Source organism: Enoplosus armatus, chromosome 20 (assembly GCF_043641665.1).
Source record: "Enoplosus armatus isolate fEnoArm2 chromosome 20, fEnoArm2.hap1, whole genome shotgun sequence".
Classification (NCBI taxonomy): Eukaryota; Metazoa; Chordata; class Actinopteri; order Centrarchiformes; family Enoplosidae; genus Enoplosus; species Enoplosus armatus.
This window is the reverse complement of record NC_092199.1, coordinates 5612452-5723517: the sequence shown is the minus strand read 5'-3', so window position 1 is coordinate 5723517 and position 111066 is coordinate 5612452. Positions and strand designations below refer to the sequence as shown.

Sequence of the window (111066 nt, the reverse complement as noted above, 5' to 3'; positions counted from 1 at the left end):
ATCCGCTCATTTACATATTCTTTCATTTACAGATCTCATACAAAACAACAAGGTGACTACAGTCTAATGCAATCCATTACAATAGACCTGCAATCTTCAATTGGTGTTTATGAGGCTGTAGTTTCTGGTGTTGTTGTTGTACTGAACTGAATTACATTTATATAAATATATTTCTCGTGGAATTATTGCCAGATTATTGTACTGGATCACATTATACTGTAATGTTGATCATTTTATTGTGTCTACTAGTGCTGCAATTAACAGTGATATTAATTATGATTAATCTATCAATTATTTTCCAGATTAATTGCTTATTTTTTGGTCTAGAAAACATAAGAAAACCCAGAAGACAAGGTGACGTCTTCAAGTGTTTTGTTTTGTCCGACCAACAATCCAAAGATATTCAGTTTGCTATGATATGAAACCGAGAAAAACAGAAAATCTGACATTTGAGAACCTGGAACCATCAAATGCTTGGCTTTTAATAATGAATGACGAACTAATAACAATTAATTGATCATCAAAATAGTTGCCGATTAAGTGATTGATTGTTGCAGCTCTTGACACAGATCTTTTTGCACTGTTACAATGGCCCTCTGAATTTTCTGCTTTTCCCACAAAACATCCCAGACACCGTCATCTACTTTTACACAATTAATCTGCATAATCATCATATATTATGTTTTAAATTGAACTCGCATTAATCCTCCCCAGTGAGTGAGTGAGGCATGCATGTGCATAATGTGCATCTGTGTGTGTCTGTCTGTTCCTGTGCCGATGTGTATGCTCTGCTTACACTATGTTGTGGTCACGCATGCTCTGCAATAACTGTGACACCCTCAGATTCTTCAGGGGTCAGCAACCTACTTTTGGCTTGACCTTTATCCCTGCACTGAGCTATAAGGCTAATTCTACCTAGCTGTAACCCATCATCCATTTATCTTACTGTGGAGAGCGAGAAAGGAGGTGACAGCATGCCCGCTATGGGCTCAGGCCCAAACTGGACTGGTTATATCCAGCCTTATTCTCTATTTTTATCAGCAATAAAGCCCCAGTTCCCTCATGTCTCTGGGACTAAGTCAATATTTGGAGGTGAAGTCTTGTGGGAATTTATCTACCCAGTACTGAGATTAGGCTACGAGGGAGGTGTAATCATTACAAAACAACTCCCTCCTCCCTCCGCTTTGCCTTTCTGACCCACAAATGGTACAACTACATGCACATCAGAAGCACCATCTCCCTCCCTCCCTCCCTCCCTCCCTCCCCTCACACACATTTCCCACTCTCATGCATACTCATGCTGCCTTGTCTGATTTTAATCACCCGATAAAAGTCCCAGTGTGTGTTATCAGGACCGCACCGTAGTGTAGTTAAAGTTGATATTGCCAGTAACAGAGCCAGGTTTTATGAGCCATAACAAGTCGTCATTAAAAGTCATTAGCAAACATCAGCATCGTAAAAAGGCCACAGTCGGTCTCGAGAGCCCAACAAGAGCCGTGAACGGAGAGAGATAAAGATGCATCTGTGAGCAAGACAGAGCAGCGATGGATAACTGCGATAAGATGGAGAAAGTGGGAGACATCCTGAGCAGGAGTTTTTCCGGGATCACTGTTGGCACTGCGTCCTGTAACCTCACACTTTTGTCTATGTGTGTGTGTGCGTGCTTTGTGTCTTTGCCTCGTGTGTTTTGTTTCTCTCAAATGCCTTCCAGCATTCCTTGCCTGCGCATAGAGGGCAGAGTGGTGTTTTGGAGAAAATATTGAATTAGAGAAAAAGAGGCAGAGAGGGAGAAATGAAGGAGAGGGAGAAATATTGACTCCTTCTGGGAAGGAGCGAGACGGCAACGCCTTTCCAATAACCATAAACCCACTGGGCTGAAAATAGACGGGCCGAATGAATAAACGAATGTGTTCATCCCACATAAGCTCTTCTCTTTCACAGACGGAGGGGAATGGAGGTGACCCCCCTCCTCCTCCTCCCCTCTCTCACTCTCTCTCTCTCTTTCTCTCTCTCTCCTCTTTCACTGAGGCCATCATTTCTTCACCATGACGAGAGATATTAACCGGAACAAAACAGGTGTTTATGGGAAGCCTTCCCTCAAATGAGGTTTTTCATACACACACACACACACACCCACTTCCCAGTGCAGTGTAAAGGTGTCGACATCAGTGCCTGCGAAACAAGAGTAACATCTGTTTCACATTTTACACGTATCCCCCCCCCTTCCTTCGTATGTCATGGGCCATGTGGACATGCTTTACTTCACACACACACACACACACACACACACACAGATATGTTGATCTTAAGACGCAGGGGAGGCTTGGTGGTGTAAATTCTTTCTTTTCCTTTTTTTTTTCAAAGCAGAATCGAGGTAATCCTCTGTGCCCATTCTTCAGCTCTTTAAAGGGTAAATTCACCCTCACAGATAGACTATATGGCCAAAAGTATGTGGACAACTGAACACTACACCCATATGTGATTGTTGATCATCTCATTCCTAAACTGTGGGTATTAACGTGCTGCTCCACTCTTCTGGGAAGGCTTGCTATAAGAGTTTGGCTGCAGGGATTTTCTCCCATTCAGCCTCCAGAGCATTAGTGGGTCTGGGCATTGATGTTTGGGCGATAAGGCCTGGCTTGCAGACAGCGCTCCAGTTCATGCCAAAGGTGTTTGATGATGGGGTCGAGGTCAGGCTCTCCCACACCGATCTCGGTAAAATAATTTCTTTATGGACCTCACTTTGCACAATGTGAGCATTGTCGCGTCGAAACAGAACAGTGTTCCCACAGTGTATGCTGTAGCATTAAGACTAGCCCAAACCATGAACCGCAGCCAAAAAAGCCATACTTTTGGCCTTATAGTTTAGTTTTGGTTGTATTTACAAAGTTTTAAAATATTCCTCTGTCTCTATCCCAATTCTATGGAAGAGAATGGAATTTTGTTTGTGGTCCTGCGAGCCCTGAAAAGTTATATTTGAAAAACTGCTGTGAACAGTTTTCGTTGGAACCACTTTCTCCCAAATAAATAGTCCCAATGAAAACTCTTGACAGCGCACTCTGTGGAGTATAGTAACCGGAAAATTGCCTCTGGAAAGACACAAAGGATTATAAAATGCTTTGAGTGCTCAAACTAAATTTAATTCACTTCCATTGTAGCTTTAATTATTTGCATGTCATGTTATTTTGGGTGAACTGTCTCTTTAAGCGTTGTGGTGAAGATAGTTGTTGTGTGACAGTATGAGGCAGGGTTAACCAGACCATCAAGATTACCCGCTGTAGTAATCAACTGCAACCACTATCGCCTGTGTGTACTCATTCATTTCATCCTTCATTCATCCACTCACTGACTTCTCCGCTCAGCCAGTCATTTCTCATTTTGTTCATTCAGCTGTAATTATAGACCGTGACCAGCCTGTACAATTTCACTTCCGAGAACAGTCGCATCTCTCTTCTTTTTTACCTCCTTTCTGCTCCATTCATTTACCAGACCTTCAGTTCACCCCTCACAGCGATCCTGTCACCCTCCTGACCCTCTTTTCACTCCTCCTCCTCCTCCTCCTCTTCATCCTCCTTTCCCACATTGCCCACTCCTCTCTCCCTCTCCCTCTCTCTCTGGGAAGTCATGTGACTTCTCTGAAGCTGAGCCCTATAAACCAGCAGTACTTGGGGGGCTCAGTGTCTATACAGCTCTCTGATTGGCTCTTGCATTCAGATGCTGTTAACTGCTAGGCGCGCACACACACACACACACACACTAAGCGGACCCCCTGTTTTCTTCTTTCAGGAACAAATGTGATCCTTCACATTAAAAAAAAACCAGAGAGATGTGTGTGTTTATGTGTGTCTAAACGCCACCATTTGCAGGAAAAGGAGTATTTGAATACAGCCATGATTGGTCTTTAATGAGTGGGCTCTTCTCTCAACATGAAATCACTTGCACACACATACACACTAAGCCTGAGAAGTGCCATTTGTTTTATATTGTGGGATGCATGCTATGGCAGGTCAATGGCTGAATGGACTCGCTGCAGAGGGCTCAGCATTGAGACTTGTTTAATCCAATTGGATCCTTGTTGAGATGAAACAGAGCAGCCTGTCAGTTATATCAAAAAAGGTCCAGTTTGGATTGAAGGCTTCTGTTGTTTTTAATTTGCACTGAAGACGTTGTAAAAATCCTGTGTATAATTTGAAACAAAACCCAGAAAGCTGCTTTGGTTTTAACTCATGAGAAACTTATCTATCTAACTTATCTGACACTGATATTCCAGCTGGTGCTGAACGTGTATCTTCAGGAAGGCTGTTAATGATCTATCCCATGTGGAAACCACAATGGAAGAGTATTGATAAAGAAACGCCAAGTGGAGCCTCTTTGATGTTAGTCGCCTCTTTATTATCGAGGGCCAAAGACCGACACCCTCCCACACTCTTTTCCTACTGCTGTCAATTCATAGGCTCAGTATTAATGTTGACAGTGTGTGTGTGGCAGAATCACTCTGTGCTGGCAGGTAAAGAAGTGGGAGTAGCTACTGGAAGTGAGGGTACTTTACCTGAGTGTTTACTTATTAAAAAGCGGCATATGAATGCAGCCATTTTCAATTCTTTCTTCTTATGTTCCATTATTTCAGATGTAAATGTATTTGGCTCTAGGGATGGCAATGTTAGTCACACCTATTCGATAGATTGCCATGATGTTTTCTACAGACGTTCATGTTCCTCAGAGGATGAATCTGTATGAGTTTGGTGATCCCCTGACTTTTCCTCTAGCGCCACCAGCAGGTTGACATCTTTGGTTCCAAGTGAAATATCTCAACAACTGCCGGACAGATTACTTTGCAATTTGATGCAGACAATCGTGCTGTGTCCGAAATCGCTCCTTATTCACTACATAGTGCTCTATGTTTGCATTTTATTTAAATGTACAAATTCTGAGTGTGAAATCCATCCCTAATCAGTGCCTTCAAAAATTCCCTCAGTGTTCATGGCATGTTCACTACTTTCTGCTAACAATTCAATGTGTGTCATTTTATAGATGCGAAAATGACCATTGTGCGACTCTACATGTGTCATTGACGATACAAAATGAAGGTTTCACAAGTGTCCCAAATCTCAATTTACAGATCACTATAGCGTAAACTACTGAGCATTTATTAGGGAGTAGTGTTACCTTTAGACAGAGCCGGGCTAGCTAGTTTCCGCCTGCTTCCAGTGTTCATGCTAAGCTAAATTAGCAGGCAAGCTTTATATTTAGCTTACAAACATGAGTGGTATTGATCTTAAAGTGCATTTCCCAAAATATCGGTTGCAGTTACCAGTAGATTTTACATGCAACATTAAATAAACTCATAAAACATAATTAATATATATTTATATTAATCTCACTCACCAGCTTTATAAGTTTATAAACTCCATCTGCTTAGCAGGACCTGGAGATGCAGTTGAAAGCTCTAGAAAAAAAAGCCAGCAAGTGCATGTTTTTTCAAAATATTGTTTCCAAAGTTAAGAATGAACTTTCAAACAGTCACAAATATAAGTATAGCTATTTCGTTAATCCTTTCCTTCCTTGTTTCCTTCAGGCCACCTTTCCTTCTTATCTCTTTTGTTTTGCTTCTTTCCTTCATTTCTTTCCTTCTAATGTTCTTTCTTTCTTTCTTTCTTTCTTTCTCAGCTCTCACCTTAAAGAATAGAAATCTCCAAAACTGGAGATGCATGACTCGTTATTTACAATGAGTAAGTTTACTTTTGTTGCTTGAGTACATTTTACCACAGTTACGTTTTGACTGCAGCACTTTTATGTAGTGTAGTATCTTTTCTTTGTAGCACTGCTGCAGGGTTTTCCTTCCATGACTGTGGTGCTAAAACCCCTTACTCACCGCATATGTATGTGCATATGCTAGTGCATGTGTGTGTGTGTCTGCTTCTCTCTCAAGTTCAAATATTATGCAGTCCTGTTGGCTGAGGGGACACAGTGACACCTGAGAGTGTTAGAGGGTTTGGTCCAAGTCCATCCCGTTACAGTAAGCCATTTGGCATCCGAGCGTCTCTGCTGCTACGCTCGAGAGTAAAAACAGCAAAGAAAAAAATCCACCTCCCAGATAAAACAATGTGACTTTATCTACTACGACATGCCTACAAATGCCTTTTACAACCTGTTTTGTACCATTCAGGTCAGCCGATGAAGTTTTCTTTGTTCTTCTAGCCAGAAACAACGTAGGCACACCCATCTGTTAGGCTGTCAAGGTGTTACGGGAAAAAACATTTCAGTGATGATTTAAGTGAAATTTAAGTTAGTCACAATGAGTTTCAAATGCGTAAGTTGGGGGGGGGGGGGGGGGGGGGGGGGGGGGTGCAGTCAGCTTAGAAAAATATTGTGGTTTGAGTGTGTGTGTGTGTGTGTCTGCATGTGTCACAATGAGCTGGTCAGTGAGTGCAAGTCAAGACGGTGTGTGTCTTTATAGGCTTGTGCAGACACATAAATACATATGTGCACACGTTCTTTTGAGTGCATTGGACTATCTGTATGCTTCCCATATGGTTTTTATTGATCCCTGTCCCTGTTATACCCCTCCTGCTCCCTCTCGTTCTCTCCGTCTCTCTCTGTGCGCTGATGGTGAAGGAATGATGGAATGCTGTAGGGTAAATCTCTGGTTTCCTGGAAGCTGGTCTGGCTTTATCAGAAGCGGCTGTGACAATACTCGAGCTGATGGGCCAACCAAACGTCTTTCCTATAAGCACCGATCAGCCAACAAAAAGCCTTCCTGGAAGAAATAATCAGCAAACCGGAGGCCCTTCCTGGAAGACCGCTGTGGATCGCTCATTGCAGGGCATATTCCTAACCCTTTAATATTCTTTCCACCATCTACGATTGACATCGTTGACACTGGCATGAGCTCAAAAATGAAATGAGCGGATGAAAAAAAAAGAAACTGTTTGTAACACACAGACCAGAAACATGTTATCAGTCGAGCTGGCTCACTTTTAAAACGTTCTCCCTGTTGCTCAACTTGCGTCACACTTCCTCGTGCTGCATTTAAAAACACGGTGTTGAAGCAATGTGCCCAAACTTTAGTGTGAACTCCAAACCCAGCTCAGTTGTCTGAGAGGGACGGGTGTTGTGCTTGGCCCCGGACGCTGTTGACAACTGTTGAGCTGGACACAGCAAGTCATTACCCGAAAAATGAATCATGGTGGAAAGACTTTCTATGAGTGTGTGAGATTCACGAGAGGAGTGAAGGATACAGGCAAAATATTCCAGCCCCGCTAACCAGGCAACTATGGGGAACATAAAATGAGTCATAGTGAGCTGAGCTGGCTTATTTAGACAATGTGTGCGTGTGTGTGTTTGTGTGTCAAACTGGATTATTCTGGTTGGATTTTGGGAAGAAGGCTCACTCATTTCTGTTTGTCTCTTGAACTACGTCACTTTTATCTATAATTCTCCACTTAGTCTTCTCTCATAAACAAATAGTGTCACCCACCTACATTCACACACACACACACACACACATTTTTTCCTGTAAATGTCATAAGGAACTGTGGAACTGAGTTTTTGAATCATTGTAATTACCTGTACTGAGGTAAGCTGTAAAAACAGTTATTAAACATTGTCCTCTCCTTCCCACAGTCACTTCTACAGAGGGCTGTGGCTATGTGTGTGTGTGTGTGTGTGTGGTGAATGGTGTAATGTATTACATATGTATTATTTACCTTCTCTACTTGGTGTGAAAACTGTCAACAATCCAGTTTCACATCACATTTCCGATCGTCTTTAACGTGAACTTGATGCTGTTTCTGCATCGTTTTGCTTTTTTTGAAATCCTGTAATCTTCAGGTGGAGTCCGACACACACACACACACACACACACTCACACAAAGACACCTCATTCGCTCTTTCTCATACACACACTATCACCAGTTAAGCCATAAAAAAAAAAAAAAAAAAGTCAACTCAATTAAAGTGCCTTATTTCCTGGAAGCCAGCCTCAGACAGAACAGTAGGTATGCAGGGAATGGGAATTCTGTGTGTGTGTGTGTGTGTGTGTGTGTGTGAGGAATATAGAAATGAAGAAACTCACCTCCAGCTTAATTTTACCAACACCAATCTACACACACACACTCTGCATTGGCTGCACACTAAAACCACAGACCGTCATAAATCTCCTCCACGTGGACCCTTTCACCTATTTGACCTCACACACATGCACACACACACACACACACACTCTCTAGAGGACACCATCCTCACTCAGCCCCTCAGGCAGGATGTATAAAACCCTGCTGCATTCCTTTCCAGTTAGGTCCAGCCCAAAGTGAGCTTTCTACACAGTAACTGCTGTGTCAAAGTGTGTGTGTGTGTGTGTGTGTGTGTTAACATAACTGAGTGCTTCTGGGAATCCCTTTGTTACTGTGTGTTGTGTACATCTGCGGGGCATGTCTGACAAAATCAAGTCCCTGCCCTTCCCTATGTACATATGTTCTCTGTTGCTTATGGAATTTACCCACAATGCTCTAGCAGAGAAAACAAGAAGTGATGATTGCAGTAATTTTAACCCTCTGATGAATGTGCATCGTCCTCGCGCTGCTCGCGGCCCGGTCCGGCTCTTTAACAAGCCGGCCGACTGAATAAACAGCGCTTTGTTTGACTAGGAAATCCCATTTGTCAGTTAACAATCTGGTGGTGGGGCCAGGCATTGCTGGAATACAGACTGCCGTACAATACGTTACGGTAAGTCACAGCTTATCCAGTCAATATTGACTCAGTGAAGTAAGAGCGAGACAAGAGAAGGAGGCAAAGACACAGTGAAGTAACACACAGGGCAAAGGCATTGACTTTTGTAAAAATAGTGCTCTTTAATATAAATTATTGAAATATTTTAGAAATATAAATATGTGCAACGTTCCTTTTCATTTATTTATTTTTTGTAATGCTTTGTCATTTCAGATATTACAGCTTGTATTTTTGCCAGACTTGTGGCCAGCCTTTTTCTTTTTGCGAGAGTCTTTATAAAAGACAAATGATTCACGTACACGTGTGGTCCGCTGGCGCAACACATGTAACAAAACAAAAAAAACTTGTTGTGTTGATGTGAGAAAATAAGACTGAGATTTGACACTAAATGTGTATCACTGTGGTATATTTCAGTGCTCTTGTCTCAAGTGGCCACATGAGATCACAAAATGTTTTATGATGTGGAAAGGTTACCACTCCAATATGGATCACAGGTAAGTATGAGCACTGGTCAAACACAGACAAATACAATTTTCATCAAATCCAAGTCTTCGTTTTACAAAAGGCATTTTTTTTTTTTTTTTAAGAATCACTTTAAGGAAGTCTTGTGTTCCCTTGACGTTCAGACAGACAAACCCAACTGTCCGCTCCGGGCTTCAGAGGTAATGACGGAGAGTAAATGAGGCGAGGAAACACTTCTAAACCGTCCACATAACAGTTCATTTCCTCTCTTATCTCCTTCGTGAGCGGCGATGTAAGAAAACCAGGAGGGAGAGAGCAGACAGACACTCAAAACACACCAAAAGAATTAAGTTCGAGATGATAATGTAAAGAAGAAATCACTGTGAGGGGGTCTAAAAGACAGAATTAAGACTCAGCCAAAGCTTTCTTTTCCACGTGGGGCTTCTTAGCAAACCTGGCTTTATATTTACAGGAACAGCGTCCTGTTGAGCTCCATCATTTCCTCTAAGTCTGGGACATAAATCACGTCAGTGTTTTTGTTTAGCTGTATACCAGTATGTCTCCTCCCCCTTCTGCTCTACCCGAGCCCCCTCCCCAGTTGTCTGTCCTCTTCAATTTCCTTTTTCCTTTAATCCCATTTCCCGCTCTTCTTCTTCTTCTATTTCTTCTTCTTCGTTCAGTCCTCCTTCTCACCCTCTCCACCATCCAGGATCATCACCGTCATTCCCCACAGAGCTTGACAGTGTCGCTGATGATTTTCCAGCCAGTCTGGATAAAAATACGTTCTGCTGTTTTGTTTGGTCCTGTGCCAAGGCTTTTGTCTCAGTAACAAGCTTTTGTCTCGGCAACAGCAGCCTGTTTTCTGTCACTGTCAAAGCGCACATGCAACTCCGAAACAAAATAAAAAGGGGGGGGCAGGGAATAGGTAATGGAGGAGCACAAAAATCACAAACAGGAGTAGGGGAAGATGCTTTGTAATGTTTTCTTTTTTCATCTTGTTCCCACGCAAACAAAACGAGGGTCTATACCTGTGTGTGTGTGTGTATGCATGTGGAGCTAGCATGCATGCCCCCCCCCCCCCACTCCCCTCTATGAGGCAACATTTGCGGGAAGCAGCAATGGAAATGTGTGCACCACCACAACACACAAATACACACACTCAGACAAACAAATACTGTATGTTCTCCGGTTTGGGCCCCTCGTTTGGACTTTGGCTTTTCTCTTTGACTCCTCCTTCATTCACCTCCTCTAAGCCTTTCTCTTCTTTGCCTTCTTTCTTTCTGTCCAGTGATCCAAAGTGTTGTAAATGTCCGGCTGACGGAATAGAGGAGAGGTTTCTTTAAACCCACAGGGATCACCGTGTGGTGTATTGATCATGTTGTCGCTGTCATAATTAGTAATTAATATCTACCAATTGGGTTAATCTTCTACGAGGCTCTGCTCTGCGTCTGAGTCAGTCATAGGAAACAGTGACCTTTGACCTCTGGCTTCACCTGCCACTCACATTAGTGGTCAGTTTAAGCAAGGCAGGACGGACGAGGTAAATGTCGGTTACCCAAATCACACTCTTCATCCCAGATCCCAGGTCGGTGAAAGACTCTAGGTAGATGGTGTCCATCAGTGTTGAAACAGATCTGGGATCAGCTGATTCTGGTCACAATGAAAAACCGACCTCACACTGACCTCACGTTGGCATCTAAGGCTAACTCTGGTCAGTATATGATGGCGCGCATATTCACGTATGCACTGAGAACTGGTTGGACCGTCGTCCCAGCACCTGGTCCATGTAGTGGAACCGCTGCAGTTCCTGACAGTCATATCGGAGCGTCGTACTCCTCCAGGAAGTCTCTAAGTGTGTGCGGGAGCTGCTCGGCTCGCTCCGACCCCCCCAGGCCTTGGTTGTTGAGGGTCCTCCTGCACATGTGCTGCAGGGACGAGAGGGAAGTCGCAAGGGGTCGGCGCAATTCCAAGGGAATCCTCTCTCCACCGGTGTGGATCAGATATATGCTGCGCCCCTTTTCTGCCTCTCCTGAATTGCCCCCACATGCCCCTTCTCTGCTCCTTCCAGAGTCCGGCCCTTTCCCCATGTAGTGTGCTATGAGTTTCAGCACACAATCAAACTGCGGGGGCTCTAGGGTGTTTTGGGGGTCTGGCTGTAAGAAGAAGCCGCCTCCCTCGCTGTGGATGCGCAGGTTCTTGGTTCCACGAGCCGTCTGCACAGAGAGGGTGAAGAAGTGGTGGTGGTCCGAGGAGTCGCGGATCAGGAAGGTGCCGGGCGGTTCAGAGCGCAGCAGGGAGCTGGCCTCCCGGCCCCCCACAGCCCCCCAGTAAAAACCACTCTCCTGTAGCTTACGCAATGCAAGCATCACCTGAAATAGGTAGAAAAACCCACATTACAACACATTATGTGTCGTCAGTGAGGGTGAAGGGTTAGACTTCAATAACACACAGAGAGTTCTCTGAAAACTCAGGTGTGACTGACCTGCTGGTAGTGTGCATGCGAGCTGAAGGGCTTGTAGTGATGCGGGGTAAAGTTCGACCCCTGAACCCTGCCCTCCGGAGGGGTCACGCTGCTCATGGCGAGGGGGTTGCGTCCGCTGAAGGTTACCATGGCGCCATGGCCCCCTGCCTCTGCCCGCTGGCCGAGAGGCAGGGGGCCCAGAACGGGAGCGTGGAGGTGGACAGGTGGGAAGGAGTTTGGGGCAGAGGGAGAGGAAAGAGAGGGGGAATGGGGTGAGGGTGGTGAGGTCACACACCGGGTCCAGGGCCCCGGGGCAGAGGAGTCTGATGCATCCAGAGAGGGGCTGTGAGAGAGCACCTAAACACAGCTGGAGAGAAGGGGAGGATGTACAGATTAGGTCTATCCATCTATTTATAGACTAATGCACACAGTACAGGCTAACAGTCTCCTTTAAATCTTAGTCTTTCATAAACATGGTCATAAATAAAGGACCACTTTGCCACACTGGAGCTCTCGGTTTATCCTCATAAAATGCAGTTATGGCGACTGTGACAAATGCATAAGGCAAGACTGGGCAGCAGCACGCAGGTTATATTTAGTTTAAATGAATCCTCGCGCTGAGCCTGCTGCTGCAGCTGCACCGTGCAGCCAGACAGCAACTGGATCCTGATTGCTTTCAATTGTCTTCGATCGGGCGTACCGCAACATGGGATTTCATAAACGGGGTCACTGTGAAAGAGTCCGGCGCGCTTTTTTTTCTCCCCCTCTTTCACTAAATAACTCCTTATTCCCTGCTCGGTCCAGCGACACGGAGGCCCCATTCTCCGGTTTCACTGTGACTAAAAGAGTGTCCCGTCTGCTCTGGTTTGCTCTGATCCCCTTGCAGGCTGGGGGAATTAAAGTCGGCTTCACCGGACGGTGCGGGACGGCGGTTGAAGCAGGAGGCGCCATAACGGTTCAGAACCGCTACAGAGCCGCTGGTATAGAAGTCGGTCCACTATTCACAATATTGCGAAACAACCCAAAAATTACACTTGCACCCCGCTCGGCTGCACTGCACCAAGAGCCGAAACAGCTAAACAACGGCTGCTGTGCTTTGAAAGGCACCGTAACCGCTCTGTTTTCTGTCATTTTGTCTACTTGAATGATGAAAAACGAGCCGCTTTAAACGTCTTTTCGCAGTCTTTTAACTTACCTTGCGGATATGTTCAGCCCCGCACCGCAGCCGCTCGTCGCCAAAGGAAAAGATATGCAAACTACCCGAGAGTAGTGCTAGATTAATTATTAACTCAGGCATTAAAATCCAAAAAGAAAAGTATCCAGAAAGTGTGTGGGTTTCTTTCCTGAGCGGAGGAATGTGGCGGCGGCGATATCCGCCGGAGAGATCCTGTCCGTGTGTGGAAGAAGGTTACTGGAGGTTGTTTCCAGTGAGTAAAGCCGATGTTCGTAAGGCTCCGCCTCCTCCGTTCAGAGGTTCTTCCAGTAAACACACGCGCGCTCGCGCACACACGCACGCACGCAAAGAACAGACGCACGTGCTCGCGCTCTCCTTTGGCAGATTTCCAATAAATAATCAGCGTGACCTTTGCCGGGCTGTTTCCTGGTACTGGTGGGTTCCCTCCTTGACAAGAAGTTAAACACTCGACATGTGGAGCAATATGAAAATATATTCCGATGAATTATCACATGAATGTTACAGACTTTACTGGCAGATATAGATGGTCTGATAATACACGAAGACCTCCATATATCCTTTAATACTCACAATATGCTACTGGACTCTTTATTTTTGCACACATAATATTTGATAATCTGAATAATCTGATCCAGTATTTGAGTAAAACTAGCAATACCACAATGTAAAAATGCATGCATTCAAAATTATATTTAAGTTCAGAAGTAATGATGCACATATTATTATACAGATTTAATTTTTAGTACTGAGGTAAATTATTGTTGTGGCAGGTCAAAGTGGAGCTCATGTATATACTGTTGGGTTTGTTTAACAATGCATCATGTTTTATAAGGTGATCATATGTTTTACATGTTAGAAATATAGTGCAGTAAAAAGTTCAATACATCCCCCTAAAGTAGCAGAAAATGTAAATACTCAAGTGCCTCTAAATTATACTTAAGCACAGTACTTGTTGCTAAGTAAACTTTCTACCACTGCAATAATTTAGTCTGTTGTAATGCATATAATGTACTGTATATTGCTTTTGAATGCCATATTCTTTAATTAGCTATTTATTTCATTTAAATAATTAATCAATTTCCTTTAGTCTGAGCCTGCCTCTTGTGCTGCTGTAACACGTTACTTTCTCCCACCGAGGATAAATAAATAAATAAAGCCTTACCTTAAGATAGTGAGAATATCCACTTTCAGATCAGGCTATATCACAAAAGTACAGCCCTTTGATTTTATTCTCGCTCCCTTGGTTCACAACATGACAGATAATTAACACTGGAGCGACTACAAGCTGGCTAATGTTTAAAGATAAGGTCCCTCAGGCCCTCATGCGTGTCAGGAAGCATCTGACTTACTGTAAGTGCTCTTGAGCAACAACCAGTTATGCTGCTCTAAAATGCTCTGCTACAAGCAGAAGTCCTGCGTTCAAAGTCTTACTTAACTAGAATCTGTATGTATTATCTGCATAATGCTCTGAATGTATTAAAAGTACTCCTTATGCAGAATGGCATATTAGATGCTACATATCATATATTGTGTTGTTTGAATATTATTACTGGTACATTTATGTGTAAGCAGCATTTTACTGTTATATCTGGTCCAGTAAGCTGTTATTAAGTGCTTATAATTATTGGGTTGTGGTGTACTGTTGCATAGTTTAATATACTGCAACACAATACATTTTATATGCCCATTACAGGTTTTTTAAATCTTAATCTGTAGAGTAGCGTTAGCTGTCAAATGCAGTAATGCAGTAAGTAAAAAGTACAATATTTCCCTCTGAAATGTAGTGGAGTAGAAGTATAAAGTAGCAGAAAATGAAAATACTCAAGTAAAGTACAAGTTATCAAAGAGGAAGATAACATAAAAGTAAACAAAGATAACTTACTCTTATTTTCTGTGTATGTGCATCAATAAATAAAAAAAACTATAATAGCGACATAAAGACTGTAACAACAACATTACTACTGGTGCCTAATGCTCCTTCCACGCTACTCACTACTATTACCACCCTACAAATAGAGACATTGCAGTATCATGATGAGAATCAACTGGGTGGTGCATGCCCCAGAGAGTCTCATACCAATCAGAGGAAACCACCTGTACTTGCTACAAACCTGTGGTCACTCCTTCTATAGGTAATATGGATGGCAAAGATCAAAGAAGTGTTATCAGAAATGCATTTGGAAAACATAAAAATATAAACTGGGAAACATGCAGGGCTGGTGCCTTCACTCTATACTGTGTGCTTCTAAAGAGCTGTTTCCAAATATTATGATTTTTAGGATTTTTAATTTGATTAATATGACATTACTACAAAACTGAAGTTATAAGGTAGTTTGCAGTTTGACCACTAGAGGTCATTTAAAAGCATTTAAACCATCAAAAACAAATAGATATACACAACCTGTAGTATCTTATTTATCTGATTTATTTATTTATTTATTAATGCAGGTAAAAACTATAATTAATATGTTGCTAAGTGCAGTCAAAGCTGTAACTTTCTATCACAGACAGTAAGTGCAGTATCTGTATCTGTGAAGTAGGGTATTGTGTCGATAAAGTTTATTCAAAGTCTCTCTGCTGCAGCAATGGCGGCTCCCATGTCCTGGAGGAGGCTGGTGTACTCCGTGTACACACCGGCCATCGCCGGGGTTTTCACCCGCATATCTGACCGACTCTTCCGTGCACGGGACAGAAGAGGAGGGTAAGAGACACGGTTGATACACGGAGACGCAGACATAAAGACAAAATCACGTTTTCTTTTCTGTCGCAGCACCCTTCAGTCATGAAGCAAGAGTTAAAGATGCCTTGCTAATGTTGTTACTGCTAACGTGTTCAAAATCATGTGTATACCCGTATGCCCTGTCTTGTTTTGATTCAAAATCTACAACACGCCAGTCCTCGATGTTTTAACGCGTTTAGCCTCCAACTTGTAAGCTTATTTTGCGTTAAATGAACGCGTGTCTTCCTCCTGAGGCTGTCAGGTTAGCAAACAGTAGCTAACCTTCAGGGAGAGGGCTGTAAGTTACATGATGTTCTTCTTGACTTTGTAATGTAACATGGACTGTCATTTCTTTTACCAAGGCTGACACCTGACACCCTCTGTTACTGCTGTCCTGTCATGTGACTGAGGTTTTCCTTCCGGTCGTTGAGGCTCACACAGGTGACATCTCTCATTAGCACACCTGCGGCTAAATTACAGGAATTGTTTGGGTTTATTCAAATTAGCAAGTGGAGTTATTTACTTACTACTAAACACGTTTGTCCTCCACGGAACAAGATCGTATTTTTCCCCAGAATAAGAAAGCACAGGTGTGACTTCTAACAATGATGGCTTTGTCCCTTACAGGCATCCCACTAAGTGTGAGCCTGAAACTGAAGCAGCTAAATGGAATTCAGCCATCATTCCTTTTATTATTTACACCTGTGCTTTTCCTACCGTGACATGGCCGTGAAAAAGGTCTACTGAGAACCTTTTTTAATCTGCAAAATGTAAGACAACGGTTTAGAGTGTGAGGCTGTTTGTGGCTTATTTGGCATGCTGACAAAATCACCTGGGTCATGTCTCTGCCTGAAAGAGGAATCTGTTATCCACATATCTGTCATATCTTATCTCTCGCTAAAGTCGTCTTGCATCATCTCCTTCAGCACTTAGGGAAAGTTACAAAATGTGGGCAACCTGTTAATAGTGACGACAAGTAGGGTTTGATATTAGCATCGCAGAAAATACTTTATATATATATATATATATATGTGTATATGATATACTTTATATTACGGTGTGGTGCAGTATATGGCCAAAAGTATGTGGACACAATTAAGTCCCTCTAGGTCCCCCCTTTCCTGTTTTAACATGACAGTGCCACTGTGCTCAAAGCAAAGGTCCATAAATACACGTGTTTTCTGAGTTTGGTGTGGAAGATCTCGACTGGCCTGACCTCAACCCCACCCAACACCTTTTTGATGAACTGGTGCTGTAACTGTGAGTCAGGCCTTATCAGCCAACATCTGTACCCGACCTCACTAATGCTTTTGTGGCTGAATGGGAACAAATCCCTGCAATCAGGTTCCAGCATCTTGTGAAACGCCTTCCCAGAGGAGATGAAGTTGTTAAAGCGACAGATCAAAGCTGATGGTTTTGGAGTTACATCACAGATGGCTGTCATGTTTGGGTGTCCATATAGTGTTTATGCTTGTCTTACTTTTCATAACTATATTATGTTTGTGGCATATACCGTATGAGAAGATTACGACCGGTAAATGAGTCTAGATCCGTTGAGACGAATTAGGATGTAATTCCTTTAAGGATGCTCAAGGAGATCACAAGAGTTCCCAGTCGGGGGAATTTTATTTTATTCTGAGGAATTATGAGGAAGATGGACAGACAGCATTTTTTCTCTATCACATGCTTCAGATCAAGAGGGACGTGGTGCAGTCGCATACCAAAGTAAACAGCTCCTCTATTCATTGGAGTTACTAGCTTGAGCCGCGCATTATTAAATTATCCTCTAACATCATTAAATATAAGGACTTTAACTTCATCCCGGCTTCAATCATGAAGTCGCTGCTCTTTGTAATGCACTGCACTGCCACAATAATCTTTATTTAAATGGCGTCTACAGAGACCACATTACATGTTTTTTTTGGAGACTTTTTTTATATGGCTCATCTCTGTCCTGAAATGAAGCGCTGGGACAGTGGTCCTTTTCTCCTGTCGCGCTCTTTATCTTTTACTGCTTACAGAAAATTGTAAAGGCTTTGGGGTCAGCTGCACTGCTGTAAAAGACCGAGATAATTCAGCTCAAGCTGTATGAACATGAGGAAGTTCTCTTCCATGCTACAGTTATTTTATCATACTACTCTTTGAGGAATATGTGTGTTTATGATTCGACTCAAATCTCTCACAACGAGGAAATCCCCCTCTCTGTGTTTGTTCCAACTCAGCACAGTGGCTTTGGAAAGAAGCCCTGTTTTCTGTTTTAATGTGACTTTTGTTTCCTCTGACGGTATTTGTGGGTCAAATCCAAACCAAAACGTAAACCGTGTGTGTGTTCTGGATTAAATTTGGTCGTGATGAATATAAAGGAATTCAGTAGAATGACTTGTGACAATCAGCCTCTGAGGGTCACAGACATGTCTCCACCCTGTCTTTATTTAATGTGGTTGCGTTGTCAGACCAGATTGTGAGATGGCATGGCAGAGACAAAAGGGGCTGTGGTGTGTTGGGGTGAATTTCAGGACACGGAGAAAGAAAAACCAGACACACTGTTAAATCTTTTCATGGATCTGTGTCCCTAAAGATTAAATGCACCAGAAAATTATTGGTTTTCGTCAATTTCTAAGCAAAAATGCCCCAAATTAGCTATTTTCATGATATTAAACTGAATATTTTGGGGTTTTGGATTGTTTGTTGGACAAAACAAGATGTCACCTTGAGCTGTGGGAAATTATAACAGACATTTTATTAACAAAACGATAAATCGATGATGAAAATAATCGTTAGTTGCAGCCCTTGTTTGAATGCAGGTGTCATGTTATGGGTTTGAATCTGGTCCACTTTGGCTGGCGATTGATGTGCAGTATTGCGGTGTGTTCATGTGCTATTGTAAAGCTCTGACATCAGACACTTGAGAGTCTGTTGCCGCCTGCATGGCGGCACAGATACTATTGTTTTCCTGTGATATATGGCTCAACTGATCCATTTTGTCTGACGTAGTGTCCCCAGGCAAATTGGAAGCATCCATAGAGACGTGTCTCATTTTCTACTGTAGAAGCCTGCAATTTCTCATGAATTCATTATTCTGGAAAAATTTCAGTCAGCTCGCCAATTATACTACTCACTTATTATTCCAATGTCTTGTTATGTACTAAAAATGCAGATATCCTGTGACATGAAACCAGCACAAAAACAGTTTGAATGTACCCTCCAGGTCCTCGATGCTGCTGCTGGCCCCCCTCCTGGCTGAAGCCGACCCGGCCCCCCGACGCGTCTCCAGGCCCACTGGGTCAGCCGGAGCTCAGGGCACAGACGGCCTCTGCACCCACTTCCGATGGATGGCAGAGCACGTGCCCGCCTTCCGGGTGCCGGGAACCCACATCCACATCCTCACCTCACCTGACCAGTTCTACCAGGCCATGAAGGTCGGTAATAAAGTGTTCGGTTCAGCTGCAAAGGAATGATTTAAAAAAACAAAAACTTAGGCCGTTAGCTGTCAATATTGACTTTTCACAGATGTTCCTGTCAGCGTCTACTATGGCAGATAACAAATGAGGCAGAGAAAGTACTTGCGGTATTTGAGGAAGTATTATTTTCCCAGCAGACTGTCATTAATTACCCTTCAACACCTGAGTTGGCAGAGTGGCACACATGAGCTGACAGGAGCTAATCGTTCCGCTCTGAAGTGACATATCTATGTTACAACTAATCCTTGCAAAACGTTTAACGTGCTTGAAAAGTTAACTGTTAAAACGATGATATGTCCCCCTGCGCATTTCACTCCATCTGTGACCTCTTCAGTAAAAGGGGGAGCACATTCACAGTTTTTTTTTGTTACTTAACGTCGTCCCACACCTGCTGTGTGTCACCACATTGGAATCCTTTTATGTTTATTCTAACTTTAGCCTATTGAGCCACTCCAGGAACAAAGAAACAGGAATTTGCTGCAGTTTGTGTGCTGGCAGCCGGACAGGAGCTTCCCTCCATAAAAAGACATTGTTTAGTTTAGACGTTAAGATATTTAATGCATAATATTTAATGGTCGCCAAATCAAACAATTTTGGGAGAATTGACCTTCTCTGACCTATATTTACATCCCTGCGGTCTAAAACTATGACATATAACACCTTTAATGCTTTAATGTGTGTCATGATGTGTGTTATATAAAATGTGATTTTTTTTTGTGGGTAAATTGTTGCAGGGGTGTGTGAATGGGTGTGATAACGAAAACATTTTTTTATTGACACTTCCTCGTGAAAGGGTGTTTGTTTTGTTGTATTTATAGATCACTTTGACGTGTGCACAAACACACACACAAACACCCACTCAAGTCTTTCCTCTCCGTCACTAATTGTCACCAGACTTTTTGTTGCTATATTATAATCACAGTTGTACAGTAAGGTACAATTTTGAGGTACCTGTACTTTAGTATTTCCATTTTATTCTACTTTGTACTTTTACTCCTACATTTTGGAGGCAAATATTGTACTTTTTACTCCACCTACTCCAATTTATTTGATAACTTTAGTTACTTTTCAGATTTAGATTATTAATACAAAATATAATCAACAAATAAAATATGATGTATTATTATAGGCGAAGATACCCAGCAGTATATGAAGTTAAAATGATCTCCATCTTTACCAGCTGCAACATTATTATGTGAATGTGTGATTCTGCATGAGTACTTTTACTTTTGGTACTTTTAAGTATATTTTGATGCTAATACTTTTGTACTTTTACTTAAGTAAGTGGTATTGCTTTTACTAAGTAAAAGATCTGAGTACTTCTTCCACCACAGGTATTAAAACTGCACAAAAAACAGGACGATAAATAATGGAATAAATGCAACAGGACCTCAGATTCTGCTGCTGAAAATCCTGATTTCTAATTTTCATCATTTTCAATATCGTAGTCCTTTAATGGAGTTTAAGTGTTATCAAGCCATGCAGATGGTTTTGGTCCAAGATTTGAGATTTCCCGCTTCACTTCAACACAATGGAGATGAATGGACTTTTGTTTGTGGTGTTCACAGGATCAAAAATTACATTTAATTCAATAGCAACTATTTTGATGATTTATTTTGAGTTTAAGTCAAGTTTCAAGTGAAAATGCCAAATATCACCTAGTTCCAGCTTTTAGTTTGTGATGGTTTTGCTGCTGTTTTCTGTTTTTATATAATTGAAGTTGAATGTATTTGTGTTTTGGTCTGAACACGTCACCGTGGGCTTTTCACTATATTCTGTCATTTTATAGACCAAACTAAATTTTATTCACCTCCATTGTATTGGGATGAAGACAGAACTCTGAGAGGGATATCTCAAAACCTGGGCTAATCAAACCAGAACTCCTCGTGTTAAATAATCGGTTTTCCACCTCTGTTGAAACTCTGTCCGAGATACAACTAGAGGTAGTTTATTTGGTAGTTCTGGGGGGGCTCTGGTGGCTCCAGGAATCTGGTTAGTTTGCTTGTGCATGTGACTGGCAGTTGACAGTTTTATCATGTCTTAGTATGAGATTCCTGACACCCACATACACTCATATGATCTCACTGTTTGTTTTTCTTTCACTTCAGGCACGAATCAAGACTGCAAAGAGGCGAGTGGTGATGGCCTCGTTGTATCTGGGAACAGGTCAGCTGGAGCAGGAGCTGGTGAGACAAAGTGTGTGTGTGTGTGTGTGTGTGTGTGTGTGTGTGTGTGTGTGTGTGTGTGGTGTGTGGTGTGTTGTGTGAAGCAAAACTCTGGAGAATTTACATCTTTAGTTTTGGGCAGGTGAGAACAATGCCATCCAAACACAGGCGCGTGCCAAATAACTGGTCAGAGATGCCAGAAAATGTGAGTCAGAGTCGTCTTCCAAGAGAACCGCAGTGTGGTTTGTTCAGAATGAAAATGTACTCCAGGCCAACTACAAGGAATGACCCCAAAAAGCAAGGGTTTATGGGAATAAGGAGACCAGTGCTGGCATGTGATAGCCTGCTGTTCTTCATGCTTGGAAAGCCTAGCATAACAACATTAACCCAAAGCAAACCACAGTCTGGTCTGCTGCTCATATTCAGCTGTTTTTCGTGTTTTTTTCCTAACTGGTTTCGAGCAGCAGAGAGGGTGAGTTACAGAAAAAGGCACAGGCAAGTCTAACATGCTTAATTACGGTTAAAAGCATTTGAATCGGCTGTGATTGCTGCCAAACTCTGCAACCTCACAGGATGATGGATTACTAGAAACGTTGAGTCAATAAGGTGCAGTGAGTCCATGTGACTTTTATTTTCAAGCCCAGGTTTGCTTGTAATCGGACACAATGGACTGAACTCCATTCAGTACAAAATTGTGAGTCTGCGGTTTAGACTGAAGAATGCAAACTGCAGGTGTGATTATTTCACCCGAAAGCCTGGATCCACGAACACAACCCCGATCCCAGACTGGACACAAAAGGTACTTGACTGATACCGACAGTCACACCTGTGCGGTGTGTTTACTCAAGCGCAGGTGCAGGCAATGAGAACAATCTGATATTTTAAAGCGAGGCACAACATATGCAAAGCTAATTCAAAGTGCTTTATATATATAAGTGAGCTGTTGTTTACACATCAAAGTCTGTTTGCAGGTGCTGGGGAGAACTATGTATTAAAAAAGTTGTATTAAGCCTTTTGAGGCGCCAGATGAAGCTGCATGCGATCTGATAAAGCGTTGGTTGGGGGTGAGGACTGAAGAAAATCTATAGAGAGAAGTGGGTTCATCAGACCTCTGTAGCCCGCTCCTCATCTCTGCTTGAGGCTAGCAGCTCGAGGCTACGTTAGCATAACAAACCCGGATCTCCGACAGAACTGTCTGTGGTCGAGTTACATTGTGGGTAACATAGGTGCCAGACAAGGTTTGTTTGTTTCTTAAACAAAGAAATAAATGAATGTGGTCTAAATCAGTTGTACCAAACTTGGGCGCCACTTTGTTTTCTCTCATATAGTTTAAAATAAAACAACTATGTTCAATCTGAACCTGAGCAACACGATTTTTCCCATCCTCTCCTTCAAACCCAGCGTACTTAGCTCTGCATGTTTAGTAGAGTTGCGAGATTGTATCTCTGGAGAACATAAGCTTTCTTCTTGCAGACGAAACGGGAAGCAGTCACATTTAATAAAATAATAGCTTGGCCTTTCTTTAAATCTGTCTGTCAACCTTTCCTGTCCGCAGTAAATCAGAGGGCTGTGGATTGGTAGCTAAAATGTGAATGCTGACACATTTCAGCTTTCTAAATATTAAATGGGAAATAACCAATTTTGTGCTCAAAATTGAATGATTGTGCTAAAATGAAATAAAATAAAAGGAAAAATTGGAAATGGGGAAACAATAAAAATTCATTCCCAGGCTCGATGTAACAAACTAAACATGTGGGGGCACTAAGCAAGTCTGGATCTTAAGTTTTAGACCTATAGTCAAGATTTAGGTAAAATGTTTTCCTGGCATGTAAACAGGCAGTATGGACGTATAAATGAATGCATTTGCGCATCAGATGCACAATTTGAAAAGTGAAATAAAAAACACATTTGTTTGATATCAGATGGGGAACAAATGCCAAGCTCGCTGCAAATAAAGACGCTCGCTACCAGTGGTGCCATTTCCTCTTTGTGCACAGAGGAGTTAGTCATGCTTTTCCCACGCTCGGTAAACAGATAATAAAAAGGCTGCCCGTGTTTGATAAGTGTTGTCTGCTACCAATTAGTCAATAATCATTAATCTATTATTTTGTTTTATGGCTCCATCATGAAAAGTTGACAAAGACGCATCCAGGAGGACAAAGTGAAACTAAGATCTGATTTCAGAAGCTGAAAACAATAAATGCATCAAAGTCTGGAGTACTACTGCTCATGTGAAGAAAACTGTATGAAGCCTTTTGTGATTTGCATTGTGGGTAATGTAGGCGCTGGGTTTTGACAAGGAAGAAGAATTTGTGTAATAAAAAAAAGAGGATATCTCTGGCGTGATGTTTGTCTCTCTGCTTTCTTTGTTGTTCAGGTGGACTGTATGGAGGAAGCTCTACGCCGCTCACAGGAAAACAGTCATGCCCCTGACCTCAAAGTCTCCATATTGCTGGACTACACACGCGGCTCACGAGGTTGTTGTCATCGTCCATGAGATCTCTTTGTTGCTGGTTAGCACGGAGTGCCGCGCTCATCCTCCTGATTGTGTTTTTTCCGTGCAGGGCAGATTAACTCGAGGACCATGCTGCTGCCGTTGTTGCAGCGCTTCACCTCTCAGATGCGGGTGTCTCTGTACCACACTCCAGACCTGAGGGGGCTGCTGCGGCTGCTGGTCCCTCAGCGCTTCAACGAGACCATCGGAGTCCAACACATCAAAGTATACCTGTTTGATGACAGCATTATCATCAGCGGGTATGTATGAATCCTGGACTGAAAGTTTAGCTCACCCTTTTTGTTTGTTTATTTGACTGAAGTCCTCCCTCCCTGTCACCCCTGTCTGCTTTCACCTATCTTTATCTTGTTTTGGTCCATGTTGTGTTTGCACAATTCTTTCCTAATCAAATGAAGGAGATGTTCTCGTGTGCAATGGCAATAGTCGATGTGCTGGTTTGTGCCGGCTGGTTTCCAATCCGACTCAGTTCACAAAAATGGCTGACACGGACCTGAATCTACTCCAAACAAAATACCACGAGTACCAAACAATAGACTAGTAAACACATGTACTGTGTCGGCCCGAATATAATACGATGCCCCTTTTCTAACACCGGTTTTTGGAGAAGGACGTTTTGAAGTTCTGTTGGGGCTGTTTCCTTCATTTGTGAAGCTTTTTCTCTCATAAGCTCCTCATCGTCTGTGACGGCGTTAATTCTCGGCTGCTTGACAAATGATTCAGTCCGTTTTTCATTTTCACTCGTCTTGAATTCATTTCCTCTGCGGCAACAAACCCATCAAAAACTCCTGTAGCTTAAACTGGGATACCGACTAACTATAAACAGACTTGAAGACACTTTCTAGCTTCGCAACATTAAGGCTACAAACATAATGCAACATCCTCTGTTGGAGCCTGTTTTACTGAGATATCGTTACACTCTCCATTCAAAAATTATATCTGATATTGCGAGCACGTAATTGTCTAGTCCTCAAATATAAGACAACTCCCAGAAAAAGTATTTTTTCTTCGGACCATTATGGTACTTACATAGCTGGATTCAGAAATACAATTCAAATGTAGGGATTGCACCATCTGGCCGCACTGAAGCACCTGTACCCTGTATCCTGTGGTGTCAAGTTGAGCTTGAATGTTATTCTCTGGTAATTTCAAACGCAGACATGATCATTCCCCCTGGAGGAGCGCAGATTGCAGCCAAATTAATGTTTGAAACCTGCACGTACAACCTGAAAATAAGATGAGCAGCATAATTTATGACATGTTAATTAAATGTATCTGACACATTCAAGTAGTTATAGCTTTCTGTACATCACCGGCTATTTAAATACAGAAGGTCCTGATTCACAGATTAAATTGATCAGATTAAAATGTTGATGTGATATGAATCAAAGTGTATCTGTTGAATGTTTATTAGCTACAGCTGATCTAAAGCGGACATTGAGAAGCCTGGTACCTATCAATATGGTTCCATTGCTCTTTGCTAATAAAAAAGTGATATGTTAGCATCTGATCTTAACGAATCCAAAGTATTTTGGTGACCAGGAACCAGATCCAGGACCAGCTATTGAAACCCATCCCTACTCTGATGCAACACTGCTGTGCTCTCTCTCTGTACCCTGGTCTCTTAAAAACTGTCTCTCTCTCTCATTTTTCAGGGCGAACCTGAGCGACTCGTACTTCACCAACAGACAGGACCGCTACGTGCTGCTGGAGAACTGCCGGGACGTCGCCGACTTCTTCTCCGACCTGGTGGAGGCCGTGGGAGACGTTTCCCTGCAGCTTCAGCCCGACGACTCTGTCACCATGCTGGAGGGCATGGTGCACCCGTACAAAGGTAGTGTGTGTGTGTTTGTGCGTATGTACACAGACGCATGTTTACCCTCCAACATGTTTTGACATTGTGTGACACTTCATGCTCAGTTACGGTGTCAGCGGCCCGGTTTTCAGCAAGAGGAGCCGATGGATTTCGCTAATGGAGCTTGAAAGCTTAGACTGGCAAATAGATGATGGTCAGAGTGTGTGTGTGCGTGTGCGTGTGCATGTACAATGAGAAAGATGGAGAGAGCTCTTGCGGTTGGCTAGCCATGCAGCCGGATGTGAAATTGTCAGGATTTTCTCCCCACACACACACACACACACACACACACACACACACACACACTCGTACTGTGTGTCCGTAACTGGAGCACAGACTGCCAGGATGTTAGTTTGAGGGGGTGAATGACATCATGTCTGCAGGACTGCGCCGCCGTGGTAACGAACACCAGGAATAGAGTTTGTGTGATGTCACAGTGTTGCTGAAAGACGATATGTAGTGGGAACACACACACACACACACACACACACAGTTATTCAGAGACACACACACACACACACAGACGCTGGTGAAATTCTAATGAAAGACATTAATAAGAACGACAGATTTGTAACAATGAGGTGTCCTAATAACGGACGAGGCGGAAGCAAAGTTTGGCTGTAGTCAGTCGTATCTCCCTTGATAATCAGACTGACATGGAAGCTGCGGTTGCTCGGAGCAGCGAACCTGACGTTTCACACACTGATCAAAGAAATATGTTGTTTTAAGACATGTTGTTTCTTTGGGCGTCCTGGTGGCCGGGTGGGGACATTTTGTTGCATTTCATAAATGACAACACGAACAGTCCAGGGGTCAAATTTGTCCCGTTTCGCAAGGCATTGTGGGAGTTTAGGTGAGGCAGGACTGACCAGTGACGTGAAAAACTTGATGCATATAATGGCGAAGTTTGCTTGGAAAATCTCAGTGTTTACCGGCAGTGGAGGAGAAGATCGTGATTGTACTTTCTGGCACAACCTTATGTATGTTGTGGTAGAAAGTGCAGGTCGCTTATTTACATAACGCTCATGAGTTACTTGCGAGCGTTGACACAAGAAGTGGTGGAGGTGATGCTGGATGCGCATCTTTAAACTGATGGTTAAACTAGTACGAGGTGTCCTGATATACTTTCTATTCGCGAGCCAATCAGAACTAATCATTTTCCAAAATAACAACTCTTCAGCTGAGGTTGTTCATTCCCGTCAGCATCCTCCTCTCTGCTTCATGTTCCTAAGTGGCTGTAAATTCTCTCAAACACACTCGGAGCACAGAGCGCTGTGACCCAGAGGTCAGGCCGACCCGCCTCCCATCTGCACCCACTTAGCTTTATCTGTGTGTATATATATCACGTTTTGTGTCTCCATGGCAACCAGGCAACAGGCAGGACTTCTCGGCGGTGGCGAGGGAGCGGATCATGGAGGTGGTGAACGCGGCCCACATGAGGCAGCGGCTGTTGACCGGGTCGGAGGACTCTGAGGACGAGGGGATGAGCGAGGGGGAGGAGGACACCTGGGTGTTCCCTCTGGTCCAGATGAAACCTCTGGGGATCCAGGTGGACGAGCAGGTCACACAGGTGAGGCTGCACACCTGAACATGACAGTGACCTCTTCTGATTGGACATGTTTGAACCCAAAATATACTGTACCTTTTTGGCTGTATAATTTAAAACATATTTAAAACTAATATCCAAAACTTGACCATGTTCATATGTTCTTTTATTTATTTTTTTTATTCGCTCGTGTCTTCAGTGCTTTGTTGACCCTTTGCTCGCTTTCCTTAATGACAAGTAATATATATAATTACATGGAGGATCTTTGTAGTCATCATGGCATGTTTTGAACATGTGACTGATAAGATAATATACGACTAATAATCTACCACGTAACTAATAAACCTTGAATAAATATTTGAACATCTATCCAAGGTTTATTAGTCACATATTCGGGGAATGAATGCAATAAAACTACCATCAAAAGTTGAATCAACACTGCGTCAGCATGCATTTAAGTTTTACAGGACCATTATTATCACCTTTGGTTTCTTTGAGTGATCACCACTGTTCACCAGCTCAGCCCGTTTACTGGTTTCCTTCTCGTAGCGCACATTTAAGACTCCGTGCCTTTTAGATTTTGACACATTTTCACTGAGAAATACCCGACTTTCTTAACGGAAGCAGAGCAGTTTAAAAAGATTTTCACAACAGATTTTGTGTCCACATGCATCCAACAGTTGTTTTGTCTCCTTCTGCAAGACGAAGCTGACCACTACAATTTACAGTAAACAAGGTTTTCTTGCATCAGCCACGGAAAAGTAAAGAGAAAAATAAAATGAGCTGTTGATTATGCACCAGAAAATACTTGAAATCATTTTAACTACAGGGTTGTTGCATTAGTTGTTAAGTTATTAAAATCAGATTTTTACCTGGACTTATTGTCACTCTGATGATCTGAGTTTGATCTGTTTTTAATTATGAGAACAAACACCAATAAATTCCAGATTTTTTTAAAACACAAAAAGCAAAGAAAAAAAGAGGGCTGGACGATAAACAAAATGTATTGAATTCTCAACGTTATGAATCTCTCACAGAAACTGAATCTACTCAATTTGCAATAAATAAATTGTCTGAATCTCTGAATTAACTGAGAAAAGCTACAACAACCAGTGACGTCTAACCAGAAGTTCAACCAGTAAATCAGACCAAACTCCAGTCAAAAAGTCCAGAATTTTAAACAGGTCATACAGTAATTAATTAAGACAGAAAAATTAGACATGAGCAAACATGAGGAAGGAAATGTAATGTGCTGCTGTATTTAGCAACATGTTATATTATTGCATGTGTGTGTGTGCAATGTGACAAGCTCTTTAATAACCCTATGTGTCCAGCAGTAATAAAACACTAATAACCAGCTCAGTTAATTGCATAGCAACCAGTTCTATTTTTCACAATGTCAGGAATTAGAAACACAGCTGTGACACGTCTTCTCTTCCCGTCTCTTGTTGAACCTCCAGCGCCTGCTGACCGACGCCGGGCCGGACTCCACTGTGTTTCTAACATCGGGTTACTTCAACCTGACCCGGGCGTACATGCGGCTGGTGCTCGGGGCCGGAGCCAGCTACCGCATCCTCACCGCCTCCCCCGAGGTCAACGGGTTCTTCGGAGCCAAGGGCATCGCCGGAGCGATCCCCGCGGCTTACATCCACATCGCCAAGCAGTTCTACAACCAGGTGTGCCGGCTGGACCAGCAGGAGAGAGTACACCTGCACGAGTACCACAGATCACAGTGGACCTTCCATGCCAAAGGTGGGATGAAACAAAAGCACAAATACACCCCATCACAATTTCCCGTCTTCAAGTTTCTTTAGACCAACAGTCCAAAATCTGTTCATCTAAGTGAATACAAACTTAACAGCATGAGAGACTTGTACGTAGACTTGTTGGAAAAGGGGGACAACATTTGCCATTCGTAGGACAAATAGTATTATGGAAGTTGACAGCACGTCTCCTAGCAGCGCTGGTTCTCAGGTGTCACTCAACCAATGGGAAACGCCCACTCATGTCCAAAAGACAGAAACGTTTGCACAATAGCCACAGCATCATCGTAGTGAAGAGAATTACATTTTCTATTTGACTTTAACTTCCTGTGGATCGATTATTCGGCCGACTGTTTCAGAACCGTCTCCCACATCAACGTGGCTTACACGAGGTTACAGCCTGAGCCAGCGTTCTCCGTCCAGACTAGTTTTGTGCGGCTCAGTGAAAATAATAAAATGCATTACTCTCCCTGCTCTGCTGTTCTTCTTGTGGTCACAGTGGTATTTAGCGTGAGAGAAGAGGGCTTGTACAGTCATTCTGTCGTAGCCTCAGGACGAGGATGTGTACACTCACTCTCTCTCATACTTTGGGGTTTTGGATTGACGCTGGGGATTTCTGCATGTGCTTCCTTTCAGTTGTGGTCTGGGCCGACAGAAATCCCTGCTGGAAGCGCCTCTCTGAAGCATTTACCTCCTCACTGGCTCACTCTGCTTTTTTTCCCCCCTCTCCTACAGGTCTGTGGTATTACCTCCAGGGGCAGGATCGGCCTTGCCTCACTCTAATTGGCTCCCCTAATTTCGGTTACCGCTCGGTTCACCGTGACCTGGAGGCCCAGATCGCCATAGTAACGGAGAACGAGGAGCTGCAGAGCCAACTGCAGGAGGTCGGCCCTTTTTTTTTTTTTTCTTCTCCTAACCGCAGCCAGAAATGATGATGAATGGCTGTGTAACTTCACTGAATGCACACCTGTGTTTTAAACCTCTCAGGAGCAGGAGACTTTGTACCAGCGCTCCACCGAGGTGTCCGGCTCCACGTTCGAGCGGCCGGACCGCCACGTCAAGCTGTGGGTGAAACTAGTCACTCCCCTCATCAAGAATTTCTTCTGAGATGCCACCAGGTGGAAACACACACACACACACACACACACACACACACACACACACACACACACACACGTACGCACTCACTACACATGACTTTTACTCAAATGTGTTCATTTCGTTAAAGGATCATTTTGGTTTATTACAACTTTGGTCTTATTTTCTTCCTAGTGAGGGGGAAAAGTTTTAAAGCTGCACTGATTAACTGACTTAGTGTGAAAGGAGTCGCTTGTAGCGATGAACCCAACTCTGCAGCTCTATGAAGCGTTATAGCGTCTTTCAGCTGATCGTTTTGTTTTTTACGGACGCAACTTGTTTTGCTAGATGTGCAAGTAGGCAACTGTTTGCTAACAAGTTAGCCATGTCAAACTTAACATCCATTTGTTGTCGGAAGTTAATAATGCGTTGTTGCTTTAAGCAGCTTGTTCTGCTGCCTCCCAAGTGACCCGAAAATCAATTATTGCTACTTTAAACAAACCTCAAGGTCGGTCAAACATTAGAAGAGAAAAGGCAAAACTGTTTACAGACTTCCTGCTTCATCTTTGACTTTTGAAGTGGTTTATTTAATCTGGCTAACTGTAGCATGTTTACAACCTGTCTGATTGGCTGACTGCCTCTTTCTTTCTGCCCTTCAAACTTTGTTGTTGTTTGCTTGTTGAAGCCGGACTGCTGTGTCATCTTAACTCTGGAGAGTACCATGTTATCGTAGGTTGATCGTTATGTTAGTTTTGACTCCATTTTGACTCCTCGTGCTCCTTTTAATGAATCTAACTTTCTTATGACTTTAACAAGTATTATACTCACAAGTCCAAGAGGCAGAGACAATTTGAATGTTGGTTTATTTGAAGAGTTATAGATTACAACACGAGGGGAGGTGCTTCTTATCCAAGCAACAGTTACATCTCTTTTACATTATGTCCTGTCCTGCATTAACAAGATCAACCGCTTATTTTTATGTCGTGCCTCATAGACTTAAATACTATAAATATATGCACGTGTATTTGCACACGCAAGGAATGATGAACACCAAATGTAATCATAATTGCAGCATAATGCACAAGTAAAAATATACTCGAGCTGCAACATATGATTGCATTGCTTGTTAAATCTATAAAATGGCATATAAATGGCTTGTTTTATGCGACAAAGAGAAAAACCCAAAGATATTCAGTTCAAAATCATGTTTAACAAAGAAAATCAGCAAATCTTCACATTTCAGAGGCTGGAAGCAGAAAATATTGTTTCAGTCAATTCATCAAAATAGTCTTCTACCGATCGACATATCGTTTAATGGGCTAATGGTGTCACCTCTAAGATGTACTTCTGTGTTATGAGAACATATATAACATACAGCATAAACACTTAAAACAATACAAATATGTGCTTAACTGACTTGGAACCGATACAAAGACCAAACTATGAAAGACCTAAGTTGTAAAAAAGCAGAATTTTCCTTTAAAGTCTGTTTTACATCTCGCTGCATTTGTGCATCGTTTACATTTTTTGCTCAGATTTTGTCTGTGATTTTTGCAGAGTAGACAAAATCCAGCCCTGAACATACTGTACAGAAACACACACACACACACATACACACACACATACATACACAGTAAAACAGGCTGTGGTTTCTTAGAAATGCCTGCAGTCATTGTGGCGAGTCCCAGATCGCAGGTCCCGTCTTCGCCTTCCCAGCAGCCCAAATCACCAAAGTGAGAGCGGGGACAGCGCGTCAGCTGAGTCACTCCTGTCGAGCAGTGAGTCAGCGCCGTGTTATGGTGCTGATCTGACAGTGTGGTCTGTGTTACCGGGAGTCCTGTCAGGACTTGGCGAGGCGAAGCCAGAGGGTTCATGCAGTTTATGTGAAAATAAAAGATGTTTAAAAGGAGGGGAGACATGAAAACTACTCGCTCAGAAAGGAAGATACGTTCCTTAAACTGAAGCCAAGAAGCCAAAGGGAATCTTGAGCCTCTCAGCAGTTTTTGGGGTTTTGTTTTGTTTTTTTGTTGGTTTCTCAGAACAGGAACTGTCTCATGCTGGATAATGACGGTAAATGGGTGGCGTCTTATCGCTACCTGGACAGAGTCGAGGAAAAAAAACCCCAACAAGTTGAGTGATCTGCTGCCAGAAGGAAACGGTCGTAAATAGATCTTCTTTCAGCTCTTGAGATACTATTCACAAATATGCACGCAAGTAGATGTGAAAATACCTCTCAGACAATAATGTGAGGACATTCAGGTCGTCGTGGTACCGGCATGAGAGAGAGGTTGGCCTGCAAGACGCCTCAGAGGGCTCAGGCAAACGAGACGTGTTGAACTAAAACATATTTAGACAACAACAGAAAGAGGCTCTTTAGTGTCAAATGATACAGAGACTGAAATCTGAGCGAGTTCACTTACTTCAACCTTCTACAGTTTTCACCATCAGCCCGAACAAACAACTTATTATGTAGAAGGGCCGTGATTTTTTTCTTTTTCTGATTTCTGAATATGGTTTAGTTGAGTTCTTTATAAATCTACGATTTTAAAATGAAAGAAACACTGAGATCTATGAAACGTCTTTGAGTTTTGTCTTATTTCACCTGTAATTTAACGTGCTGATTTAAGCTGTTGGTAAACTGCTTGTCGGATGGTCGAATGGCTGAAAAATAAAACGATATATTTGTGGCCCGACTTTAGTAGGAAACAGGATTAAGGCTGAAAGCCTCAGAGAAGCTAACAGTGTTGTTTTTTTCAATGGATTTATTGACAATAAGAAATATGCAGAATAATGTCAGTCTTATGCTTTATGGATCTGTTTCTGTTGTATTATAAGATTATAAGATATTGGGGAAAGGGATCTGACAGCTTTTCTTTTCAGTTTTTGGCTTTAAATAACGTATCAGGTCTGATCATTAGAGGCATAATTGAGACTTTTATTTATTGTTTGTTTATTTTTGCAACATGCAGTTAAACGTTGCAACAAATGTGACGTTTACAGGGCGTCTATCTGCAGCTAAGATAGATTTACATTGAAACAATAAATACACACTTTCTTCAGCCCCATCAATAGACGTGCAATAGAAAAAAAGGTTGGATCAATTGTATATTATCATGTTTTATAGAGAGGCCTGTCATTTCTTTAATTCCTGTATTTTTGGATCACGTCAGCATGGTGAAACAAGGCGAATACAAACAATTGACTGTCTGAATGTTGTCTGTTAGGTTTGTTTTGTGAGCAGTTTGTTCACTCTCACTCTGTGACCTGTGTACTTCAGCGCTCATATCTGTCTTTGTTTTTGCTTTTCCTGACAGAGGAAAAAACAAAGCACGGCCCTCCAACAATAGCTTTGCCGGTTAAAAGGATAAAAACAAAGTCCTTATCGGCAGCGCAGCACTCGTCTATTGTTAGAAAGTAGTGACAACAGGTTGGAGTCTCTCCACACTCTCTTCACCGTCGTGTTGGACGGTCAGCGGGGGTTAAAACACAGCTGTTGTTCACACAGCCGCCTGATGAATCCTGGTTCAACAGGCTGCCGTGACGGACCTGCCTGCCCTCTAGAGGTGAAACTGTGATCTCCCATCGTGGTTTCACACATTGAAGTATCCTCTTGTGACAGTTGCAGGTGCCTGCAGGTTACAACCAGGGCCCAAATTGATCTGCTGAAAGTGAAAGATAAAGGAAAGATCCTTCACTCAAATTTAAGAGAGGTTAAGAGAGGTAATTGTACAAAATATCATCATGATGACAGATACGTTAAGTGAAGCAGAATGTATACAGGGTAGTTTTAGCCAGTTATTTGCACTTGATTTTAGGACGGTACTCCACTTCATCGTCTGGACTAAATTCACCAGATTATATAATTTTAATGTATCTCATCTACTGAAACTGCTACTGGAAATATTGAGCATTTCAACCTTTTTAAAAATTAAAATCACGTTTTTACTGAGTAAAATGTAAGGATTTTTTAAGAATATGAGCAATGGAGGGTAAATCCTTGTCTCTGATTGGCTGTTTCTCCTACACTTCACAGAAAGTCCGAGTCAAGAACTTTTTTATTGGACCATTTTAAAGGTCGACCAAAGAATGATATTTTACTATTTTATTTGAATAATGTTTGGAGGCATAATGTGGTTTTATATTTTCATACATAATAACGTGTTTTCAGTCGCTTCAGTCGTCATGCAATTATGGAGACGGGTTAGAAAACTTTGTTATTGTGCAGATTGACAGAAGAGTCTTTGAGGAGTCTGGAAATATCTTCATAACTGTGTGAAGTTATTTTAAATGACGCTCTGGGTTTTTGAAATTAAAATGCGTCATGCTTGTGACTTCAGCCTGACGATAATGTGGGACACAAACTGAGGCTTAAGTCTTTCTGCCAGTCTTCAGCCTTCACATGGTGGCCTTCCTGATAACAGTGACCCACAGCTGATTCACTCGTACCAGACTCTGTAGACAAAATACTGAATTCTTTCTCTGTGTTTGTGTTTTCATGTTGAGCAGGAGGCGGGTGGCTTCGGGTTTCTTCGGTCCTGATGGTTGAAGGTCTCAGCGGAGGTCGGTCCGTTCCTGCAGACGGGACAGTCGGACACGCTCGAGGATCAGCGGCATGCTGGGAGTCTCGGCTTTAACCCTCAGCAGTGTGTGTCCCAGGAAGTGATTCCCACACAGGAGCAGATGTATGTGGTGCATTCAGGGGGTAAATCCTCCTTTTTTTTAAATGTAAACTCCAGATCCTGAACATGTTACTCCGTTAGATCGTTTGTTCAAACACTCGATGTCATCACACTGTGGATTTCTGTTTTTTTAGTATTAACAACTACAACCATTTCAAAAAAACTACCTTCTACTGTACATACATCTTCACAGGTGCATGTTGCATGTATAAGATAGCAATAGAGACTTCATCAGTGAATGTCCCTGATGTTTAATGAAGGCTGTGACGGTAGACAGACGGGTGTGGTGAAGTATTACAATCCCTCGAGGAGCCTTAATAACAGTTTTTAAGAGCTCTTACAGCAAGTTTACAGCCTGCAGCAGTAATCAAAGCTAACTGTACAGTTTCTGTGTTATTATCTTTGTAAATTAAAGGACGAAGTGGTGAGGTTTTAAAGACTTTAAATGTGTGACCTTTTTTTTGTTTGGTTTTTAAGTCGTCGTCACAGCAACATACAAAGACATTATTTTGTTTTCAAGGTAAAAGGACAAAACAAATGTTTAGATGTCACGACAAAAAAAGCTCTAAAAAAGTTATCCTGTTGATAATTGGTTTACAAATTTGATTCTGCTTTGCCTTCACATTGTGTCTAAATACTTTTTTTTCTTAAACCTGCAATAACTGACTTTTTGGCCACTTGGGGGCAGCAGAAACAACACTGACATAACGTCACCTTTAGCTTGACATAGTGAACAAACAGTTGCTTTTTTACACATCCAGCAGTTATGGAGAAAATTTATCGTTCGTTTAGAGTCGTGTTTGTGTCCACCTGATTGTTTTATTATCGAAGTGTAACATCTGACACCAAAGTGATCACCAAACACATGAAATGTTCAGATGTAGATAAGACGAGCAGGAAAATATCTGATGTACATAAGAAAGATTGTTTTTCCTGTTTGAGTGCACTGACGGTTTCATTAACACTGTCAAAAGATTATGATGCTTGAATGCTTGAGCTGCTGTAGCTGCACAGTTACATGAAGACTTTATTTATTTCAGTGTTGAGTCTTTAGTAGTTGGCTACGTCCTGTTCTGTGGTTAAAATTTGGTCCAAGTAGCTTAAAATAATCCATAAACAAAACCCAAACAACCCTAAACTAGTTTGACAAACACATTTTCATCACAAAGTCCAGTGACTTGGTGTTTCTGAAGCTTCAAGTTCAGCATGAGTCCAGATTTTATAGTGTTTAAAAACAGCTCTGGTGCAGAGCTGAGTGATGAGGACAGAAATTTGTCTCACAAAATTGTAACATCTTCAGTCGATACTCAGTTATGTCAAATCTAACATACTTATTGAGTTTTATCAGCTCTTTTCCAGCTCTGGTGTGGACGCTGCTACACATTCCTGACAAGCGTCAAATGAAAAACAAACCGGAGTTGAATGTTGGTTTGCAAACTTTTAATGAGACAAAACTTAAAACAATAAATTACAAGAAATCTGGATAAATAAATATTTAGCTATTTATGCATTACCTTCATTTTCATTAACAGTACTTTGACAAAAGACCAACAGCAGTAAGAAAACGGGCTTAGAAAAAAGATTTTTTTTTTTATGGCAAATCAGATCAAACGATAAAGTCCAGCGTCCCAGACGAGATCAGTCCTGCATTTCATGTGTTTTCCAGTAAATATCTCTGTGTGTTTTACAGGACGAGAGTTTAATCCACGTCCGAAGAACAGACCTCGACTGATCAAAATAGAGATTGGTTGTAAACTTATTGAAAGTGTTTTAGGCTCCTCTGAAAAGTATCTGAATCACATTAATGTGCGATGTGATTCGTTCTTCAGCCGTTGGAACTCCTTCCATCCTAATATTCAACTATGAACAAAACTAATTCATGTTTCACTTAAGTGTTACACGCTCCCTGCTCTCTTCATGTTTTACCTCCAATTTAAATGTGTGAGTCGCTGTGGAGACCACATCAGACCAAACACTGCGTCTGTGAGGTGAATCAGACACATTTCAACAGTCATTACAGCAGATTGTAAGAGTGGGAGTCCTAACCAGAGGGCACGGCAGCGACACAGTGCTGCAGGAGTAGAGTGTTCAAAGGGAGACGTTTGAGGATAAAAAGAGGTCTATGAGTGAATCACTTCATCTCTGCTTTCAACATAAATGTCAAACCTGCAGAGAGCGGGGTGTCGGTGCTGAAGGATGAGCTTCTTTAAAAGCTGGATGCAGGTCCAAGTGTCAAAGCAGCAGCAGGACTTTCAGGTCAACATCCAATCAGCTGCACTGAGTCAAAGCTGCGCTGCACGTTTCAATGTTTAATCCTCAGCAGGTCTACAGCCCCTTCAGAGACGACACTTTCTTCTTCCGAGCAGCCAGCATCTCGTAGAACGGGTCTTTGCTGATGGCAGCTCTGCAGGTGGAAGATGAAGAAGGTTAGATAACAAGACTTCCAGGAAATCATCATCATAATACTGATCATCTGCAAGAGAGAGAGAGAGCGAGTAGGTGTAAATGTGGCTCACTTGATGCTGTTGATCCATTCGTCCTTCTCCTCTGCGGTCGGGGCGGAGATTCTATAAAAAGTGTGGTTTCCCTCGACGACGCGTCCGTCTGCCTCCGTCTTGCAGGCCTTGATCACCTGATCTTTGTGGTCCGGGATGTAGAGCTCAAAGCAGTTCTGGGAGAGAGCAGAAAAAAACAAGATGAGTCAACAGGAAACGTCTGAAAAGTGCAAAAAACCCAAAACAATAAGGTGTGTTTTGAGTTTGAGGAATAAATAGATTTCCTGACGACGGGATATAAAAAAGAATCCAGAAACAAAATAACTGATTTATGTTGAGAGGGATGCTGCTCTGTATCTGCTGACACTGGATATGTTTTAAAGAGAAAAAAATATATATCCAAAATATCCAACTGCAGCAGGAGAAAGATACATACAGTATATCAACATTTTATGACATTTTATGCTGTTTTTTTGCATCCAGCAGCTTATTGTTTGTTTTGGATATAGTTATCAAACTTTTCTGACATGACGCTAAGCTTAAAGACCTCTTATTGAGAGAAAAAACAACAGAAATTAGTCATTTATATGACAATGAAAGAGAAGTAAAACTTCACTGGTTTCTTGGAGTCATCGACTTCTCTGATACTCAGATTTTCCAGTGGAATAATTCCTCTGGGTTCTTTATCCTGATGAACAGCAGAGAGAGAAATGAATTACAATGAAGGAAATCTCAGTACTTACTTAACCGTACATACAGTATTTAGCAGATATCTCTCATGCTGCAGTATATCCAAACAGGAAGTACTTACAGTTGTGTATTCAAAGTAGTAGAGGCAGTTATCTGTGAGAATAAACCAGCGTCTCTTCCAGGTCTTAACTCGTCCCCCTGAGGAGAGATTACAGGTGAGTCAGAAAAGACAGAAAAATTGAAAGGTTGTTGGACTTCAACACTCTGAAGCACACTGACGCCACAAACCAGCAGGTTAAATCGAGCCGACTGATAGCAAAGACGAAGGCTGAGGTTAAAACTTGAGTCCAGCAGTTGGAAACAGATGTGAAACTTTATTTATTTCACATCGGGGCACAACAGCAAACAGCGCAGGGTGAAATTAGATTCAAAGATGATTTATTCTGAATCAAACTGATATGAAGGTGAATGCGCTCAGCCGGTGGGAGTAAAAAGACAGGGAGGAGGAGGATGAGGAGGAGGGAGGGCAGCTCAGAAGCAAAGCAGTGCAGCAAAGCTGAGGAGTTTAAGGATACGTACCTCCTGGAGTCAAAACCCATGAAACACAAACAAATAAGAAGAATGTCAACAAAAAACATTTTGTTCTGAGTTTCAACACAAGTTTGTCCTCGTCATGTTCAACGTGCTGTTACAGATCCGGTCCACTAGAGGGCCCTCCAGCTCACAGTGACTAACTGATCCAGACTGAACGAATTAAATTGAAAAAGGTAAATGAACTATTTCACGTACCGAGTTTCAGCAGCCATCCTTCTCTGTCTGGGTTGAAGAAGGTGTGTGTGAGGTCGTTCCCGTCGTCCTCTGGGATCTTGAAGGGTTCATTCTTGATGCTGTCGTAAAGGTTCTGCACAGGGTGAAATAAACATGATGACATGTTATAATACGGATTATTGGATTTTACGTCCGTATCACAGACGGGGATGTGACTTGAGCTGTTAGTGTTGCTTAAATTGAAACTTTGAGTTGTTTTAGGAAAATAAACTTGTCTCACCCTGAGTAGCTCCTCCGGCAGGTCTCCTCCGTCATTGATGCCTCTGTTCATCGCTGTGAATCTCTGAACGGAGGGTTTGTCCTTCACGTTAGGGTTGTGTAGACTGGTGTTCAACATGATCACAGCGAACGACAACACGTAACAGGTATCTGTACAACAGAGAGTGTGTGTGTGTACTTTTCCCAGACATTTAAAATCTTCCTGTGTTTGTCAGTGCAATTAGCTGATTTCAATGATTTGGATATTTCACGATAATCTACGTGACAGCAGGAAGTCAAGACAGAAATGTGCAGCAAGTAAGCTTTAAAAATGATTTCAATATAACAGGAGATTGAACTGTCTGTGATGTGTTTTTGTGGTTGAGTCTGAACATTTTTCAGAGCTCTGCACACATTATGTGGCCAGACTTCATGCTGTGAAAAGGACTTTTTGGGAAGAATACTTATTTGACCCTGAAATTCTGTATTTTTACTTTTTGTGTCAGAACAAAAAAATGGGACAGTAAACTAGTTTTTTATTTGTGTCCGGCTCCTGAACACACATGTATGTACCTGTGCTCTGAAACACTCCGGGGTTGCAGCGACAGTATCGCTGGGCGAACGCCTCCATCATGCGGTCAATCTTTTGGGCCTCACCGGGCAGCCTGAAGCTCCACAGGAACTGCCTGAGAGCCTGCACCAGGTTCAGGTCTGAGAACTCGTGTAACTCCAGGAAGGCGTGCAGAACCTCGATGTTGAAGTCATCTCTGCACAACACACACACATGCATGGGGGGGGGGGGGGGGGGGTTTCACTCACTGAGTTGGCAGCTAACAGAGTTGGATGAGATGTGATGAATCAGATAATAACAGATTCACGGATGATCTTTTAGAACTGCTAATGCACCATAAGCTCATATATATAATACAGTATACTGATAAGGCCTGATTTGTACATTAGGATATAAGGATTAATAGAGATGGGTTCTCTGGGTCTGTTATCATGACTTACTGTCTGATTCCTGCTATGACAAGTCAAAATGTTTGCTGTGAAAATGACTATTAGTTGGACGGGACGTTGTTAATGTCACTTACCTCTCCCCGAGGTAGTCGCCGATAGCCGTCTTATTAAGCCCCTCCCCCTTGTAGAGAAACTGGCCGATGTCATCGCTGGTGTTTTTCAGCAGGGAGCTGTCAATCAAGAAGCGAATCCCCTGAAGGACACAATCAAAACACACACAACACAGTCTGAACATCACATAATAAAAATGCAAATATACTCAATATGAACTCCTTCAAAAGAAAAGAAAGAAAGAAAGGAGTTCATGTCCGTTGAGGTACAAACACCAAGTGATCACAGGTATCGCTTATTTAAATTTTCAAAAGTGCATGACAGGGTGTCAGTTTCACCACAGACTTAACCTTCATCTGGAGCTGCAACCACCATCAATTCATCGTTTTGAGTCAGTTTTAAGAAAAAATACCAAAATGATCTGTTGCAGCTTCTCCTGTATGCTTCTTTATTGTGTTTTTATTATCATAATAAACTGAATATCTTACAAGTCACTTTGGACATTTTTCAGTATTTTCTGAGGTTTTACAGATAAATCGAGAAAATAATCACCAGATGAATCAACAATGAAAATAATAGTTAGTTGCAACCCTACACATATCTGTTACATGAAGCACAGAAGAGCCTGGAGTTGATTTATTCTCACCTTCTTGGGGTCCATGTTGAACTTCTTTCGGCCCATGGCCATCTGTTTATTCCTCTGCATGCTTTTCCTAAAAACAGATTAAACAGAACAGAACCTCAATAACCGGCGCTGCAAACACAAACACACTGTTGGTGTGTTAAATCAACCCCAAACCCACTAATGCTGAAACAGTTGTTTCAGTTTGTCAATTTGCTGACAAAAAATGTATTAACAATAATTTGGACAAGCAAAAATGCCAAACATTCACTAGTTCACCTTCTCAAATGAGAGGATTTGTTGCTTTTCTGTTTTATATAATTGAAAATATCTGAGTGTGGAGATACATTCTCGACCTGGAGGACACACACCACAGCCTTCCTCAGCTGAAGAAGGTGAAGCTTTCCATGCGATTGAAAGATCTGAGAATAGCTAAATAAGTAGACCTTATGTTTAGAATATTTACCACTGAATAGCTTTGGGTTTTAATCTGTTGGTCGGACAAAATAAGCAATTTATAGGCTTCATCTTGGGCTCTGGGAAATGTGATGTCTGTTTTATAGACTAAACGATCATTATATAAAATATTCGATAGATAAATCAATAATGTTAACAATAGCTACTTGCAGTGAGCTCTGTTCTGCGTGTCAGGCAGATTTTTCTGGTCATTTTCCCCATGAATACACCTCCACTTAAACAAAGGCTGAGTGGACCATAGCTGCCCACGCACACGCACAGAAATGGTTGTTGAGAGATACTTTACCTCTCTTCAGTCAGGCCCAGGTTTTCAATCTCATTGGTCACCTCTGCTATCTCATCCTTCAGCCTCTGAGAGCAGACAGGGAGGAGGAGAGTGATGAAACAGAAACTAAAAGGAAACAACAGTTGACATACACGTGATATTTGTCTGACCCTTCACATAAACCTCTGGAGATGCTTTGATCTCACCGTCAGCACAAAGCATCACACATGTCTGCTGGAGCTACGTCTCACTGACCAACACATCCAGACTGAAGACATGACCCAGAAACCCCCCCCCCCCCCCCCCCCCCCCCAAAAGTGCAGACATGATTCACTCCCTCTGAGTGCGACTCATTCTTCCTCTCGGCAGGAGTTTTGTGGAACAGCCGCCCTCTGCAGAAAATCCTCTCTGGGAGCTGTAGCACCTGTTCTGGGGTCAGAGCTGACCACCATTCCCCTGCTTCCCTCTCCCCTGTGCTGACCCAGATTTATCAGCCCCCCCCCGGTCTGTTTGAGTGTCACACTGGAGGGGAGACGGGAGTATGCAGGATCAAAGACTTTGACTGGCTTAGCGGAGCTGCTCCGGAGAGCTCAGAGGCAGAGAGGTTATGGGAGGAAAGAGCAGAGGAGAGAAACAGATGGAGAAACATTGAGGCCAGCAGAAAAGATAATGAACAAGGATAATTATAGAAGAGAAAGAGAAGCAGACGAGGCCGGCGTCTCACATTGGAGCTATAATCATCTACAACTCTCAGCGAGTGTGTGTATATGTGTGAAAACCAGGTAAACAAGGTAAATAACTTCATTTGTCTGGATTCCTCCATGTCCGTTTCCATGGTTACACCCCCGCATAAACGAACAGCGTCCTCCGTCTCCATTACTGGAATATTTCATGGCTCATTACCCAACAGCCCCCCGGGGCAAGACGGGGCGGGGCTTAGAGGAGAGAAGTCGATCTCGGTAATAAACTCCATCAATCTAGTCGCACAGCGTCACTGCCCCGAGGCCGTGTTTGTGTGTTTCTTCGTGTTTCTCTTTGTTTGTGTGTTGTTTTGGATGCCCACCTTGCTGACCGAGGACTAGGGATGGGGTTCCATAGCATTTTATCAAATCTGAATCCTTTCCAATCCCTTATTGAATCTTTTTTGGTAGTTTGTTGAGGAATGAAGACAAATATGTACAATTTTTATTTATTTCTCTCAGTCTCAAAACTAAACCACAGAGGTTCTACTGTGTTGAAAGGTTGGAGGGCTTTCACCACATATTTTGTTACTGCTCTGTGATGTTCAGTAACCCTGTCGTGACTCATTTTTCCTTTTTGCTGCGAGGGAAAACTGCGCTTGCTCCTCACTGTCCTACAACTGCAGAAGTACAAACAACACAGTGGAAATATTATTAATTCTACTTTATCATTCAGCAAATAACAACTAAATCAATCAATGATTTCTCTGCACATACAATGCACTTAACTTGAAGGTGAATTTGTTGTTGCACTGCAGGTCACAAAAAACAGTGCAACACCGTGTAGGCTGAGGTGGAGCACTCCTCCCTTTTTACTTTAACATGACATGACATGACAAAAGGTTGAACTTTTAAGCGGGGGACTTGTCGTGAGCACCCTCCTCCAGATACTGCATTTCATAGTCACGTTATTGACTTTGGTGAAGTGTATCAACACAGTCAGTCAGTCTTGTTAACTCTGTTGCTGAAGTAGCATGTGTTTGTTTACGTCGCCATTTTGTTTTCTTTTCAGATACCTGCAATGTCACAAAGAGGAAAAAGAGGCGATCTGAGAGAGATCGTGAATGAAAGATTCAATAAAGGATTTGATGGCTGTGGAGCTTAACGGATCCGGGTCTCTAACCAACTTGGAACCAGATCCAAAATAAAATTGGCTATCGGATCCCATCTGTACTGAAGACTATTTCTAAAAGATTATCTAATGGTTTAACACTTGGACCGAGTGATGCAGGTTTTAAAGACTGATAGCAACATGTTTGTATTCAGCTTTTCACCTCAGGAATCCTCTCTTCAGGGTAATTTTGCTTGAAAGTTGACTTTTTTATCCATACTCAAAATAGTTGACAATTGATCAATAGATTTTTCTGTCAATTCCTTGATCAGCAAATTGTTTCAGCTCTAATGAAAACAATTCTTAATTGCAGCCCTAAACTCCGGCATGTTGGAGGTGGAGGATATCATAAATAAATATGGAGGTATAAGGTCATTATCGGCTCTTTTATTTAACTTTTAACATTTATTTATCTTTGGATGGATGAGGAGGATGAGGCCTGCTTCCCCCCATCGTGCAAAACAAATGTACCCAGATAAAGAGCTGACACAGACAGTCCCGCTAATTTATTTAAGGTTGCAGGGGGAACTGAGGCGGGGGGTGAACCCGTCCCCCCGGGCAGAGAGAGCTAGAGGACGCGCACACACACACACTCACACTCTCACACACACACACACACACACATATATATATATATATATATATATATACACACGAGCCACCCTCTTACACAAAGAGGATCATCTATCGTGAATGCGTACAGTAACGCTCCGATGGTCATACGCCTATACCCCCCCCACCCTCCACACACACACACACACACACACACACACACACACACACACACACACACACACACACACACACACACACACACACACACACACACACACACACACCTCCCTAGGCACACTGGTCTAGACATGGAGGTACAAAATCTACTCAAGGACACAGAGAGAAGAAAGAAAAACCTGAACAATGTGATGTTCAAACAATGGAAAGGCAAAAGGTTCACAATTTTTCAAGTCAGTCTTGAAACAATAGCCAGGTGTTGACAAGAATATTGAAACCATTTTTTCTTGCTATTAAAAGATCTCTTCATAATGTGCTGTCAGTGTAAGTGATGGGAGACTCCTCGTTCTGAGTCCTCGTTCTGAGCAGAAAAGTATTCAAACGTTAATCTGAAGTTAATATGAGGCTTCAGACGTCCGAGTTAGACAGAGAAAACCAGGGAATGTTATTCTAAAAAGACTTTTGGAAGATATCCATTTGATTTGTCAAACTCAGACTACTGAAGCATCATTTGAACTTCAGATAAACGTCTGAATACGTTTTTTGCACAGAACGAGGACTGTGGATGTTGTGGACATTGTAAAAACTGAGAACATATCATTTAAAAGATGAAAAGTTGAAATGAAAGAGGCTTGCAACAGTCCAGACAGCCGCAGGGTTCACGGCAGAGACAAAAACAAACTCCCCTTCAAGGCTGCCCGGTTGAGAAAGCATTTTGTCCAAGAAGTAATAACTGAAGGAGTTGAACTCTAGATGAATTCAGCTTCTTTAAAGATTAACGAAGAAATAAAGGTGTAAAGGAGTAGACAGACAGAGAGAGTGTGTGTTGTTACTTGTATGTCGTGCAGTAACTCTTGTTTTCTTCGGCGGATGCTTTCCAGCTCCTGTCTCTCCTCTGGACTGAGGTCATCAGGCACTGAGGAGAGAAGCACATGGAGCACTCAAATACACACTATATACTATATACTGTATACACACACACACACACACACACACACACACACACACACACACACACACACACACACACACACACACACACACACACACACACACAGGCAAAAGGAAGAAGAGAGACCTGAGAGTCCCACTGCTCTGGGTCACTATGGCAACACAATCTTTGATCCATGCATCCAAACCCCAAAGGGGAGGATGAAATCAACCCCCTTTGTCTTATACAGATGCACACACACACAAACACATCTGTTTTAGTTGCATCTTACAACTGAAAATGATCAACATTCATATTTGCCGGAACAAAGCAGAAATGATAAAATAGAGGCTATTTAAACACTGAAAAATGTTGTCGAAAAGTCTTTTAACAGACTTCTTTTGACTTAATACAAGGTAGCCCAAATGAAATGGTACAATCCATCTAATGAGTAACACATATTAGAAATAAAGGAAGCTGAGTGTCTTGTGGATTTTTGCATCTGACTTCAAAATGAATGAAGACGAGAAAAGAAGTTGTCTAAAAGAGGAAATGTTGGACAAAAGATCTGCTATGTGGGAGTGCTGTGGTTTTGAGACAAGATGAAGTAGAGAAAAACAAGTTCTCTCTCTTTCCAGCAAGAGCTACAGACATTTAAATCTGCATATATCTGCGGAAACGGTGCAACTTTTCATAAATACGTGCTGTTTTTTTTACTGTTCATTACAAAGAAACAAAGATACTGCAATGTTACTGCAACATTATTCAGCCTGACGATTAACTGGATGTTGGGTTATGTAAACACCATCTCCATTTTTCAAACTGAAACACCTTTTTGCTGTCAGCTACTGTAGATGTCACTGGTTACTATATTCAAAAGAAACGTCAAACGAAACATCAAACGGTGCATGAATAACACTTTGAAAATGGCACATTAGACTTGATATCTTACTGTATCTGTTAAGCTCAAATGTCGATACATTTACAGCTCACCCTTAACTGTACATGACCAAGTGTGTCCTCTGATAGAGCAGAAGTTCATAGCTCCACAGACACACATGACATCTGCAGAGGAACGATAAGGTAAGGAGAGAAATGTGGATCACTGACTTGTGGTTTTTCTCAAGAAAACTTGAGCAAGAAAAGAAAACGGAAAGAGAAAGATTCAATTCCAGTAATAAGAGCTGCAGCACGTAGAGTCATTGTCCTGACCTGCATATTTCATGTTTCACTTCTAAAAGTGTTCAAACATCACACCTCTGCGCTATGAACTATAATTGCTGTTCCTCTCCACTGGGTGCCTCATATTAAAGCTTCTGCTATGGCTACTTTCTGAGGCATATAAAATGCTCTAACCAGAGACAAAAGGTGAAGAAAAGGCACAGTGTATGCAGAGTAACAAGGAGCCACAGAGGACATATCAAGCTGAGCTGCTGCTGCTGTTTGTCTGCCTCATTAGAGGAGTCACGCTGCCATTATGACCAAGTTACTCAGAGTCAACCTCTGGAGCTAGAAAGAAAAATAAGAGCAGGTTCACAGAATCGTGGTTCGATTCATGTCACGATTTAGGAGTCACGGTGGGTTCGGGTACAGCCCAAACCCGAATTGTTCCCAAACAACTGATTTAAAGGACGCAGACGGGTCTTATAGTGTGACTGACCCGCACGCCCATCATCTTGTTATGTTAACTACTGCTATCGGCACATGTTGCTAAGTGCGTACTGTTAAAAGTTTCCTGGCCAAACTCGTGCTTGTGAACTTTGGTTCCACATTATGTGCATCAATTTACATACCATGTAGTCTGCATGCAACTTTGTGCACCTGATGGCCGGACCGAGACAGTTTGGCACAAAAACACAAACCGTTACAGCCCTAGTTGACGATTAAACTAGTACATCAATTGACTAATTGTTTCAGCTCTACAAATATATATATGATAATTTTATAATTCCTATCATAAGCTCTTTAAACTTCATCTGTTAAAAGCAAGAGGCAGTTTCCTTTTGTCAAACCATTTAAAGGGACTTTCTTAGGGCACGCAGACACCTATGACTATGTACAAGGCAAATTAAATTGAGTCCAAGGTGGTGTGACAGGTGCCACAGCCTTGGATACCGATATCATTTACATGCTGCAAACACAGACAGTGACGCAGTCATCACACACACATGCATACCCCTCGCCCACAGAGAAAGGTTTAAGTAGGCCGGAGCAGCTCTTATTATAAACCTGAGGACAAGAATAACGCACCATTGTGAGCGGAGAGGCAGTGAAACTGGCATTCACACTTCCTCTCTCTGGCTTTTCATTAAGAGAGGAAATAACAGCGAGGGGATTTATGAAACACTGTCATATCATCCGTCTCCCAAGCAAACAAACATACACTTTCTGACGTAAATAACAACAAGCACTTCTGGCTCCTCAACCAGCTGCTCTGCATAGTCTGGAGGTCACAGAGTGTGTGTGTTTGTGTTAGCAAGTAATGGGACACCTTGTCGTAGCAATGCTGCTGATGACCAGCTGCTATGGCCAACCAGCATATCCAGTCCGAAAGTTCACTCTCTATCCTCCTACTTCCACTCTCTGGTTAATACGTTATGCAACACATTACTTCCTCTGATGACACAATGACAGATGCAAAAAAAAAAAAAACAACTAACACCACACGTATGTTCTGGCTTAATTTCCGGCTTTCATTAGGTTTCCGAAGAAGACGTGACGACACACACACACACACACACACACTCATTCGGATAACTTTCTGCAAAACAGCTCTAATGCAGAAGTTATGATGACGCACTCAACACCTACACATTTGTGTCATAATCCCGAGGTTCATACCAGAGACAGTGTTGGTCTGCTGAGTGGCTTCACCACCAGTCTCAATGGTCCCAGTACTCCCAGTGCAGCCGAAAACACCCTGTTCTTTAGTATTTAATAGTTTGATTCTTGCTCCAGTTATTTTTATAGCGCCAGCTCCAGAGTCCACAAGTCAAATGTAGTCATCAATTACAGTACAAAACAACCTGATTCCTGCAGTCCAGTCTGGTGTCTGCAACAGCACAATAATAATCCAGTCCTGTCCGAGCCCTCCAATCCCAATCCGGTGGTCCTCTAGTCCAGCCTCCCTGCTTCTTAATCCTCAGGCACTCGTTCCAGGACAGGGGAGAGGAGGGGAGCGGGCCTGCAGCTAAATGAGGATGAGCGTGTTTGGGAATGTGTGTGTGTGTGTGTGTGTGTGTGTGTGTGTGTGTGTGTGTGAGTGTGTGAGGGGAAAACCCTTGAACTCTCATCTCTCTCTCTCTCTCTCTCTCTCTCCCCTCTGTCCATCTTGACTCCTCCCTCCCTCTGTGAGCACAGCATCAAACACAGGCTCCCCCACGTGGACACCAGTGTCCGAGAGAGAGAGAGAGAGAGAGAGAGGAAGAAGGTGGGGAGGTGCAGTTTTGCATGTCTTCAAAACAGAGTATGTAAAGAGATGAGGAGGGCGCAGGCATGAGGCTGACTCACCTCTCCTGGACACCAGCAACAACCAAAATGCAACAAATAACAAATACATAAACAACAGCTCTCTGCTCTGGCAGAATTAAATCTTCCTTCTCTGCTCAACACATTTGCTCATAGAAAAGAGCACACAGCTGACCCAGGACCCAAGGCAAAGCAGTTTGGTCATGCCAAGAAAACTATCTGTGTTTTGAGATCTGGCGTCTGGCAGTGTTCACAAGGCAATAATTGTCAGTTTCAGTGTTCACAAGGCGATAATTGTGCGTTTCAATGTTCCCTGGCCCGAGGATAACAAGCTCAAGAGAGTGATATAATCCTGCGGTTATGGTAAACTCCCTGGTGACTGATCCCATTCACACGGCCTCGAAAGTCCAATAAGGAGGCAGAAACAAATCCAACAGCACGGGAAGAACAGGGGAGGACAAAATGTGCCCTGACACAAAAAAGAAAAACATCCTTAAGTGACAGAGAGAGGAAGTCTCTGACAACTTGAACTGCTGGAAAAGTCTGGAAAAGTATCTGTCAGGTGGGAGAAAGCTATCAAAATGGAATACCAGTATTATCACTTAAAACTAAGGTAGCACTCATTCTGTCAAGTGGAAAAGAGCTATGAAAAGCTATATGTACTTAAAAACCAATTTATGTTATTGGTAGTCCATTTGGAAATCTTTTCCCCACCTGGCAGAATCATACATCATATTTTAAAGCACATTTGGTAATCTGTAACAGGTTTTTTCCTCCTGACAGAATATGATATGTCACTGTAAATCACATCCTGTAGGAGTGGCTCAAATTGTCAGAGGAAACACTAGTGCAGTTGTTAAGAGGCTGATTTATTAACCAAGTTAATTCTTGTGTTTTTGTGGCAGATTCCCCCTTCTCTGGATTGACCTTTTGTAGTCAGTGTGTCCAACTCTTTGGTCACAAGTTGGGGAAACTGAGCTGAGAAGTGCATGAAGCCAAGTCAACTAAAAAGCCAAAGTATTTCTGAGGGCTAGCCCTTCATTTCAACCAATAAAAGGGTGCATTGATTGTATTTAAAGACACATGAACTATAAAGTGCTGCACAATAAGCACAACCCCCACTGAGGTCTGGCCTCAATCCAGATTAATAATAATGGATCCCTTGTGCCAGTTAATAAAGGCTGCCAAAGAGCATTAACAAATCAGTCAGGCGAGGACTTGTTGCCTTCGCTCTGCTGAGAGGAAATTAAATGCTGAAACACATTAAACTACCAGGTATTCAGACAATACGTACACTACAGTTATCTAGCGTTAGATAAAGTTACGTTAGTTGCGAGTAGCTAATTTAGCTAACGTGGTTAGCCTCCAGGTTAGCCCTGCTCACAGTAACTAGCAACTTACACATACGTGTAGGCAACTTACCAACTCCGTCTTCCGACTTTAAAACCATGTTTGTGCTGTCGATCAACGCTGGCTTGGAGAACAGAAGCTAAATGTTTAACTTTAAAGTAACTTTAAAGGTCGAAGGGTATCAGTATCTTCTCACTCAGTTACCGTTAGACTGGCAGTTAATGACAACTGTCTGCGGAGAGACAGCCGGCGCTGGGGCAGGATGACGTAGGTTCTCCGGACTGCAGCAGCCAATCAGAGAGCGGCTAAACACAAACAAACCTATGTCTGTCTATCTATCTATCTATCTATCTATCTATCTATCTATCTATTAATACTCATGATAGATCGAAACTATGACGCACAAGTAAGTCACAATTTTAACTTTCTAAGTCAACATTATGAAATATTAAATCTAGATTTAATATTTTATTTTTGAAGTGACGTTTATGAAGTAATTAGTCAGAAATTGGACTCTTACGTAATAATTATGATTTTTTTTATGTCATGATTATGACATACTAAGTCAGTTTCAATTTTTTATTTATATAGCGCCAAATCTTACATATAGAGCAGGTCTAGACCGTACTCTTTATAATATCAAATAGTATTATTATACTGTATATACTTATAACATTAAGTCATAATTTTGAGTAGCTCATCTGTGACTTTTTTCCAGTGAGGTATTGTAAATACATTATGTGGACCCCAGCAAGAGTAGCTACTGTTACTGTAAACAACGAACTCACTGTCATCATTTTAACTTAGTATCTCATAATTGTGGAGTGGGACCTGGCTGCTATGTTGTTTGCAGCCAGTCTGTCTTGTCATTTTGACTTTCGTATTTCATAATTTTGAATTTTCGTCATTCGTATCATTTCAGCTATTTTTATTCTTTGGTGGAAATGGTTTCCATGAGCATAATGTGTGCTGAGAGAAAAGGAGAAATGAAAAGAAATACTGTGTTTGCATGTTTCATAGATGGGTGTGTGTAGTCTGTATATGGGCGTAGCTGCGTGCTCACAGAATCAGTTTTAACGTGTTTTGGCCTTGGGATATGTATAAATGATGTTTTAACACTCCACCCTGTTGTATGTGTGTACAAAGTGATGAAAGGATTGGCAAAGTGACGTAATCTTCTCCTCATTCAAGCAGGAAGAAGATACAGAAGAAGTTAAAAACAATTAACTTTAAAGTTATATCCCTCCCACCTGCTGATATTTATCCAAATGGGTGTGAAGACTGAGGAAGCAGGTTTGATATCAGAGGCTTGTGTGTGAGGGAAAGAGGAAGGGAGAGTAGAGGATGTAGGGAAGGACAGAGGAAAGGAGGGCAAAGGATTGCAGCTGTGTGCTTGAATCAGTGCTTTATTCAGAGTTTGGACACACTGAAAACAGGATATGCTGAGGAAGGGTAGGGAAGAACTGCTGCAATTTAACAGTCTAAAGGGTCAGCTCAAACACAAAAGACATATGTTTTTCCCTTCCAGTTAGTAACAAAGCTGTGAACAGTTTTCATGGGGACTATTTCTTTGGTAGAACGTAGTTCCAATGAAAACAGTTGACAGTCTGTGGATTATCCAGAGTAAGAGGAACATTGTTTATGGAAAGAGAAGGATTTTTTTAAAATGTAATTTTCACCACAAATAAAATCCCATTGTATTGAGGTGGAGGCACAAATCTCTGCATCTCAAAACTTGGACAAATTAAACCAAAACCATCTGCATGACTAGATACCCTGAGAGATGAACTCTTTCATACTTTTAGCAGATAAATATAACAGTAAATGTAAATCCTCATTTTCAAAAGGAAGCTACAGAATCTGCTTCACAGCTAAAGGGTTTTTCTGTGAAATCATCACTGTTGCAGAGGCCTTGAGGCTTCAGGCATAAAAATAATGAAGAAGAAAGCAGAGCAACAAAGAAGAAAGCAGAGGAAATGACAATAAAATGGAGGGGGAAGTCCAGCTATAGACAGAAAGGTCATAAAAGCTGTACAGCTAAATGGAAATAACCTGGGTGAGTACCGTGCTGCTTTCATTGTGTCAGAATGGCGTTTGAATGAATGAGCACATTGACACAGTATAAAAGCACCTTGCACCGAGGGAGATCAGTGGGCAGCGATGGACATTATGTCACTCCAGCACCCACTGGAGAGGAGGATCCTGGACCAGAGGATGATGGGTGTGCGTCATGCTCTCAAATCAAGCCCACCATCTCACACACACACACACACACACACACACACACACACACACACACACACAGTTTGCCTGACTCGTGTGTACATGCACACAGAAATGTCAAAACCCAGCATGGCACACACACACACACACACACACACACACACACACACACACACACACTACAGAGCGCTCTGTGTCTTGATAACCTAACAGAAAATCACCACGGCAACTGAACACTAATCGCACTTTGTGCCAGTCTTGCTCTCCATGTCTCACTGTCTGTTTCAGGAGTCACATAAGAGCAACATTTAACCAGCAAAGATCTGTAATAATAACAAAAAGCGTGTTTAAACAGCTGAAAATTAAGGTTGTTTACTTACTCACAAGCTCACAGATACTACACATTTTTATTTTTAAGACGGCAGAAAAGTGTATTTTCTTAAAAACACTTACCTGTGGCTGCAGCAGGTGGCCCTGGTCGCACTGACGGACAGAGAAATGCCTGGAAGCTGGAGGCGCACAGCTCACTCACAGTCCCCATCACAACACAGTGTGTACTCAGGAGTTTGTGACAAAGCAGGGTTCGAGGCTAAAGGTATCCTCTCAGCATCTCTTTGCTTTAGTCGGCATGATACTTAACTAAAAGGAGAACAAATCAGCGGCAGGCTAAAGCTCTGGCCCTTGAAAAAAGACGTGGTTTAGTGTTTTCCCTCCCGGCGGCCACCAGACTCTGACAGACTCTCAGAAAAACACTCTCTGCTCTCACTCTCTCTCCTCCCTCCTCGCTCGCGTTCACATACTTGACCTCACTCCTGAATTCAGCCTCACGCACTCCACACTTGCACTACAATACACACAAAAACCTGTCGCTTCATAATACACGTATGTACTTTATGTATTATATAGATCTGAGTGATTCACATATAAAACGGACACATAACGCCGTATATAGACACACACCCACTGTTGTGTCACTTTGAACAGTTGTTAAAGTATTCTTGGAAGTGATGACAAATGTACACACACAGCGTATCCTCCTGCTTCACACCCCCACACACACATCCGAGGCCAGTTTAGTCAGAGCTGAGCAAACACACACACACACACATATACAGGCACATACAGGCACATATGTGATGTTGCATATCAGTGGTGGAAGATATATTAATACCCTTTATTTTAGTAAAAGTCCTGCATTCAAAATGTATATAGGTGTTTCAAAATTGTATTTATTTCATTTAAGCGTTAAGTATTACATGAGTTTTATCACCAATGTGTAACAAAATCTCAAAATGTGAATAAAAGTACTTTAATTTGAATATGTTGGAGTGCTTTAATTATATGTCCATATCACGATCTGTTTATGGCGCCTGGAGTCTTAATATATATATATATTTTGTGTTTTTGAGGATTTCTAACTTTCTTTTTGTGTGTAAATGAGTTTGATTTCAGTGATATTGTGACAATATTGACTAAATCATTTGGAGATCTTGTGGTACAGATCTTTTTGTCTGTATATAGATAAATCATATGTCTATAATTAAAAAAATAAGTATATGCAGAGTGTTATACTCTTATATAAATGTGATTGTTATCACTTATGCATTAAGATGTGAGCAGCATTTTAATGTTGTAGTTGGTCAAATTGGAGATATTTTTGCCTCGAGGTGGAGATCATTTGAACTGCTTTACTACAAACTGTTGCGTAGTTTAAACTATGTGATAGCATCATATTTTATAAACTGGTATGTTTGGTATAAAACAATCTGCAAAGTAACTATGTGCTGGAGTAAAAAGTACAATATGTGCTATGAAGTACAATAAGGTAGCATAAAACAGAAATACTCAAGTAAAGTACCTCAAAATTACAGGGTAACTTGGGTAAATCTACTTACTTTCCACTTCTATATGTGATCCAACACAAACTACTGTCTCAAAAAAACCCACAAAACGTTCAGCACAGGAGAGCAAACTTTAGATTGAACCTAGAGAAAGAAACAATCAATAATCAGTTAGAATCAGTGGTATCTATTGTTTCTGTGGCGGTTTGATGCAGTTACAGTACAGCAAGTTGCTTTTGGACCAAAGAAAGAAGTAACAGTATTTACATTTACAATTGTAAAGGTCTAAGCAGTAGCAGTAAAGTATTGAAGTCAGAATCAATCAAGTTATTCCTGCAGCTCAGACAAAAACTAAAAGAGATATTCACTTGTGACCTTGAGAACAGCTGTTCCTGACACCTGATTAAAGTGTTTTATTTAGCTGACTGAGTATAACACCAGCACAAACGTTGTAGTGGTTGTGTAGGCCTTCCTTACAGATGAAAGGGTTTCCCCATCATGCATATGTCAGTGTGACACCTCACTGTAGCTATGTGTGGAAAATGTAAGCAGTTGTCGTAGCGCAGAGAGCTAGAGCTACATATACATCCACTACAGCTATTTATATACTGCATCTGCCATAAAGGACCAGTGCTGCTATTTAGGTGGACCCAGTGTGATATGATTGACCTTGATTTTGCCATTTTGAAACACAATATGTTTCCTTATTTTCACTCCATTCATGAAACTCATTAAATCTCTTTTCCTGCTCTGTCTCTGTAGAGCTGACCTCTTTCTGTTGCACTTGACCTCAACCACTCACTCTTGAACTTTCATCACTCCTTGCTGTGTGCACGTGAGCTTTCCCCTCTTCATCAACTTCAGCTTTATGAGATTCAAACTCACAAAATGCAGATTATATAAAAGCACATCTTGAGCTGGAAACCAGACGTCACAGGTGGCAGGTGGTACTGAGAAACAGAGGAAGAGTAGGTGGTGCGACGTGAGCAGCCCCACTGAACTTTTATGTGATTTGCATATAAAATAAAGAAAAAAGGGGAGAGAGAGAGTCTGTTTCCACAACATCAGGCTTCATCAGGCAGTGATGCTGACAAATTACATACAAATGGATTTTGATATATGCAGTTGGGTTAAAGTTCCTTGAGTTGCTCTGCTGGCTGCTGCTGCTGCTTGTTCAAACCTACTGTAGTGCACAACACAAAATCAACACCATCTTCTCTTCACTTAGTCTTTAAATCAAAGTGTATACAAATAACAGGTGGTGGAAGAAGTATTGACAAGTAGAAGAACAGACGTATTATCAGTAAAATGTACTCAAAATGCCAAATGGCCCCTTTGAAAGTGTTATATTTATCATTTTATTGAAAATGTATCACAGATTCATTAAAATGTAAGCAGCCTTTTCATGTTGTTGGGTAGTTTCATTGATAACATTGTGTATTTTGTAAACATCATAGCTTTTACATGTTAAGCAGATGAACTAGAAGTGGTAAGTACAATAAAAAGTACAATTGTAGTGAAGTAGAAAAGTATAAAGTATCATAAAATGGAAACACCAGTGTTGATGTAAAATCCGCCAACAGTCGGAGCTTCCTGTTGTTTTATTCACATGTAGGATGATTAATGTTTTTTGGCAGGATATGTAAGATTAACATGCTGAAGGCGAGGAACGCATAGATCTTCTGAGTGATCAGCCTCATCTCTGGATGTGTTATCTTTCTCAATATGAGTGGTGTCTGTCCGCGTTACAAAAACCAAAGCGAGAAAAAGTATGAAACATAATCGCAGCACACTTTCAGATGCTTGTTTACATTATTTTCATCTTTTCTAGTTGTGAGTCTCCTGAGGGGAAAAAATAAATAATAAATAAATATAGTGCCATCACTCACCTTATCTTCACCTCCTCTCTCAGCGTGGCTGTCCTTGACTCCTCTTTCTTAAATGCATTGGGTTGTCATGACAACCAAAAAAGCCCAGCATGTAAGAGAACAAGTAAGCACAAAGGATATCTTTCCTCCTCCTCCTCCTCCTCGCGGGTAAGAAACAGTGTCATTCACCTTCTTCTTGCTCAAACACAAAAGCTGTTTTTTATTTGTTTATGACATTAAATACTTTAATATATTTGATATGTACAGCTCTGGTATTCCAACATCAACTATTTAATTTATCTGTGAGCTTTGCAGGTAAGGTTTGTCCTCATTATGGCGGTTGACGAAAAGTTAAGGGATCAACAAAGCTGTTAAAATTCATCCTGAGGGGAACGTGAATATCAGTCCATCCAATTAGATGAATTAGATAACGGGAGAAGCTGTCTGCATGGAGTCTGGTGAGAGGAACTCATTAAAAGACGAGGTCAAAACCACCATGGAAACTCTGAAAGAATGCCAAACATGATCTGAATTTTCTCAAGTTTAAGGAAATATATTAGCCTGATTCCCAGGCCTCTGAGCTGCTGCACACATCTCATATTTTAAATTAAAAATGAAGTGAAATGAAATGGCAATTCAGACACAGATATTATTTCCCAAAGCCACTGAGTGGGCTGCAGCTTCCTTTCACCTCAGTTAAACTGCACATCTATGTAGCAGAGGAAAAAGTAACCGTATATATTTTAGATAAGTTTGCTTCAGATATGTGAGCTCTACAGACTATCTCAAATTGGCAAACACTTACAGAAGATGAGCATTTCAGAGAGCACATTTCAAACATTTAAAGGTATCAGTTGGTTTTACATGTAACAGGATTTAATGGCAGCAGTGGCCCAACCTGAAAGCCTTTGGCAGGGAAAATATCCAATCTAACAAATGAGGAAAAGCAATCATCACTGAATAGGTCTTTGAAACATCCTGAGTGTCTTCTGCACCAGTTCAGTCCTATTTCATCTTTCATAGACAAGACAGAAAGAGATTGGAGGCAAAGGGCCTTGTAAAAGGAGAAAGATGGACCCTCATGATGCAGACGGAGACATATTTTGGAAATAATTCAGTTCCATGGCAACCCATTAGACTGAAGTTCATAAAAAAAGAAGAAGAATCCAGATCTGATTATGAGGAAAAACTCACATTTAAACTATTGACCTTTATTGTGCAAATTATTTAGGCGATGTGAGTGTAATGATTCAACTTATTCAACAGACTCACACGTTAATGAAAGTTGAACACAGTTATCTGCAAACGATTCTCATTTGTGGCATCTCATAAGAAAGACTGTCTTCCTTATTTAATCCTCTGAGAGATATAGAAGTATGTGTGTGTTTCTTATTTTTTGTTTTTGTGCTTTCAGTTGCTTCTCAGGCTTATGTTTACTTACATGTGATTTCTGCATGTTTGTCTTAAGTGCATGTGATGTGGAGTTTTTCGCTGTTTTTGGGTAGGCAGGTCTTTCTTTTCCTATCTTGTATTTTAGTTATTATATTAAGATAATCCTTTATTAATCCCTCAGCGGGGAAATTTGTTACAGCAGCATACAGGATAGTGCAATAGAGACATAAGTAGAAAATCAAGATATAATAGATAAAAACAATTAAGACTATTATAAAAAAGCTACTAAAACTAAAAACCAACTCTAATTTACAAATTTACAAATTCACAGAGGATAATATAAGAAGATCTTTATACGGAGGGAAATTGTTGTGCAGCATTTGCAGTACAAAGTATCAAATATCAATAAATCTAATCCAAATCAAAAATATACACAATGCCAAAAATATAAACAGGATAATGGTAAGGATCATATAGATATGTATGAGAAGTGACATATAGCTAGGTATGCACAATATCAAATCTCTAGTGCAGGTAAGTGTTAATTCAAAATGTTTATTTGTTAACGATTTTTGTTGTACATTTTACTTTATTGTACTAATAAAGTACCTTACCTTCCTGTGTGAAAACATGGGATTTGTAGAAGTGACCTTGGCTTGTTGAAGTCTTTAGAGGAGCATGAAGAGGCTGCTGTGTCCTCTGGTGGCCACTGGGTGGCATCACTGCTACAAGGGACAGTGTTTATTGTGTTATTTACAGACAATGCAGCTTCAATGGATCAAATTTATGCAAATTTTAGATGTTTATGTGTGAAATCATGTGATTATATTTACAGAGAAATGGTGACATGAGAAAATAAGTGAGTCAGGTCAGAATGTTTAAACCTATACTGCATGAATTATGTCTTTTTACGGGGAATATTTCAACAGATTTTGTGGGAGGTTCTGATAATGTATTAATCTAAACATTGATCATCCTCTCTCACTGTCAGTGCCCTCATACTCACTGTCGTCCAGTGGTGGAAGAAGATCTTTTACTTAGGTAAAAGTAGCAATAACACACTGTAAAAATACTCAAGTAAAAGTCCTGCATTCAATATTTTACTTAAGTAAAAGTACAAAAATGTTAGCAACAAAAATTACTTAAAGTATAAAAAGTAAAAGTACTCATTAGGCAGCAGAATGGCCCCGTCATTGTAATATAACGGTATTATATACTGTATCATCTGACTATTATTACTATAACATTACTATTAATGTAATAGCTGGTGGAGGTGGAGCTAATTTTAACTACCTTACTTTATATATGTTACTTTTTGGTAGTTTATCCATTAACAATATATAATTTTAGAAAATAATTACAGGTTTTTAATCTGAAAAGTAAATAAAGCTGTCAGATAAATGTAGTGGAGTAAAAAGTACGATATTCCCCTCTGAATTGTACTGCAGTAGAAATATAACGCAACACGTAATAGAGATCAACAGAGATTCATTTCCATGTTTGTATTTTTCCCCAACAAGTTTAAGTCTCGATTTAAAGGTGTCAGATTTATCTTACTCTGTTGTGACACTACTTCCTGAAAGTGTTTTTCCACCCAAAAATGCAACATGATGCTCACTTCTGCTCACCATTTGATTCATCAGAAAAATAACAACGATATTAATAAATGGGTGGGTGTGGGGGTCATAAGACTTCCTGTTGCTTCAGGTTAACAATATGTAGTGAAGGGTTGAGTCTTTCTTTGATTCATAATTCATTTGTTCACATTTATTTGTGCTTCTTTACATGAAAACTTCAGTATTGATTCTGTATTTCTTCCAGTCTGTCGTCACTGTCTTGGGTAAAGCGGATGTTGCAGCAACATTACACATCCCTCACATACTCAAAGGTTACCCAACTGGTCTCAAACACGAAAGGAGAAGTCAAAGCAAATGTAGATTTAAGAGAAGACACATCAGTCCACTTCACCTGAATGTAGTTCACACACCCTCCCTCAGAAACATTGACCTGACCCCTGAGTGTCCCAATAAAAGCTCTGTGTAGGAAGAAGTGATTATTATTACAATCCTGTTTGACATTATTGAGGAGAGAATGAACAGAGATGACAAAACCGCCCGGTCTGGGCTCTGCCTGAACATTTCTCAAATATTTTCCTAGTTGAGTCGATTACCACATCTATGTAAGCGTATTTGTCTGCTCTTCTCCCAACGCAGCCTCTCCACTCAACTCTCACATCTAAAGTACGTCCCTCACACTCTGACAACCTCTGTGGGAAATTAACAGCAGCCAAACGAAGGCCAAGTTTGACTGCTTAACATACCAACATCACAAATGTTTGGAGGTTAAATTCAAAGTTCAATGAAATGTGTTTGATTAACAGTATTTGTTTTTGTGCAGGAACATTTTATTCCCTGAAGGCATCGACTATTCTCGTGGTTCTACATATTTAAAATCAATATATTAGACATCATGACATCAATCAGTATAAATAACCACAGAGAAAATATGGGAGATATATCATGAAATAGTGGAATAATCCAATATTGTTTTTAAACTCAGCTCATTATGATGAAATGTTATTTCATGCTGCTTCTTTTCACAATAACAGAGTTTATTGTAGGTCATTTTTAGCCTTGCTAGCTGCAGGGATCTAGGAATGGAAATGTCTATCAGTTGGTCCAGACTGAAATACCTCAATAACTATTGGATGTTATGAAATTTTGTTCAAGCATTCATGCCCCCCTCAAGAAGAATTGCAATAACTTCAATGGTCTTTAGCTTTTTTTATCTAGTGAAATCAGCAGGTCAAAATACATTGTGTTTATGGCCAATTGGCAAATGTCAGCATGCTAACATGCTAAACTAAGATGGTAAACATTTGTGGTTGTGAGTGAAAACTATTGCATTGTTTCAAAAACTATTGCATTGATTGCTGTTGCTCTGGTACAGATATTCATGGTCCCCTCAGGATACATTTTTAACAGTTCGTGATCCCTCAACTTTTCATCTAGTGCCATCATCAGGTCAAATATTGTCCAATATGTTTGGTTTATGAGCTAATACCTGCAAAGCTAGCTAATGACACTCCCATCACCCTCATCTTTACTTCGCGTTTTGTGCTAATCACTAAATGTTAGCATGCTTACAAGTTAAACTAAGATGGTGATCTTGGTAAACATTATACCTGCTAAACATCTGCATTTTAGCATTGTGGTTTTGAGCATGTTAGCATGCTAACGCTTACAATACATCCCGAGGGGAACACGAGTGTCGGTACTAAATTTCAAATGGAAATCCATCCATGTAGTTGTCAAGATAGTTCACTCAAAACCACAAATGTGACGCTAGTAAAAGTGAATGTCTGTAAAATTGATAAGATGTCGAAATATTTAATGGGAGAAGTGAAAACTTTGACCTTCGAGTCACATACTTCTGGCAAAGACAACAGCCAGCATCAGCAAACAGCCCTCGGCCCAATGACTCACACAGGCAGCGTTTATTCTTTCAAACGTGTGGTTTTTATTTGATAATACTGAATATTTTGTCCTTCGCCCGGACTTACACAAAGCATCAAACACATGCACAGTCCTCTATTCACACAAGGTACCCATTTCTCATTTCTCTACACCTCTCCAAAAAGGATTAATCTCTCTCACTCTCACGTTACTCCAGCGCAAGAGGACCTTCTCACCTCGACACTACAGCTAAAGACATTGTAGACAAAGACAGCAAAAACACACAAAAATCATGACAAGTATAATAATAACACTGAAAAAATACAAAGTAATGGAAAATGGAAAGAGTTTACTTTTAAATTATGCCTCTAATACTCCATCATATATATATTTTTTGTTAATGTAGCTTGAGGTGTATAAAACAGCACTGTAAACTTCGATTGAGTAACTTGCTTTCTATGACAGCAATAAAGCTTTCATTAATAACTGGAAGGAGCAGGAAAGACGAGTCAAAGCTAACATTAAGCATGTAAAGACCTTATTACTCATGAAATGAACCGTCTGCGAGAGTATATTGGCAAATCATGAAACTGCTGTTGGCATTTACAATCAACAGATAATACAAAGACACTGAAATAACATCCCACAAGCTCTTTTTGTTTCCCTTTCACACATAAAATCTGCAAAAAGATCCCTTATAACCGAACCTCTCACACGCCACTTGTTTCTTTTTCTCTCATTGCAAGTACTATTTTATCTGTTGTGACAAAGATAGCAAGAATAAGCTTGCGTTTGTAAATATATGGATCACCAAAAGCATTCAAAATAGGCAAAATCTGCACCTGAGGTGGATCTGTCGGTCTGGGCGAACGATAATAACTGTCACATCAGAGTGCTCAGGCTCTTGTCTTTACTGGAACTCATCCTCAAAAAGTGCAAATCTAGTTCTAATGCAGTAAATAATAATTATCAAGTAACAACAAAAGTATATGCATAGGTACTGTACAGCTACATAGTGGGGATAACAAGGGGATGGGTGAAGATGACATGAGGAAGAAATTTGGGATATTTCTGATTGGACTGTGGGGTGAAGAGGTGCTGTTTTACCTCCCGAGCAGGTTCAAATTTAGAGCGCTCATCTTTACACAGCATAGACTGGTCCAGTGAGTTAAAATCACGACAGGAAAAGATTTTCACCTAACAAAACCAGAAAAGATCAGCCACGCGAGATGACTCATGTTTCTTTTTAAGGAAAACAGTTAAGCATTGTTGTGGGCGTCCGACGTCACCAGTGGCCAAACAGCTCCCAGCAGAGAAGGAGGAGAGAAGCGGTAACTAATAGTGTTTCGGAGAGAGGGAGACAATCATTTAAAAAAAGGCAACTTGGAATTTGGCTTTGGAATAAAATGGAGAATGAGGTAATAAAAGTAGAAACACGATGGGTAACGAATGATCGTCCGTAGGTCGGGGATTGATTGAGTAGAGAGCAGAGCTGTTAAAGAGCTTTGTGGGGCAGGAAGTGCTCTGTCTCACCGAGAATTTATATCCTCCTGACGCCAGCCTCAGGAGGAAGTTGCATCATCACTTGACCAGTCTATGTCTCATGATGCTATTTTATTTGTTTTTACAGACGCTGTGTCTGAGAACAACCTCTGAGCCTCTTCAGAGTCAGTTAATGTTGAGTAATACTGAGGTTGAAAGCGACCTTGTGTTGCTTTCTCTGACCGAAATGCTTACGGACGAATACAAAGAGAGGCTAAAGATTGTTTTCAGACCATCAGGTAATTTCAGTCATATCAGCTTTGCCTTTTTAAAAAAATCAAAAATCACTTTGCCTGATGTTGCTATCTTAAATTTCAATGGAATCGTTGAACATTTATTTTCACCAGGCTGTGCAGTGGGCGGTCAGGTGTGCCACGCGACTAAGGCTCCTCGCCATCCAGGAACTCCTTCTTGGGCGATGCGACGCCGCGGTACCAGGAGCAGGAGCCGTCTGCCCTCTTGATGCAGGCGTAGTGGTTGGCCTGGCGTCCGTGCACCTGCTTCTCGATCATCAGGTCTGTCCACAGACACTCCTCGGGAGCGGAGATCTCACAGGGCAAAGAGGGGCAGCGCACAATCTGCAGAGACACAGAAAACAAGCTCCTTATACTGTGTGCATAATCTGCTCAGCCATGTAAAGTTATGATACCATTGTATTTTTTTACATACAGCACCAATACAATCACTGAGCACAATATACCAAACGACACCTTACTTTAAAGTTGTAATCCTCAATATTTTCATAAAATCATGTAATATATTTACTTTCAGTAATTATCTTTCTATATAGCAGTTTTTATTAGTAGCGGCGGAGTCCGCCATTTCATTACTGAATTGAGGTTGCCTACCTTAGCACAAGCAATTCACAAGAAAACGATGCAATATGTAATCCAGCGTAATTTTACCTCAATAATATCAGCCTCACTGTTTACTGTCTGCTCTCTTTACACCAGGTCAGATCTACATTATGTTACTGCTAATGCTAACTGGCGAAACACAGGGTGGCTTTTATTGTGAAGCAGCCAGAGGAAACGCAATATATTTGTCACTGCAGTTAATGCAGACAAACTGTCATTTCGACACATTGGATAATATTATATTTTTTTGCAAGGGAGTAAACTGTTTGATGAAGAGCCCCTCCAACAACAAAATCAACTTTACTGTGTTTATTTATTGACTGACTTCCTCATCAAAACAACATGAGTTTGTTTGGCTGCACTGTAAACAGACACACCAGTTGCTCTGCTGTTGTATTACTGACAAATTCTCAAGGTGGATTATAACTTAAAGAAATCAAGAGAAGAAGCCAGAATTCTCACATGTTAATTGCTGTCTACATAAAACAATGATTTCAAAGGAACACTCACTCTCTTGCAGAAAGTTAAACAAGAAGATCGACACTACTTTCATGTGTGTACACTAAATATGAAGCAGGAAGTACAAAGCTACAGCCAGGACACGATTAGCTTAGCTTAGCATAGCATAAATACTGGGAACAGGGGGAAACAGCTAGCCTGGCTCCATCCAAAGATCCAATATCCACCTACCAGCACCTCTAAAGCTCTGAGAGCGTAAAAACAACAATCACTGATAAAAAACGGGAAAAAATGCAAATCCTCTCATATAAGAAGCTGAAACCAACAAATAATTGAATGAATGACTCAATCATCAAAGTAAATTTTCTGTCATTGTTCTGATGTTTGTTGTTGTAGCTGTTGTTGTGGCTCATGTCTCGTCTTGTTTGGTCTGTTATGTCTGGTTTTGTACTCCAGGAGGAGAAAACTTTGTTAGATAAACCAGACATACACAGACAGTCCTCTCCTCCACCGCCTTACCTTGCATTCACAACCCATCTGGTAGCGCTGGCTAAGGCCCTTCTTCTGGGTGTTGCTCAAGGAGTCCCAGAGCATGATGTAATCACACAGGGTCACATGCATGCGCCCGCCGGCCTCGGCCTTGCCTGTAAAAGAACGAGACGGCGATAAAAGCTTTTACAATGACAGAAAATTCAGACATAACAAGATTGTACATGCAGGAAAACACTGACACTCAGCTCCTGATGCATCAATATCATTGGACAAAAGGTCAAGGAGTGTCAGATGTGAAATTCACAGGTAAAACTGATAAAATCTGTTACTTTTCAGACTGGTGCCCGCAGGCATCAACACAGACCACCTGTCCTCGAGTTTATGTTTCACGCACGAGTGGCACCAGTCAAAACAAGAAGACATCTCAAGTTTACAGATCTGCTGAGGCTGCGTCCTCTTCTCTTCACCACTATCTGTCTGCAGAGCAACTCTCAACATGTTGAAGTCTTTACAGAATGTCCTCGCAGACGGGACTGACTCACGTTTCACTGCTGCAACGTTAACCCTTCACACTGGACAAAGGATGAATCATTTTAAAAGATGCCCCGGTCGGCAGAAAGTTAACCGTCTTTCCCACCGCTCAAGTCCTACATCTTGAAAAAAAAGAAGAAGAAAGAGTCTGAGAGAGAGGAAACGCTGGCTTCAGCAGTTCCTCCTCTTACAACTCTATGTAATTAGGGGCGAGTGTTTGCGGGTGCATCTCTGTCTGCGATGGGGAAACCAGAGCATGCATGACATCATGGTCCTCGGTGTCTCCTCTACTCGCTGTACTATGTCTCATTCTGCTGCCGACTGCCTGCGCTGCGTTCAATAACAATACCAGCCAGATTTAGCACACAGACGTTAAAAAGGAATAGTTGAGATGATAAGATTGATGCCACTCTCATATCTGTCTGTGAAATATGATGCTTCAGCGCGTTAGCCTAGCTTAGCATAAAGACTGGAGACAGGAGGAAAGACAACAAGGAAACAAGGGCAGATATTTCATGTCAGTGTTGGGGGGGGGGGGTAGTAGGCAGTGGACCAAACCACTGTGAGGCATATGGGGGGGGGGGGGGGGCTTACACACTATAATTAGCACAAGTGGGACAACTCATGTTTTTCCTCGGACTGCCCTGTATCCGTGTAATATCCACCCATGGGTAACAAAAACTCCAATTTTAGCTCTGTTTTTGGTCTCTACAAACTCCTGAAGGAAATATCTGGCTCTTTAGCGGCTAAATGCTCCACTATGATCACCAGTTAGTCGCTAACTGTATCTGTCAGATATTGTACAGTGAGTTTTAGGGCTTCTTTTCCCTGTACACAGCTGCTTGCTGTAGCCAAAAAAAGAGATGTGAATGGTGAGAATGAACCAAAACAGAAACATTACGGCCTCGAAAACCAAAACAATGAGCTGGAATTTGTTATAAAGCTCTGTAGAGCTGAGGGGGATTACAGAGTCAGATGATAATTCATCACTGTAAGCAACCGTTTTCACATACAAGTAGTCATGTGATCCATTGTTGATAGATTGTAGAATATAAAATATAGATTATAGCTGCTTTAAGGTTAATCACACTGGAGTGGAAGATGAATTTGAATGCAAGGTCGTAGACAGTCACTAAGTCATAAGACATCCAGCCAACTAGAGAACGCTCCCTTCAGGCTGTTATCTTATAGAGTGATTATTATTATTTTCATTTCATGGTCATCTCACCTCGAGCAGGAAGAACAGGAGCTCAAGCTGTAACACGACAAGACAAGGTCACTCCCAGTCTGCACCGGGTTTAGTCAGCAGCGTATCATTACCCATAATAACATAAACAGTCACTCCTCCAACACACAAAATGGCCTGTCTTTATCCGATCTCATGCTTGCCCCCCCCCCCCCCCCCCCCCCCACACCTGGAGGTCAATATCAGATCGTCTGTCTGTTTTTTTATTCTTTCACTTTTTGTTTGTATGTTGAATCTTAGTTTATCCACCCAAAACTGAAATCAAGGACATCTTTCTTTACAATCTCACGTCCACATCATTTAAGAGAAAGTAATCACTGTAGCATTCATATCATTATTCTATGTACATTTTACCTATTTGAAACAGAGCAGCCAGATTTCTATTTAGAAAAAACTGCTTAAAGCTCTCAATTTAACATTACAGCTGCGATAATTATTTTCATTCCTTATTACTCTAGTGAGTATTTGTTGGCATTTTGGCTTTTTTAGATAGCACAGTAGAGAGACAGGATGTATGGGGGGGAGGGAACAAAGGTTTCAACTTTAAACTTGAACCCTTTCCAGTTAAAGTCGAAAGTTGACCAGAATCAGACCGGCACGTTGCAGTTACTTTGTATGCATTATAGACCACTGGACTACCAGGACGACCCATCTGTAGAGGATTTTTAGATTAGGCAATTCTTCATTAATTATTGCCCATCAGAACTTACTAGAGCCCAAAGTAACAAAAATGTCAAATACTATCAAAAAAGATATAAAACAGAAAAAAGCTGCAAATCCTCTCATTTGAGAAGGTGGAGCAAATATTTGGTAAATTACTTATATAATTACTTGATTGTTTAAAATTAAACGCAAATCTGCAATATAGTGGTTGACTGAAAGTCCATAAACACAATGTGTGCTTAAAGGAATAGTTCAATATTTTGGCAAAGTTAGATGATATGGAGCTACAGCCAGCAGCCACTTAACTTAGCTTAGCTTGGAAACAGGGGCAAACAGCTAGCATGGCTCTGTCCAAAGCTAACAAAATCCTCCTTCCATCACCTCTAGGGCTCATTAATTAACATGTTATATCTTGTTTGTTTAATCCGTACAAAAGTTAGTCAGATAAAGGGTGAAGAGATCGACCGGACAATCACTCCAGAAACTTCATTACAGACAAAAGAGACATGAAATCTCATAAGTAACACGCACCTGAGATCAAATACTCCTTCTTGCCATTGGCATCCAGGGTAACGCCACAGACAGCGGACACAGGAGCAGTGAAGACAGCCTCGATGTCCTCGTTAGGCCCCTTGAACATCTGGAACAAAACCACAGCGAGGGAGTCAAAGGTCAGAATGAAGGAGTCAAAGTCTGAGCATCAGACCCTTTTGACTAAAACACTATGTGGCATCTTGGTGGAAGTTAAGGATTCAAATTGGATCTGTTTATTCTTACCTTGATCTGTTTGACCTCATACTGGATCCTCTTGATGGGGTTCCCATAGATATCATTCCCAGAATCCACCTCTCTCTCTCCCACCACCTTCGCTCGAATCACTGTGAGGGAAACAGAGGAACACGGCATCAGATGAAACGACCGAAAAAAAGACAAAACCATTTCCAATAAAACGATGCAGAGAGAATGCAGCTGTAAGCAACCAGATACGTGAACATGGTGTTCTTTGGAAAATATGTGTATATGTGCGTATGTAATGCCGATAAATGACAAGAAAATTAAGTTCAGAAATGCCAAAGATGTCAACAGTGTTTATAGTTTGTCCACCACAGAGTAGTGACGAGTTCATAACTGTACATTAACTTTATAACTGCAAAATGACAAAAGCAGCAAATTCTCACATTGTAGAAAGTGACACCAGAGAAACGACTCCAACAATTAATAGATTATTAAAACAGTTTTCTGTCTGATTAATGGACTTATTGTCTCCGCTCTAAAGATACGATTATAACGCCATGGCATGATTTCCACTGACAGCTGTTAATACTGAAACATCACCCAAGCCTCAGACTCTTGTTCACCACGTCCCGGGCTAACAACAGCCAGCTGCCTCAAGTCTCACGTGCACATACCACACCGAGGCACACAGCACTGACAATAAAAACTGAGCTGGAGTAGCTCAGCTTGGGCATCAACAGTAGCCCAGTCAATGAAAACCCAACTAAAGGTTTCTATTGGGTCCAAAACTGCATGAGGGCCAGACACATAAACTGACTGGATCTGCAACACGAAGCTTCCTGCCTCCAAACACGACCAGGAAACCGTCACAGGACCAGGGTTAAGGAATAAGAATACAACTTGAAAGCTGATATACAGAGAAAGAGCAGGCCAGAGGCATGTTTCTCACCGTGTGTGTGTGTGTGTGTGTGTGTGTGTGTGTGTGTGTGTGTGTTTTAATGGCCTGACTGACTACATCAAGCTTCAGCTATGCTTAGGGCATTTATTCAGAATGGAAAATATGAGCAATAAAGAAAAAAAAAAACATAAAATAAGCAGGAACAGAGGACACGTACACATAGATAAACACACACACACAGTTGACTGCTGTTGCTCTTACACCCTTGGGTTCAGTTTATGGCTTGGAGCAGACACAAATATGGGGGTTCATGGCTCCCAGAGTTAATAGCGTCTCTCGTTCTTCTGCTCCTCCCCTCGCCACTTCCCTTCCCCTTTTCACCCCCTCCGGTCCAAAACATGCATGCTTTTCTGCACATATAACTACAACTACATTGTTAGTGTTGCGACTTACAATGACTTTCATTATCGATTAATTTTGTCAGTAAAGTGTCAGAAAAGTGAAAAATGGCCATCAGGTATTCTCAGAGCCGATCTGCAAATGGCTCGTTTTCATTTTACGATGTCATGAAACCGTAAACCCTCGGACGTGAGAAGGTAGAACTGGTAAATATTTGGACTTTGTGCTTGATAAATCAACAATCAAAATTGATTTTCTGACCAGGGAAGCATGGTACCATCATTTTAGTGTTGCGGTTTAGTAGCACAATCAGGCTTTCTCCTGACAAACTGTTCAGCAGAGGCGTCAAATCCACATCCTGATGCATCTCATCCTGGGATCTTAAGTTCGCAGGTGACGGCTTAAACAATAGGAGGGTTAAATATATTTCTTTTTTCCCCTTAGAAGGTTAATGTTTTATGTCAGTGTAATAATTTTCATGTTATAAATCGCTGCAGGAAACTGAAACTAAATTCTTAACTGAATCTATTGAGGTTCAGCTTTCTACGACTTTAAAGCTGCTCTAATCAATGTTTTCATGTTGACAATGGATCAAATGACTAGGTGTAATGTGAAAGGGGTCAAACCCATCGACCGACATAGCAGGCGGCTGTTTTCAGTGAAAAAGCTCTTATAAACTGACTGAACACCATCTGACATAGTTAGCGACGAGCTGGTGAACACAGTGGAGCATCTAGCTGCTAAAGCTACCTTCCCTCAGGAGTTGGTGGAGACCAAAACAGAGAAAAGAAGAGAGTGAAGGTGGCAGTATACTACATCAGAAATGCTCCCCCCCCCACACACACACCTCTCCAACGTTGGATTAGTGCAACATTCACACCCACCTCGTGCCGTGATTGGCCAACTATAAACATGAACCAGTTATTTTCTAGCATTACCCGGCTCTGAATATTGAACTTACATTCATCAGGTAGCCACAAACGCGACTCCAAACGAGTGCTAATTTAACTTCAAGTCTGCTGGCAGGCAAAGGTAATATAATATAAGATAGATAATAGATAATATAAGGTGATAATATGTCAGTGTTGTGTTTAAAGCTTGTCCCGCTGCCAACAAGTGGCCATAACTAAACGTTTAAGAAGTAAAACCTAAAAGTTGACATCCAAAGAACATGTTTTTCCAGACAAATTACATATTCGTAATTTGGATAAATGACTGCTTGAATGTTTGATTCACTGCTAATGAAAGAGAAGGTGGAGCTAAAAGATTTGATAAATCTAAATTTGTTGACAAATGTTGTTTTTATCGACTTGGAGGCAGGAAACAAAATGGAACCGGCTATCTGTACTGATAAATGCTGCAAGCAAACTTCTGCATTTTAGTTGCACAGTTGATGCTTATGCAAATATGCAGCAGCAGCAGCAGCCAGAGTACACACATAAACACACACACGCAGCAGTATACCTGGCTGGCACTCTCTGCTGCATTCCTCTCAGTTTTTCCGCTCTCATTTCCTGACCTCATTCTGAGCCACAAACTAATGAGCAACAAAATCAGCAGCAGGACACAATACAGAGGGGAAATTACCCTGTTGTTCACGATGGATTGCTATAAAGGGAGCTTATCTGTCCACCTTGGCGTTACAGACTTGTTTACTTCCCCCTGCAATAAAGCCAGAGCAGATGATCCTGTGCAGTCTAAACAGTGTGTCGCGGAGGCAGCAGGCTACACAGCGTGATGCTAAAACAGCACGACTACCGGGGGCCTGCAGGCGGCCGAGGTTCACCGCAGGTTGATCCTTAAGTCATCGTATCACCAGGAGTCAACCAGCAGCCAGGAGCTCCCTCCATAAACCACCGACTGACCCACATTTCGACTGCTCCCCTACCCCCTCCGACCAGGACGACGTCTAATGACTTATACATGCGTATCAGTTGCACTACGCAATGTTTTCCATGCAAACCCCATATGAACACACACACACACACACCACATCCTCAATGCCCCCCTGTTCAATCCACCGCATGACTATCCGTTTCTTTTTTCATTCTCCAGTGACCGCCAAATCATCCCCGACTTTCCTGATGTGGTTTGTTCAGCACCAGACGTATGTGGACCTTCTGTTTAACCTGTCATTTGACCAGAAGCGAACCGCCCTCAAACACAATTCAGCCGGCCTCGTGACCTCTGAACATCTGTACGAAGACCTGTGCAGCAAAGACGAAAGCTCTGGTTTCCTCTGTGAGGTTGTCATGACACAGTTACCGCAGCTGCACTGCTGTCAGTATACAGGAGACTGGCCAAGAGTCAGATCGACACATCAACAGGATAATATTATGGACCAATACTGGCTTTTTGTGCATTCTTGTTCCTTTGTTTCCTTGTAATATATTACAATATATTGTTATTTGTGTTTTTATCTATATTACCAATAACAGCATGGGGTTGCAGCTAACAACAATTTTTATTATTGAATAATCAGATGATTGATTTATGGATTACTTGTTTGGCCTCTAAAATGTCAGAAGAAAAATGTGAAAATCAACATCAAAATCTCCCTGAGCCCAAGATTAAATCTTCAAATTACTTGTTTTGTCCAACTAACAGTCAAAAACACAAAAGTATTCAATTTGCAATAGTATAAAAACTGAGAAAAGCAACAAATCAAACCAGCAAATGTTTGGCATTTTGGGTTGATGGGCTGTCAAAATTATTACATTACTTACATTCAGCTGAGCCACATTATCATTCATTTGGAGTTGTGTTTCAGGCAACTTAAAGTCCAATATTTACTCTCTTTTAGCTCTGTTTTTGGTCTCTACCAACTCCTGATCCAGCTCTTTAGCTGCTAAACGCTCCACTAAGCTAGTTGCTAACTGTGTCTCTTTGCCTTTTGGTGCCTGGCAGGTTGTGCGCAGTGGGTTTTTAGCACTTTTTCACTGAGACTGAACCAAAACACCGGCCAGAAAACCAAAACAATGAGCTAAAAAAATACTTAAAGGCCTCATAGAGCTGAAGGGAACTGCAGTTGGGTGATAATTATCTGTGGATTCATCTCTACAAGCGCCATACCATATCATTTGAGCCCTTGTTGATATAAAAATGTCAATTAGTGCAGCTTTAATTATTTCCAGTTTACTGTTATATTTATTTTCCCTGTTGTCTCTAATAATTAAAAGTTTATTGCTCAACTGTAAAATATTATACAATACCAATACCTGTGACAATGAACAACAAGGGCAAAAAATCCTCCATATAAACACAATTTAAATACAAATATTGGCTGATATAACATCAATTAATAATTGTTACCCATCAGGCTCTTTACAAATATCCTCCAAGACGGGCTGATTTATTTTCAAAAGAGCAACTTCAGATTTTGCTTTGTTTTTCAGGACACTGTGTTTCTTATGATGCATGTTAAGTGCATTTCATGAAGAAAACATGTTTCCATAGACTGAGACGTGTACAGTCAGTGTGTTCTTGCATGTCCACTGCTGCAGACGGCGGGGTGACTCTGGTCTTCCTCACCGCCCAGCCTCAGGACCGTCCGACTGGGCAGGGCTGCTGGGGAAGTTCCCCTTTGTGGGCAACAGATTTATATGAAAAGAGGATGTTTGTCTCTGCACATGTACATAGATGTGTGTGTGATTGTGTGGTAGGTGCATGACACTGCTCGATCATTATGGCTTGCGGTCTGACCTGGGGCATCGTTTAGCATGAAAAACAGAAGGTGACACACACACACACACACACGCTGCTGGTACATGTACAATATGTGTGTGGACACGCAACGAGTGGGATCCCGTTTCACCAAAAAAACAAATATCAATTGTCAGACCACATAGCTGTTGACAATGTCGCTTTGTTGTTGCCTACATGCACATTCTGGGCAACCAGACAACCAACTCTATTCTGATTCTCTGCTTGTTTCAAGCCTGCAAAACCCATTTCACTCCAGCCTCTTATCTGGGTGTTTCTCCCGGCAGATTGGGGTTTTTCAGATCCGCCAAAGCCACAGTTTCATCCTCAGGTCCACCCTGAAATCATCGGCGGACAATGACAATCGACCATTGTTGCCGTTTAGCGGTTTGCACGTCCTTTAAACGTGCATACTCCCTCCGCTAACAAACGCTATATTGACTCATACACCCCTTAAAAAAACAACATGAGCCTGTTTCTAAGTCCTGCCAGCTCAGCGAGACACTGAGTCACACCTGAAAATTGAGCTGTCATTTTGCAATCTGAAATTAGGCAGATCTTATCCCCAAACAAACACACGAGGAAGTGTGTGAATAAGGAGTCAAAGGAAGGAAGAAAAGATGGAGCCAGAGTAATGTGGTCTTGAAGTTTCTCATTCTCAAGGATACCATGCATATTTTAACTTTGACTGGGACTTTTATTGCTTTTTCCCCCCCTAAAAACACACCCTGAACTGACAGCCAGATGTCATGGATGCATGGCAGCAAGCCTGCAGTTGTCTATTTGGGCTGTGGAAGTGTGTGTGTGTGTGTGTCCCTGTGTTACACCGGAGCAAAGTTGGGAAAACCCCAGCAGCATTCCTGTAATTCCTCCCAGCACCACCCCTCACAGGAAGAAACAGGGCAGGAATGGAAATAAAAAAAAATAGAGGAAAGCTCGCGGTGTGACATATTCTGTGGTTGAGATTCAACCCCCCTCCTCCTCCTCCCCGAAATTTCTCTTCACATTCTCCATCCCTTGTCCTCCTCTCCGCTCTTTCCCTCCTTGTCTCTTTCTTTTCCTCTCTTGTGCCACGTTGCCCTGCAGAAGCCAGGCGACGCTGCATCGTCCCGGAGCTGCAGAGGGTGAAGCCTGGTGAACACACTCACATACGGCTGCTCCAGACCTGAGACATTATGTACAGTGACGGTCCCACACTCCTTCCTCTATATTACACTGACTTACACAAACTTAGTGCACCTACACCCTCTGATACAACCTCTTATTGTGGCTTCTAGAGGATCATACTGAGATGTCACACTGATAGGAGAAGAGATAATCATAAAGTTCATAAAGGTCAATATTAACTCTTCTGTGAGTGCCACAGGTGCACTTTAACTCCTTAATGTCATGTTAAAAGCATTTTAAGTGGACTTTACTTCAAAATGAGCATGTGTTTGTGTTTGTGGGTGTGTGCGTCCCTTCAAAGCATGCCTCCATGACACCTAAACAACGTATTTCTTTATTCCTGTGCGTCCCAAATAGCTACTTTAGCATTTTTGTACGTTTGACACCATGACGTGACAAAATGTGACAATGGGGTCTGCGTGTGTCTGCAATCAATCTGTCGGGCCATGGCCTTGAGGAGCAACACCCTCCACCTTCAGGCTTTCCAGCGGTTTCCAGCAGCTTCTGTGAGCCCGCTCAGGACGCACCGGAGGCGGGCTGAGCGACTGCAAACCGCCGCCGTCATCCGTGCAGGAGCCTGGTGCAACACGAGCAAGGTAAACAACAACAACAACAGTCCCCGGTGCTGTACTCACCTACATCGGCGTTGCAGAACGCCTGTTGCGGATGCACCGGAGCGCAGCTGCAGGCTTCCGCGAGCTCCTCCGCCCGCCACAGGACCAGCAGCGCGAGCGTGCAAAGGATGCCGTTAACGGAAATTGGCATTTTCAAAAACACTGATGCGACGTTTTTTCACCCTCTTCGTTGCTGTGTGCTGCGCAGATGCGGTGCAGTGTAGATCCAGCGGCAGGCAGCAGCGTCCCCCCCTCCGCTGTTTTCTTCCTCTAACCGACAGACCGGGCGACGTCAACGACACCGGGCGGTCCGCTCGCTCAGCTCCGTTATAAAGGTGAGGTTTCGCTCCCTCCTCGGTGGCTCCCAGAGGTGTCTACGCAGCTGTCTGTCTGTCGGGACTGTTTTCCTTTCAGAGATCAAGGCGGTTTTATAAAGCAGCTCGTGCGGCTCCTCCCCCCGGCGGTAACGGCTGAACCGGCAGGCGGCGCTGCGTCCCCCGTCCGGAGCCGCCGGTGCTCCAGTCTGAGGTTTGTTGCATGTCTCAGTATCAGTGGTGGAAGAAGTACTCAGATATTTCACTTCAGTAAAAGTAGCAGTACTACAGTGTAAAAATACTTTTACTTGTAGAGGAGTATTTTCACAGAGTGGTATTAGTACTTTCACTTAAGTAAAGGATCTGCTCAAAATATACTACACTTCAATTTGTGAATGGTATTACTTTAGCCTATCTGCATTTATAGCAGTATAAACAATTAATAGCCATGAAAACAAAATCTGTATATTTGTAATAATAATAATAATAATAATAATAAAACAGTTCAATAGTTGATAAACAATGTGTGTCTAGAAATAGGAAGAGGTTTGGTCTGACTCATGAGTTTCCTTATTCTGTCTGGTGGATTGTACGTTTACTTAAGTATTGGTACTTGTACTTCACGTCAGTATTTCCAATTCTACATTTCAGAGGAAAATATTGTACTTTTTACTGTTTACAAAACACATTAAAAGAGATCAAAGCAGAAGATCAGTTTCTATGAGTTTTGAGATCCACCAAAAAAACAATTTCCCTGCCAAACTGTTCGAGGCCCAATGAGGTAAAAATATCCAACATTTCATTAAAAGCAGAGATTAGACAAAAGTCTACATCTCACAACTCCTCAGATTTATCTGGTGACCCTTTGGGGAGACAACAACTGGACTAAACTAACTCCACCTCCACCAGCTACAACAGTAAAATGCTGCTTACACATTGATGCATCAGTCAGTCAGTCACAGGGGACATTTTTCAGCAGGACTAGACTTTAACTTTTGATCCTTTAAGTACATTTAGTTGATAATACTTGTGTACTTTTAACCAAGTAGGATTTAAAATGCAATTTTACACACCTTTACTTGTAATGAAGTAATTCTACATTGTGGTACTGTCACTTTTACTTAAGTAAAGGATCTGAGTACTTCTGTGTTTCTCCAGAGTTCATTGAAGTTTCATCAAACCTAAAACCTCTTCATCCTTATGATGTGGACGCGCTGCCAGAACTTTAATCACATACAGAGACATAAGAAAAACAACACTCCAGGGTGCTGTATTTCAAATATTTGTGGTTTTATTCCAGCTCATACCGAGGATCAACACAGTGAAATGATCCGACTGGCAAACCGTTCATATAAATCATCTACCTCCATCCTGGCAGAAGAGGGCAGTATCCTCCACCTTTATCTCTGTTCACCACACCGAATTCAGAGTTAATCCATGCGTAGACGTGTTTATCTAGTTTCACAGTAAAGCCAATATTGGTTTAAAAAAAAAAAAAAAAAGAAGAGTGTTGTTGCTCCTGACACTTTGTAGAAGGCACAGATTGTAAAGAAGACAGGAGACACAAACAAAAGGCCAACAATAAACCACTACAGACGAGTCGCACCATGTCGGACAAACTACCAGAGTTTTAATCTGGCAAAGTAAAGCGCTGTTCCTGAGAGGAGATCATTTGGTTTCTCAGCAGGAGTACACAGTGCCCCCCTTTTATCTGCTTAATGCAATAAAATAGGATTAATTTTATCCAAGAAAGAGCATCAGATACTAAAAAAAGTGACATGATTGATGAAAAAAAAAAAAAAATCCCACAGCGAGTTCCCACCAATTAACACTGATCTGAGGATGACGTACGGAAACGAGCATTTCATTATGACTAATAATTATAAAATGAAGACAAATGACATAAACACATGTGTTTTCGGTCTTGTGTGTCGAACAGATGACGCTAATCAGCCTCAGAGGCCTTTGTTGAAGTAGACGTGCTGCATGGCGTCTCCATACTGAGACACGATGGAGTCTCTCAGCTCGGGCTCCAGCTTCGACACCGCCATAGAGCTGTTACAGACAGACACACAGAGGGAAGAGAGAGAAACATGGTCAGAATGTACTTTGTTTGATTAGACAAGCTAATCCTGTTTTGTTTGCTTCTGCAGAATGATTCAGAGTAAACAAATAGTCAGAAACATTACAAATGAGCTGCAGAGAACACAATTTTATCAATAAAAAGTGAAGTATAATTAGGAAAGAAAGCAACAAAGTAGGGCCAAGTATGTTTTCTACAACCCTTCATAAAATATGTTCTGTCAGCTGTTGAGTTGCATTGTGGGTAATGTAGGCCAGGTCGGCAACTAACAATTATTTTCATAATTTATTAATCGATTACTGTCACGATTAATCGTTTAGTCTATAAAATGTCAAAAATTTGTGAAAAATGCTCATAACAATTTCCAAAGCGACGCCTTCAAATTGCTTCTTTTGTCCAATCAACAGTCCAAAACCCAAAGACTCTTCATTTACCGTCATGGACGACAAAGAAAAGCAGCAAATCCTCACATTTAAGAAGCTGGAACCAGCAAACATTTTACATTTTTTATTTATCGATTATCAAAATAGTTGGCAACTCATTTTCTTTCGATCGATTAATCGAGTAATCGTTGCAGCTCTAACGTAGGCGCCAGGTTTTGACAAGGAATGTGTGGAATACAAAAATGATATCTCCGGTCTTGCTGCATCAATTTTGCTAAATGTTTTGACTGTCCGTCGTGAGTCCGACTGTGTCACAGGAGTTCAATGATAAATCTGTGGAGTTCTCTTTTAAGCATGTGTCAGCAGGTGAAAGTACAGAACCAGGTTTGTTACCATCTCTGAGGGAACAGGGAGCAGGCTGCAGGCACCATGTAGATCAAACTGTAAAAAAGAAAGAGAACTAAAGTTATTTTGTTTTCCAAAACACTCCTGAACACATTGAAACCCCGGTGACCCTGTGACCCTCTCTACTTACAACACTCCCACCATCATCACTTGAATTGGCCCGTGGAGAAACGTGATTCTCTGTGAGAAGACAGAACAAAGCTCGATGACGGACGCTACACTTTCATGTTGGCCACTTTAGCAGGGGGACGGTAATGAAGGTAAAGCTCTGACCTGCATGAACTTGTATTTTTCCAGCCTCTGCATGATGATTGGGAGGATGACTGACAGAAGAGAAGAAGAAAAGTCAAGAGAGGAAGAGGACAACTCAAAGAATGTAACATTTATACGATTAATCTTGCATACTCATTCCTGGTGCGGCCATGGTGACCCGAGATACGACCACCTGAGTGATGCCTTTTACTGCTGCTTTCTAAAAAGAAGATTTACAGTTTATGAATAGTAGAGGAAAACTATAGTGAATTTTTTTAAATGTCCTGAAGTGCTGACCGTAGAGTGGCCCAGCTTGTTGCCGTTTTCATCTGTGACAGCAATGCCATTCAGAATTTCCCTGAAAAACACAGAAAGACAAAATAAAAACAAAACATATTAAACTAAAGCACACAGGGGCTTCGGTGTAAGCTTTAAAGTGTTCAAAACAAAACTAAAAAGAGGGATGTTCAACAGAAAAGACTAAATTAAAGTAAATGGTACATTGGTAAAACCTTTACAAGGCCAATTACTGGAGGAGGGACACAGAAAATATATATGACAACATCCAGCAGCATGAGAGGGAGGCCGGCTGCTGCTCTTGTAAACGTGCTCTGTGCCGCTGATTCAGAGTTTAAGATGGTTCAACTTTTTCAACTGGACAGAAACTACAGAGGGAAACGATATAGGAGCTGATTTCACCAACAGAGATGCTACTAGTTAGCTAAACTTATGCTATATTAATCGTGCTGACCATTTCCACCTCCATTTTAAGCTACAACCTGTTCTGTTTAGCTTTGGTGGCGCTGGAGGAAAAGTCAGAGAATCACTGGAGACATTAGAATTTATCCTCTTGGAACTATGAATGAACACATTTCATGCCAATCTACCGATAGTTGTTGAGATATTTTAGTCTGGAGCCATGCTGCTAGCATGGCAAAGAAATAAGATATTGACATTTCACTTTATTTTATTCACTTTTCAGATGTTATATTCACATTTAGCCTGCACAAGGCACAGACACAGTCACATTTCCTTACACAGAAAATATAACAGACTGCTTTGAGTCTCTCGGTTCTTTGATTTCAGCACATTAAAATCTGCACAATACAACATAATCCCCGCCTCCACATGTATTCATTAGGAGTTCAAACAGCAGGACTTACTGTTGCCTCATCATAGGAATGTTAACACAGTTGGCTGCTGCCACCGCTGCAAAAGGGACCCAGCGAGCCACAAGAGGAGGAGCTTTCTGCAGGACAACAAAAACAGTTTGAATACATTTGAATAAAATCAATAACCAGATTAGAATCTGCCATCACTCTCAAATATATATATTTTTTGCTGCATTATATATTTGGAAAAGCACAGGTGTGATTAGGAAAAGTTGCATCCGTCTTAGTTTTGACAGTTGACCCTTGTATTGTTCGTGTGGCTCGTTACAGCAACATCGTTAAAGTTATTAATAACACCTGAGCTTTTCCTGCAAGGACGAGTCAACATGTCTGCTGAGAAATACACTGTTACACTAGACAACTACAAACTCTCAGATTTAATGTAATGAAAGTGTTTTTTACTGATTAAAGTAAAACAACGATGTAATCAATGGCTGCATCTGGTTGTGCTTGTTACATCACTGCATTGTTGGAGGAAGTACTCTTTTACTTAAAAGTAACAATACCACAGAGTAGAAATACTGTTACAAGTAAAATTTAAAATACAAGTAAAAGTACTTATTAGCATCAAAATATTCTTAAAATACCAAAAGTAAAAGTACTCATTATACAGAATGACCAATTTCTTATTTATGTAGATTGTGTTATTGGATTATAATCACTGATGAATTCATGTGTACATCACTTATAATTGAAGCTGGTAAAGGCGGAGCTAATTTTATAACTAACTACTTTATTCACCGCTAGGTAGATTTTGAATTTCTCCTCGCGGATCAATAAAATCTTATCTTAATAATAACCAATAATAATAATACATCATAATTTATATTTTGTATTATTAACCTGAATCTGCAAAGTAACTAATTTATTTAATAAATGTAGTGAAGTAAAACGTATATATCTGCCTCTGACATGTACTGCAGTACAAGTATAAAGTAGCAGAAAATGGAAATACTAAAGTAAACCTGAAAATTGTTCTTAGGTAAAGTACCTAGAAGTTTTTAGTCCTAGTTTAACTGTCGATAAATGTTGATAAATATCTTGAGGGAGCCCCAGAATAGCTACTAAACTACAAAAAAAACACATGGTCGTCTTCAGTGGATGGAGTTTAGAGGGGTTACGATCTGAATTATTAGTATCATGTACATATTATATCCACTGTTTATCATCTAAATGTACAGGTAGATTGTAACCCCACTAAACTACATCCCCTGAAGAAGGCTGCAAAGATGCGTTTGAAAGCTTCACTTCACAACACTTCTGAGTGATTCAGCGTTTCAAATTATCCAGATGAGTCATTAAAAAGATAAAGTTCAGCAGGTTCAGCCAACAGTCAGCGGTCTGTGTGTGTTTGTACCTTTGTGTAGAGGTTGAGTCCGACTGCTGTCGCCAACGCTGTGCTGGTTGCTGTGAAGTAGGCGACTCCAATCTGCCTGAGAGAGACAATAAAAGCCTTAAGTGACGCCTTTTTGTCATTCAGACATAAATGTTCCTCACGGCTTCATTCAGACATGACAGAACAACAGCGAGCTGGAAAGCTGTTGTTGTTCTCTCACAGGCTGCACTCATGATGGATTTTAAAACGATTTATCTTGCATTAAATACTCTCATTAAATACTCTTCTCACAGCAAATCCTCATTTTCTCATCACAGTGCACAAGCACTGAATGACTAGACGTTAAGTTGGGACTCTTGTTTAATTCCTATTTGCTCACAAACTGTGTGTGAAGCATTTTGCTGGATATTAATGATTACATTCCTGCAGCATGAATGAAAATACAAAGTGCTGGTCTGATTAGTATTGGGGCTGTACAGGGGTTTCATTTTTTCCTCTTTTTTTCCCACCACGAGGGGTTAAAAATAATGTTTATAGGCTGATCTGTTATGAGCAGAATCTCATCAAGAACTGTGTTTTGTGGTTTATTAAACTGATTTTATTTTCTTTGTGAAAGATGCTAAATGTATAGTGTTCTTGCTAGGCGAACAATAAATGCATTTAATCCTTCTCCACCTTTAATCTTGTGCTGCCTTTATGTTAATCTGACATTAAAGCGCCATGTTGGAAGAGTTGTGGAAATGATACTAGTAAGATTGCCATTCTGACTTCTACATAAAAGTGACTCAGGAATGTTAAATCTCCATCAGATTTAGAGGTCTGAAAGAGATGAGAGTCACAATACAGCAGGATTATGATTCCTTTAAAACAGTCACGTCCACTGAAAGCTTATATGTATAGCCAGTTCTTACTTGGGAGTGATGGGGGAGGCAGCGTTACGGTTTGTGTAGTTGACCAGAGCGTTGAAAGACTGATTCACCCACTGCCAGAACACCACAGCAGGAACTGTCCTAGAAAACAGACCGTTATGAAACCTCCAAAGCTTCCTCTGTGAAACTGCAGGATGTGGTGACACGCGGCTCGTTCAGTTTGCTCGTCGGTACCTGTAGAACTGCAGCATGAAGCCGGTGATGGCCATGCCTCCGGGGACCTGGAAGGACATGCGGCCGATAAGGTTCATGCGGTCTCCTGTGTCTGGGTGGAAGGCCGAGTCGTAAAGCTTCTTAGCGTAGTGGAGCTGTTCCTCTGTGGTGCCGGGAGGGATGGATCCTGCCCTACAGAGCACCAAAAACACATATTGAACACTAATATAGGACGTCAGTAGACATTTTCATACTATCACATGCATGCAGAAACAGTCCTACATCACCTGTTTGTTTTTTAGTTTTGGGAGCATTTTTCATGTTGAAACCATAGTCTTTATAAAAGAAGTATATGTAGCCACGGTGACGTCACCCACCACTTTGTGGACTACCGTTTTGAAGCCTCGAGTTTGGCATTTTGGCTGTCATTTGGAACCAGAAGTGACCATATTTGGACGAGAGGGTGGAGATAATATGCACGCCTACCTATACTGGAAACCTGACGGCACCTGGCTCCTGGCTAGGCTGTGCAAAGTAGCTGCTAACAAAGTTAGCGTCGCGACCTGTCAATAACAGGGTAGTGACGCCCTAAAGCATATCCTGCTTTATCATCTATTTTACTCTAAATAGGACCATCATTTATTTGTATCATGCTGTATTGAAGAAGACTTGAAACCATAACCTCATTAAGAAAATGTTTACTGAGGTAATAAATCAAGCAAGCCCCCTGCTGGCCATTAGAAAGAATGCAGGTTTAAGGCACTCCCGTATTGGCTTCACTTTTCAGACCTGGAGGTTGGTGCTAGGTTGACACTTCAGCAGATGACACATTTAAAATGCAGACCCCAAGGTACGAGATAAAATATCAAAGAGAAACTTTAATGGCCCAAAATATTACAATAGCCTGACATATAGTATTTTCCCTCAAACTGCTGAAAGCCCGACTTGCAACAGATACAATATGTTCCTGCAGATCACACAACAATTACATGAAACAGTCTCTGTGTGAGAGCATTTTCAGGTCACATTCATTGCAGGTGAGTCCATCTTCTCACCTGCAGCTTTCTACTAAAGCTTTGGCCTCATCTAGGCGAGAGTCAGGTAAGAGTGCCGTTCGACAGTCGGTGATGTTGAAGAAGTGTTTCAGTCGGCCCATGAACGTAGACTGATCCCATCGCGGTGCGTCAATGTCGAATGAGCTCAAAGCCATGGCGGTTGTTAAAAAGGAGTCCCAACTTAACACATTAAAAAGTTCAAGTCTGTGGAGTCCTCTGTTTGCTCTGCAGGAGGTCACTCATCTGCAGCACCCGAAACCTGGACAAACAAAAAGGGGGAATAATACCAATATAATCAGCCAGCTGTAACTAAAACATATACTGATTCATAGTTAATGAATTAATTACATGCATGTCTCTAATCAGTTTATCACAACTTGGTTCATGTTTGTTGTCGAACCAGCCAGACCTGGCTTGAGCTGATGTAACATTAACAGATGTTTAACTCAGAGGGTCAGAGAGGACCAGGCTGCTTCACCTTTCAACCGCCATTCCCACAGGGTTTCCCAAACACGTGTGTGTGTGTGTGTGTGTGTAGAGCTGCAATGATTAGCCGACAGAAAATTAATCTGCTACTATCTAAACAGTCGATTAACCATTTTAGTAATTTCTCAAGCAAAAATGTCAAATATCTGATCTATTGATCAAAATAAGCGTTGCAGCGTCCAAAATGCCAAACATTTGCTGGTTTCAGCTGTTAAATGTGAGGATTTGCTGCTTTTCTTATATGATTGTCAATGAAATATCTTTGGGTTTTGGGGTTCTGGTCGGTCAAATCAAGCTCTCTGAACACGTCTGTTTGGGCTCTGGGAAGTTATAAGGTTTTGTTTTTCACATTTTACAGACTAAATGATTAATCGAAAAAATAGTCTGCAGATCGAACAATTAGGAAAATCGTTAGTGGCACCCATGTTGGTATTGAACCTAGGCAAGTCTGATGGGCACGAGTTCATCCAACCCTGCGAAAGTGGTCTTAGAGATACAGTTGTTCTGTGTACCGCACTGCATTGTAGTTTTTCGGCTCTTACCCCCTCACAAGCTGCCGGCCTTGCAGTTTGCCAACATGTGCCCTTGGGTTCAAACCCAAACACAACCCTGAACAAACACAAACTCTCGTTCCTCCCTAAAAATTCTCAAGGGCCAAACTTCCTCTAGAAATCATTGACCATATCCCGGCAAATGGTTCCACAGGTCGTCATTTTGAGTTTTTGCAGCTGCAGCATTCTCCTTCCTATTACACAACCAAAGGAACCAGAACCTGCTGACTCCAGCTCAAACAAACAACCCACTGTGCATCTTCATCATTACATTACTAATTATTTACTGTAGAAACCGGCACTCTGTGGTTTAATCTTTTGTAAATAAAGGGCACATGAGGAGAGGAGTCCACCAGCGCTCTTTGAAGGCTCAGCCTGGCTGGAACTGGATTGTTTCTGGAGCTGTTTGTTTAGAAAGTAGGGTGAAGGCCTGCTGAACCTTGTGGGGATCACTGAAAAGTCAACGTGGCCCTACATACCATGACCACTTATCAATACAAACATATAAACAAACACTGGAACTGATGGCTTCATAGGATGGAACTGTGCTGCTTTCTGTGGAAACCAGGTCATTAGGCTGTAATGTAAAGATAAACTATATGTAATAAAACAAGGAGAATTTATTCGGGCTGCAACCAATTATTTTCATGATCAGCTAGCCTGTTGAAAATTTTTTGATTAATCGTTTTAGTCTATAAAATGTCTGACAATAGTGAAAATTGGCCATCACATTTTACCAGAGCCCAAGACTGCATCTACTAAGTGTCTTGTTTTGAAAATTGCCCTGGACAGTTTTCATTAATTTGTGACATGTTACAGAGCAAATGATTGAGAAATTAATAGTAAAATGAATCGATCATGAAAATAAAAGTTAGTTGCAGCCCTACATGCAGGGGACGGTTGAGTTAAGAAATTGATTTTAATAAGACATGAACAGGGCTGAGCAGCGGTGGAAGAAGTATTCAGATAAATACTCTATTACAAAACCTTACTTTAGTAAAAGTATGCAAGTATTATCAGTAACGTTTACTTAAAGTATCAAAAGTAAAAGTACTCTTCTGTCCCTGTCAGTGTTTTACTATTATATATGATGTTTCTGGATTAACATTACTGCTGCTTTAATGTGTATGTAGTATTTTACATTGCTGCAGATGTTTAATGTTGTGCCAATTTTAACTACTGTACATACTGTTGGGTAGTTTAATCTACAGCAATGCATCATATTCTGAGAACCACGTTTCTCGAAAAAAATCAACTTTCAATGAGCTCAGAAAAACAGCTTTGTTTCAGATTTGCATTTTCCAGCTAATCCGGGGGGTGGGGGGTTAAATAGCTTAATATCTAGGAGAATTTTCTCAAACCATAGAGGAACTTTAAACCTTCCGTTTATCAGAAAGATTCAAATTAAAAATCAGCAAATTTGGAGAAACGTTTTCACTTGACAGGAAGGGTATGAAAAATTGTAATCAAATGTTGAGGAGTAAAAAGTACAATATTTAATATAATAATAATGTAAGATGTAGTGGAGCAGAAGTATAAAGTTGCATAAACTGGAAATATTCAAGTAAAGTACAAGTACCTCGAATTTGTACTTATTTGTACAAGTTTTGTACTTACAGTGCATCCGGAAAGTATTCACGGCGCTTCACTTTTTCCACATTTTGTTATGTTACACCCTTATTCCAAAATGGATTAAATTAATTTTTTTCCTCAAAATTCTACACACAACACCCCATAATGACAATGTGAAAAAAGTTTTTTTGAAATTTTTGCAAATTTATTAAAAATAAAAAACTAAGAAATCACATGTACATAAGTATTCACAGCCTTTGCCATGAAGCTCAAAATTGAGCTCAGGTGCATCCTGTTTCCACTGATCATCCTTGAGATGTTTCTGCAGCTTAATTGGAGTCCACCTGTGGTAAATTCAGTTGATTGGACATGATTTGGAAAGGCACACACCTGTCTATATAAGGTCCCACAGTTGACAGTGCATGTCAGAGCACAAACCAAGCATGAAGTCAAAGGAATTGTCTGTAGACCTCCGAGACAGGATTGTCTCGAGGCACAAATCTGGGGAAGGTTACAGAAAAATTTCTGCTGCTTTGAAGGTCCCAATGAGCACAGTGGCCTCCATCATCCGTAAGTGGAAGAAGTTCGGAACCACCAGGACTCTTCCTAGAGCTGGCCGGCCATCTAAACTGAGTAATCTGGGGAGAAGGGCCTTAGTCAGGGAGGTGACCAAGAACCCGATGGTCACTCTGTCAGAGCTCCAGAGTTCCTCTGTGGAGAGAGGAGAACCTTCCAGAAGGACAACCATCTCTGCAGCAATCCACCAATCAGGCCTGTATGGTAGAGTGGCCAGACGGAAGCCACTCCTTAGTAAAAGGCACATAGCAGCCCGCCTGGAGTTTGCCAAAAGGCACCTGAAGGACTCTCAGACCATGAGAAACAAAATTCTCTGGTCTGATGAGAGAAAGATTGAACTCTTTGGTGTGAATGCCAGGCGTCACGTTTGGAGGAAACCAGGCACCGCTCATCACCAGGCCAATACCATCCCTACAGTGAAGCATGGTGGTGGCAGCATCATGCTGTGGGGATGTTTTTCAGCGGCAGGAACTGGGAGACTAGTCAGGATAGAGGGAAAGATGAATGCAGCAAAGTACAGAGACATCCTGGATGAAAACCTGCTCCAGAGCGCTCTTGACCTCAGACTGGGGCGACGGTTTATCTTTCAGCAGGACAACGACCCTAAGCACACAGCCAAGATATCAAAGGAGTGGCTTCAGGAAAACTCTGTGAATGTCCTTGAGTGGCCCAGCCAGAGCCCAGACTTGAATCCGATTGAACATCTCTGGAGAGATCTGAAAATGGCTGTGCACCGACGCTTCCCATCCAACCTGATGGAGCTTGAGAGGTGCTGCAAAGAGGAATGGGTGAAACTGCCCAAAGATAGGTGTGCCAAGCTTGTGGCATCATATTCAAAAAGACTTGAGGCTGTAATTGCTGCCAAAGGTGCATCAACAAAGTATTGAGCAAAGGCTGTGAATACTTATGTACATGTGATTTCTCAGGTTTTTTATTTTTAATAAATTTGCAAAAATCTCAAATAAACTTTTTTCACGTTGTCATTATGGGGTGTTGTGTGTAGAATTTTGAGGAAAAAAATGAATTTAATCCATTTTGGTATAAGGCTGCAACATAACAAAATGTGGAAAAAGTGAAGCGCTGTGAATACTTTCCAGATGCACTGTAGTTACATTCCACTACTGGGGGCTAAGTGCATGCTGAATGGTTAAGTTGACACAAGCTGTCGGGACTAGCAGAAGCTTCAGCAGAGGCTTGACAAACTGGATCTGCAGGCCAGAGCACAGCCAGCTTCTGAATACATCTGGATGAACTTATCAACGTTACCACCTAATCAGTTGTCACGAGAGTCCCTGCATTTTTAAGCTTGTGCGTGCACAAAACGAGTTAATACAAATACAGTTCCTTAAACCTGACCTAAGCCTGATCTATGGACTTAGTTGTGTCTTGTGTTTCAGTCTACAGAGCAAACTGCTGTGAAAAGAGTGAAGACATGTCAGTCGGAGCACAGAGTGATGCAACATTACTCGAGTTACCTTCTGCAAACAGCGAAAACGAAGAACAAACAACGAGCCGAAGCATCGACACATAAACTGCAATCTGCAGTGCAAAATCGAGAATACATACCTTTGTGGGACTCCTCAACCGCCCTACACAGCAACCTGTCAGGTAATCAAATGCGCTCGTGTGGCACAGTAAAGACATGTGCACGTGGCATGCAGTCCTCCAATCACGGGCTGGGGCAGCTCCCTACTTGAGAACCAAACCTGACGCTTTATGGTTTTTTTTTTTTTACTGACTGAAATGAAAACACATAAAACACGGTCAAAATGTTGGCTGGATGAGTTTACGGCTACTTTGTACCTTAACCTAACTGTTATGCTAACTAGCTAGCTAATTACCTCATTGACAATGTGACGGGTTTGTTCTGCGTCTCGTGTAGAAATTAAACACATTTGCAGCACGTGCAGTAACGTGTCACTGTAACGTCTGTGGGCAAGAACCATCCACAAAATGAAACGTGGAACTATTCTTGGCCCACATTTCAATCATTCAGCTAGCGGGCAGCTAACTTCACTCGTCCTCCATACTTGGTTACGTACCATACTTGCGTCGCTGTGCGTCTGACGTCATCCCCCTTAGTAACCCTCGGCGGCGTCTCCAGGAGAGAAGGCAACAAGATGGTGAGTTTAATTTATCGTAATAATTAACCATGAACTGTTAACATCAAGCTCAAATTGTGTAGATATTCGCATTAAGTAGCGCTCGCTTGAATACACGTGTAACAATGACTGCCGCCGTCGGCAACTTGCCGAGAAAAACACTCAACTGCAAAAGCTGCCTTGTTGCTCCGTTCAGTTATCAGGGGAGATTAGCTTAGCACGTTAGCTACGTTTAGCTCCAATTTGCGTGCCGTAAACTAGCCCTGCATTGAAACAACTAGCCCGCAAGGCACAGGAAAACAAAAGATGATGTGACTAGTTACTCACAGGACCTGCAGTTGTCCTCATATATTGGTACCCTTAGGACAGTGCCTGTTCATCATAAAAGAAATGCACGGCCTATAAATGAGGAGTCCGGGTGGATGGAAGGAAGAGTTGCATTTGTACAATGGTGGTTAGCTGCAACAGTGCTCCCCCTGTCCCCCTGGCAAAGTAGCATCACGTGGCTGTTTTCACTGATTGTTGCAGGGATTGCTGTCCATCCTGCGTAAGCTAAAGAGCACACCAGACCAGGAGGTTAGGATACTGCTGCTGGGCCTGGACAACGGCGGGAAGACCACCCTGCTCAAACAGCTGGCATCTGAGGATATCAGCCACATCACCCCCACACAGGTATGGATGAAAGTGTCATACATACACCATCTGTTGTGGGAGCAAACAAACATAATACAACAAGGATGGGTGACCGTGCTATTTGGCAGTTGTATGTGTTTTTGGGACCCCTATTTAACCCCCTTGATGTTTTGTGTTCTCGCCAGGGATTCAACATTAAAAGCGTCCAGTCTCAGGGTTTTAAACTGAATGTTTGGGACATTGGAGGCCAGAGGAAGATCAGACCGTACTGGAGAAACTACTTTGAAAACACAGATGTGCTGGTGAGGAGAGCTTGATGCACCAAACACAGCAAAGAAGCTTTGTTATTTATCAGAGTTTACATTGCAGTTTTGATCCATTAATTGGTGAAGCCACTGTTTATCACGTGTGCACTGAGGACCTGCTGCACATGCTAACAGGGAAAACTTCCATTTTGTTTCAGATTTATGTCATTGACAGCGCTGACAGAAAGAGATTTGAGGAAACAGGTCAGGTATGTACAACATGTATTGTTTTGTGTCAGTGTGCACTCTGCATGTACTGTGTATACTGTCAGGCTGCATCTATCAGTTATTTTCATTAAATATTAATCTGCTGATTATGTTCTCAAATAATCATTTGGTCTACTAAATGTCACAAAATAGTGAAAAACATCCATCACATTTTCCCAGAGCATATGGTGATGTCTTCAAATGACTTGTTTTGTCCTACAGACCCAAAAACATTCAATTTACTCTCATAGAAGACTAAAAAAAACCCAGATATACTGAATATACAGGAAAAAAATAACTGTTTATCTATTTACTAATTGTTTAACTAATTATTTCAGTTTTAATATACTGTTTACTTGTTTTTATCAGAGCAAGTCCAAGTCATGTCTTTATAAGTGAATTGCATGTCAAATGCAAGACGTTTGGTCTCTGATCTCTGACCTTTAAATGAGATGGACAGCACTTGAACATTTTCCCTTACAGACTGTGTTAATGGTGATGAAGATTATTATTGCATAACTGAGACCAAGTCCTTTCAATGCAGATTCAATATGAATGAATGTTTAGGTTTTAAAGTCTTAAGGAAGTCAAGTCTCACAGAAGTCAAGTCTTAATTTTTGGCATTTAACTATCACTAGAGTCCAAGTTTCAAGTCTATTAAGATGAAGCGCTGGAGTCTCTTCTTCTTCCTGTGACTGTGTGTGTCATTATGTGTAATTGACAGATGTTTGTGTGTGTTGCAGGAGCTGGCTGAGTTGTTGGATGAAGAGAAGTTGAGCGGTGTTCCTGTGCTGATCTTTGCAAACAAGCAGGACCTGCTGACAGCTGCCCCGGCCTCCGAGATCGCCGAGGGTCTCAATCTGCACACCATCCGGGACCGCATGTGGCAGATCCAGTCCTGCTCCGCCCTCACTGGTGAGGGGATTCAGGTGAGCGTAACTAGCTTTTCCTTTTAATTCCTTTGTTTCTTTATGTGCCATTATTCTCTTCTTCTCACTGTGCTGCTGTTTTCTTTCTTAAATTCACTTTCAGGAGGGCATGAATTGGGTCTGCAAGAGCGTCAACTCCAAGAAGAAATAGCTTTGCTTGTAGTCTTCTTCTACTCAGGAGGAACAGCAGCAGCACATACACACACACTGACACACATTGCACCCTCCTGAGCCTTAGTACAATGGGATATACCTGTGAATGTAAACACACTGCTAATCCAACATGGACTTGGAGTTTTTAACCCCCTGCATTCTCTACATTCCTGTATCGCCGATGTTTACTAATCTCAACACATCTTCCTACGTTGGCCTCTACTAAGAGGAGCGGGGTTTTGACTTGAAAGGGAACCCATGCCAGGAAATCAACCTCCTCCACCCAGACTACCCACGTCACCCAGCCACCATCCACAGCCTGTCACAACCTCAAACATTCCCATAAAATGCTGTCTTTCAGCATATTCTTTAACCTCTTTCACACATCTTTTTCTCCATCTTATTCTTACAGGTTGATACGTGTTGTTGTTTTTTTCTCTTTTTCTTTTTTATCATTCCACAATGGCTGTAAGCGCTTTTCCTGCTATGGCTCTGTTTGAAGTGAGGTATATTTTTGTAATTGTTTTATTTATGATGAAGTAGAGTGTAGAGTGCTTTCAAACAACAAACGGTGTGGCGTGTGTGTGTGTGATTTCAAGGGTGTTGGAAAAACAGTCCAACTCTCCCCACTAAAGAATAATACTCTACATGTTAATATGTATAAAAAACAAAAGATACAATTAAATGGTTAAGAGGCACTACATTTTTGGATCAAATGTAAATAGCTCGGCCCTGTGTTCATATGTTAAGTTATGCACATGTTATAGAGTATAAATTACCCTGCTGTACTTTGTAGTCTATAATGTTTGCCTATCTAATATATGCTGTTAGATTTTTAACAGAGGTATACGTACTGTACGTCCCAATGCATTTCTTTGTGCTCTTTGGGTTAGTGAGGGAATTCACTCTTTTGGCATTTCCTTTTGATATTCTTGAATGTAATCTGTCCAGGATTGAAGGTACTGTATGTGAATTAAAAGATAAGAAAAGCTCTCATGCAGGGACTTTTTTTTTCCTGTAGCAGGTGGAGTCAGCTGCTTGTGACAGCATTCAAGCCTGTGTGGGAGACAGCAGCTCTATACAATTAAACGGAGCATTGAATTCAGTGTTAAAATGTACTGGGATGGATATAGCATCATGATATAATCTGGCTAATGTAGAAGTATTATTACTTGCATATAAAAATAAGATTACTTTCTCTCCAAATCAGTGACGCAGTCTGAAATGAGGACCACATTACTTCGATAACAGAAAAAGTAAAAGGCAAACTTAAAGGTCCATTTAGGACTTTTCCCCATATAAATTCCAGGTAAATTCACATAAACCACTGGGTTCAAACCTAGAAGAGTCACAGGTGAATCTAAGGGGTCATGAGATGATTTCCAGCGTAGTAAATAAGACGAAACTAAAATTTGCTACCCACGTTTTCTGACTTTTCTCTCATCTTTACCTTTTTTTCTAGTGATATACTGTAAGTGGACCTCATGCTAAGAATTTTACTATTTCTGAGCTCAATAATGAACCTTCAAGCTCAATATATGGTACAGTTTTCCCTCTTAGGTTGAATTACTCACAATTCTTAGACATGCAGCCTATGGCAGGAGGACACTTCATATTAAAGGGTCCTGCGCGGATGCAATCAAACATTTAAAAGCCTCAGAAAAGATTAAAAACTTAGATCTAGTTGTTGTTAGTCCGTGTATTGAAAGACTGAGTCAATTTGGGAGTGATAGCATGTTCCTCATGTTTACCTTTGAGTCATGGATTGTATCTAAATCTGTTCGTGTGGGTCATAACAGAATAAGTGCTGCAATAAACTAAATGTGAAATGAAATTTGGTTTTGTTCTAACAGGGAGGAGTTTCAGGCAGGTGGTGCTGTATCCACCTGGCTGGGTAAGTGCCTCATGGCCTGGGGCTGAGCAGGAGAAGCTGTGCAGCTTGGATCTTCTCCACCAGCCGAACTGACAAACTATCTGGAATGCACAAAGCTAATCCACCTCAGGGCATAGAGTGCTGCAGGTACACGAGACCACCTGCTTACCTGTGTTGTCTGCATGTTGGAGGGGTGTGATGGATGAAGACATCTGTCCGACAACATCACAGTCTTCCACCTCCACCCGGTGGTGGAATGTAACTAAGTACATTTACTCAAGTACTGTACTTAGGTACTCTACACAAATATTTCTAATGTATGTTACTTACGTTTCAAAGGGAAATATTACTTTAGTAATAGTACTTTTTACTCTACGTTTTATTTGACAGCTTTAGTTACTAGATACTTTGATTTTACACAGAAAGCACATGCTCAGCTTATAAAATATGATGCATTATTGTAGATTAAATGCCCTGCATACCCACACATGTGTTGTCAGCTATGTCATATTAAGATAAATAAAGTTTGATCTTATGCGGCTGATTACCTCAGGCTGGAGTTATTCTGGGATTTACGCGCGGTCACTAATATGTTGTAACTTGTCCAGCAACAAAACTAACAGGAGAGCTCAGACTGGATTCAGACCTTTTGCTTTTCGGTAGAGGTTTGTATGGTTGGACAGTGAGAGCACCTCATGAGCAGTGGTCTGACCACCTTCCTGCCCAGTCAGGAGCTGGCTTGGATCCATTTATTGCTTATTCGAGCAAAGCTGGGAGCACATCACATCCCATTTAGCCTTTGCCTCTGGTTTTCACCAAACTCAAGTCTGTCAGGAGGCGAAGCAAGAACAAAGTAGAAATACTGAGTTCAATGGGGGCCAAGTTGCAACCTGAATAGACAGTATCTGTGTCAGGCATGCAACTGTAGTCACATAACCTGATGATCAACTTGATTACCTGGACTTATTTGTATCTAAGCTACCTGAAAGGTGCTGAACAGGAGCTTTGTGCTATTTTTTTCTGAATCAGAGCATGAACAGGTACAGCCATGAAATCAGTTAATACATATGATTATCATCCTTCCGCAATCACTTTAAAGATATGACTACAAGTTCTTATAAAGACAATTATTTGCAGTTGAGATCCTTTTTCATCTAGCACCATCATCAAGTCAAAATGTCACATTGTCCAAAAATGTGCTTTATTACCAGTCAATAAGACAGAGTTGCTAGTGTGGCTATAGACTCTTAGTCTTGTCATTTCTTTCTAACAGTTTTTACTTATTTATTTTCCAACACAATTTTTCTCAATGATGATTTTATTTCAAGATGATACTACTTATCATAATGTCTTTGTTTGTACAAAGTACAGCCACACAGAGCAGCTAGCATGGCTTTAGAGACTGTTGATCATAGACTGCTGTTAATGCACAATGCTTGTAAGTTGAATAAATTAAATGTTGGCTCTGGTCTTTTATTGGGATTTATTAATATAAAAAATGACAAAATAATGCCAGCATTTCACTTTAAATGCAATATACTTTGTAAAACATGCATTTGTATGTTGTAGTGTACATGTTGAATACACTACTTGATTAAAAATACTTGGGTGAAGCCAGAGTTGCTCATTGTAGATTGTAGATTTACTCAAAAACCTTTAAAAACCTACTTAACTACAGCGCTGAGATGACGTAATTACTTTTCACCATGTGTCCTGCAGGCCTATTTGTTTGTGTTACAGCTGAAAAAATTCATTTTAAAGCTTCTAGAGACAGCATGTGTTTGAAGAAGTTGTCTTTGTTGCGGTCATAAATAATTGCCCAGAAGAAGACATTTGGAGGTGTTACATGTCTAACAGGGTGTTCCTGCTGTAGGAACAGTGTGCTGTGTGTTTTACTTTGCGTAACATTGTACGTGACTGATCCAGGGGGCCTTGGAGACTTGCAAACACCCTCTTCTTCTTCTCTCACAAAGATTCTCATTGTCCAGTCTTCCTCTCCTCTCACACTGACAGAATGTATTAGTATTGTTCCTTATTTCTGCCTCTTAACAAGCGGTTAAATTAAATTCTCACAAAGCCTTATGGAAAATACATTATGACACACCAAAAAAAAGCATTTAAAGGAATAGTTAGACAATTGGAAAATATGCTTATTTACTTTCAATGAGAAGATCAATATCACTCTCATGTCTGTGCACTAAATATGAAGCTACAGCCAGCAGGTAGTTAGCTTAGCATTAAGACTGTAAATAGGGGGAAACAACTAGCCCTGTTTGGCTCTGTTCAACACTACCAGCACCTCTAAAGCTGACTAACATGTTATAGCTTGTTAATCCGTACAAAACCTAAGTTTAAAAAACACAATTTTATGGGGGTTATGTGCTGGACTAGTTCTTGGTTGGGACCAGTTGCCAGTTGTTTTTCCTGGTCAGGCAACCATTGGACACTTCTGTTACTGGTCCAAGGATACTGAATTAAACAAACAAGATAAAACATGTACATTTGTGAACTTTAAATTTGTTGGTATATGGGCAGATTTTTGTTTTTTTCTGTTTCCAGGCTTTATGCTAAGCTAAGCTAACCAGCTGCTTGCAATAGCTTCATATTTACTATGCAAACATGAGAGTGGTATCAGTCTTCACATGTAACTCCTACCAGCTCCTCTAAAGCTCACTCTTTGACATATTACAGCTCGTTTGTTTAATCCCTACAAAAAACGTAAAACCGACAATTTGCCGTTTTTATGAGGGTCATTTGCCATCTTATTTCTTGGCTGGGATCAGTAACTTCCCGGAGTCTCTGCAGGTTGCCTGGCAACTGGTCCCAGCCAAGAACCAGTCCAGCACATAAAATGGCTAATTGTAATCGTTTTTAAACTTAGGTTTTTTGTACAGATTAACAAGCTATAAACGTGTTAATTAGTGAGCTTTAGAGGTGCTGGTAGGCAGATGTTGTTACCTTTGGACAGAGCCATGCTAGCCTTTCCCCTCAGTTTCCAGTCTTTATGCTAAGCTAAGCTATCCAGCTTCTGTTTAGAAACATCTAAAGGAGGGAACAAAAAGCTCTGTGGTTGTTTTATCAGTGAATAAAAGCTTTTTACGCCCACAGAGTGTGTGTGTGTGAGAGTGTGTGTTGGGGGGGGGGGCTAGCCAGACAGTGTGTGTGTGTCAGAGATACATATCGAAGACGTAGGCGCCCAAATTACTGCCTTCCTCTCTCCTCATGGATCAGACAGCTGTTCAGCAGCTGTGTGCACAAGTGTGAGAAAATGTGTGTGTCAGAGAGAGAGGGGGGAGTGTTTGTTAGTGTGTGTGTGTGTGTGTGTGTGTCAGAGAGTGAAAGATAGAAAAGCAGCGCTGTAATTTATGCTGCACCTCCGACCCCACAGTTCTTGGCTGCTTCTGTCTCTGCTGAGGTTTGCTGACGTGAGACAAAAAAAAGGCAGCACATCAAACCTCTGCTTCCACCAGCTCAACGCGGGAAAGAGGTGGGACGAAGACGAGGGTGGAGCAAGAAGAATCAGTATGATTTAAATGTTTGTTTTTACGTGTACATTAACCACTGATTGACGTTAGAAGGAAAGAAATGGCGTTCAGAAACTCAAACTGACATTTTTGTCTTTCAAGACCATGAAAAAACTTGAGATTGAAAGTTCATGCTTGACTTGAAACAGTAGTTGTAAATACAACCAAGTTTCATTTAGCAGCTGTTTTGGAGCTTTCAGCTGTATCACATGATCTTCTTAAGCAGATGGAATAGTATGTTCAAATTTCCATTTTTCTGAGTACTTAAATGACTTTGCATCCATGTTACTTTTAAGGTTGAGGTTAAAAGCTAATTACTAAAGTTGGAAACAGTAATTGAAATAATATGAATAAAAACAATAAGTTCAACATTTTGGTAAATACGCTTATTCACTTTCTTGGTGAGAGTTAGATGAGAAGATTGATACCACTTTCACATCTGTATGCCAGCAGTCAGTTAGCTTAGCTTAGCACAAAGACTAAAAACAAGGGGAAACAGCTAGCCTGGAAACAAGGTAACAAAATCCCCACGTGATGTTTTTACAGTCCAGTTTTTGTACGGATTAAATAAACAAGATATAACATGTTAATTAAATGTAACTTAGCTAGCCTGACTCCGTCTAAAGATGTTTGCCAGACGTGCTGGTTGGCTGATTTTGTTACCTTGTTTCCAGGCTAGCTGTTTCCCCCTGTTTCCAGTATTTGTGCTAAGCTAAGCTAACCAGCTGCTGTCTCCAGCTTCATATTTACGAGGCAGACACAAGAGCGGTATCAACCTTTGCATCTAACTCTCGGCAAGAAAGTGAACAGACATATTTCCCAAATTGTCAACCCATTTCTTTAAGTAGCTGTTCTGGAGCTTTTTAAAATTTCTCACTCAAACACGGACACACAAGTGGATCAATCCCTGCTGTCTGAATGGGACTGAGGCTCAAAGTGGCGGGTATGGTAAAGCAGTAATGGAACAGCTTAATCAGGCTGAGGGGAACAAACAAACACACAGTCTGACTGATTAGTCATCTGAAGACTTGATCTCTCCATCCGGTTTTCTCTCTGCAGGCCTCCACCCACACACACACTCATGAGACCTGTTTGTACTGGGTGGACACAGGGATGTTTAAAGTTTTGTTTAAATGGGTTTGTCCTTCAGTTAACGCGTCTTTCAAGATAAATAAATACACTAATAGATGAACCGTCACACAGAAGGAAAGGCAGCCAGGCAGATTGTTTTTCATGTTTAAGAAGGAACAGCAGAGATTGTGTGATGTTAGGGTACAAGTGGGAGGATGTCGTTTTTGTTAAAAGTCATATGAAGAGTAAGCAGATGACTGTGTCGGGATGACTGTATGAAATGGAAAAAAAACCCCAAAAAAACATCATGAACAGCATGAAACAAATGTGAGAAATATTGAAATATGAGGCTGGTGAAACTCTATATTTTTCTTTCAACAAATGCCATGAAAAGACCAACACTAATGAGAGAATTTATTCCTCTGTACCATAGAGCTCCATTGTTGTTCAACAAGAGTCTCTGCAAGGCTGTATTAGTTAATGTAATGGCAATATTTACATTAAATAATGGATTTTGGTTGACGTGAGGCATCCATGTTTGTTTTGTTTCTGTGTCACATGTAACAGAGCGTTTCGCAGTTGTGATTACGAGTTTGTTGTTGACATGAAAGCTATTTACAAGTCGGAAACTCTGATATGACATGACTGCTGAATTAACATACTAGCTAAATGTGATCATCAGCCAACATGCTCACAATGAGACAATGAGAATGCTAACACTCTGATGCAGGTATAATGTGTACCATGTTTAGCGTGTTAGCTGATGGATTCGTTTTGCAGGTATTTCGTCATGAACCAAAGTTTTGGACAAATGAAAGGTAAAGGGATCACAGAAATTATTACAGTTCATCCTGAGGGGAACATGAACATCTGGACAAAACATCACGGCAATCCATCCAATATTTGTTGAGATATTTTAGTGTGGATCCAAGTGGCTAGCATGGCTAAAAACTACTAAAAACACATCAATGAGCCACACAAACATTCTTTCACTACCATGAACACACATACTGTAGTTTATTTTGAATCAATCCAACGAACACTCAATCCGCTACTGGAAATAGTCCCCCACGAATGCACTTTTACTCCAGTTTGAGTGAGGTTTGTTTGAAACTAGTGTCCAGCTGTTTTAGGGAATTACTGACCCTTGTTTTTATGTGACCAGTTTTTGAGGCTTTACAGAACATCTTCAGTAGGAACCAATGGGCTTGGGCCACAGACAAGGTAGGGAAATGGTATTAAGTAAGTATTAAAGTACTATTGCACTGATGGTTTAGGTCTTTTCATGGGATTTATTGACAAAAACAAAAATATAGAATATCAGCAGCCTTATACTTTAAACGGACATGAGGAAAAGGGATTTGCACATACAGAGTTGACAGCAGAGACTGGTTTAAATTTGTTCGTTTATTTGGAACCCTCCTCCAAATCACGTCTGTAATTTTTCCATTTCACAAAATATTTACAAAAAAAGATACTTTTATGTCGTTTTTTTTTTCTCTTTATGTTGACTGTTGTAACAGCTCCTTTTTAGGATGACAATTGCTTACATCTCGCAGTCCAGTCTTGTTCTTTTAGAAAAAGTTCATGAAAAAAATTCCTCCCACCCTTCTTTTCTTTCATACACTCATTTTAAAACTGCATACACCCCCCCCCCCCATTGTTCTTCTTTTGAGTGCTTTAAAAAACTCTTCCTTGCATGCTTTCAGCTGCAAACAGGAAGCCAAGAGCTCATGTGCTTATTGAGAGGAAGTGACATCTTTGCCCTGCAGGAAGTACAATTACAGCATCATCAGATCCTCCAGATGCTTGATTGGTTTGGTCTGTCCAGTCTTGCCTCTTTCTCTAAAATCAAAGAGTCTCTCCAGACAAGCATGAAACCTACAGATGACCAAATAACACAAAGTCATAGTAATTACTAAATGGAAACAGTCTTTGTCAGAAGATTTTCTGTCCTGTGGGAAGCCTGGTAGCAGGAAGGGAGTACTAGGAATAGGGGCCAAATTCCCAAAATTCTGAGGGTCAAATGGCCCTCTTCAGATGCAGCTCTAGTGTCCTTCTGCGGGTCAGCATCTGTAGTCCAGGCATAACAAGGCGTCCACAAGTGCATTGTGGGTGTTCCATGGAAGAGCGTTTTGTGTTCAAGCCGTATGATCCATCCCTGAACTCAGCAAAGAAAGGAAGAGGTGCCATGACGATAGAAATCAAGAGACACAAAGGGACCGCAGTCCCTCTTTAAAAGGATTTATCAAACAATGTGAGCTGGGCAGAGAAAAATATGATGCTAATAACATAAGGCAATTGACCTCAGTACAACTGGAGGGGTGATTATATCAGAAACATGAGGCGCTAAACTGGAAAGGTCAACACTGCACGGTATTATCTCTTTTCCCTTTAGCGTCAGTGAGAAGCCATGAAGAGGCATGAGAAGATTTTCTAATAAAAGTTCATTTTCTATCAATCCATCTCCTGCTCTATAAATAAAAAGATGCACGTCACACTTTCCTCTCCTCCTCTCGTTTCTTGTTTACATGTAAAATGCTGAGCTAAGTTGTGCCAGAGTGAGCGGTTGGCTGTTTATGCATTTTACGTATAATACACTACATGACACTGACTGAAAATAAAGAAAATAAGAAAATAAAAACACAAAAGAGATCAACCCTGCCCCCGAATGTGTATACATGTTCTAGATCTGTGTGTGTGCGCATATAAATCTAATATTTCAATGTGTGTATAGTATAACTGCATTGTGTTTTTTCTGGTTAATACGTTGGTAAAGGTGTGCTATTTTTGTGCCTGTCTCTATATTCAAGTATGTGTATGTGTGTGTGTGTGTGTGTGTGTGTGTGTATATATGTGTATGTGTGTGTGTGTCTACTCTGTTAACTGGTGACATAGTGCTTTGCAGAGGGCTGCCCATACAGCCCGTAAAAATCTGCATGTCTGTGTGTCTGTGAGGCGTCTATCCAGTCCCTCACTGCCAAGCCCTGCATGGACGGACCTCCAGAGGCCAGGCCGGGAGGAGGGGGGTAGTCTTGGGCGCTGACCCAGGGGAAAGAGCCAGAGCGCGGGTACGGGGGATGGCTGCGGTGGCCCGACACTGAGGGTACTCCGGAGCAGTAGCAGTTATCCATCGTACACACCAGGATCTTACGGCCGCCATATTGAGGCAGCACGGCCTGCTGGGAGGAGTGCGAGGAGCTGCTGCCTCCAGGAGGAAAGTGCGAGGAGCCGAACACGGAGCCTGAATGGTGGTTGGTCAGAGAGCCGCTCCCACTTCCTGTCCCACCACTTTCGCTGATGTGGGGTGGGCCGCAGGGGCCGAGAGGCTGCTGATTGGTAGACTGGCCTTCTCCAGAGGCAGAGCCGGAGCCCAGGTAGGGCTGTTTGGCTAACGATGAGGAAGAAGATGAAGAGGAGGAGGAGGAGGAGTCCTTGAAACCCGGAGCGGCAGTTTTTCCGACGTTCCCGTTTCCCTCTGGGAAGGCAGTGGAATGTTTCCGTTTCTCTGCTCCAGAACCAGAGCTCTGACCGCTGGGATACGCAGGAACAGACTGCAGGAAGGTCGAGGGAGGGGTGAGGGGAGCTGAGAGAAGAGAGAGAAGGTGGGAAATAAGTGGTAATTAAAATAAAAACACACTCATGACGAACTGTAATGTGTTCTGGATTAAACCCTGATATACGTGTTTGAGATCCTACCTTCCAGTGTTCTCTTCAAGCTCTTCTCTCTTTTTGAGATTTCAGAGAGGAATAGTTTAGAGTTTAGATTCCCCACTTTGTAAGGAGGGAGACTGCTGCCCACACATGCCTGAGACCTGCAACAAGTGCCAAGAGACATGCAAAATTCAAGATAAGATGTCAGCTTGGAAACATCACTGGCGTTTTATAGACCCGCAGGCAAAAAAGTAGAACATCCATTTTAAAAAAGGAGCTTTTCTCTCACCTGTCTGTGAGGATTTTAACCGGCTTGGTGTTTTTCATGAAGCTCAGTTCCTCTGCCTTACTGAAGGCCGTGTGGATGGAGCTCAGCAGCTTCTGGGCCTCGTGGCGCTGCTCTCCCAGAGCCAAAACCTGGGCAGCGTTCTCCTGGCAGAACCGAGCCTGAGCCCGGTCCAGAGCCTCCAGTGTCCGACCGAGATCCTCCTCCAGGAGCTGGTGCATCCGCTGGTACTGCAGACGCACCTCCTCTTTCAGCTCACACACCCTGTCCTGTAGAGAAACAAACATGGGCACACACACAAACATCAATCCACTCGAAATCTTCTTTGTGTTACGCAACACCGTGTAGAATCTCTGAAAATGTGTGTAGTTGCGTTTACGCCCACAGAAACAGGGTGTAAAAACATACCTCCACCACACACTTGTCAGAGTCGAGTTTGCAGAGCTGTTCTTCTATCTCCTGCACTCGTTCCTCCACGCGCTCCTGCTGTCTCAACAGGCTTTGCTGTGAGGTGAGAAAGAGAGACAGAAAAGAAAGAAAGACTTAAGCTTTGGAAAGTTGTGACCTCAGCTAGCCACTAGCATCCCCTCCCCATGCCTGAGATATTAGAATCCGGGAGCCGGCTAATTTAGTCTCCATCCAACACACAATCCCTGTGGGGGAGGAGGGAGGGTGTGCTGTCATAGCAACCAACAGCTATTTTGTGTTTGCATTACTGAGTGAGGACTAATGTTGGGGGAGCTGGGGGCAGCGAGCAGAGATAGATAAATGGGCATAGAGAGGCAGAAAAAGCTCCAGCCACTCTCCACTCTCTACTCTCCCCTTCAGTGAACCTCCTCTTTAAAAAGATGCACATGTATTCACACAGCAGAGGCTGCTCTGCAAGCTATGGCAATGTTGTGGCAACAACACTTGTTATTTCTAGGATGATGATTGCATGTGAATAACAGCAGACGCCTGCTCGGGCCAAGCTGAGATGCCCATCCAGCTCAGCTTGTGGTCAAAATAAATTAAAAACATAATCAATGGCTCCATATGAGATCAACAATCCTTTATGTCGCTCCCTACATTGTATAAGTCTGAGACTAGGAATGTCATTGACACAGATTTGCTAATCCTTCATGTTATTAATATTTAATGTGAGATATGAATAATCCTCAATCAACATTTAATGAATGAGACGCACACTGATAAGATGGTACAGAGCAAAATAATGTGGTAATGCCAATATGATCCAGATTCAAATAAACAACACTCCAGACAGGATTCGTCAGACTGTACTGAGGCACAGCAGTGCTTTGAGCTAAATGCTAATGTCAGCATGCTAATATGCTCACAATGACAAGGCTAATGTGCTTATGCTAAACAGGTATATTTACCACGTTCACCATCTTAGTGTGGTGTGCTAGCATGCTAACATTTGCTAATTAGCACCACAACCAGTAGAGCTGAGGCTAACGATTATTTTCATTGTAGATTAATCTGCCAATTCATTTCTAGTTTAGTCTTAAGGTTTTAGTCTACAAAATGCCAAAAAAATGTTTTCCCAGAGATCAATGTGACATCTTGAAAATGCTTGTTTTGAACGCAGCAAATCCTCACATTTGAGAAGATGAAAACAGCAAATATTTGGCATTTTTGCTCAAAAAATGTGTGAAATGATTAATAATTGATGATCGACTAATAATGCTTACGGCACCTCTAAACAAAAGTATTGGACAAAGTAAAATTTTGACCTGATGACGAATCACCAAATTAATAGAAATCATCCTGAGTGGAACATGAATGCAAATCCATCAAATAGAAAAAGATTCAGTTTAGATGTTAAAAAAAGGGATTGAATCTGTCATTAATCCCACAAGTCAATAGTCTGTTGTTTTTCAGAGGCTGAAGACTATCACCATCATCATCATCATCATCACTATCCAATCATTCCAACTAAGCAGCAGCTGATTTTATCATTAGTGCCATCAGCTGCTGTAGAGCTTGATAGGAATGAAAACCTGCATACTCTTGGGCCTCAGTGGCACATGGTTGGGAACCACTGCCCTAGATATCTTTCACACACACACACACACACACACACACACACACACACACACACACACACACACACACACACACACACACACAGTTGGCATGGTTAGATCCAGGACTGTGACCTGGTTGTGCTGATTGATTGAGTTAGGCTCCGAGCAGAAGCCAGGGGAAAAACAGGGTCGAAGGAGCCGAAACTTCCCAGAGGGGGGTGGCAGCTAAATGTATGGGATACCTTTGGGGGAGGGAGAGGGGTATAAAGGGGGGGGGGGGCTCTTTAGCTGTCATTTCACCACAGTGTCTTCTCCATCAGAGCCACCAGAGCAGGAGAGCAGGGCCAGAGGGAAGGTCAGCCCTTGCCTGGAGTGGCTGGTGTGAGTGAAGTGAATTTGGTGGGGGGCTGACGGACGCGAAGAGCAGGGGGGCTGTAGGGTGGTGTGTGTGTGTGTTTTTGGGGGGGGGGTCCACTCTGCATTCCTTGATTGCATTCAACATGGAGGACGTCTTAGTAATCACTTCCATGAGGACAAATATCTAACAAAGCTTCTGACTTGTCTTGGGATTAATTTATTTAGTAGAAGATGTCTGAAACAATAGCCACAACCATTAAACATAAAGCTATTTGCTGCGTTTTTTGTTTAGTATTTTTGAGGCTAATAAGTCAAAAAAATCCCAAAACAATACATCTGCCAATAGTATTTTTTTTAAATATAGACACATAACATAAAAAACAAACTTGGATCCCACCAAGATATATACTAAGCAGCACATTTTAAAGTTGAAAAATCCAACTAAAAATCCTCTCTGGTGACAAACTATGTAATGGTGACACTGTTTCTAAATTACCTCAAACATATAACCTATCTTTGTTGATCTTGTATATCTGTTTTACAATGTGGCAAATGTTTGCAAAAATCACAAATAATAAATTCATGTTCAATGCAATGAACTGTGTTTAACTGTTAGTCTTTATTTGAGCTGAAATGATCAATTAAGCAATTTGTTGATCACCAGAAACATAATCATTAAAATCATTTTCTCAAGAACATTACATTCCAGCTCCTCAATTGAGAGGATTTGCTGCTTTTCTTTTTTCTTATTCTATATTAAACTGAATATTTTTAGGTCTTGGTTTTTTGGACTAAACAATTAATTGATAAATTGACGCTAATTTAGTTCATTTTTCCAAACAATTAATTTGAACAGCTGAATTTTGTATACTGATATCATGATATGATCACATCACTGAGATACAATTTCCACTGAAAGTTGATAAGCGATAATAATGTGATGATTTTCTTTCTCTCATATGACAGTAACCTACACATCTTTGTAGTTTTTATGGCAGACAAAGCAAATAATTGATTAATCAATGACAAAGTTATCAGATTAACCAATAATGAAAATAATAGTTACTACCCTACTTTGTGTTTAGTGCTATCAGCAAATGTTAGTGGTAAACATATCCATTTAACATCAGCATGTTAGCATAGTCACTGTGAGCATGTTAGTATGCAGCTCTACTTTTGGATGCCTTGAATTAATATTAAGAATTGTGACCCTGTGATGGCGATACTGTTTCTAAATGACGTCAAACGTATCTTTTGCATTTATGTACTGCACTTTCTTGTTATACATCGGCCGACATGTATCTGTGATGAGCTTATATCAGCTGATAAATCCACCCTGCTGATTTATCACTCTACATAACAGTTTGCCCTCCAGACTTTATATTTTGTATAATGTAAAATAAACAAACTGTAATAAACTGAAAAATGTCCCACAACTCTTTTATACCTATACTTAAAGTATCCTTATCAAGAATGTTTGTTTATTTTATGTGTCTATGCTAAAACAGGAATTTCGGCTGATACTACAGCATATTTTTTAAAAGATGAATATTGATATCTGTATCTGGGTCAAAACCAGAATTAATCAGGCTCTGCTTATCGCCCAGCCTGATTATAGATAATGTAGGAAAAGCTGTAAATGTTAAGGATTTTAGTAATACAGCTTTTAAAATCAGACCAGGTCCCACCCGATGGCCCTTCCTGTGCCCCAGGAGACCGATTAACTATACATAAAGCTGAGTCATAGCATTACCAACAGGAAATACACCCTGGCATGACACAGTTGACACCTAAACAGGGTGTTGGGTGAACAACATGAGTCAGTCAGCAGTGAAGCCTTCATGGTTCTCCCTCTGACTAAACTGCCCTGTCACACACCTCTTTAAAACAGGAAAAAAAAGGGGAGGAAAACCAATCCGACCTCTGCTCGCACCGACAACAGCCAGCACCAAACCCCCAGGAAGGGAAGAGGTTAATAAAAAACCCCAAGTAGACCGCAGAATCAAGTGACAAATCACTTTAATCCCCCTTCCCCTTGTCTCCACTCCCACCCCTCCTCACAACTGGCGATCCCTGAGCTAGGATGCACCTGTGCTGGGGAGATAAGGCCCTCTGAGGGCCCCTCATTGTTCCACCCTCGACTACATTGTTTGTCATTCCAACAGATGAGAACGGAGGTTGGAGTGGATCACAACTGAAAAATGCACAAGACTCACAAAGGCGCTATAAAACACTCAAAATGCAAAATTCTGTTTTTGATTGAGTAAACATAAACAACTGAGAACAGATAATGATAGCTTTGAAACCAGAGGTCTTCACTTAATGTCTGTTATTTGGCAAAGAAATGGCATTAAAATATGCCCTTTGTTCTGGAGATGTTTGCTTGACGACTACAAAGTGGAAAAATGAAAAATGACCTCACTGGCTTGTGTGATGCTGTTATGAATGCACATATCTAAATTTTGGCACTTGAGCGGGCACTTAGCCAACACTTATTGATCACTGATGAATTGACAAATTCTTGCAAGTAGAGCCACACGATTAATAGTTTATCATCTATAATGTCAACAAATAGCAAAATGACTGTTTCCCAGAGAAGTCTTAAAATTTCTTGTTTTGTTTGACCAACAGTCCAAAACTCAAAGATATTCAGTTTATTGTCAAAAAAGACGTTATTCACATTGAGAAGCTGGGACCACTGAATATTTGCCATTTTTGCTTAAAAGAAGACTTGCAGATTAATCTTCTGTTCTCGACTAATCAATTAAACGACTAATCGTTTCAGCTCTATTTGCAACATGTCTAACGTCTGCTTCCACGACGACGGGCCAGTGATGATGTCACACTACTGGCTGTAATTTTGTTTCAGTCACAGTGTCAGGGTGTGACACTGCCCTGAGCAGAAAAGAGAAGTGAATAAACAAGTATGTATTTGTTTAATGTATGTGTATGATATACAAGTCTCCTTACTCTGATGTCGTTGCGTCGCAGCTCCACGTCAGTGACCGCATGGCCGTGGCTGGGGTGGCAGCGGGCGAAGCAGCAGTACTGACACACTGCTGTCTGCTCGGCCTCGCAGTGGTACAGTCTGTACTCGTCATGCTGCAGGCAGGTCCAGGCCTTCACCGCTTCGGCCTCCACCAACAGGTGCCCGAGGGCTGAGCATGGCTGCTGCAGGTGAGTCTGGACATGGGACTGGCAGCATGGGGCGTTGCAGCGCAGGCAGACTTTCACTGCGGGGAGTGGCGGGCCTCGGCGGCACAGGATGCACTGCAGTGCCGGTGTGGTTGCCTTCTCCACGCTCAGGGCGTTGTACTTCTCGACTATGTTGGACAGTTTGTGGTTCTTCTCCAGGCTGGGCTTCTGCGTGTAAGCATGATTGCACTCAGGGCAGCGGGCCAGCGTGGAGTCTTTGGCCCAGGCCTCGCTGATGCAGCCCCGGCAGAAGTTGTGCTTGCAGGGCAGCTGGATGGGATCTGAGAACACGTGCAGGCAGATGGGGCAGATGAGCTCCTCCTCAAAACAGTTCCTCCACGTCTCAGCCATGTCAGAGGCCATCATGGTGCGGGCAGGCATACACTAACTGTTTTCCACTTCTACCAGACCTCTGGGCCTCTCTGCCCTGGCAGGAAACCTGACACTCTCAAAATGAGTCTTGAGAAAAAAGATAAAAACAGACCCAATGCCGTCCTGACAGATCAGTTTGTATGTTTCAACCCTTGTGACCAAATTAGACGAGTCTCCCTGACAGACTACGTATTGCTTATTGCTGCAGCATGAAGGCAAATTCCAGAAAACTGACCAGAGAAGGCTTCAGGCAAGGATGACAACACCTTGGTGATTTCTACACACACAGCAGGGACTGACGTTATACAGATTACAGTAAACGGTGCTTTCCTTTCCTCTAAATCACACACACACACACACTGGGCCTGCCTTTACAGCTTCTGTGTGTGTTTAAAGGCCTACAGGAAGCTAAAAGCCTGCCAGCTACAGGTAAACCATGAAATGCAAACAAGGCACAGAGAACTAAATATCTACACAATTACTTATATGACCATGAGGTGAATCAATCTCTGTATAGCACATGAAGTCACTTGATCCTTTTCTGTTGCCTGCTCAGGCCCTTACCTTGAGAGCTTCCTTCACTTCAACGTCGGATTATGATTGACTGAGGACCAATTCAGACCAACAACCGAAGCATGAAAACCATGAGAAAGGACTGCTCCAGTCCACACCCTGATTACTATTCACACACAGAGAGCTTTTAAAACCTGAATCTTGTTTTATCAGGACCTCAAGGGCGCTTGAATCCCTCAATAGAACGCAGCGCAATGCTTTTGTCCGCTGAATCATAAATAAGTATCCGAGGAGCCTCCACCTGCAATTTAATTATACATACAACCAGCGACGGTTTGGCAGTAGACAAGAAATTCTGTTTTACAGGTCAGATTAATAACACAGCTACCTCTAGGCTTTCAATTTGACATAAAAGCGACATTTCTATTTGATGAATAACGCCTGCTATGTGGCACAGCACGCATATCTGTACACAAGGCCTCGGCTTTTCTACCAGTTTTCTGTCGACAACAAAGGCCTTATAATCTCATTAAACAGCAAATCATACCCGGGCCATCATTTCGAGCCTGTTTACTGCATAGTTAATCGTTTTAATAGTCGAGTCCAGCTCCTGCGCACAAAACAAAGGGTTTTAGGATCCGCAGGAATGTTGGCTGCTGTTGCAGAGCCTTTTGGTTTCCCCACTCCGACACATCTATCAAATATCTCCTCCTGACCCAAAGATTATTATTATTTATATCCAGCTCTGGCCTTTTTTTACTTCGGTCTCCACCTTATTCACCTATTGTCGCCTCAGCCTTTAGCCAACAACATATTTTTCTACTTCCTTATCTCGATTAAATCGTGTAAATTACCTCAGACGTCACCTCACCATTTTCTACCATAGCACAGGTACAGATAAACACTAGATTGACACTATTTTCCGACAAGGACGGTCGTCGCTAATATAAGCTATAGTCATTCTCTTTAAAAAGCAGCCATATTTATATGTTTAACTAATAGAAATACAAAAATATACCCTGCTAATCTTAAAGGGGACGTCGCTTTTCTGTCCTTGTTAGGGGTAGCTGTCATCAGCCATCTTGCAAATCCTCATTTAAAAAAAAAGAAAAAAAAAAAAGAAAAGGAGATATCCGCCGTGGAAAGGCTGTTTCACCAAAGCTGCTTTTCGATAGCTGACCTACACATCAACGCAAAGTCCCGTCTTTATAAAAGGAAAACACGCCTTTTTGTCGTTATTGTAGGTCCAAAGGAGCAGCCTCGACGTGGTTATATTTTCGTGGTCTTATGTGGTCGGTGTGTCCGGTGTGAGTCGGCTCCGTGGTTCATAAAAATCCAACACGGTTGAGAATAATAATTGGTGTTTTCTCCCCCCTTTCTTTCTCTGTCTCTATCGGCCGGGCTTTAGAGAGAGGAGGAATGCAGGCGAGCTGGACTAGTCTCCAAACCAGCGTCAAAACAGCCGTTACAGAGCGCGACTTCCGGTGACATTTTTCAAAATAAAACAATAAAACTGAGGTCAAAGATTTCTATTTTCGCCGTGTGGTATTAGTACTTTTACTTTTCAACCTAATCTTTTAGGTTGAAATGGTGAACTTGTTAGCAAACTCATTTACACATCCAGCAGATCATTAGCATTTGTTTAGAGACAAGTTTCTGGTAACTTTTTAGCTGCTGAATGCTAGGCTATGCTCATCAGCTAGTCGCTAACTTTGTTTGTTGCACAGCACAGGTAGTGTACTGTGAGTTTTTAGAGCTTTTTCACTGAAAACAGCTGCCTATGAGTGGTGAGATTGAACCACAACAGTAAAGTGGAGGCTGTAAAACCAAAACAATGAGCTGAAAAATGCTAAAAACGCTCCGTAGAGCTGAAGGGAACTGCGGAGTTGGGTGATTATTCTCTGTGAGTTCATGACTATGAGCGACCCTTTCACATCCAGGTAGTCAATTTCCCCCCCGGGGATCAATAAAGTATTTCTGATTCTGATGTGATCTACTGTTGATATGAAAATATGAATTATGAAGTATAAGAAGAAATGAGATTTGCTGACAACAACAAAAATGTAGAATATCGTCAGACGTATCAGACGGAAGTGTTGAGATCAAGAGTACTTGAATACTAATTAGCACGCAAGCAGAAAAGCAGAAATATATATTTCTACCAAGTAATGGATACTTGTTTGAAACATCCAGCTCCTGCCATTCCAGGTTTTATTAGTGCAAACTTAACCAAACCTACTGAAAAAAACACCAAGCCATGATCACAATGTTTTGAATGGATTCACATGCAGCAATGGATCCACCACACCATCCATCACTGTGTTTTCTGTGTTTCACTGTGTTTAGTTTGTGTGAACAATGCCAGGTTGAGAAGTCTGTTTTTTGTATGATCGGGAAAGGCAACTTATGAAAGACAAATTTAGGAAGGCTGGAATTCAGGATATGGGAGGTGGTTCAAGCAGGAGAGTAACCTTTGATTTTATTAGAGAGACAGCATTAATGGGTAGGTTTTAGTCTCTAGTCCACACTTCTAAGCAAACTGTGGCGGTAATGCACGTAAAACCCCGGATGATGACTGCTGTTAATAATAATAAGAAGATGATTGACGGCACGTGGTCGAGCAGTATGCACATTTTCAAACACCAAAGTTGTGAATTTCACAGTATATTCATATCTTTATAAACAGAGCAGACAACGTAGAGAAATACTAACAGTCATTGTTAGATTCCATGGCACGACTGGCCATCTTGACTTTTTATGTAAGAGCATTTAGCCTCCTACCTCTCCTGCACAGGCTGTTGTTTAGTTTTATTTCATGTATTATGTGTGTATTTTCTTAATGTGCAAATAAGTAATAATAAGCACCAGCTTTTAAAATAGGCACAGTAAATCTAGACATTTTGGGCTCCCAGTTTTGTAATAACATAAACTTTCTTGTGGGCCTTTTTATGAACCCTCTCCAGCTGTGGGGCGTGGGACTACTCTGCATTTTCTTTACCTGTTTCATTTGTAGCTTCACACATTATGTAGGAGAGAAAAGCTCCATCACAGGGTTTTACATACATGTCACATATAAAAGTCTTACACCTAAAGATAACTACGAGTCCATCCACTTCACCTGCACCACCTGTTTTTGGACTGGGATGAAGCTCATGCATCAGCAAAGCAAAAATAAATGTATATTTTAATATGACTTAGTCAAACCAACCAATGCATTGTTGATTAAAACTCAATCAGGCTTCACAGTGACGTAGTAACTGCAATGTTCTGAGTATGATTCATATCCAGCTGCGACCTTTGTAATGAAAATACAGCGGCCCTGCAATAAACCCCACTGTCATGATGGTTGTAATGTTTGGTTTGTGTTTTAGAGGCTGTAGCTGCATTGTTATTCTGAGAGGTGTTTCTAATATTATCTAATCAATATAAATGGGCTAGGATGTATTGCAGGGCTGTTGTATGAAGCATAACAACCTTTACAGGACACTGGATGGAATATCTTTATACAATCTTTATACATATATACAGTCTTTAAAGCTACAATTATTACATTTGGACTACTATGGAGCAAAAAAAGCTCAGACAGACATCCCCAAACATATTATCACCTTTGTTGCTGTGGCATATATAACATGACAGCCACACACACACACACACACACACACACAGTAGCATGTTCCTGATGCATTCAAGTACAACAGTCACTCTAATATCAGTTCTGTTTTAGCCTCCAGCAACCCCTGGAAACTCTTTTAGTTGCTTGATGTTCCACTTAAGACACTAGCTAGTTGCTAACTTTGTTAGTCTGCTGTTTGGTGCTGAGTATGTAGCATACAGCTGGTTTACCCAGAGCTATTTGCTGAAAACAAGGTCGACAAGATTGGTTATCAAAACATGGAGGTAAAAGAGGCTAAGCGCTTTATAAAGCTGCAGATTTGGGTGATAATTCTCTGTGGGTTTGTCACGACGACTTCATATATCACACAGTCATTTGATTCATTGGTTAATGCAGGGGGGTTTTGGAAAATGTAAAATTGGTGACTGCATGAAAGCTACAATATTATGCTTTATTTTGAAGCTGAATCACAGAGCTTCCTGTATGATTCAGGCTGTCTCTGGCTGACCTGACGCAGTTTCTCGGCAACATCAGCCTCCCCCTCCTCCCTACCTCCCCTCCCCTCCCCTCCTCCTTCCGGATCAATGCTACGGCCGTCACATGACCTGTCACACAACTGATGTGTGTCACGTTTTAACCGGGAGGAGCTGGGGGACGAACTGGGGAGGAAGGGCAGGAAATCATACTTAAAGGGCTTACTGCATTTGTTAATGGCCTGGACGCTCATGATGTTCCTCTGGGGCAACACTGCATATCTGTGTGTGTGAGTGTGCATGTTTGTGTGTCTGTGTGTTTCGGCATGTTGGTTTTGCAGCAAAATATAACTGTAATATTCCTGTACTATTCCCTCAGAGACTAAAGCTGCATTACACTTTATGGTCGCAACATGTTTTTTTAAATTCTGAATAACTAAATAAATATCACACACTTAAAACAAACAATATGACGTTTCATACTCGCAAGGGTGGGAGAAGTATTCAGATCCTTTACTTAAGTAAAAGAAGCAATGCCACAAAATGTACTTTAAGTAGCCTGAAAGTAAAAGTATGTATTGTACGGAATTAGTAGATCGACAGAAAAAGTATACAAGTAAATGTACTTAGTTAGTTTCCATACTCATCAGTGGTGGAAAAAGTATTCCGATCCTTTACTTAGATAAAAGTACTAATACCACACAGTGAAAATACTCCTCTACGAGTAAAGCCCTACATTCAAAAACTTGCTTAAGTAAATATGGAAGTATCATCAGCAAAATATACTAAAGTATCAAAAGTAAAAGTACTCATTGTGCAGTA

General features: G+C 41.5%; 7 protein-coding genes across 12 annotated transcripts; 2 read left to right on the top strand and 5 right to left on the bottom strand.

Annotated features, from left to right (window-relative positions):
• Nucleotides 1–8824: 8824 nt before the first annotated feature.
• Nucleotides 8825–12983, bottom strand: socs3b (suppressor of cytokine signaling 3b). The gene is made up of 3 exons (XM_070927094.1): nt 12846–12983; nt 11672–12017; nt 8825–11558 (listed from the first exon to the last, which is right to left on the bottom strand). The coding sequence occupies exons 2-3, from the start codon at nt 11798–11800 to the stop codon at nt 11004–11006; spliced, it is 684 nt and encodes a 227-aa protein (XP_070783195.1). The 5' UTR covers nt 11801–12017; nt 12846–12983; the 3' UTR covers nt 8825–11003.
• Nucleotides 12984–15430: 2447 nt separating this feature from the next.
• Nucleotides 15431–35062, top strand: LOC139303503 (CDP-diacylglycerol--glycerol-3-phosphate 3-phosphatidyltransferase, mitochondrial). The gene is made up of 11 exons (XM_070927343.1): nt 15431–15546; nt 18773–18983; nt 21134–21211; nt 23568–23667; nt 23755–23944; nt 25358–25536; nt 26928–27127; nt 28564–28855; nt 29602–29750; nt 29854–29984; nt 34450–35062. The coding sequence occupies exons 1-10, from the start codon at nt 15431–15433 to the stop codon at nt 29971–29973; spliced, it is 1635 nt and encodes a 544-aa protein (XP_070783444.1). The 3' UTR covers nt 29974–29984; nt 34450–35062.
• A 1045-nt stretch (nt 35063–36107) lies between these two features.
• On the bottom strand, nt 36108–52364 carry LOC139302920 (cytohesin-1-like). Of its 5 annotated transcripts, XM_070926573.1 has the most exons (14): nt 52290–52364; nt 50432–50435; nt 44685–44767; nt 41290–41354; nt 40551–40617; nt 39928–40046; nt 39407–39600; nt 38856–39004; nt 38597–38708; nt 38387–38389; nt 37929–38005; nt 37734–37805; nt 37139–37293; nt 36108–37026 (listed from the first exon to the last, which is right to left on the bottom strand). In XM_070926573.1, exons 1-14 carry the CDS (start codon nt 52362–52364, stop codon nt 36948–36950), a joined length of 1254 nt encoding a protein of 417 aa, XP_070782674.1. In that variant the 3' UTR covers nt 36108–36947. The 5 variants fall into 5 exon arrangements, with proteins under 5 accessions (XP_070782674.1, XP_070782672.1, XP_070782675.1 ...); XM_070926571.1 differs by lacking the exon at nt 50432–50435 and having other exon boundaries at nt 52277–52364; XM_070926574.1 differs by lacking the exons at nt 50432–50435; nt 52290–52364 and adding an exon at nt 49673–49788.
• Nucleotides 52365–60419: 8055 nt separating this feature from the next.
• Nucleotides 60420–74071, bottom strand: timp2a (TIMP metallopeptidase inhibitor 2a). The gene is made up of 5 exons (XM_070927164.1): nt 73706–74071; nt 66947–67047; nt 66701–66809; nt 63757–63881; nt 60420–62499 (listed from the first exon to the last, which is right to left on the bottom strand). The coding sequence occupies exons 1-5, from the start codon at nt 73833–73835 to the stop codon at nt 62302–62304; spliced, it is 663 nt and encodes a 220-aa protein (XP_070783265.1). The 5' UTR covers nt 73836–74071; the 3' UTR covers nt 60420–62301.
• Nucleotides 74072–75822: 1751 nt separating this feature from the next.
• On the bottom strand, nt 75823–81921 carry sfxn2 (sideroflexin 2). The gene is made up of 11 exons (XM_070926646.1): nt 81767–81921; nt 80733–80903; nt 80541–80639; nt 79651–79726; nt 78285–78370; nt 77419–77479; nt 77275–77341; nt 77143–77192; nt 77000–77049; nt 76858–76905; nt 75823–76053 (listed from the first exon to the last, which is right to left on the bottom strand). Exons 1-11 carry the CDS (start codon nt 81919–81921, stop codon nt 75954–75956), a joined length of 963 nt encoding a protein of 320 aa, XP_070782747.1. The 3' UTR covers nt 75823–75953.
• A 5125-nt stretch (nt 81922–87046) lies between these two features.
• On the top strand, nt 87047–90274 carry arl3b (ADP ribosylation factor like GTPase 3b). The gene is made up of 6 exons (XM_070926647.1): nt 87047–87074; nt 87582–87725; nt 87872–87988; nt 88150–88200; nt 88942–89127; nt 89231–90274. Exons 1-6 carry the CDS (start codon nt 87072–87074, stop codon nt 89276–89278), a joined length of 549 nt encoding a protein of 182 aa, XP_070782748.1. The 5' UTR covers nt 87047–87071; the 3' UTR covers nt 89279–90274.
• Nucleotides 90275–97020: 6746 nt separating this feature from the next.
• Nucleotides 97021–106477, bottom strand: trim8b (tripartite motif containing 8b). 2 transcript variants are annotated; one of them, XM_070926768.1, is made up of 5 exons: nt 105046–106477; nt 100097–100192; nt 99692–99957; nt 99448–99563; nt 97021–99334 (listed from the first exon to the last, which is right to left on the bottom strand). In XM_070926768.1, exons 1-5 carry the CDS (start codon nt 105649–105651, stop codon nt 98631–98633), a joined length of 1788 nt encoding a protein of 595 aa, XP_070782869.1. In that variant the 5' UTR covers nt 105652–106477; the 3' UTR covers nt 97021–98630. The 2 variants fall into 2 exon arrangements, with proteins under 2 accessions (XP_070782869.1, XP_070782870.1); XM_070926769.1 differs by lacking the exon at nt 100097–100192.
• Between the last annotated feature and the right edge of the window lie 4589 nt (nt 106478–111066).

What these genes read in the sequence shown, in the direction of transcription:
- LOC139302920 (XM_070926571.1), bottom strand. Translation starts at nt 52,364, where the DNA reads ATGGGGACTGTGAGTGAGCTGTGCGCCTCCAGCTTCCAGGCATTTCTC. An exon ending in AGTTACTGCACGACATACAA is followed by an intron (nt 41,355 to 44,684) that starts GTAACAACACAC and finishes GTCTGCTCTCAG; the next exon opens with AGGCTGAAGGATGAGATAGC. An exon ending in TGCCGGAGGAGCTACTCAGG is followed by an intron (nt 38,709 to 38,855) that starts GTGAGACAAGTT and finishes CACCCTGTGCAG; the next exon opens with AACCTTTACGACAGCATCAA.
- timp2a (XM_070927164.1), bottom strand. Translation starts at nt 73,835, where the DNA reads ATGCCAATTTCCGTTAACGGCATCCTTTGCACGCTCGCGCTGCTGGTC. An exon ending in GTTCTGCAACGCCGATGTAG is followed by an intron (nt 67,048 to 73,705) that starts GTGAGTACAGCA and finishes TTTCCCTCACAG; the next exon opens with TGATTCGAGCGAAGGTGGTG. An exon ending in GAAGGAGTATTTGATCTCAG is followed by an intron (nt 63,882 to 66,700) that starts GTGCGTGTTACT and finishes GTTCTTTTACAG; the next exon opens with GCAAGGCCGAGGCCGGCGGG.
- arl3b (XM_070926647.1), top strand. An exon ending in GCCACATCACCCCCACACAG is followed by an intron (nt 87,726 to 87,871) that starts GTATGGATGAAA and finishes TGTTCTCGCCAG; the next exon opens with GGATTCAACATTAAAAGCGT. An exon ending in TCACTGGTGAGGGGATTCAG is followed by an intron (nt 89,128 to 89,230) that starts GTGAGCGTAACT and finishes ATTCACTTTCAG; the next exon opens with GAGGGCATGAATTGGGTCTG.
- sfxn2 (XM_070926646.1), bottom strand. Translation starts at nt 81,921, where the DNA reads ATGGCTTTGAGCTCATTCGACATTGACGCACCGCGATGGGATCAGTCT. An exon ending in TTCATGCTGCAGTTCTACAG is followed by an intron (nt 80,640 to 80,732) that starts GTACCGACGAGC and finishes TCTGTTTTCTAG; the next exon opens with GACAGTTCCTGCTGTGGTGT. An exon ending in TCCCTGTTCCCTCAGAGATG is followed by an intron (nt 76,054 to 76,857) that starts GTAACAAACCTG and finishes TGTCTGTAACAG; the next exon opens with CTCTATGGCGGTGTCGAAGC.
- socs3b (XM_070927094.1), bottom strand. Translation starts at nt 11,800, where the DNA reads ATGGTAACCTTCAGCGGACGCAACCCCCTCGCCATGAGCAGCGTGACC. An exon ending in CGCATGCACACTACCAGCAG is followed by an intron (nt 11,559 to 11,671) that starts GTCAGTCACACC and finishes TACCTATTTCAG; the next exon opens with GTGATGCTTGCATTGCGTAA.
- trim8b (XM_070926768.1), bottom strand. Translation starts at nt 105,651, where the DNA reads ATGCCTGCCCGCACCATGATGGCCTCTGACATGGCTGAGACGTGGAGG. An exon ending in TGCGACGCAACGACATCAGA is followed by an intron (nt 100,193 to 105,045) that starts GTAAGGAGACTT and finishes CTCACCTCACAG; the next exon opens with CAAAGCCTGTTGAGACAGCA. An exon ending in CTGACAAGTGTGTGGTGGAG is followed by an intron (nt 99,958 to 100,096) that starts GTATGTTTTTAC and finishes GTTTCTCTACAG; the next exon opens with GACAGGGTGTGTGAGCTGAA.
- LOC139303503 (XM_070927343.1), top strand. Translation starts at nt 15,431, where the DNA reads ATGGCGGCTCCCATGTCCTGGAGGAGGCTGGTGTACTCCGTGTACACA. An exon ending in AGTTCTACCAGGCCATGAAG is followed by an intron (nt 18,984 to 21,133) that starts GTCGGTAATAAA and finishes CTTTCACTTCAG; the next exon opens with GCACGAATCAAGACTGCAAA. An exon ending in GTGGACCTTCCATGCCAAAG is followed by an intron (nt 28,856 to 29,601) that starts GTGGGATGAAAC and finishes CCTCTCCTACAG; the next exon opens with GTCTGTGGTATTACCTCCAG.